Source organism: Dendropsophus ebraccatus, chromosome 8 (genome assembly GCF_027789765.1).
Source record: "Dendropsophus ebraccatus isolate aDenEbr1 chromosome 8, aDenEbr1.pat, whole genome shotgun sequence".
NCBI classification, from domain to species: Eukaryota; Metazoa; Chordata; class Amphibia; order Anura; family Hylidae; genus Dendropsophus; species Dendropsophus ebraccatus.
Genome location: NC_091461.1, coordinates 66,162,137 through 66,306,315, shown reverse-complemented (window position 1 = coordinate 66,306,315; position 144,179 = coordinate 66,162,137). Strand labels below are relative to the sequence as shown.

Genomic DNA, 144,179 nt, shown 5'->3' with positions numbered 1-144,179 from the left:
GACACCGTGATAAGAATAAAGAGAGGGTTTATTGAATAAACGGACAATGCTTTTTGAGGGTTAATCTCTCTTCCTTGGGTCCAATACCTATTACATAAATTAGGAGGCCAGTCCTATTGACTAACTCTGGTCACAGCTTTTTAGTAACTTATTTATTTAACATTTGAAGGACAGGGAGGAAGTTGTTGCTGATATGAATTAAAGTGGTGCCTCAACTCACAATGGCTTCAGGCTACCAAATTCTCAACATACAATGTTTTTTCCTGGACCAATGTAACTTGAAATCACTCAACATACAATGTTACAGACAGTCTGATAAGGCACCAGTTCACTGGTAAGGCACCTGTACTATTGCAGTGTATGCACTGACTGCCTAGTAAAACTTTTTAGAGTACAATGAGATACTACAAGTACTACTGTTTACCTGCTAGGAGAAGCTGCTCCTGTGGATTACAACCGAGAATTGCTCATAGGATTGTAGTGTACATGACCCTGAAGAAATTACAGTGATTTACACCTTCTAACAACTCTTTCAAGTTATATGTAAGGATTTTCTTTATCTGAATTAGTTATCTGGTTATTTTTATTAAATATTTTTTTTCTTATCTTTGGGTAACATTTTCCGTGCTTCAGAACCAATTACTATTTTTCCATAACATTTTAATCTGAAGATACAATATTTTAAATGTACAATGGTCACCAAGGAACCAATTAATATTGTAACTTGATGACCACTATATACATTACAGATTGCAACGGTTTTGTATAACACTGAGGGTCCTATAGGACAAAGTGCCCCCCCACCCGATTAACGATAAATGATCGCAACTTGCTCTTTTCTGAACGACCTAAAATTGTTTACCACAATACACAGAACAATAGTCATTAGTTACGATTGTAAGTCCTGCACTCTATACTCCTTCTTATCCCAGCAAATAAACCAACAAATGATTAATGAACGATTAACAACGATTTTATGGTCAGCTGAAAAGATGCAATCAACAACACACAAACACATTTTTGTTAGTCGTTTGATCGTTGCCTGCATACACATAGAATGATTATCACCTAAATTCAAACAGTATAGCAATTTTTGCACTATAATCCTTCAGTGTAATAGGGGCCTTAGTGTATTCCCATCGGGGACATTTATGACATGTCCATAATTGTCCAGTAGATGCAAGCAAGCAAGATCAAGCAAGATTGTGTCTGCCAGAGATGGTCAGGAAACCAAAACAACAAAACTAGCTGTTTTATGCAGTTTGTGTAACTCCTCAGGAGTTGCATATAAAGAGTAGCACAGCATGCTACAATATTTCTGGTACTCCAAGAATTACCTGTCATGCTACACTGCTAAGGGCCCTATTACAATGATGTCAATGATTGGCACTTATTTGCAGAGGATTCACAAGGCTCCATCAATCATGTGGCTGGGACACACAAGCCAGCACTGGATCATTTGTATGTGTAGCTAATAGCAAAGATTTTATTTTACAAAAGATGTGATCAGCTGACAACCAACAGTTTGCTAGTTCTTCGGCTGATGTCTGTCCTGTTACACAGACCGATAATCAGGAATGGGCATTCTTAGGAAAGCTCATTGATCCAATAATCTGTCAGTGTAAAAGGGCTTTTACGCAGCTCCAATTGAAATAAATGGGAATTACATGGATTGCTCAGCTGTTTTTGGCATCCAAACCACCCCCGACAGCAAAGAGGAGGCTGAAGTGGGGCTGGGAATCTCGAATTTTCGCAGATGGGAACACCTCTTCATGAATAAAGCCTCAGCAGTAAATGGCTCCCAGCAATGTGTTCACTTTATGAACCAATACTATGTCCTGAAAGAATTTCTTCAAATTTTCAATGGACATCCTGTGAGAAGAACTTGTAGAATTTAACCCCAATCAGCTAATCGTTCACCTTCAGGAACCCAACAAAACATAGACTAGCTGTCAGTGTGAGGCAGAAATGTTCCTTACGCTGAAAGCTCTAAGCTGCGTGAACCTCTTCACTGGTCTTGAGTGTTTACTTTCCACCATGTCTTTACAGCACTTTGCGTTTTTTTTTTTACTACATTATTTAAGTTTTTTCTTTATTTTTCATCTATATCCCATTCTGTGTTTCTTTAAACAAACCCTCCACCATATGTTTCCCTGTGAAAGGGCTGATTGTGAACAGCCACTTAACATAATATTGTGGCTACTTTAAGCGATTTTGTTTCTGTGGAAGACACAGCACATTCTCTTAATGAGGTATTGAGGCATCTGCTTTTCTAACTTCCTGTGAAGAATAAATGAAAGGACCACTAAAGTGTCTTATTCACATCCAGTCTCATTCTTTCCTTTCCTTTTTATTTTGACACCCAGTGATAATCAGCTCTTTACACCGGCCTGCTCGACGCTCTTATCAACCGATGGCCATCCCTTCAAGACAGAAGATAGGCTGCTATAGAAAGACTGCAGCAATCACCTCAGATAATACAGCCATACAAAACTGACCACTAGAAAGACATTCATATCTGATAGCATACTCGTCTTACATTAAACAAATAAACTAAGTGGCATGGGAAATGACAGAGGTTTTTCTTTTGTCAGTAAGAAAAAATGCGTTTAGTGTGGGGGTATGAATTATGAGTTGATGCCTCCTGTAAATATACTGGTGATACACCTTTAGGCCAAGTTCACACACTGTATTTTTTCATTAAACAACAGTAGTTGTTGGAGGTTGCAACAACAGCCATGGAGTAATAAAGGTGTTCAGTTCTATTGCAGTGAATGGGACAAAGGTCATAGTGTATACACCCCGTACTCTACTGCTGTTGTTCACTGTGGCTGCAGAAAATAGTTTCTATTTCAGGTCTATTTTCTATGACCTAAGTTTGGTGAACAATGGCCGTAAAAAAAGGCTGTGCTCACAGTGTAAAGTACAGCTCCTGGCCGTACCTTACACTGTGGTCAATTCGGGTGTGCCCGCATTCCAGTTAAAACAAAATAATGTTTATCTGGCCAATACTCCTGTAATTTAAGACAGCAGCCGTTGTTTGACACTCCCATAAACAATGACCAATGTTCTTGTGAAAATGGCATAAATAAGTAATAGGATGGTGACATAGATACCTGGTTAGCGCAATGGGGAAAGTGAAATAAGAAACAACAAAAGTCAAGCACCCAGAGTCTAATATTCTAGGGACTACAAACAGATATACAGTCTAGAATTACATGCACAGTAAGTAAAGTTAGATCTTCAGTCTACCATTCCACACACAGCAATTAAAGATAGATTTATACTCTACTATTCCATGCATGACAAGCAAAGAAAGATATACAGCCTATATAGCATAAACCAGAGGTTCCCAAACTTATTTCACCTACCTTATTTCACGCCCCTGTTTCAGAGACAAAAATTACTTGGTGCCCCCCATGTGTCCAACATATACAGTGGTACCTCGGTTTAAGTAACTTGGATTGAGAGCATTTTGCAAGAAGAGCTCACAGTTTTTCAAAGTTGTAACTTGGTTTAAGAGCATTGCTTTGGTTTAAGCTCCCTGTACTGGGTGGGAGGGGGAGTGGGGGAGGGGCATGGCCTGCATAGCAGGATCTACAGCCCTGTACTCTGACCCAGGAAGTCTCTCTCACCTTCCAAATCATAGCAGAGCCACTTCAGGCTGGGGCTTGCATCAGGGGACAGGATTGTAGAAGTATTCTCTTCATAGCTGTAACCCCTCTCTCCTCGGACAGAGAGTGCTGCATTTACTGTACGCACATCTGCCCTGTTCATTCCTTCATGCTCTCTGCAGTCTCTGTCAGCCCTTGTGTCTCCCACCCTCTCCATTCCTGCTATAATGTGCCTGCACTCACCCTCAGCTATACACACTGCTGCTATAATGTGCCTGCACTTACACTCAGTTATACACACTGCTGTATAGAAAAGTTTCTGAACACACATCCCTTCCCCATTGCTGTCATGTGACCACACAGACATCTGACAGCTGCCCTTCTTCTCTATTTTACCCTGTTGTACTATGCTATTGCATTATGGGGATCTGCAGTTCCATCCTGTATCTACAAACAGCTGCTGTGTTTTCATGTTTATGCACATAGTATACATTATACTCCACATGCTGATTGCTATACTGTACAGTAACTTATAATATCACATATTCAGATGTTTTCAAATGTTTGTTTCACTTGTTTTACGTGTTATTCAGAATTTTAAAAATCATTATTTTTTGGGCATGGAACCAATTCATAAGGTAAAGCAAAAGCATAGATGGTCAGCTCACCTCATAGGAGTTGATAACCTGTGCGTCTTCAATTAGATGAATGGAGGGTGCACGGAGACTTCAACGGTGGCCAACCGTGGTGCAAGTAGCAACAAATCCAAGAGATAGGGGAATCCAGCACTCCAGAGAAATGTATAAAACGATCCTTTATTTAAACATAAGAGATTAAGAACTTCATCACCCCATACGGGGGACCCGTAACCGACGCATTTCGTGCTGGAGGCGCTTAATCATGGTGTATACGGGGAAACAAACATACACTATTTAAAAGCATGTAATTACCAAGAACGTTCATCACCTGCAGTCTATGACGTAGTATCCGGTATAGGATCATGTGATGTAGTCATATGATTCAATCCCCAGCAACACATAAACGATAATATTGAACTCAACCAAAATGCTATACTGTGAAAAAATGTATCATTATTTACAATAACTTATACTAAGATAATTTTTAAAATTAAGACCTAGAGGGCGACATGTGTTCAGTTTAAAGATACTCTCGGCTTCGGCATGTAATAATTTCCTACGTCAGTCGCCACCTCTGGCTGGTTTAGGGATTCTCCTGATGCCATAATAGCGGAATGTGGATATGTCAAGATGGTGCACGTCCAGAAAATATTTTGCAGCTCCGGATCCAGTGCTTCCAGGTTTTTTGGCGTCCATCATGTGTTCTTTTATGCGGATTCTCAATTTTCTTTTGGTGCATCCAACATATAACAGTTGACACATTGTGCTCTCCACGATGTACACCACATACTGACTATTGCAATTGATGAAGTCTGTTATTTTATAATGTTTTGTTCTCTGACTGTCAGTATATTGTTGTATTTTAGTTGTGTGTTTACAAGTGCTACACCTTGGATGTCCACATTTGAAGTTTCCCATGATATCCTTGGACTGATTTTTGTTCATATCTCTCGTCATACTCGGTGACAAGATGTCTCTGAGTGAGCGTCCTCGTCTGGAGACACATCTATATTCACAATTTGTGCATACTGTGGCGAATACCGGGTGGAGAAAGTGACAACAGCATTTGGCTGTTTTTCTTGTTGTTTTATTTTATGTGGTTTTAAGTAGTCATCTCTTCTTTTGTGTTTGACTATATTTTTTGCTCGTTCCAATGTTCTGTTGTTGTATCCTCTTCTTTTCAATCTATTAGTTGTTATGTCCATGTTTTTTTTTTAAATCCTGTTGTTCCGAGCACAGTCTCATAACTCTGGTGTACTCACCCACCGGAATGGCTCTGATGGTGTGTACCGGATGGTTACTGCTGGCATACAATATAGAGTTTCCATCTGTGGGCTTTCTATATATAGATGTCTGCACTTTACCCTTCTCGCACGATCCAGTCAAAAGAATATCTAAGAAAGCAATCTGTTCTTTTTGTAAGTTGTGAGTAAAATGAAGATTATTAGAATTGTGATTAATGAACTCCATAAAATCTTGTGCTTCCTGTGTGCTACCATCCCAAACAAACAACTGAATCATCACATGATCCTATACCGGATACTACGTCATAGACTGCAGGTGATGAACGTTCTTGGTAATTACATGCTTTTAAATAGTGTATGTTTGTGTCCCCGTATACACCATGATTAAGCGCCTCCAGCGCGAAACGCGTCGGTTACGGGTCCCCCGCATGGGGTGATGAAGTTTTTAATCTCTTATGTTTAAATAAAGGATCGTTTTATACATTTCTCTGGATTGCTGGATTCCCCTATCCTATGGAACCAATTGTCTGCATTTCAATGATTTCTTATGGGAAAATTTGCTTCGGTTTAAGTGACTTGGATTACAAGCAGGGTCCTGGAATGAATTATGCTCCTAATCCAAGGCCCCACTTTATATATACACAACTCTGCTCCACATACACACACAGCCTGAGCAATGACAATATATGCAAGGCCGCTCACTGTCTATATGATATCTATTCCTCCTTAGCACAATGATAGATTAATAATAAAATGCTGAATGTAAATCAGTTTATAGCACATTGAGATTTTATTAATATGTAAAACTGCTAAACAAATTACATTATGTAAAGAGCTATAAAGATGTCCGAAAATAATTGAGGTGATAATTTTTTTTACATCTGCACAGACAACGTCCGTTATTTAATACACTGTGTGCATTGGACATCCGTCACTCCATCGACTTCAATGCATTGCACTGAAGTCAATTAAATCATTAACCGCATTTTGCGGTTAAAATAACAGACGTTATTTTGCTGTTTGGCCACCTGTCAGTGCAGAGACAGCTGCTGGTACATTATTCTAGTGTAGGTGGACTAATTGGCCTTTGGATGTGTCTTTAAGTAAAAGGTCCATTGAACTTAATAGTAAAAACTGTGAAAGAAAATTGAAAAAAGAAAAACTGTGTGTCATCAACTAACAAATGACGGCCACTGTTTGAAAAAGACGTCTGTTATTTAATACACTGTGTGAATTGGACATCCGTCACTCCATCGACTTGAATGCAGTGCATTGAAGTCGATTACATCGTGGCAAAAACGGACGCCTTTTCTCTTTTTTTTGATGTTGTGTGAACATAAACATTTATCATCTACTGTATATACAGGACGGGTGATTAATGTGTAATCGCTAGGGACACGATTGTGGGGACCAGGGCCGGACTGGGACGGAAAATCAGCCCTGGCATTTCAAAGCACACAGGCCCACTTGCTGTGCGATAAAGAGTTATGGGTGCAGTATGGCTATACTCAGTGGCGGTCTTTGGCACCAAGCACCCCAAGCGATCGCTTGGGGCCCCCAACATCCAGGGGGGCCCCCTCGCCCCGCTCTTGTGCTCAAGACCGCTGGACAGGGCCGCTGCCCCGCACGCTGCTGCCATCTGAACTGTAACTATGAGCACTCATAATGAGCGCTCATAGTTACATGCAGCAGCACTGACAGGGCGGGAGACATTGGCTCCCTACCTGTCAGTCACTCTTGTCTTGGCCGCAGGAAGGGTTTTCCCTGCGGTCACAAGTGGCAGCTTTGTCCTTGTGGTGCCGGCGCTCCAGTGACATCACTGGAGCATCGGCGCCAGGACAAGGGGAGTGCGGTCTCTTGTGATCGTGAAGAGATTGTGAGTGAAGAGAAGAGGAGATGCCCGGACCCAGGTGAGTATAAGTGTTTGTTTTATTGTGTTATATACTATATGGGAGGGGGAGCACACAGGGGTCTGTTTAACTGGGGGAGTGCACATCGGGGGTCTATATAAATGGGGGGAGCACACAGGGGTCTGTTTATCTGGGGGAGCGCACATCGGGGTCTATATAAATGGGGGGAGCACACAGGAGGGCTATATAACGGGGAACACACAGGGGGGCTATAGACTACTGGGGCTTCACAGAGGGGTCTACATACTACTGGGGGCAGCACACAGGGGGTCTATATACAACTTGGAGAGCACACAAGAGGTCTATATCCAAGTGGGGGAGCACACAGGGGGGCTATATACTACTGGGGGAGCACACAGGGGTCTATATACTACTGGTGGGGCACACAGGGGGTCTATATACTACTGGGGGAACATACAGAGGGTCTATATACTACTTGTGAGGCACACAGGTGGTCTATATATAACTGGGGGAGCACACTGGGGGAACATACAGGGGGTCTATATAATACTGGTGGGGCACACAGGGGGTCTATATACTACTGGGGGAACCACACAGGGGGTTTATATACTACTGGAAGAGCACACAGGGGTTTATATCCAAGTGGGGGAGCACACAGGAGGTCTATATCCAAGTGGGGGAGCACACAGGGGGCTAAATACCCCTGAGGGAGCACACAGGGGGCCTATATACTAGTGGGGGAGCACACAGGGGGTATATACAACTGGGGGAAGCACACAGGGGGTCTATATACAACTGGGGCAGCACACAGGAGGTCTATATACTTCTGGGGGAGCACATGGGGGGGCTATATATAACTGGGGGAACACACAGGGGTCTATATACTACTGGGGGAAGCAAACAAGGGGTATATACTATTGGGGGCAGCACACAAGGAGTATATATTATTGGCGGTAGCGCACAAGGGGTATATACTACTGGGGGCAACACACAGCGGTCTATTGTTTTGGAACGCGTGTCGAGGGGGGGCCCAGACATAGCTTCGCTTGGGGCCCCAGAAATGCCAAGACCGCCCCTGGCTATACTGTATATTGTATCGTCAAGGTCATGCCTAAAATTACAGATAATAACGCGGGTGCTGCAGTTACAGGCCGCCACTACTGCACAGTGTACAGAGACAAACGGCTTCCGGCCCTGTTTACTGTGTAGCGTGGCCACTGAATATCTGATCGGTGTCAAGCGTTGCACTGATTACTGATCTCTTTGATCCTGTGGATGACACGTCAATCTATTTTGGCTGAAAACACCTTCAAGAAGGTGAGGCTGAATTTGTACAGCAATAACGCTGTGTAACCCCAGCCTAACATATTGATGCAATGTAATTTGTAGGGAGGGCTAGAACTCTTAGCAGCTGATTAAGGTTTATGGTTGTCAGGGAATGCTGGGTGTTGTAGTTCCCAATGGATATCATGGGGTTAACATTTTGTATTTAAGCTACATAATTCTGGGGGTGTGGACTGCACAAGTTTTTTAAACATCTCATTCCTGCTCCTGAACTATTTCTGCTACAACTTTAAGAACTACCAGTATTATTTTTGCTGCCTGCTCTGCTGATTTCACTGCCACTAAAGAGTACTGGTGAGGAAGGACAAAGCGGGACGAGCTGTGTGCAGGAGGCTGGAGGGAGCTGGATTCCTATATGGTCACACCTCATAAGGTGACCACATAGCAGAAGGTACCAGCTGTACACAAATGATGTCCACCATATAAGTACAGTGCAGTTACATCCCATAACTCACAGGGGGCGTCATGTCTGAGTGACTCACGGGGGTGTCTTCTTTGAGTTAACCACACGAAACGTCTTCACTGATCAGCATCTCTCACTTCTTTCTCACTCACATCTTTTCTTCTCCATCCTGGCCCAGCCATCATGAGGACTTCTCCTAGGCACGATTCTTCTGCATCTGCCAGACAAAAAGTTTAGGCTCTTTACTTTAGCGTCATCCTTATCTCCTTAAAAACTTCACATCTGTATTGGTTCCTATGTGCCCTCATATAGTGGGTATGCCCAACTTTGTGCCCCCATATTGTATTAGGCCTCTATTTTATTTGTAAGCCCAACTTTGTGCCCCCATATAGTATTAGGCCCCTCTGTTTAGCCCTCAAATCGTATTGGGTCGCTCTTTGCAGCGCTTATATAGCAATGGGTGCCTCTGTGCATGCCCCTAATAGTATATCCTCTGTGCAGATCCAATATATCCATTGTGCAGTCCCCATATAACAGGTTGAACCCTGTATGCAGCCTCCATATAGTAAATGCCCCCCATTGTGCATCCCCTATAGTAGATGACCCCCTCTGTGTTGTCTTCATATAGTAGATGGCCCACATCCGTGCATCTTCTTCAACATGGCCTAATAGTGTATTTAGGTTAGTTAGTTATATATATAAAATATGATAACACTCAAAGACTATGGTCCCACTAGCCAATGATAAGCATTAATATTGTTATTAATAATGGCCGTTGTATTGCCTTTCCTGAAGAGCTTCTATTTGGAGATGAGGGGAAAGAAGTGACATGTGACTTCTCTTTTATGCGGTTAATTGTCTCCCATCATCTTAAAGCGACTAATCTCATTGATTTCTTTGATTATGCCACAAAAGTGCTGGATGAAGGTGGTGCTGTGGATATCGCCTATCTGGACTTCAGCAAAGCTTTTGATACAGTTCCCCATAAAGAGCTGATAGAGAAGTTGGAGAAAATTGGACTAAATCCCTGGATAGTTCAGTGGATTTGTGGTTGGCTGAAGGAGAGATATCAGAGGGTTGTTGTTAATGGTGTATATTCTGAGCAGAGACTGGTTACAAGTGGTGTGCCACAAGGGTCTGTTCTGGGTCCTATTCTTTTTAATATGTTTGTAAGTGACATAGGAGAAGGGTTGATAGGTAAAGTTTGTCTGTTTGCTGACGACACAAAAGTGTGCAATAGGGTGGATATTCCTGGAGGTGTCAGTAATATGGAAAATGATTTAGCTTTGCTAGATACGTGGTCCAAACAGTGGAAATTGAAGTTCAACGTTTCCAAATGTAAAATAATGCACTTGGGGAGGAGGAATCCTCTATCCGAGTATCACATCGGCAGTACTGTGTTGGAAAAGACTTCAGAAGAGAAGGATTTAGGGGTAATGATTTCTGAAAGCCTTAAAATGAGTCACCAGTGCAACCAGGCGGTGGGGAAAGCAAATCGTATGCTGGGGTGTATAGCTAGAGGTATAACCAGTAGGAAGAGGGAGATTGTGATCCCGCTGTATAGAGCTCTGGTGAGGCCACATCTGGAATACTGTGTCCAGTTCTGGAGACCTCACCTTAAAAAGGACATTGATAAAATAGAACGGGTCCAAAGACGAGCTACAAAAATGGTGGAGGGTGTGAGGCATAAACCATATCAGGAAAGACTTAAGGATTTGAATCTGTATAGTCTGGAGGAAAGACGGGAAAGGGGGGACATGATTGAAACCTTTAAGTATGTTAAGGGACTAAATAAGGTTCAAGAGGGGAGTGTTTTTAGTAAAAAACTGAGCTCAAGAACAAGAGGACACAGTGAGAGGTTAGTTGGGGGAAAGATCAGAAGCAATGTAAGAAAATATTATTTTACTGAAAGAGTAGTAGATACCTGGAACAAACTTCCAGCAGAGGTGGTTGGTAAATCTACAATAACAGAATTTAAACACGCCTGGGATAGACATATATCTATCCTAAGATAATAAGGAAGAAAATACTAAAAGGGCGGACTAGATGGACCCAGTGGTCTTTTTCTGCCGACAATCTTCTATGTTTCTGTACCCACAATCTGACCCCCCCCCCCACCTCAAACCACTTGTACCTTCGGATAGCTGCTTTTAATCCAAGATCTGTCCTGTGATCCCTTTGGCAGGTGATGCAGTTATTGTCCTAAAAAAATACTTCTAAACTTGAAGCCCATGCCAAACGGGAGTATCTGTGCCATAACTTTGCACCACCCCTCCTTCCCTCCTCCCCACCCTCTTCATCATTAGGAATGCCACTGAAACATTTTCTCCATGCTGAACATTGCACAGGTCCTTAACGATCCAGCCCATGTGCAGAGCTGACACAGGTGGGGAATAGCAGGCAATCTGCCTGGAGCATTCCTAATGATGAAGAGGGTAGGGAGGAGGGACAGAAAGGTTGTGCAAAGTTAGGGCACAGATACTCCCGTTTGGCACAGAGCTTCAAGTTTAAAAGTATTTTTTTAGGACAATAACTGCATCACCTGCTGAACAGACCACAGGACAGATCTTGGATTAAAAGCAGCTATCTGAAGGTACAAGTGGTTTGGGGGGGGGATCAGATTGTGGCAGGCTGCCTGTGCCGGAAGCTCACTGTACTTGCAAGAAATCCGGAGGCCAAGGCCCCTTAACGCCCCTGGTAGGACTGGCTCGGGGGGCGCACACCGGCCGGGCAGGAAAGTTCACCGCTAGGGGAGAGGAGGGTGCCACCAGTGCCCCCTAGCTGTCGGCGCCCCGTGCAGTCGCCCGGCCCGCCGGCCACTAGAAACAGCCCTGTCCATACCATCTGGGAATACAAGCTGTCAAACATTTTTTGAAAAGTCGTAGCATCCATCATGTACCACATAACAAACTTGTGCTGACATTACTGAAATTTGTACTAAGAATTACTTTACCTTTTCCTCTCAGCTCAGGGGCACTGCAGTGGTCAGGTCCATGCACACTGTTTGAATAGTTCATGGGATTATTGAACTGTAATGATTTAGGTCTTAAAGTGTACCTATCGTTATAACTTTCAAAATCTAAATCAACAGAGTGATGGGATATAAAGCAAGTTTGCAATATACATTACTTTTTTTTTGTTGTTATCATGCTGTAAAACAAAGCTGAACTTACCAGAAACCCAGGTCCAGTCTCCTGAAGACAGATTTTTAGACTTGTGCTGATTAAAAAAAACAGATTAAACACAGGAATTCCGGCCAGTACAGAGAGTCATGGCTTAATGTGTCCGTCAGTCACACGACTGCCTTGTCTGTGAACGCTCAGATGGCCTGGGACTTAAGAAACAGTCAAAACCCAGGAAGTGCTGTGTTTTCCATGATAACTAAAAAAAAAAAAAAAAAGGAATGTAAATTGCAAACTTGCTTTATATCACATCTACTGTTGATTTATATTTTGAAAGTTATAATGACACAGACACTTAAAGTTCACATATGAAATTCAAAGGGATAAACTTTGCTTCCTACTGTCCTACTACAAAGGGATGAAAGTGGCCATATTTTGAACACCATGTATTGCAAACTTACGTCTGGAAACAGCTTGCTTCGATGGGACAGCAAGAATCCCCTGGCCCTCAGGCCCTGTACCTCAGAGCCAGGAGGAATTGTTCAATTGATCAGTCCAGGCTTTCAAACAGGAAGCAACAACACTGAGGCGGAGGTTTAAGCCCCTATTACATGGGGCAACTGTGAGGAGCAAATGAGTGCTGTAGCAAGCAGGTGAAAGCCAGGGCGCCGTGGGTAGCTGCAGGGGGGCTGCCCGGGTGATCGCTAGATTGTCCTGGCAGCCCGTAGGGAATAGTGGCGGTCTGCTGCAGCCGCTCCTATTCCACAGAGCGACGGCAGCAGATCGCTGCTATCATAGTCGTTTGTCTTTCAACATGTTGAAAGACAAACAACAGCAACGATCAGACGACATCCTTTATGTTGGCTGATCGTTGCCTTCTATTACACGGGACGATAATCGCTCCGTGTAATAGGGCCTTTAGGATCAGGGTTACCCAAGCAATGTCCTTAAGTGAGCCTATGAATAAGCCCTAGGGAGAGACATATACACTCTTCTGACTCTTAAAACAAAAAGGACAGTGCAACGAAAATTAGGATAATAGAGACATTGGATTTCTTGTCGCAACAGATACACAACATCCTTAGCTAGTTTTGGCTGATCCTGACCTCTGACCCTGTGGTCTCCCAATTAGTTTAAAACCGACCAGATCGCTTAGTCCCTACTCACCTCCATCACCACCAACAATTTGGCTTAATACGTATAGAACTACTCGCACCTTTAAGTGTGGCTCCTGTAAAGTGTATAAATATATATCGGTTTTGGATAACTTCAGAAGGGTAGGGGTGGATAAGGTCTTTTTGCAAATCGTAAATTTATGTGTGTCAAATACCTGGTTACATGTCAGAAAAACTAGGAGAGAATTCCAACACAGTGTCCTTGAGCATATTGGTGACATTGAACACCACAGAGAAAAACCTACACTACACATGCAACAATATCATGCCAGCACCCAATTTGCTATTAGATTTCAAGTGATTGAGGTTAATCGTCCATCTCATCAGGGTGACGATATGAAAAAAGCCTACTTCAAGAAGAAACCCAAAGGATTTATTGGCTGCATACTATTAACCCACGAGGACTTCATGAAGCGCTCTCTTTCTCGCCCTTCATTTAGTCACTAGTCTATCTACTAGTGTGATCCTGGCAAATTGCAATAGTATATCTGTTCTACTTTGTAATATTTGTGCTGTGTGATGATAAAGGGGAAGGTGCAATATTATTTGTGCAATTATAAGGTGATTGTAGACCACTAGTAGTGATACAAGGAACACTAACAGCTCATTGACATGTGCCAAAGAGAGCCTAGTGACAATGTGGGTTTACAAGGGAACCTAACTACAGTGTGGGAGCATGAGGACACAAGAAAGCCTAACTACGGTATGACAACACAAAGAGGCCTACTATGTGGGGGCACACAGGGGGACCTAACTACAGTTTGGGGACACAAAGTGGTCTAATTACAATATGGGGCCTAACTGCTGTGTGGCAGCACCAGGGCACTCTACTGCTGGGTGGGGTGAAGTTTGCATAGAGGTAGGGAGAAGTGTGTCCGGAGATATATAAATATATAAATATATATATATATATATATATATATATATATATATATATATATATATATAATCAATCTCATAAACATAACCTATTGAGAAGCTAGCTAACATTAAAAGGTAGCTTATTAACTGAACTTTCCACTAAGCTATTTTTATTTTTTTCTTCCCCGTTTTCCCCCTCAAACTATTATGTAACACTTTATTGAAGTATATGTATTCTTTTTCTTCATATATGAAAATAAAAAAGTCAAGCCTCTCAGAAACTAGCAAAGTGTTGTTAAAAAAAAAAAAAAAACTATATAAATCTGATATATATCTGTACTAAACTCACAGATAAAACATGATATAATGTATGGAAACTGGAGAGAAAGGAACGGCTGCACATCCCATCTATGGCTGATACTAATGCCGCTTGGCCTATATTAAAAATCAACACCAGAGTGTCTGTATATTATTTGATCAAGCCATATTGCCCCGTGTACCAACGTGCAGGTCCTCTGGTTCACATGCTAACTCCACACCGTGTCGGTCAGTGACCACCGCCCCCGCAAAGCGTGCACGTGCAGGGAACGGGGCCATGGAATGGCCCTGCAACCCCAATGTCACAGGACCAGTCCCAAAAAGCCCCACCAGAACCCGGCCAGCACCACCGGCGGGGGAGGCTGCCCCCAAACGACACAAGTATGGATATGGTATTACACTTACCACTGCTGCACTCACAGAGTGGGGAAGACATAAGATACTGACATGTGAGCACAGGCATAGCTTAGGGACCCGTGTGAACCAGAGGACCTGCACGTTGGTACACGGGGCTATTATGGCTTGATCAAATCATATACAGACACTCTGGTGTTGATTTTTAAATATAGGCCAAGCGGCATTAGTATCAGCCACAGATGGGATGTGCAGCCATTCCTTTCTCTCCAGTTTCCGTATTATATAATGTATACTGCATGCAGTGGCGGAACTACCGCCATAGCAACCGTAGCGGTTGCTATGGGGCCCGCCGCATCAAGGGCCCGGCCAGCTAGTTGTTTGTGTCCTCTCTCCTCTTTGAGTGCAGACAGTTTCTCCCTGGTTAGGCTACCCAGGGAGAAACTGTCTGCACTCTGCATCTGAACTCCGTGCCCGTGCGCTCCCCTTCTCTCCCTCCCTGTCACTGTGACTGCCTGGGTGATGTGCAGTGGCGTAGCTACCGCCACGTAGGGGGGCCCACGTGGCCCTCCCGATCAATCACTCCGGCTCCGTCTTCGGCTCCATCTTCCCCCGGCTGCTGCGCAGCTGCCGGGGGTGTCGCGTCTTATCCCCGGCAGCGCGCGCATCCCAGAGCTCCCTGCGCGCCCTGGGCCCTGACTTCCGATTCCGGCGCGCAGGGAGCTCTGGGATGCGCACGCTGCCGGGGATAAGACGCGACACCCCCGGCAGCCGCGCAGCAGCCGGGGACAGACCAGGAGGAGAGAGGATCAACGTGGGATCGCGTTGTCAGGTGAGTTAAGTTTTTTTTTTTAATCAGCCTGCACGGGGGTGGGAGGGAAAGAGGGGGCCATCTATAAGGGTGGGGGGGGGAGAGGGGGCATCTATGAGGGTGGGGGGGAAGAGGGGGCATCTATGAGGGTGGGGGAAAAAGAGGGGGGCATCTATGAGGGTGGGGGGGAAGAGGGGGCATCTATGAGGGTGGGGGGGGAAGAGGGGGGCATCTATGAGGGTGGGGGGGAAAGAGGGGGGCATCTATGAGGGTGGGGGGGAAGAGGGGGCATCTATGAGGGTGGGGGGAAAAGAGGGGGGCATCTATGAGGGTGGGGGGGAAGAGGGGGCATCTATGAGGGTGGGGGGGAAGAGGGGGCATCTATGAGGATGAGGGTGTGGGGGGGGAAAGGGGGCATCTATGAGGATGAGGGTGGGGGGGGGGGAAAGGGGGCATCTATGAGGGTGGGGGGAAAGGGGGGCCATCTATGAGGGTGGGGGGAAAGAGGGGCCATCTATGAGGGTGGGGGGAAAGATGGGGCCATCTATGAGGGTGGGGGGAAAGATGGGGCCATCTATGAGGGTGGGGGGAAAGATGGGGCCATCTATGAGGGTGGGGGGAAAGATGGGGCCATCTATGAGGGTGGGGGGAAAGATGGGGCCATCTATGAGGGTAGGGGAAAGGGGACCATCTATAAGAGAGAAGGGGGGGAGGGGACCATCTATAAGGGAGAGGGGGGAGGGGACCATCTATAAGGGAGAGGGGGGAGGGGACCATCTATAAGGGAGGGGGGGAGGGGACCATCTATAAGGGAGGGGGGGAGGGGACCATCTATAAGGGAGGGGGGGAGGGAACCATCTATAAGGGAGGGGGGGAGGGGACCATCTATAAGGGAGGGGGGGAGGGGACCATCTATAAGGGAGGGGGGGAGGGGACCATCTATAAGGGAGGGGGGGATGGGACCATCTATAAGGGAGGGGGGGGAGGGGACCATCTATAAGGGAGGGGGGGAGGGGACCATCTATAAGGGAGGGGGGGAGGGGACCATCTATGGGGGGGAGAGGGGGCCATCCATAAGGGAGGGTGAGGAGAGAGGAGGCCATCTATAAGGGAGGGGGGAGAGGGGACCATCTATAAGGGAGGGGGGAGAGGGGGCCATCTATAAGGGAGGGTGGGGGGGATCGGGCCATCTATTTGGGGGGGCAACATAGGGGGAGAGGGAATACACAGAGGGGGGCATATATTATTAGGGGGTCACATAGAGTTAGGGCTACCCACTAAATGAGGGTGTAAAGGGGACAGTACAGATGTGCAGTGTGTATAGAGATAAGGATGGTGCCAGTGTGAGAAGCCTAATATGTCTGTCTGGCAGATTCTGTGGATTCGTCGCTCAGAGAAGTTCTCATAATGGCGCGGGGCGGATGGAGAAGATGAAAAGGAAAGAACTCGGATCAGAGAAGACGTCTCCTGTGAGTCACCTGATATAACTGCACTGTAATGTATATGGTATATAGAGCCTGTGTAGAGCTGGGGCCACCTCTATATCACTGGATGAGGTGATTTAGTATATTGGATTTGGTCAGTAACAATATGGTGGTGATGGTAGCGGTTGTGGTGTGGCGGTAATGTTTCCTTCCTATATACTGGTATTACAGGTAATATTGGTCTCAGTATACAGGATTTGATCGGTAACAGTATGGCGGTAATATGTATGGTGATAATACTTTCTCTTCCAATATGCTGGTGTTATTGGTAATATCTGTCTTGGTGTGTATAGATATATATATATATATATATATACACACACCAATAGCATCACTTGGTCGTGAAAGGAGGGGGAGTACGTGCAGTAGCAGGCTGGATATATATATCTATATATATATATATATATATATATAGTATGTGCAGTAGCAGGCTGGATGTGTGTACATATATATATATATATAGTATGTGCAGTAGCAGGCTACAGTCACAGTATGTGTTATCCAGTGACAGTATGGTGGTATTGGTCAGGTCTTGTATGGTGGTGTTATCCAGTCACAGTATGGCGGTATTAGTCAGGTCTGGTATGCAGATATTTAATGTGCAACCTTGTTTATATTTTAAGTCGTTAAAAACCACATAGAAAAAAGTCAGACAATGCATGTGCCGAAACCATGCGTCCATTTCCTCCCCAGCAGCCAGGAGGGGGGGGGGCCCCATTGGAAAGTTTGCTATGGGGCCCAGCCATTTCTAGTTACGCCCCTGACTGCATGTAAAAACCCAGAATAAATATTAATAGGCTTTTTCAGTGCATTATTTGTGCTATTGAAATATACAAACAATAAGCCCTCATAAGGCTATGCCAAACAAAGGAAGATAACTGTGTCCTGAAGGCTAAAATAAAATGCATCATTATGGGGTTAAAGCTGTATGTGTAATATAAATTACCCAACTGAAACACACTGCTGAACTCTGAATAGGACACATAAATATTCATTCATTCATTCATTCATTCATAAAATACAGCACATTGTGTATATTTTCTTTACTTGATTTCCTCAGTTAAAACATTTGTTTGGTTTTTACTTCATGATTCAGAGTTACTGTGCCACCTACTGGCAGAAGTTTAAAATTACAGCTCAGTTACAGTTAAAGAGGTTATTGAGTTGGCTAAAGATGAGCGAACCGGGTTCGGGTTCGAGTCGATCCGAACGTTCGATAAATTTGATTAGCGGGGACTGCTGAACTTGGATAAAGCTCTAAGGTTGTCTGGAAACCATGGATACAGCCAATGACTATATACATGTTTTCCACATAGCCTTAGGGCTTTATCTAAATTCAGCAGCCACCGCTAATCAAATGCCGAAAGTTCGGGTTCAGATCAACTCGAGCATCTCTAATGTTGAATCATCCCCTCCCCCCTCTCCTGGAGACTAACAATTTATTCCATATATGTCATTACCTTTGCAGTCTCCTTCTCCCAGTTCTGAGCTGTTGCTTTCTGCTGAAGACATAAAAATCTGTGTGTGAGCCTTTTTCTTCATCTCCTGCTCCTCCCCCTCCCTTCCAAGATGGCTGATGTAAACAAGTCCCTAGCAGGCTGTATCTGCAACTTTGTAGATTTTATATAATGTAATGCTGGGAGGGTTAAACTGAGGTCAAGTTGCTGATGAACTCACTATGATCAGTCATCCCAGCATTATAAGGCTGCTACAAAGTTACAGATAGGGACTCAGAAGGGAGAGAAGAGTAGGGGTTTGAGAGCCCAGATGGACTGAACAGCTCAGACGCAGTTTTTGTATCTTCAGCAGAAAGCAGCATCTCAGAACTGAAGGAAGGAGACAGATAAGGTAAGGACATGCATGGAATGAATTGTTAGTCTGCAGGAGGGGAATGATTCAACATATATTTTACCTAACCTATTGATAAGGGTCTGTAATGGCTCATATGCAAGCACCTTATGGCTCATATGCAAGCACATTATTAAAAATTCAGACAGCTGTAATATTGGTTACCGTAGAATCACTGATAAACATGATGTTGATATCTATATGCATTATCTTCCTCCTAAAATTAAAGATGTTACATCTTTAGGCTGCGTTCACACTACGTATATTTCAGTCAGTATATTTCAGCCAGTATTGCAACCAAAACCAGGAGTGGATTGAAAACACAGAAAGGCTCTGTTCACACAATGTTGAAATTGAGTGGATGGCCGCCATTTAATGGCAAATATTTGCTGTTATTTTAGAACAACGGCTGTTATATTGAAATAATGGCAGTTATTTACTGTTATATGGCGGCCATCCACTCAATTTCAACATTGTGTGAACAGATCCTTTCTGTGTTTTTAATCCACTCCTGGTTTTGGTTGCAATACTGACTGAAATATACGTAGTGTGAACGCAGCCATAGTATGTAATGGTACACTAAGAAGCCAATGTGTCATTTGAAGCTTTTGAGCCCACTAAAAAGGCTTTAGCTGGCCTAAGATCTAACTAGTGATTCCATAACTTACCGCTACATCCCATATTATCTGGGCCCCCCTATAACTACCACCAAATATAGTGTACAAATAATGTCTCCAAGCTACTGGTAGATAGACTCTTGTGCCAGCTTCATCTCTTTCAAGATAAAACTGTAAGAAAAAAAAAAGCCAATGTAGATCATAGTATACTGATCGCGGACCCATTCAGTCTAATTGCCTAAAAATAGTCAGCTAGTTACTATATTGAGGCTGTTTCCTACATATATACATTCACAGTATTTAGCTAAACTCAAAAGCATGGTCCGCTGCGTGTGAGTCCCACAAAACAAATGTTTATATGCAAGAAATGTATACAGTTAATGTTAGTAAAAGAAAATTTGTTTACCTGCATGTATAAAATAAATATAAGGGAAATGGTTTTGTCTGCCATAATATTGAGTTTTACAATGACACCGGTTTTTTTTGTTTTTGTTTTTTTTAAGTGTGCATTAATTATATCTCTCTCCCCTACTATGCATCACATTGGGTCCATACGCCCTCTAGTGGATCCTTTATAGAAAATCTAGAAAATCTTCAGACCTCCAACTGTTGCAAAACTACAATTCCTAGAGGCCTATATTAGGGTATGTTCACACTGAGTAAAACATGCATAATTCATGTCAGTTCTTTGAGCGGACAGCAGAGGCGTGCAACCCATTCCATTGACACAGTGAGGCAGGCAGGATTCCAAGCGGACCCCACGGAATTCTGCCTGTTTTACACACCCCAACAAAGACCATGGACATACAGTACACCCTACTGATTCTATGAGTACTCCATTACTCTTACAAAACAACTGTATTACATCAGATTTAGAGGTTTGTTTATAATATTATTTAACCACTTTAAGAGACTGTCACCATATACTGCCCTATCTGAGGTGATTGGCAGTGGCAGGACTTTTGCTTATTTAGTGCAGATATGCTACACAACTTCTCCCGAGTGTTGCAGTACCCAATATGTGTTCATAGGCTGCTGTTTAGGTGTATGGCAGAGCTAAGAAGGGAGGCAAAGATTTAGCCGGAAACGTTTTTGGGCACCATGCGTATTTGTAGTGCCCCCTGTGGTACCAGTATAGTGGAAAGCCCCCAGAAGTGACCTCATTTTACAAATTACACCTTTTAGAGCTTTCATCCAGGACTATGAAAATGAATTTACATTTGTTTCCAGTAAAATTCACATTTGGCTCAGAATTTTGACCATGGACAATTGGGTTTGAATATGGAGGCCTTGTGGTGGACTATTATGGTGGTTTTACACGGAACGATGTATCGTTCGAATTTGCCCGATAACGGTCGAATTCGAACAATAATCGTACGTGTAAACGCATCGAACGATCAAGCGTCGAGCGAGAAATCGTTCATTTTGATCTTTCAACAAGTTCTCAAATCGTCGTTGATCGTTCGCAAAAAATTCGCAGATTGTTCAGTGTAAACATTCTTTCAACGATTTCCCCTATGTGTGAGATAGGCTTAAGCGATCACAAAACGAATATTCCATAAGATGTTTCGTTCCGTGTAAACGCCAATCGTTATAAAAAAAAAAAACGTTCATTCAAAATCGTTAATCGTGCGATTGGGCGAATTATCGCTCTGTGTAAAACCACCATTAGACACACTGCCCCACCTGCTGATGTGATGATCTGGGGAGTCAGTCACTCCTAGTAGTGATATACAAGGACACTAACAGACATCCTGCGGCCACATGTGTTTCCTCTCAAGGTAGGGCTTTGAACTAGCATTTATTATCCCAGACAAAGCACAAGACTTATGGTACGTTTACACAGAGGGATGTGATTTGTCCTCTTTTTAAATCCATTCCTGGCTTTGGCTTTAAAGGGACAGTGTCATGTTTTTGAAATTTTTTTAATAAAAGGTAGTAAGAAAAAGTAAGTGTGTTCTATTTTTATTTTATTTTTTTACATAGGGCTTAAGTGTTTTTTAATTACATTGATGCCTGCACAGGGGGCTGCCATGTTTATAGTGTCTGTGTGTGACGTCATTTCGCGACACACACACAGACACTATACGGCACCTCCAGAACATTGAAGTGAACCGACGGAGTCCGTCTGGTTCACTTGCACTGGAGGCTCCGTCACTGTGTACTGCGCATGTGCATGGACATGCGCAATACACAGCTGAAGTACATGGGGCAGGGTGGCGGCGCCATTTTCCTGAAGTCCCAGCCCGGCAAGAGGCACAAGAACGGGGGAGAAGAGAGACCGGCAGAGTTGGCAGGAGAACTGGAGCTCTCTCCCCTCCCCCAGTGTCGGACTGGCCCCCCTCCCACCCCACTCACCGTCCAGCAGACGCAGGCCAGCCAGGGCCCATCCAGTACAGTTACAGGACGGCAGTGAGCTGCCGGCACGGACAGGCTGTAATACACCAGCCCAGAAGCTCCCAGCTGCAGCTCCTCGGTGCCCGGACTTCTCCCCTGTCTCCTTCTCACATGTCCTCCGCCGAACAGGAGGGAAGTCCGGGCACCGAAGAGCTGCAGCTGTGAGCTTCCGGGCCGGTGAATTACAGCCTGTCCGTGCCGGAAGCTCACTGCCGTCCTGTAACTGTACTATACCAGCCTGCCGCTGCCGCGGCTTATCCCTGTGCGCCCCGCTGTTTCCCGTGCCCCCCCCCCCAATTGCTCCTTCTGTCACCCCAGCCTCCCTCCCCCTGCAACATCAGCCTGTCCCCCATCACCCCAGCCTCTCTCCCCCGTCACCCCAGCCTCTCTCCCTCCTGTCACCCCAGCATCTATCCCCCTGTCACCCCAGCCTCTCTCCCTCCTGCCACCCCAGCCTCTCTCCCCCCTGCCACCCCAGCCTCTCTCCCTCCTGCCACCCCAGCCTCTCTCCCTCCTGCCACCCCAGCCTCTCTCCCCCCTGCCACCCCAGCCTCTCTCCCTCCTGCCACCCCAGCCTCTCTCCCTCCTGCCACCCCAGCCTCTCTCCCTCCTGACACCCCAGCCTCTCTCCCTCCTGCCACCCCAGCCTCTCTCCCTCCTGCCACCCCAGCCTCTCTCTCCCCTGTCACCCCAGCCTCTCTCTCCCCTGCCACCCCAGCCTCTCTCCCTCCTGCCACCTTAGCCTCTCTCTCCCTCCTGCCACCCCAGCCTCCCTCCCCCCTGTCACCACAGCCTCCCTCCCCCGTCACCACAGCCTCCCTCCCCCCTGTCACCCCAGCATCTATCCCCCTGTCACCCCAGCCTCTCTCCCTCCTGCCACCCCAGACTCTCTCCCCCTGTCACCCCAGCATCTATTCCCCTGCCACCCCAGCCTCACTCCCTCCTGCCACCCCAGCCTCTCTCCCCCTGCCACCCCAACCTCTCTCCCCCCTGTCACCCCAGCCTCTCTCCCTCCTGCCACCCCAGCCTCTCTCTCCCCTGCCACCCCAGCCTCTCTCCCTCCTGCCACCTTAGCCTCTCTCTCCCTCCTGCCACCCCAGCCTCTCTCCCTCCTGCCACCTTAGCCTCTCTCTCCCTCCTGCCACCCCAGCCTCCCTCCCCCCTGTCACCACAGCCTCCCTCCCCCGTCACCACAGCCTCCCTCCCCCCTGTCACCCCAGCATCTATCCCCCTGTCACCCCAGCCTCTCTCCCTCCTGCCACCCCAGACTCTCTCCCCCTGTCACCCCAGCATCTATTCCCCTGCCACCCCAGCCTCTCTCCCTCCTGCCACCCCAGACTCTCTCCCCCTGTCACCCCAGCATCTATTCCCCTGCCACCCCAGCCTCACTCCCTCCTGCCACCCCAGCCTCTCTCCCCCCTGCCACCCCAACCTCTCTCCCCCCTGTCACCCCAGCCTCTCTCCCTCCTGCCACCCCAGCCTCTCTCCCTTCTGCCACCCCAGCCTCTCTCCCTTCTGCCACCCCAGCCTCTCTCCCTCCTGCCACCCCAGCCTCTCTCCCTCCTGCCACCCCAGCCTCTCTCTCCCCTGCCACCCCAGCCTCTCTCCCTCCTGCCACCCCAGCCTCTCTCCCTCCTGCCACCCCAGCCTCTCTCCCTCCTGCCACCCCAGCCTCTCTCTCCCCTGCCACCCCAGCCTCTCTCCCTCCTGCCACCTTAGCCTCTCTCCCTCCTGCCACCCCAGCCTCTCTCCCTCCTGTCACCCCAGCATCTATCTCCCTGCCACCCCACCCTCTCTCCCTCCTGCCACCCCAGCCTCTCTCCCTCCTGCCACCCCAGCCTCTCTCCCTCCTGCCACCCCAGCCTCTCTCCCTCCTGCCACCCCAGCCTCTCTCCCTCCTGCCACCCCAGCCTCTCTCCCTCCTGCCACCCCAGCCTCTCTCCCTCCTGCCACCCCAGCCTCTCTCTCCCCTGTCACCCCAGCCTCTCTCTCCCCTGCCACCCCAGCCTCTCTCCCTCCTGCCACCTTAGCCTCTCTCTCCCTCCTGCCACCCCAGCCTCCCTCCCCCCTGTCACCACAGCCTCCCTCCCCCGTCACCACAGCCTCCCTCCCCCCTGTCACCCCAGCATCTATTCCCCTGCCACCCCAGCCTCTCTCCCTCCTGCCACCCCAGACTCTCTCCCCCTGTCACCCCAGCATCTATTCCCCTGCCACCCCAGCCTCACTCCCTCCTGCCACCCCAGCCTCTCTCCCCCCTGCCACCCCAACCTCTCTCCCCCCTGTCACCCCAGCCTCTCTCCCTCCTGCCACCCCAGCCTCTCTCCCTTCTGCCACCCCAGCCTCTCTCCCTTCTGCCACCCCAGCCTCTCTCCCTCCTGCCACCCCAGCCTCTCTCCCTCCTGCCACCCCAGCCTCTCTCTCCCCTGCCACCCCAGCCTCTCTCCCTCCTGCCACCCCAGCCTCTCTCCCTCCTGCCACCCCAGCCTCTCTCCCTCCTGCCACCCCAGCCTCTCTCTCCCCTGCCACCCCAGCCTCTCTCCCTCCTGCCACCTTAGCCTCTCTCCCTCCTGCCACCCCAGCCTCTCTCCCTCCTGTCACCCCAGCATCTATCTCCCTGCCACCCCACCCTCTCTCCCTCCTGCCACCCCAGCCTCTCTCCCTCCTGCCACCCCAGCCTCTCTCCCTCCTGCCACCCCAGCCTCTCTCCCTCCTGACACCCCAGCCCCTCTCCCTCCTGCCACCCCAGCCTCTCTCCCTCCTGCCACCCCAGCCTCTCTCTCCCCTGTCACCCCAGCCTCTCTCTCCCCTGCCACCCCAGCCTCTCTCCCTCCTGCCACCTTAGCCTCTCTCTCCCTCCTGCCACCCCAGCCTCCCTCCCCCCTGTCACCACAGCCTCCCTCCCCCGTCACCACAGCCTCCCTCCCCCCTGTCACCCCAGCATCTATCCCCCTGTCACCCCAGCCTCTCTCCGTCCTGCCACCCCAGCCTCTCTCCCTCCTGCCACCCCAGCCTCTCTCTCCCCTGCCACCCCAGCCTCTCTCCCTCCTGCCACCTTAGCCTCTCTCCCTCCTGCCACCCCAGCCTCTCTCCCTCCTGTCACCCCCAGCATCTATTCCCCTGCCACCCCAGCCTCTCTCCCTCCTGCCACCCCAGCCTCTCTCCCCCTGTCACCCCAGCATCTATTCCCCTGCCACCCCAGCCTCACTCCCTCCTGCCACCCCAGCCTCTCTCCCCCCTGCCACCCCAACCTCTCTCCCCCCTGTCACCCCAGCCTCTCTCCCTCCTGCCACCCCAGCCTCTCTCCCTTCTGCCACCCCAGCCTCTCTCCCTTCTGCCACCCCAGCCTCTCTCCCTCCTGCCACCCCAGCCTCTCTCCCTCCTGCCACCCCAGCCTCTCTCTCCCCTGCCACCCCAGCCTCTCTCCCTCCTGCCACCCCAGCCTCTCTCCCTCCTGCCACCCCAGCCTCTCTCCCTCCTGCCACCCCAGCCTCTCTCTCCCCTGCCACCCCAGCCTCTCTCCCTCCTGCCACCTTAGCCTCTCTCCCTCCTGCCACCCCAGCCTCTCTCCCTCCTGTCACCCCAGCATCTATCTCACTGCCACCCCACCCTCTCTCCCTCCTGCCACCCCAGCCTCTCTCCCTCCTGCCACCCCAGCCTCTCTCCCTCCTGCCACCCCAGCCTCTCTCCCTCCTGCCACCCCAGCCTCTCTCCCTCCTGACACCCCAGCCTCTCTCCCTCCTGCCACCCCAGCCTCTCTCCCTCCTGCCACCCCAGCCTCTCTCTCCCCTGTCACCCCAGCCTCTCTCTCCCCTGCCACCCCAGCCTCTCTCCCTCCTGCCACCTTAGCCTCTCTCTCCCTCCTGCCACCCCAGCCTCCCTCCCCCCTGTCACCACAGCCTCCCTCCCCCGTCACCACAGCCTCCCTCCCCCCGGTCACCCCAGCATCTATTCCCCTGCCACCCCAGCCTCTCTCCCTCCTGCCACCCCAGCCTCTCTCCCCCTGTCACCCCAGCATCTATTCCCCTGCCACCCCAGCCTCACTCCCTCCTGCCACCCCAGCCTCTCTCCCCCCTGCCACCCCAGCCTCTCTCCCCCCTGTCACCCCAGCCTCTCTCCCTCCTGCCACCCCAGCCTCTCTCCCTTCTGCCACCCCAGCCTCTCTCCCTTCTGCCACCCCAGCCTCTCTCCCTCCTGCCACCCCAGCCTCTCTCCCTCCTGCCACCCCAGCCTCTCTCTCCCCTGCCACCCCAGCCTCTCTCCCTCCTGCCACCCCAGCCTCTCTCCCTCCTGCCACCCCAGCCTCTCTCCCTCCTGCCACCCCAGCCTCTCTCCCCTGCCACCCCAGCCTCTCTCCCTCCTGCCACCTTAGCCTCTCTCCCTCCTGCCACCCCAGCCTCTCTCCCTCCTGTCACCCCAGCATCTATCTCCCTGCCACCCCACCCTCTCTCCCTCCTGCCACCCCAGCCTCTCTCCCTCCTGCCACCCCAGCCTCTCTCCCTCCTGCCACCCCAGCCTCTCTCCCTCCTGCCACCCCAGCCTCTCTCCCTCCTGCCACCCCAGCCTCTCTCCCTCCTGCCACCCCAGCCTCTCTCCCTCCTGCCACCCCAGCCTCTCTCTCCCCTGTCACCCCAGCCTCTCTCTCCCCTGCCACCCCAGCCTCTCTCCCTCCTGCCACCTTAGCCTCTCTCTCCCTCCTGCCACCCCAGCCTCCCTCCCCCCTGTCACCACAGCCTCCCTCCCCCGTCACCACAGCCTCCCTCCCCCCTGTCACCCCAGCATCTATCCCCCTGTCACCCCAGCCTCTCTCCCTCCTGCCACCCCAGACTCTCTCCCCCTGTCACCCCAGCATCTATTCCCCTGCCACCCCAGCCTCACTCCCTCCTGCCACCCCAGCCTCTCTCTCCCCTGCCACCCCAGCCTCTCTCCCTCCTGCCACCCCAGCCTCTCTCCCTCCTGCCACCCCAGCCTCTCTCCCTCCTGCCACCCCAGCCTCTCTCCCTCCTGCCACCTTAGCCTCTCTCCCTCCTGCCACCCCAGCCTCTCTCCCTCCTGTCACCCCAGCATCTATCTCCCTGCCACCCCAGCCTCTCTCCCTCCTGCCACCCCAGCCTCTCTCCCTCCTGCCACCCCAGCCTCTCTCCCTCCTGCCACCCTAGCCTCTCTCCCTCCTGCCACCCTAGCCTCTCTCCCTCCTGCCACCCTAGCCTCTCTCCCTCCTGCCACCCCACCCTCTCTCCCTCCTGCCACCTTAGCCTCTCTCCCTCCTGCCACCCCAGCCTCTCTCCCTCCTGTCACCCCAGCATCTCTTCCCCCTGTCACCCCAGCATCTATCCCCCTGTCACCCCACTCTTTCTCCCTCCTGTCACCCCTGCCTCTCTCCCTCCTGCCACCCCAGCCCTTCTCCCCCTGCCACATCAGCCTGTCTCTCCATCACCCCAGCCTCTCTCCCTCCAGCCACCCCAGCCTCTCTCCCCCCTGTCACTACAGCCTCTCTCCCTCCTGCCACCCCAGCCTCTCTCCCTCCTGCCACCCCAGCCTCTCTCCCCCTGTCATCCCAGCATCTATCCCCCTGTCACCCCACTCTTTCTCCCTCCTGTCACCCCTGCCTCTCTCCCCCGTCACCCCAGCCTCTCTCCCTTCTGCCACCCCAGCCTCTCTCCCTTCTGCCACCCCAGCCTCTCTCCCTTCTGCCACCACAGCCTCTCTCCGCCCTGTCACCACAGCCTCTCTCCGCCCTGTCACCACAGCCTCTCTCCGCCCTGTCACCACAGCCTCTCTCCGCCCTGTCACCCCAGCCTCTCTCCGCCCTGTCACCCCAGCCTCTCTCCGCCCTGTCACCACAGCCTCTCTCCGCCCTGTCACCACAGCCTCTCTCCCCCCTGTCATCCCAGCATCTATCCCCCTCTCACCCCACTTTTCTCCCTCCTGTCACCCCTGCCCCTCTCCCCCCCTTCCACATCAGCCTGTCTCTCCATCACCCCAGCCTCTTTTTCCCGTCACCCCAGCCTCTCTCCCCCCTTCCACATCAGCCTATCTCTCCACCTCAGCCTCTCTCCCCGTCACCCCAGCCCCTCTCCCCCCTGCCACATCACACTGTCCCTCCATCACGCCAGCCTCTCCCTCCCCAATAGCCTGTACTCTCCTGTTCATGTGTATATATATATATATATATATATATATATATATATATATATATATACTGTGTGTATATATATATATATGTATATATATATATATATATATATATATTTATATATACACACACACACACACACACACAGTGGTACCTTGTTTTAAGAGTGACTTGGTTTAAGAGATCACAGTTTTTCAAAATAGTGACTTGGTGTAAGAGCATTGCTTTGGTGTAAGAGCTCCCTGTACTGGATGGGAGCGTGAGTGGAGGAGGGGAATGGTCTGCATAGCGGGGTCTACAGCCCTGTACTCTGACCCAGTAAGTCTCCCTCACCTTCCATATCATAGCTGATCCACTTCAGGCTGGGGCTTACATCAGGGGACAGGACTGTGGGGGTAATCTCTTCATAGCTGTAACCCCTCTCTCCCCGGACAGAGAGTGCTGCATGTATGTGCCCACATCTGTCCTGCTCATTCCTTCATGCTCCCTGCAGTCTCTGTCCGCCCTTGTGTTTCCCATCCTCTCCATTACTGTACAGTAACTTATAATATCACAGATTCTGCTGTTTCTGAATGTTTGTTTCATCTGTTTTACACGTTATTCAGAAAAATAAATCATTATTTTTGGGGTGTGGAACCAATTTTCTGCAGATCAGAGATTTCTTATGGGAAAATTTGCCTTGGTTTAAGAGTGGATTTGGATTACAAGCGCGGTCCCGGAACGAATTATGCTCGTAATCCAAGGCACCACTGTGTGTGTATGTATGTATTTATGTATGTATGTATGTGTGTATATATATATATATATATATATATATATATATACCTCCTACCTGTGTAATGTATATACACTGCTGAAACCAGAGAGCAATAGCCTGTGTACACACACATATATATATACACACACATCCTCACACATCCTCTACCTGTGTAATGTATGACATGAGCTGTCTGTACGAGTGTTACAACAATACTATGTGCATGCGGGGGATGGGCTGTGAGAAGTGCGGGAGGTGTGTGTGGGCAGGCGAACTTTATATGGTTCTGCAGCAAGTTGAGGTGTATTAGGTTCTGCAGCAGCTGAGGTGTATTATGAAAGAATAGGGACATGTTTCTTCTATCTGTACTGCTGTGCAGACAACAACAAAATGGCGCTGCCCTACAGTACACATATCACCTTTCCCCTCTTTGTTCTCCTGTGAAAAGAGGAGGGAGGTGATGATGTCACAGCAGTTGAGCAGAGACTGCCTCTTTTTTTCAGCAGCCGGGTTTCAGGCTGCTTTTACCAGCAGTTTTCTGCTGGAGCTCCCCCTGGTGGCCATCACTGGGAAATATGAAAAATTAGATTGTTAATTTTTCATATTTCCTTACATGTAAAAATAATAAAAAACACATATAAATTAACAAAAAAATAAATAAATTCAGTTTTAACACTTTAAAAAAATTTTTTTTACTTGGCGACACATTCTCTTTAAAAATCTGTCAGATAATCTGTGTGTGTAAAACCACCCTTACTTGGCCTGCCCAGCTGCCAGATTTATTGTCCATTGTGTGCAGGATTGACATATGGCTGAATCAGCACTTCCTCATAAATGTGCATCAGTAGGTGTCAAATACGCCTTCTATTGACCCACATATTTACGTCTCAACATGCCATACAGACATCCAACCACACGGTGGCAATATTTTCATTACAAGCTGACGCAGAACAAGATGGCTTATGCTGCGTTAACATGGAACGATTATTGTTTGAATTTTCGCATAAACAATCACATTTGAGCTATAATCGTACCATGTAAACACAGCAAACAATCAAACAAAAAGCGAGAAATCGTTCATTTTGATCTTTCAACATGTTCTTAAATCGTCATTGGTCGTCGCTGAAAATTCGCAGATCGCTTCGTGTAAACAGTCTTTCACCGATTTACCCTATGTAAAAGATGAGCTTAAGCGATCTTAACCCTTTGAGGACCAGGCCCAAAATGACCCCGTGGACCGCGCAAATTTTGATCTTAGTGTTTTCGTTTTTCCCTCCTCCCCTTCTAAGAGCTCTAGCACTCTCAGTTTTCTATCTACAAGCCATGTAAGTGCTTCTTTTCTACAGGAATAGTTGTACTTTGTAATGGCGTCATTCATTTTACCATAACATGTATGATGGAATTCCAAATATATTATTTATGAAGATATAAATAGGTGAAATCGTAAATAAGAATGCAATATGGTAACGTTTGGTTGGTTCCTGTGTCTACGTAACACACTATACAGTAAAAGCGACATGATACAATTATTTTATAGGTCAGTCTGAACACAACCATATGCAGGTTACACAGATTCTCTAATGTTATATATATATTTTTTTTTATGAAATCCTTTTTTTTGGCAATTAAATATTAATAAATTGGGCCTATTGTGACACTTATAACAGTTTTATTTTTTCACCTATGGGGCTGTATGAGGTGTCATTTTTTCCGCCATGATCTCTAGTTTTTATTAATACCATATTTGTGAAGATCGGACATTTTGATCACTTTTTATTGATTTTTTTTAATATATAATGTAACATAAAATCGGTAATCCGCGCACTTTTTTCCCTCTTTTCGTGTACGCCGTTCACAATGACGCCTGTTATATTTTAATAGATCGGACAATTACGCACGCTACGGTATATTATATGTTTATCTATTTATTTATTTTTATATGTTTTATTTATATAATGGGATAGGGGGGGTTATTTCAACTTTTATTGGGGGAGGGGTTTTGGGGTAGTGTAATAGTGTTTTGAACTTTTTTTTTTTTTTTTTTTTTTACACATTTGAAGTCCCTTTGGGGGACTTTTACATTCACTAGTTTGATTTCTACACTGATGATTGCTATGCCATAGGCATAGCATTGATCAGTGTTATCGGCGATCTGCTCATTGAGCCTGCCTGTGCAGGCTCAGTGTAGCAGATCGCCGATCGGACCGCACAGAGGCAGGTGAGAGACCTCCGGCGGTCCCGGGGGTCAGGGCCGGCTCCAGGTTTTTGCGGGCCTTTGGGCGACAAAGCCTCAGCGGGCCCCTCATCCATCCTCTATGTGCCCATCATCCACACACTATGACACTCAGACACTGTCTGACTAACACAGGCTCTGACTGACACTGATTGATTGACTGACACTGACTGACACAGACACTGACTGACACACACACATTTAGACACTAACATACAGCACTTACAGCTCAGTCTTCTCCCTCTTCCTCTCTGTCCAGCTGCTCTCCACATTGTGAGGTTGAAGACCTTTGGGTCATGTGATCAGGTCCTTCACCCTTTTCTCTCTCTGTGCAAGTCCTTCTCCGTCTCCTGTGTCTTTTGATGTTCAGGCCGCTCACCCGGCACTACAGTAATTAGGCTGAACATTAGAACGCCAGGCCCCTCTCTCTCTCTGGGCCCTTAGAGGGTCTGTGGGCCCTGGCACTTGCCCAGGTAAGCCATGTGCTGACGCCGGCCCTGCCGGGGGTCCCGATCGGTAAGTGACAGGGGACTCCCCCTGTCACTTACACTTAAACGCCGCGGTCGCGCCACGATCGCGGCGTTTAAGGGGTTAATGGCACGCGGCAGCGCGATCGCTGCAGCGTGTCATTACCGGTGAGGTTCCGGCTGCTCACTGCAGCCGGCCCCCACCTCCTATGAAGCTTCATAGCGGGAGAACCACCCAGGACGTACAGTTACATCCAGGGTCATCTGGGGACACACTTCCATGATGTAACCCTACGTCCTGGGTCGACTAGGGGTTAAAAATGATCGCAATAACTTAACGATTTTTCTAACGATTTATTAGTCCAAAAGCTGATAGTTATAAAAACCAAATCATTGCTTCAAAATTGTTAAACGATCGATTGGGCGAATTATCGCTCCGTGTAAACGTACCCTAAGGTATGTATATATATATATATATATATATATATATATATATATATATATATATATATTAGATGTGGATTTTATAAAAGAATCTTAAGTAGTATAGTGGTGAATGCTTATATTTTCTTTAAGAAATAAAAATCAATAGCAATAGGTCGTCAATTTATTTGAGTTTGCGTCTGCTTTTTTCATGTAAGTTTGACACTTTATTGTTAATATTTGGACACTTTACAAACAGGTTCCTAGTACAACAATATACAGCACCCCCCTCCCCCCTCTGTAGATGTTCTCCCATACTGTATACATCCTCTCTGTGCAGGTAGTCCCTATACTGTATACCTCCATTCCCCCTCTGTAGCTGTTCTCCCATACTATATACACATCCTCCCTCTGCAGGTGGTCCCTATACTGTATACCTCCCTCCCCCCTCTGTAGCTGTTCTCCCATACTGTATACATCCTCCCTCTGCAGGTAGTCCCTATACTGTATACCTCCCTCCCCCCTCTGTAGCTGTTCTCCCATACTATATACATCCTCCCTCTGCAGGTAGTCCCTATACTGTATACCTCCCTCCCCCCTCTGTAGCTGTTCTCCCATACTGTATACATCCTCTCTGTGCAGGTAGTCCCTATACTGTATACCTCCCTCCCCCCTCTGTAGCTGTTCTCCCATACTGTATACATCCTCTCTGTGCAGGTAGTCCCTATACTGTATACCTCCCTCCCCCCTCTGTAGCTGTTCTCTAATACTGTATACATCCTCTCTGTGCAGGTAGTCCCTATACTGTATACCTCCCTCCCCCCTCTGTAGCTGTTCTCTAATACTGTATACATCCTCTCTGTGCAGGTAGTCCCTATACTGTATACCTCCCTCCCCCCTCTGTAGCTGTTCTCTAATACTGTATACATCCTCTCTGTGCAGGTAGTCCCTATACTGTATACCTCCCTCCCCCCCTCTGTAGCTGTTCTCCCATACTGTATACATCCTCCCTCTGCAGGTAGTCCCTATACTGTATACCTCCATTCCCCCTCTGTAGCTGTTCTCCCATACTATATACACATCCTCCCTCTGCAGGTGGTCCCTATACTGTATACCTCCCTCCCCCCTCTGTAGCTGTTCTCCCATACTGTATACATCCTCCCTCTGCAGGTAGTCCCTATACTGTATACCTCCCTCCCCCCTCTGTAGCTGTTCTCCCATACTGTATACATCCTCCCTCTGCAGGTAGTTCCCATACTGTATACCTCCCTTCCCCCTCTGTAGCTGTTCTCCCATACTGTATACATCCTCCCTCTGCAGGTAGTCCCTATACTGTATACCTCCACCCCCCCTCTGTAGCTGTTCTCCCATACTGTATACATCCTCCCTCTGCAGGTAGTCCCTATACTGTATACCTCCCTCCCCCCTCTGTAGCTGTTCTCCCATACTGTATACATCCTCTCTGTGCAGGTAGTCCCTATACTGTATACCTCCATCCCCCCTCTGTAGCTGTTCTCCCATACTGTATACATCCTCTCTGTGCAGGTAGTCCCTATACTGTATACCTCCCTCCCCCCTCTGTAGCTGTTCTCTAATACTGTATACATCCTCTCTGTGCAGGTAGTCCCTATACTGTATACCTCCCTCCCCCCTCTGTAGCTGTTCTCCCATACTGTATACATCCTCTCTGTGCAGGTAGTCCCTATACTGTATACCTCCCTCCCCCCTCTGTAGCTGTTCTCCCATACTGTATACATCCTCTCTGTGCAGGTGGTCCCTATACTGTATACCTCCCTCCCCCCTCTGTAGCTGTTCTCCCATACTGTATACATCCTCCCTCTGCAGGTAGTCCCTATACTGTATATCTCCCTCCCCCCTCTGTAGCTGTTCTCCCATACTATATACATCCTCCCTCTGCAGGTAGTCCCTATACTGCAGGGGTCCTCAACTGGCGGACCGCGGTCCGAACCCGGACCGCGGAGGCCAGCTGTCCGGACCCCTGGTCAGACCTCCTAACCGCCCTGGATCCGGTCCGTCCCGCTCCCCACCGCACTGCCTCCCGCCTCATAGGCGTACTGTCCTTAGATGTCAGTACGCCTGTGGGGCTGGGGGCAGTGCCGATCCGGCCCCCGGCTGATACGCGCTCTCTGGGGATGTCCCGGGGATTCCCCAGCAGAGCGCGCACCACAGACCTCAGTGTACGCTGCCGGCCTGTCCTTCCTGGAAGTGCAGGCCGGCGGTGTACGCTGAGGTCACTGATGCGCGCTCTGCTGGGGAATCCCCGGGACATCCCTACAGAGCGCATATCAGCCGGGGGCCGGACCGACGGGAAGAGACGAAGACAGCCGCGGGGAACGAGGTGTTAGGTGAGTTGTTTTTTTTTGTTTTTTTTTTCTGTCTGGGGGGCATCTACAAGGGGAGAGCGCACAGGTGGACTATATACTACAGGGGGGACCTCACAGGGGGCTATATACTACTGAGGGGGCTATATACTACTGGGGGGAGCGCACAGGGGGCTATATACTACAGGGGGGACCTCACAGGGGGCTATATACTACTGAGGGGGCTATATACTATTGTGGGGAGCGCACAGGGGGCTATATACTACAGGGGGGACCTCACAGGGGGCTATATACTACTGAGGGGGCTATATACTACTGGGGGGGAGCGCACAGGGGGCTATATACTACAGGGGGGACCTCACAGGGGGCTATATACTATTGAGGGGGCTATATACTACTGGGGGGAGCGCACAGGGGGTTATATACTACAGGGGGGACCTCACAGGTGCTATATACTACAGGGGGAAAGCACAAGGGGGGCTATATACTACTGGGGGGAGAGCACAGGGGCGCTATATACTACTGGGGGGAGCTCACAGGGGGCTATATACTACAGGGGGACAGCGCATGGGGGGGCTATATACTACAGGGGGAGCTCACAGGGGGCTATATACTACAGGGGGGAGCTCACAGGGGGCTATATACTACTTGGGAGGAGCTCACGGGGGCTATATACTACTGGGGGGAGCTCACAGGGGGCTATATACTACAGAGGGAGAGCACAGGGGGGCTATATACTACTGGGGGGAGCTCACAGGGGGCTATATACTACTGGGGGACAGCGCACAGGGGGCTATATACTACAGGGGGAGAGCGCACAAGGGGGCTATATACTACTGGGGAGAGCTCACAGGGGGCTATATTCTACAGGGGGAGAGCGCACGGGGAGGCTATATACTACTGGGGGGAGCTCACAGGGGGCTATATACTACAGGGGGAGAGCGCACAGGGGGGGCTATATACTACTGGGGGAGCAACAGGGGGCTATATACTACTGAAGGAGAGCGCACAGGGGGGGCTATACACTACTGGGGGAGCAACAGGGGGGCTATATACTACCAGGGCAGTTACCCCCTTTGTACCCAATATCAAAGGCCTGGTGAGAGAGAAAAAAATGCCAGTTTTCCCGCTAATAAGCAGCAATTCTGTATATAAATAGTTGAACGTTTGTGACAAAGTAACAAATCACGTTTCCTACTGATGTTCAGCTCGGACCTTCACCTGACAATAGACCCCGGTAAGTGGACCTTCACTAAAAGTTGTTGAGTACCCCTGCTATACTGTATACCTCCCTCCCCCCTCTGTAGCTGTTCTCCCATACTGTATACATCCCCCCTCTGCAGGTAGTCCCTATACTGTATACATCCCTCCCCCCCTCTGTAGCTGTTCTCCCATACTGTATACATCCTCCCTCTGCAGGTAGTCCCTATACTGTATACCTCCCTCCCCCCTCTGTAGCTGTTCTCCCATACTGTATACATCCTCCCTCTGCAGGTAGTCCCTATACTGTATACCTCCCTCCCCCCTCTGTAGCTGTTCTCCCATACTGTATACATCCTCCCTCTGCAGGTAGTCCCTATACTGTATACCTCCACCCCCCCCTCTGTAGCTGTTCTCCCATACTGTATACATCCTCCCTCTGCAGGTAGTCCCTATACTGTATACCTCCACCCCCCCCTCTGTAGCTGTTCTCCCATACTGTATACATCCTCTCTGTGCAGGTAGTCCCTATACTGTATACCTCCCTCCCCCCTCTGTAGCTGTTCTCCCATACTGTATACATCCTCCCTCTGCAGGTAGTCCCTATACTGTATACCTCCCTCCTCTGTAGCTGTTCTCCCATACTGTATACATCCTCCCTCTGCAGGTAGTCCCTATACTGTATACCTCCACCCCCCCTCTGTAGTTGTTCTCCCATACTGTATACATCCTCCCTCTGCAGGTAGTCCCTATACTGTATACCTCCCTCCCCTCTCTGTAGCTGTTCTCCCATACTGTATACATCCTCTCTGTGCAGGTAGTCCCTATACTGTATACCTCCACCCCCCCTCTGTAGCTGTTCTCCCATACTGTATACATCCTCCCTCTGCAGGTAGTCCCTATACTGTATACCTCCCTCCCCCTCTGTAGCTGTTCTCCCATACTGTATACATCCTCTCTGTGCAGGTAGTCCCTATACTGTATACCTCCCTCCCCCCTCTGTAGCTGTTTCTCCCATACTGTATACATCCTCTCTGTGCAGGTAGTCCCTATACTGTATACCTCCCTCCCCCCCTCTGTAGCTGTTCTCCCATACTGTATACATCCTCCCTCTGCAGGTAGTCCCTATACTGTATACCTCCCTCCCCCCTCTGTAGCTGTTCTCCCATACTGTATACATCCTCTCTGTGCAGGTAGTCCCTATACTGTATACCTCCCCCCCCCCTCTGTAGCTGTTCTCCCATACTGTATACATCCTCTCTGTGCAGGTAGTCCCTATACTGTATACCTCCCTCCCCCCTCTGTAGCTGTTCTCCCATACTGTATACATCCTCCCTCTGCAGGTAGTCCCTATACTGTATACCTCCCTCCCCCCTCTGTAGCTGTTCTCCCATACTGTATACATCCTCTCTGTGCAGGTAGTCCCTATACTGTATACCTCCCTCCCCCCTCTGTAGCTGTTCTCCCATACTGTATACATTCCCCCTCTGCAGGTAGTCCCTATACTGTATACCTCCCTCCCCCCTCTGTAGCTGTTCTCCCATACTGTATACATCCTCTCTGTGCAGGTAGTCCCTATACTGTATACCTCCCTCCCCCCTCTGTAGCTGTTCTCTAATACTGTATACATCCTCCATCTGCAGGTAGTCCCTATACTGTATACCTCCACCCCCCCCTCTGTAGCTGTTCTCTAATACTGTATACATCCTCTCTGTGCAGGTAGTCCCTATACTGTATACCTCCCTCCCCCCTCTGTAGCTGTTCTCCCATACTGTATACATCCTCTCTCTGCAGGTAGTCCCTATACTGTATACCCCCCCCCGCTGTAGCTGTTCTCCCATACTGTATACATCCTCCCTCTGCAGGTAGTCCCTATACTGTATACCTCCACCCCCCCTCTGTAGCTGTTCTCCCATACTGTATACATCCTCTCTGTGCAGGTAGTCCCTATACTGTATACCTCCCCCCCCCCCCTCTGTAGCTGTTCTCCCATACTGTATACATCCTCCCTCTGCAGGTAGTCCCTATACTGTATACCTCCATCCCCCCTCTGTAGCTGTTCTCCCATACTGTATACATCCTCCCTGTGCAGGTAGTCCCTATACTGTATACCTCCATCCCCCCTCTGTAGCTGTTCTCCCATACTGTATACATCCTCCCTGTGCAGGTAGTCCCTATACTGTATACCTCCCTCCCCCCTCTGTAGCTGTTCTCCCATACTGTATACATCCTCCCTCTGCAGGTAGTCCCTATACTGTATACCTCCCTCCCCCCTCTGTAGCTGTTCTCCCATACTGTATACATCCTCCCTGTGCAGGTAGTCCCTATACTGTATACCTCCCTCCCCCCTCTGTAGCTGTTCTCCCATACTGTATACATCCTCCCTCTGCAGGTAGTCCCTATACTGTATACCTCCACCCCCCCTCTGTAGCTGTTCTCCCATACTGTATACATCCTCCCTCTGCAGGTAGTCCCTATACTGTATACCTCCCTCCCCCCTCTGTAGCTGTTCTCCCATACTGTATACATCCTCTCTGTGCAGGTAGTCCCTATACTGTATACCTCCCTCCCCCCTCTGTAGCTGTTCTCCCATACTGTATACATCCTCTCTGTGCAGGTAGTCCCTATACTGTATACCTCCCTCCCCCCTCTGTAGCTGTTCTCCCATACTGTATACATCCTCCCTCTGCAGGTAGTCCCTATACTGTATACCTCCCTCCCCCCTCTGTAGCTGTTCTCCCATACTGTATACATCCTCTCTGTGCAGGTAGTCCCTATACTGTATACCTCCCCCCCCCCCCTCTGTAGCTGTTCTCCCATACTGTATACATCCTCTCTGTGCAGGTAGTCCCTATACTGTATACCTCCCTCCCCCCTCTGTAGCTGTTCTCCCATACTGTATACATCCTCCCTCTGCAGGTAGTCCCTATACTGTATACCTCCCTCCCCCCTCTGTAGCTGTTCTCCCATACTGTATACATCCTCTCTGTGCAGGTAGTCCCTATACTGTATACCTCCCTCCCCCCTCTGTAGCTGTTCTCCCATACTGTATACATTCCCCCTCTGCAGGTAGTCCCTATACTGTATACCTCCCTCCCCCCTCTGTAGCTGTTCTCCCATACTGTATACATCCTCTCTGTGCAGGTAGTCCCTATACTGTATACCTCCCTCCCCCCTCTGTAGCTGTTCTCTAATACTGTATACATCCTCCATCTGCAGGTAGTCCCTATACTGTATACCTCCACCCCCCCCTCTGTAGCTGTTCTCTAATACTGTATACATCCTCTCTGTGCAGGTAGTCCCTATACTGTATACCTCCCTCCCCCCTCTGTAGCTGTTCTCCCATACTGTATACATCCTCTCTCTGCAGGTAGTCCCTATACTGTATACCTCCCCCCCCCCCCCCTCTGTAGCTGTTCTCCCATACTGTATACATCCTCCCTCTGCAGGTAGTCCCTATACTGTATACCTCCACCCCCCCTCTGTAGCTGTTCTCCCATACTGTATACATCCTCTCTGTGCAGGTAGTCCCTATACTGTATACCTCCCCCCCCCCCTCTGTAGCTGTTCTCCCATACTGTATACATCCTCCCTCTGCAGGTAGTCCCTATACTGTATACCTCCCTCCCCCCTCTGTAGCTGTTCTCTAATACTGTATACATCCTCTCTGTGCAGGTAGTCCCTATACTGTATACCTCCCTCCCCCCTCTGTAGCTGTTCTCCCATACTGTATACATCCTCTCTGTGCAGGTAGTCCCTATACTGTATACCTCCATCCCCCCTCTGTAGCTGTTCTCCCATACTGTATACATCCTCTCTGTGCAGGTAGTCCCTATACTGTATACCTCCCTCCCCCCTCTGTAGCTGTTCTCCCATACTGTATACATCCTCCCTCTGCAGGTAGTCCCTATACTGTATACCTCCCTCCCCCTCTGTAGCTGTTCTCCCATACTGTATACATCCTCCCTCTGCAGGTAGTTCCCATACTGTATACATCCCTCCCCCCCCTCTGTAGCTGTTCTCCCATACTGTATACATCCTCCCTCTGCAGGTAGTCCCTATACTGTATACCTCCCTCCCCCCTCTGTAGCTGTTCTCCCATACTGTATACATCCTCCCTGTGCAGGTAGTCCCTATACTGTATACCTCCCTCCCCCCTCTGTAGCTGTTCTCCCATACTGTATACATCCTCCCTCTGCAGGTAGTCCCTATACTGTATACCTCCACCCCCCCTCTGTAGCTGTTCTCCCATACTGTATACATCCTCCCTCTGCAGGTAGTCCCTATACTGTATACCTCCCTCCCCCCTCTGTAGCTGTTCTCCCATACTGTATACATCCTCTCTGTGCAGGTAGTCCCTATACTGTATACCTCCCTCCCCCCTCTGTAGCTGTTCTCCCATACTGTATACATCCTCTCTGTGCAGGTAGTCCCTATACTGTATACCTCCCTCCCCCCTCTGTAGCTGTTCTCCCATACTGTATACATCCTCCCTCTGCAGGTAGTTCCCATACTGTATACCTCCCTTCCCCTTATTGTATATCCACACTCTATTATTTTGTATGTTGTTACACAGAAATAAAAAGAAGTCCAGAAGACATCAAGCAGTGAGTGCCATTCAATTTCCCTTCTGATCGTTACAAGTTGCATTTTTTCCTTTTGACCGAGCACCACGCAGTCACCCTCAGCTACATACTGTAGCGTATGGACTCATTGTTACACACAGCCACCTAGCGGTGCTGTTCACTTTCTGTTTATTGAGCATAAGTAGGGTTTATTGTCTGAGAAAACCTGTAGGATGCACGGTATTATAGCAGTTTTTATTCTTTTATCACTTTAAAGGTGTTTTATCTCGGTTTAGCAAAAGCAATGTGACATCCCTTTAAGGTGTTACAAATTCAATGTTGAGGAGCGTATAAAGCTACATCAGCCACTCTTCAGCCAAGACATTCAGCGTGAACCAACAAAACACAGTAATCACTGAACTCAAGGAGAACAGCGAAAAAAATTCCAATGAAGTACTCAATCAAGAGTCTCCACTGATGCCCCCAAAAATTTAAATATGCAAAACAAGAGTCCGTGGAGCCTCAGTTACGAGTCTTAAAACACGGCATAGCCAGATATCTCTAGCCTGTTGCCAACGGGGTGCCTCCATGGTGGGGAGAGCACCACACCACCTTGATAAATATCCTTATAAATGATAAAGACCTTCAGCGTGGAAATCTGCAGGGCTTGTCTTATCCTTGTAGTCATCATTACCTGGCAGGGTGACCTTGAAGTAAATACCACAAACAATGGTCCATGAATGATGATACATAAAACAAAAGGGGGCCAGCAACTGAGTACCACTACTATGGTGCAGGTATCATCGGTAAATCGGTAAATACAGGAAGACATGCTCATCAAAAACACGTGCAAAAAATACATTACAAAGTGCATAAGGTATACCTGTAAATAAGTGGTGTTAAGGTCCAGATGTGACCACTGCCCAAACATGTTTCGTCAAACAGCCTTTATTTGAGCACCACTCGATAAAGGCTGTTTTCCAAAAAGTGTTTTGGGGCGGGGGCCACGTCTGGACCTCGATACTTACTTGTACAAAGGTATAAGTCACGCACCTTGTAATGTTTGTTTTGAACATGTTTTCTTATGAGCTTGTCTTCCTGTAATCATGCTTCTGTATATTTACAGGTGTACTATTAATTTGCACTTTACCAGCAAAATAGTAGTGGTTCTCAGTCGCTGGCCCCATTTTGTTGTTTTTTGTATCAGTCGTGGACCATTGTTTGTGGTATTTTCTCTATGTAATTATATGTTTAAATGAAAAAAAAAATTGTATATTGTTGCTTAATTTTCAGTGTTTTAGCATTTGTTATTGGTGATTTAACTGTAGTGGCACAACCCATATTGGCTATTGTGTCTTTAATACAAATTTTCCATATAGTGTCTTGATGGTATATACCTGGCTAGTGGACTCTGTATAATACCTACACTAAATATTGGTGTATATATGGTTGTGCCTGTTGCTTAGAGTATCTCGTGATGTCTGAGAGGCATTTCAGGGTCTTGTTTTTCCCTGCATTTGACAACCGGTGTCAGGTCCCTTTCCTGAATAAGCCCCCAAAGCCGTTGCCAAAAGGAATGCAATGGGACTAGGGAGAATTTGTGGAACTAGAGAATAAATTGTTTACCATCGATGATCCATCAACAATATACTTTGCCTAGTTTAATTGCCAAGTTCTGCTTTCTTGTTTGTTGTATGACACACTTACTGGCATATTTGATGTGGTCTGATTTTCTTAAAATACAAATATTTTAGTCATCCTGTGTCTTGGGAAAGACTATTTCTCTCTTCAGCACCGATTCTGACAGGGTGCCGACATAACTGTGCATCAGGCAGCAGAATGGTGGTGTCAACCTAGCCTTACTGTATTCTATAGTGAACACAACGCCGCTCAGGATTAGATAAACATGGCTGCTTTCTCTCAGAAACAGCACCATTCTTGTCCTTGAGCTACAGTTAGGGCCAGAAATATTTGGACAGTGACACAATTTTCGCGAGTTGGGCTCTGCATGCCACCGCATTGGATGTGAAATGAAACCTCTACAACAGAATTCAAGTGCAGATTGTAACGTTTAATTTGAAGGGTTAAAACAAAAATATCTGATAGAAAATGTAGGAATTGTACACGTTTCTTTAAAAACACTCCACATTTTAAGAGCTCAAAAGTAATTGGACAAATAAACATAACCCAAACAAAATATTTTTTTTTCAATAATTTTGTTGCGAATTCTTTTGGAGGCAATCACTGCCTTAAGTCTGGAACCCATGGGCATCACCAAACGCTGGGTTTTTTCCTTCTTAATGCTTTGCCAGGCCTTTACAGCCGCAGCCTTCAGGTCTTGCTTGTTTGTAGGTCTTTCCATCTTAAGTCTGGATTTGAGCAAGTGAAATGCATGCTCAATTGGGTTAACATCTGGTCATTGACTTGGCCATTGCAGAATGTTCCACTTTTTTGCACTCATGAACTCCTGGGTAGCTTTGGCTGTATGATTGGGGTCATTGTCCATCTGTACTATGAAGCGCCGTCCGATCAACTTTGCAGCATTTGGCTGAATCTGGGCTGAAAGTATATCCCAGTACACTTCAGAATTCATCCGGCTACTCTTGTCTGCTGTTATGTCATCAATAAAAACAAGTGACCCAGTGCCATTAAAAGCCATGCATGCCCATGCCATCACGTTGCCTCCACCATGTTTTACAGAGAATGTGGTGTGCCTTGGATCATGTGCCGCTTCCTTTCTACTCCAAACTTTTTTCTTCCCATCATTCTGGTACAGGTTGATCTTTGTCTCATCTGTCCATAGAATACTTTTCCAGAACTGAGCTGGCTTCTTGAGGTGTTTTTCGGCAAATTTAACTCTGGCCTGTCTATTTTTGGAATTGATAAATGGTTTGCATCTAGATGTGAACCCTTTGTATTTACTTTCATGGAGTCTTCTCTTTACTGTTGACTTAGAGACAGATACACCTACTTCCCTGAGAGTGTTCTGGACTTCAGTTGATGTTGTGAACAGGTTCTTCTTCACCAAAGAAAGTATGCGGCGATCATCCACCACTGTTGTCTTCCGTGGACGCCCAGGCCTTTTTGAGTTCCCAAGCTCACCAGTCAATTCCTTTTTTCTCAGAATGTACCCGACTGTTGATTTTGCTCCTTCAAGCATGTCTGCTATCTCTCTAAAGGGATTTTTTTCTTTTTTTCAGCCTCAGGATGTTCTGCTTCACCTCAATTGAGAGTTGCTTTAACCTCATGTTGTCTGGTCACAGCAACAGCTTCCAAATGCAAAACCACACACCTGGAATCAACCCCAGACCTTTTAACTACTTCATTGATTACAGGTTAACGAGGGAGACGCCTTCAGAGTTAATTGCAGCCCTTAAGAGTCCATTGTCCAATTACTTTTGGTCCCTTGAAAAAGAGGAGGCTATGCATTACAGAGCTATGATTCCTAAACCCTTTCTCCGATTTGGATGTGGAAACTCTCATACTGCAGCTGGGAGTGTGCACTTTCAGCCCATATTATATATATAATTGTATTTCTGAACATGTTTTTGTAAACAGCTAAAATAACAAAACTTGTGTCACTGTCCAAATATTTCTGGCCCTAACTGTAAATTATTTGTTATACCACACAACCTGGGGACAGGAAAGTTTAATTATTTAGGACAGGGGTGGGGAACCTCCGGCCCGCGGGCCGCATCCGGCCCCTGAGACCCCCCGATGCGGCCCGCGGCCCGCAGCTCCCCTGTGATGCGCGCCGCTCTGGAGGAGAAAGAAGCCGGCATACACAGCATCCTCCGGTGTCTGTGACAGCTCCCGGACACAGGAGGATGCTGTCTGTGCCGGCTTCTTCCCCAGCAGAGCGGCGCGTGTCTTCAGTCTCCTGCGGGCCGCGCGCGATGACGTCATTTCATCGCGCGCCGCCTGCAGGAGAAGATCGGCACAGAGGACCTGGGACAGAAGAGGACATGGGCAGCGTGGGAACGGAGGTAAGGTGAGTGGGATGTTTATTTTTTTTATTTGGGTGTTAACTAGGCCACCAGGGACATGCCTGATGGGGGTTAACTAGGCCACCAGGGACATGCCTGATGGAGGTTAACTAGGCCACCAGGGACATGCCTGATGGGGGTTAACTAGGCCACCAGGGACATGCCTGATGGGGGTTAACTAGGCCACCAGGGACATGCTTGATGGGGGTTAACTAGGCCACCAGGGACATGCCTGATGGGGGTTAACTAGGCCACCAGGGACATGCCTGATGGGGGTCAACTAGGCCACCAGGGACATGCTTGATGGGGGTTAACTAGGCCACCAGGGATATGCCTGATGGGGGTTAACTAGGCCACCAGGGACATGCCTGATGGGGGTTTACTAGGCCACCAGGGACATGCCTGATGGGGGTTTACTAGGCCACCAGGGACATGCCTGATGGGGTTAACTAGGCCACCAGGGACATGCCTGATGGGGGTTAACTAGGCCACCAGGGACATGCCTGATGAGGGTTAACTAGGCCACCTGGGACATGCCTGATGAGGGTTAACTAGGCCACCTGGGACATGACTGATGGGGGTTAACTAGGCCACCAGGGACATGTCTGATGGGGGTTAACTAGGCCACCTGGGACATGACTGATGGGGGTTAACTAGGCTACCAGGGACATGACTGATGGGGGTTAACTAGGCCTACCAGAGGCATCACTGGGGGGGGGGGGGGGGTTAACTAGGCCACCAGGGACATGACTTGGGGGTTAACTAGACTACAAGGGGCATCACTGGGGGGGGTTAACTACAATAGCAGGGGAACTAGGGGAACAATACTTTGCCTTGCCCTGGGTGCTGCAAACCCACACTACTAACTGCCGCACACGGTATGCGGCCCTCGAATGATTTTATTAATGCCCGACCGGCCCTCGACATGGAAAAAGGTTCCCCACCCCTGATTTAGGAGTTGCAGAAATCAGGATGAGAATTTATGAAGGACAATAAAGTCTTGGCTGTTTCTACAGTAGGAAAAAGGGTGGATTCTGCCAAGGTTTTGAAATGCAGGTCACATGAGCATGAGCAAGTGACCTGCATTTCAACTGGTTTCAGAAAGTTATATAGATTTGTAATTTCTTCTATTTAAAAATGTAAAGTTTTCCTACACTCATCAGCTGTTGTATGCCCTGCAGAACTGGTGCATTCTTTACAGTCTGACACAGTGCTCTCTGCTGACATCTCTGTCCCTGTAAGGAACTGTTCAGAGCAGGAGAGGTTATCTATGGGGATTTGCTATTGCTCCACACAGTTCCTGTCTCGGACAGAGATGTCAGCAGAGAGCACTGAAAACCAGAGTTACTTACGGTAATGAGGTTTCCGTAAGCCCATGACAGCACCCCTGGAGAGGACCTCCCACCACAAGACAGGAAACCTGTGAAGATAAAAGTCTGACACTCCTCTCCACACCTCAGTTCTTTAAGAGTATTCCAGCGGAATTTTTTTTTCCGGTAAATATAAATAAACAATCAGGGTGGGTATACCGGAGGGGTGCTGTCATGGGCTTACGGAATCATTACCGTAACTCTGGTTTTACGCAGACGCCCTATGACAGTACCCCTGGAGGAACAAACTAGAAATTTAATTAGGGAGGGACTACAGCAGAAAGAACTTTCCTACCGAAGGACAGATCAGAAAGAGGGTTTAGCTAAAGTCTATAGTGACGTAGGAAGGTATGTGGTGAAGACCAAGTTGCCACCCTGCAAATCTGATCCAGGTAAGAATCAGCCTTCTCTGCCCAAGAAGCTGCCATAGCCCTAGTGGAGTGAGCTGAGAAATAAGAAGGTGGCTCCTTACTCTGTGATGTATATGCTAGAGTAATCGCTTGCTTGATCCAGCTGCTAATAGTAGGCCTAGAGGCCAATTTCCCCTTATTAACCCCTGAAAACTGGACTAACAGGTTCTCTGAATTTCTGAAACTGTCTGGTTTCTAAATATTTGGACAGGCATCTCTTAAGGAAAATATCTTTCACAATCTAGACGTTATCATTAGATTGATTGTTACAAAAGGTAGGGAGGACAATCCCCTGGTTTTTGTGAAATTCCGACACTACCTTGGGGAGGAAGGAAGGGGGTTTTCATAATAACTCTATCATCCAGGACCTGAGTGTGTGGCGGAAAGGCTGAGAGGGCCTGAATTTCACTAACCCTTCTAGCTGTCGTGATGGCAAGAAGAAAAGAGTTTGAGAGATAGTATGTTTAAAGGTAAAGAGTCTAGTGGCTCAAAGGGAGGTTTTGTAAGAGCTTCTAAGACTAGATTTAAGTCCCATAGCGGGACTACCACTCTGGAAGGAGGATTCAACCTTACCGCCCCTGTAATGAATCTTTTGATTAGCAAGTTGTCAGCTAACTTTGCATTTAAGAAAGTACAGAAATCTGTACCTTAAGGGTACTGGGCTTCAGGTTCTTTTCTAAACGTTCTTGAAGAAATCCGAGGATAAGAGGAATGTCTGGTTCTCCTAATGGATCTTGTCTGCCTTGTGCAAACCTTAGAAAGGGTCTCCAGGTTATTAGGTATATTGAAGAAGTTACTTCCTTTCTGGAGGCTAGCATAGTGTTGATTACAGAATCGGATAGCCCCCTACCTCTCAGAATTAACCGCTCAGCATCCATGCAGTCAAGTGTGAGGTGATATTGGATGAACTACTGGTCCCTGAGTCAAGAGGTAGTTGATTTCGGGTAGAATCCACGGCTGATCTATTGACAGAGTTCTTAGCAGTGTGAACCATGGACGTTTTGGCCAAAAGGGGGCTATCAGGATCATTCTGGCCTTGTCCCTGGGAACTAGATTGATTGGGGGAAAGGCGTACCCCATCTCCTTGCTCCAATCCTAAGCAAACGCGTCTATTGCTGTTGGAACGTCCTTTGGGTCTTGAGAGCAGAATCTCCTTAGTTTTTTGTTTTTTCTTGAGGCAAACCAGTCAATCGTTGGAGAACCAAACCTTTTTACCACTTTGTTAAATACTCTTTGATTCAGGAACCATTCTGTCTGGCTGATCCTGGTTCTGCTGAGAAAGTCCGCTTGCTTGTTTAGATTTCCTTTTAGGTGGACTGCAGACAGGGATAATAGGTTGTTCTCTGCAAATAGAAAGATCTCCTGGGAGAGATGGAGAAGAGATTGGCTGCCCCAGTTTGTTGATATAAGCCACTGCCGTGGTGTTGTCTGGGTAAATCCACACATCTTTGGATGATAACAGTGGAGAAAGGTCCTGTAAGGCCTGGAAGATCGCATACAGTTCTTTGTAATTCGAGGTCTGGTGTTTGAGATGTTGAGGCAACCTTCGCTGAATAAAAGCCTGGTCCGTATGGGCTCCCCACCCCCAGGGACTGGCATCCGCTGTGACCCTGATTACCTGGGAAGGATTCCAGTTTACTCCTTTCCTTAGATTCTGAGGGACTAGCCCTCTGAAGACTTGTGAGAGACTGCTGGCAACCATCCCAGTTTTGTAGAATATCCATCTGCAGCAGCTTTGTCCTGTACTGGGCCCACATCACAGATTGTATGCACGAAGTGAACAGGCCCAGAACCGACTGCTTCCCTTAGCGTGGGTGTCTGGGTGAGGAATAAGTCCAAAGTCCTCTGTCTGACCAGTTCCTGCTTTGGGGAGGGAAGAAGAGACATTTGTAGAGATGAATCTAGCAGAGTCCCAAGAAATACACATTGCTTTGAGGGTACCAAATTTGATTTTTTTTCAAGTTTATGTTCCACCCTAACTTCCGAACTATCTCGTAAACTAGTGTGATGTGGTCCTGAAGTAATGTTACTGAGACGAGGAGGAAGTCGTCCAGATATGGTACAAATATGTCCTGCTTCCTGATATAGGAAGCCATGGCCGCAATTATCTTCGTGAATGCCCTGGGTGCCTGGAAGACCCCAAAGGGGAGGGCTCTGTACTGGAGGTGAACCCACTTGTCTACTATCCAGACAGCTACTCTTAGGAATTTCTGATGAGATGTGTGAATAGGTTCATGATAATAAGAGTCTTCCAAATCTATGGAAGCCATCACACAGTCCTGGAATAGAAGGTTTATTGTAGACTTTAGGGTCTCCATACGGAACTTTTTGTATTGTAAAAATTTGTTCAGGCCCTTGAGGTTTATAATTACCCTGAACGATCAGTTGGGCTTCTTGACTAGGAAGAGAGGTGAGTAAAAGCCCTGTTCCTGCTGATCTAAGGGGCACCGGGACTAAGGGCCCTATTCCACCGGACGATTATCGTTCAGATTATCGTTAAATCGTTCGAATCTAAACGATAATCGTTCGGTTGAAATGCAGTAACGATTAACGACCGAACGAGAAATCGTTGATCGCTTTATAAGACCTGGACCTATTTTTATCGTTGCTCGTTCGCAAAACGTTCGCAAATCGTTCGCATTGAATAAGACATCGTTCGGTCGTTCGCAATAGATACGAACGCAATAGCGAAGAAATACGGAAGAAGAAACGATCGCAATTACGATCATAAGTAACGATTATCGTTCCATGGAAATGAGTGAACGTTTTCAGGTCTTTCGCAATAGCGGTCGTTTGAGATCGTTAATCGTTAACGATTATGCTAACGATAATCGTCCGGTGGAATAGGGCCCTAACACTTGTTTGTGAATTAGAGAGAGAACCTCTGCTTCTATAATATTCTGCTTCTCTCTGTCTGTTAGTCTTCTGGTGGGGAGAAATCTGTCTCTGGGAAAACTCCTTAACTCCAGGAGAAGACCCACAGAAATTGAATTTAAAACCCAAGAGCTGGGAGAAATATCCTTATCCTTATAGTCTTTGGGGTTGAAGATATATCCTTTCCCTTTCCCTCTAAATCTTTTATTGTCTTGAGAATTACGAAAGGGCTTTTTATATTGCTTCTTTTGTCTAAAAGACTCTTGTTGTTTAGGCTGTGCTGGAAACCCTTTCTTTCTATCAGAGGCTTTTTCTAACAAGAGAATCCAGAACCGGCCCGAGGAGAAAACTGCCATCACAGGGTATACCACAAAGTTTACCTCTAGCGGCTATATCCCCCTTCCATGTTTTGAGCCATAATGGGAATAAATTGGGAATAAAAAACTTCCTATTGCCATTCCTTGTCAATCAAAGCTTTTACATTTTTATGGAGTGAGAAGGTACAAGTTTTTCTGGGGGTTAAGCCTTTATATAATGCATTCTCTGCTGATAATGGGGTCTTCTTGTCTTCAATATTTATAGAGGTTCTTATGGCTTTAATGAATTGGTTAGTGTCTTATGTTGGAAAAATAACTCCTCTAGAAGACGGACCACTCTCCTAATCATCTGAAGGGATATATATTAAATCTTCCCCTCTTTAATAATTTTCTCACATACAGGGGCCACATTAACAGAGGCAATAGACATAACTGGAGTGGAAGTGGTAGGGGCCAGGACTCCAAACCCTCTAAGGGATGCCTGGACTTCATCTCTTACAATCTTCTTCAGGGTCTCAGCTAGAGATGATGATTCCTGAGACATCAGCCTATCAATACATGGTTGATATAAGGATTGAGGATAATCGTCAGGCAAGGGGATTTTGCAATCTCCACACTCCTTATGGTGGCGTTTAGCAGTGGCTTTTTTACAAGTTTTATCAGAAACCTACAACAAAACCATATATAAATGTCTATTAGAAATAAATAGGAATGCATACGCTCACCAAAAGATGTTCCCCATCACCCCAGGTACCGGACTCTCAGACTGTTTCTCCGGTCTTTCTGGTCTCATAGGTTTTTCTGACTTGTCAGATCTGGAGGAGCGATCATGGCGTCCTTTCTCTCTCCTGCCTGAAGATTCAGACATGCTGAAGGCCTGAATATACACCAGACAGGCTGGCTGCGTCGTCCGCTCCTGGACGCTATAGGAGGCATGGACGAGGTCAGAGCTGTCCCCTGGCCTTTTGTAAGTGCCGGGAAGCGCCGGACTCCGCCTGAACCGCATGCGGCATCTGACGATACAAGCTCCGTCACTTCCGGCGGAGCCTACGTCATTACGTAATGCGGGCGCTGAGGTGGAACGCACGCTCCGGCCCTCCACGCGCCCACCGGCCAGAGAGACAGGCACGGCCAGCTCAGCCCTAGCTCCCGCTCACCCACAGCAGATGCCAGCAAGGACCGGGAGCTAAAGGGGAGAAATCTGCCTCCTCCAGGGGAGCTCAGGCCAGGCTCAGGGTTGCTCTCTGAAGACAGACTTCTGACCCCAGGGAGCCCCCACAGCGGTATCGGGCTAATCGGGGGACCTGCAGCCGGCGTGGAGAAGGTGAATAACTTCATCCCAAACAGGACTCTTCAGAGGCCTCCTATCCGCTGGAGAGGAAACCTGAACTGAGGTGTGGAAAGGAGTGTCAGACTTATCTTCACAGGTTTCCTGTCCTGCGGTGGGAGGTCCTCTCCAGGGGAGCTGTCATAGGGCATCTGGGTAAAAAAAAAAATCTGGACAGAAGTAATTTTACAAGTCAATACAGATTTGTTCATTATATTCCTAAAAAAACTATACTCTATATAAAAAGCAAAGTCCACGAGCATCATAAGAGGTATAAATAGCAAAGTGCATAAATTGTAAACATGCATGGGCATTCAAAATAGACGTAAAGTATCAGCATGCATAAACAATCTGAATATGCACAGACATCCCTGTGGCTATCTAGAGTGGTAGAGTGAGCTTGCATTATTTCCGAAACAATATGGGCGTCTGCTGGGTGGAGTTCTCCAACAGGGATGCCAATATGGGTATTCACATTAGTGCCCTGTGGACTTATATAGGTGTTTCACATTGATGTGGGATGTCTATGTGCATATTTGCATGTTGACACTTAATGTCTATGTTAAATGCCTATGCATGTTTACATTTTATGCACTTTGCTATTTATACCTCTTATGATGCTCGTGGGCTGTGCTTTTTATAATATAGTTTTTTAAGAATTTAATGAACAATTGTTTATTTTAATAATTTTATGAATATTTAATCATTTGGATGGCTCCGTAGCCCAGAAGGGGAGGAGCCACATGGGCTTTGGATGCTTTTTTGTCCTGTATTGTGATTTTTCAAGCTGAAAAGTTAAGTTTTCTTAAATAAAAAAAACAAAAAAAACGTGCATCGGTGATATCTGTGTGGCCCACTACACTTTGTCTTGTAAGTGCATGTGCTGTACTAAAGCAGTTCAAGATCATCATTGCTTCATGTCAAGGGTGAATCTGTCTCTTGTTCTATTTACCTGGTCCAGGTGAATTTCGCTCTACATATCCACGCCACAAAGGCTTCCATTGGCGTTCCTCCAGGAGCTGCGGTGATCTATGGTTAAAGTGTTGTGCATATGTTCCAGCACAACCAAGCTAGGTGAGTGAGTTTCAACTGGCATTTACACGCCCAGCACCTTTCATATTACACTAGAAAACACCCTTTTCTGTCTTTTCCTTTTTAGATGGCGTAGTTTGAAATAAACCAGTTGGTCTGTGCAAAACTTTTTTTTATTTTTCCAATCTGCCCCCGATCGCTTGATTATCTATTGAGAGTCATGTGCCAAGTTGCTTATCCCGGAATCTTTCTTGCTGTAAAAGGTGACACCACATGGACTAAGATGAGTCCATCCCTACAGCGCAGAGTCAAGATACCAAGTCAAACACACAATCACAATCCATTTAACCACAGAAACATTCTTTAATAGTTATAGGTCCTTTAATATTTTTCAGACTTCATATTTTCAGACAAAAATGTACATATTTACCAAGGTATAGAAAGAAATAAAAAAAAACCAGGGCAAATTTGGTTTAATAGAACTATTTTATATATTTATTTGAAAAATACTTACAAAAGCAAATGTTTTGACACTAAAATATTTAATTTATCCTCTAGCTGTTAACATCAGTGGGTTTAAGCATGCAGTGATAACAGTCATCTGTTATGAACTTGCTACAATTACTGGAGAGAAGGAAAAAGGGGTGGGCAGGGCATTCTTCAACAACCGTGGCATTGCCCCCCCTCCTCTCCCACCTCCCTTACAGTAGTCAAGATTTGTGCTTAACTATCTGCATGGTTAATGCTGGGTTTGCTTCTCAACTAATACTTCCAGTCCCTTGACTGCACGCTGGTTTATTGTATAGAGTGCCACTGAAAGACCAGCTGTCTGAGGGCAGGGTCTTTTGGATAGTTTGTTCTCTGCCAGTGGTTATCAGGTCCTTTTCTGGCAGCAAAAGCTATTAAGGTAAATTTGAGGAAGGACCAACTACACTATACACCTTGTAGGATTGCAGTGCACGGGTAACGTAAACGGATATGGTCCTTTGGTCGCATAGACACCAAAAGGAATCCAACACGTAACAAAAACGGTTTGCTTACTCTAAGTATCACCACTGCAACATATAACTATTGCTAACTGAAGCAGGGTCTGAAAGAGCAAAAAGGCAATGGTTCCAAAATACTTAGGTCTTACTCCTTTACTGAGAAGATGATATACACCCTGTACACATTAACGCTCTCTTTTTAAGCATATTATTGCTAAACGAGCACCATACTGACAAGGTAGGAAATCAGCAATTGTTCTAACGGTTTCTTATGTGGAAGAATGATTTGTCAGCAATTTACACACCTGAAGGAGCTGTGAGCTTGTAGAGTATGGACATCTGCTAGCTCTGATGGTACTTCATGTCAAAGCCCTCCTGCACCAGTTGGGCAATCTAAAATAGTAATTACGATTCCATATCTTGACCAAACATCTAGCACAAAGGGACTTTCCACAGGCTTAAAGGTGTTAAGACAAGACTGGCAATCACACTACAAACAAATAACCTTTGTGTAACAAGGCTTGGATCAAAGGTGTTGGATGCAAATCTGGCAGCTTCTCTAAGTAGGCATTCTGGACAGCTACACAATTACATTTACCTCCCATTTCTAGGTAAGGCAGAAGTACCCCTCCAGTTGGTTGTACCATACATGTCAGAGGCAGAAGAAAAGGTCCGATGTGGGGAATATGCTGGATGCTGCCTCCATCCACCCACTTGAGGGGCAAAACTGTTCTGTCTCCAGTCCTCCTCTGGTGGCATGTCTACTCTCCTAGGACCCTGGATTCTAGGCTGTGGAGCAAAAGATTTCGCCAACACATCTCCTCTACCCATGGAAGAGCTACGTGGCATACTTAAGGTGCAGTATTCTGAAGACGGCGATGGTCTGCGGTTCATCTTATAGGTCTCATAGCCCCTGTAACTTGATTCTTGCTGAAAGAGGCCATTTTGTAGTCTTCTGCTGGGTGAATTTACCATGCTCTGTTCAGGTCCGTTCGCCAGCACTGCGTGACCTGACCACTGGTGGTATGTTGGAATATTATGTTCCATAGCTCCTGCTTGTTGCCAAGAGTCAGGCGAAGACCTTTGTGTCGAGTATAAGTTGGAACCGATTTTGGGTGCCCTTGGGAGAGTTGCATAGCTCACTGCCATATCTGAGTGTTCGGTAACTCTGACACTTTCACTCCTGTCAGGCATAGCCAAAAGCTTTTGGACTGTCGGGTCTCCTTTAGTTGAAAGGGAGAGAACGCACAAACCATTATTGCTTTAGGATAAAATGCAACATATTTAAACAACATGGAATAAGTTCAATGACAACATATCATAGTATCCTCAATTAATTTACAAAAAAGAGTAACTGTGATTAATATCTAACATATGATGCAGTTGTAAGAGCAGTTTAGATGGCTAGAGGGAAAAACTACAAAGGCGTCTATGTGTCCAGGGTACATGTGATCCAATAGTTACAGTTACAACAAAAAGTAAATGAATCTAATGACCAACACCCCCACCAATCAGCCAATGGTGCTAACTGCTTCTGGCCTCACTGTCTAGTGTGGGTACCAAACAGATGATTGACAGGGGTGCTCAGTGTTGCCTGGAAAACCACTTTAAGTTTGTAATTATCCCTAGAATAGTCCATCAGGATAGGTAAAAGTCCAACTTCCGGAACTGCCAGTGATCAGCTGTTTGAAGGGGTTACAGCACTTGTGAAAGTTTACTTTAACTTGTACTTGCAATCCCTGAACTATATGTAACAGCTGTTCAAGGTATCATTGCATTGTATAATTTAAGTGAATGGGATACGACTAAGCTAAGATGCTAATAAAGAGGTTTTCCGGGCAACAAACTCCTAAGTTCCTAGTTAACTTTTTGAATGGCAGGCACTAGAGTTGAGCACAAATCTGAACAATCAGCATATGAATCCCACTGGCTGGAGAAGGTGAATAAAGCCCAAGGACTGTTTGGAAAACATGGATCCAGCTTATGGCAGGACTCTGATTTAGCCATTTCAAAACGTAAATCATCTTTTTTTTTTAACCATTCTTTGCATCCTTGTCTTGTTGCATCTCTTCGTATGGTCCTTTGCTCACATCCATTTAAAGGGATTTTCATTGCAAATACGATTGATGAAGTATCCTTAGGGTCAATTTACACACACAGATTATCTGACAGATATCTGGCAGATTTTTGCAACCAAAACCAGGAATGGATTTGAAAAGAAGGAAAATCTCAGTCTTTCCCTTACAACCTGTTCTCTGTTTATAGTCTGTTCCTGGCCTTGGTTGCAAAAATCTGTCAGATAATCTGTGTGTGTAAATGGACCCTTAGGATGGGCCATCAATAAAGATGAGTGCAACCTGAGCGTGCTTGAGCCCATCTGAACACCGGAAGTCCTGGCATTTGATTATTGGTGATGAAGTTGGATGCAGCCCTAGAAAATCCTGGAAATTCATCTTCTTCAGCCACCGATAATAAAATGCCAAATTTTCTGGGTTTGGACAGATTTGAGCATGGTTGTGTTGCACCCATCTCTAGCCATCAATCATTTATTGGCACCTCCACTTCACAGTGAACAGGGCCAGAAGCAGGCTCAATGTATAATGTTGGAGCTCAGCTGCAGTAATATGGTGTCACCTCTAGACAGTGAACAAAGCCAACTGCAGTCACACCACTTTTAATATTTAATGCAGAAATCAAAGTCAGTCCAAAAGGGTTCACTAATGTTTTCTTGGAATGGTAAGAGTATAACGGTATAGACAAAGATGGCACAAAGAACAGTGTCTGCCATTTAAAAACAGTTGACCAGGAAAAGGGGGCGTAGTTGGAATCAGGACACCTAAAGCTACAAAAGTGTATCAATAACTGAATTCTATCCTAAACTGACCACAGATCCTTTTTAAAGCAACCTTCTAGTTGTCCATAACATTTATACATTAACACTGAAATTAAAACACCTGGTGACCTGCTTTTTACCTTCCTTCTGACGCAGTTCCTTTGACTTCATGTACAATTTTAATTTAGGTAAAATTGCCACCTGCTTATGAGACTACCCTAGCACAGTGGGCTTCAGTAGTCTAAGACACTTCTCTCCTTCCCTCACATGGATCAGTGCTGGTTCATTTGAGAGCAGAGGATGTGTCTCATGCATATTACAGCCATTACACCAAGTGATTATCGGCCATAATTACTGATAATCTGCCAAATACGGCTGATCATCTCTTGGTGTTATAGGGCCTAAAGTTGGAGCAAAATAATGCTATGTATGAAGAAGTAACTGCTAAATTAGGTAAAACTAAAATTTAAATAACCTAAAATGTAAAGGCTATGTGTATCTTTGTAACCATTTATTGCTATTTTCTTTAACATATGTAAAATGAAAGCTAAAGCCATGCGGCAAAAAGACCTAATTAACAATATACTATTGTTTTGTGTCTGCAGATACTATGTGTCCCCAATGTACGTCAGTAAAAAGTAGAGGATTAATGGAATATGGGAACACTTCTGCAGGGTCAGGCCTCAAAGGATTCGATTGAAATTAGAATCACAATATAGGAATATAGGATATAATTAATCAAGGTCAAATTGCAAAGTAGCTTCAGTTTTCAGTAGTTTCACTGAAGAAATAGAAAAAATAAAAATAAAATAATGGTTGCAAAGAACTATCCAACATACATCCCATTGAATATCCAAGCATACCCCTCAGTGAATGCAGGGAAATAAATAAGAGAAAGCAGAACTTAACGCAGCCAGTTTAAGACATCACAAAGGATATAAGGGAAAAGTAAATGAAGTTTAACAATAGCATACATGAGATAAATAAAACATGCAGGAGGGTCATGTGCAATTACCTGGTGGTCTGTGTGCCTCACCCACCATGCTGGGCGCCAGTACCTCATGAGATGGGTGCTGCATCTGGGTTGGGTAGTGCTGGGGTTCATAGGATAAGACAGAAGGATTGTGGGTATAGGGGTTGGAGGAGGAGCTGTGAGAGCGATGACTGCTGTCCACAAGCGGTTTCCTCTCATTGGATGCCTCCTTTTAACAAATGAAACAGAAAAAAAATAAATACACCAATAAACAAGATGGTTAATGTGAAACAGGATAACATTTTGTCAGAAAACAAAATACTTGCTTGGGACAACATGTGGCTAAACAGCAAGCATCACAAACAAGAACTACTAACACAACTGATGACAGAGCAGTCTTACAAGCAGGGGCAATACAATCTAGAGGCCATAAGACATGACCCATGTTAGTCAGATGCCCAGGACCAATAGGTAGTATAATCACATTTACAGCTCAGCTAAAGCTACACTTGGCAAATGAGCAAACAAAGTAGTCTTCCCACAATCAAAACGCATTATTTATCCACAGGAAAGGAAATAATGTTTTAATGTTGGAGGTCGCAATGATCACAAAATCAGAGGTCCTGTGTCCCCTGGGGGGAATGAAGCGGTAGTAGACTGATTACATTACACTTTGCATTAACAGTACAATTATTACAAACCCAAGCCAGGAAGAAAACAAGAAACCGATATACCCAACTCGACAAACTATTTACAGACAATTTATATTTTAAGTTTAAAAATCACATAAGGATAGCAACTCCTTGTTAATAATGAACCCACAGAGGGAGTGTCAATACTATAATTTTATTCTGATTGCCATTGGAGCTGGGAAGGAATTTTCTCCCTGTGATGGGGCAATTGTCATCTGCCTCATAGGGGTTTTTGCCTTCCTCTGGATCAACACAGTAGGATTTCTCTTCAACCTTATTATCTATGTTACTATATAAGCACATAACTGGATAGAGGCCCTTACAAAGAAGGAGACTCCCATATTGCCCAAGCCTGTCAACATCAGGTATTGATTCTTCTCCTTTATGATCATTAGGGCGGGTTCACACTACGGAATTCTCGCGGACAATGTCCGCGGAATTCCGTCAGCTGTCCGCCCGCACGGGCACGCGCTTTTCCATTCTATGGGCCGGCGTATTCCGCGATCCGCTAAAAGAAGTGACATGACACTTCTTTCAGCGTATAGCGGAATACGCCGGCCCATAGAATGGTGTCTATGGGGCCGGCGGAAAGGCGCCCAGATGTGCGGGCGGACAGCTGACGGAATTCCGCGGACATTGTCCGCAAGAATTCCGTAGTGTGAACCCGCCCTTACAGAGTTTTGATAACGGATATACTGTGCCTTTTGAAGAGAATCTATCATGCTACTGCATCTACACCCTCTAATAGATGCTATTAGAGGACATTATAAAGAGGGACATGATACTTTTACTATGGTGCTTAGGTAAACCATTTGCATGTGGAAAGTTTTATTAACCCCTTACTGTTAGCAATACATAGATATACGTTCCTACTGCACACACTAAGTGCAGCAGGAACGTATATGCACTTTCCTGACTCTGAAGGGGTTTGATGTGTGCGGAACTGCTGCAGTGAGAGCAGCCCCGCACACATCAGTGTCCGGGGAGCTGAGGGTAATAAGAGGTAGCTGCGATCCTGCAGCTGCGTCTCATTAACCCCTAAACGCTATCTATAGCGATATCAGCGTATAAAATACTCAGTGACAGAAAAAGCATCTGTCACTGAGTGATCGGAACCTCCGCAGCCATGTACCGACGGCCGGGGGTAAGCCTATTACCTCCGTCCTGTCTGTTCGATGATTTATAAATAGAGTCTGCTCTCGGGCAGGCTCTATGCATAGATTGCCGATAACCCTGATCTATGCATGTTTTACTGTCAAAAAAAAGGGTAAAAAAAAAAAATAAAAAATAAAAAGTGTAGTAAAAAAGTTATTAAAAAAAAAAACTTATACCCCCCAATAAAAGTTTAATATACCCCCTTGCACATTATAAAAATACAAATATTTCAAAAAATAAACATATTATATATTGTAACGTGCGTAATTGTCCGAACTATTAATATATAACATTGTTTCCGCACAGTGAACGACTTAAACGAAAAAAAAAAAAAAACATACCAGTATTGCTGATTTTTTAAAATTATATATCAGAAAAAAAAAAAAAAAAAAAAAAAAGCGCGATCAAAATTTTTGTTACACCCATATGACATTAATTAAAAACTAGAGATCATGGGGCAAAAAATGACACCCCAACCAGCCCTGTAGGTGGAAAAATAAAAGCGCTATGGCTCTTAGAAGGCGAGGAGGAACATTACATTAATTTGACCAGGACTTTTGTGCATCAAAGGGCTCGGTCTTGAAGCGGTTAACATACTAAAGTGGCTGTCCACCCACATCTTTAGTAATGCCTTCTGAGCTAGTGATGGCTGCTGCAGATGGGCAGCCCAATATTCATTAGGGGGCATTGCTTCAGGAGTGGGCAGGTGGCAATTTCGATGCAGAGGAGTAAAGGTGCTGTGCTGTCCCCAGCATTAGTATATTCATACAACTTATACAATACAAGTATATTAATACAACTACATTATAAAAGGTTTACTGAAGCACCATAGTACCTTGTACCTCCACCAACCCCATTAACATCTATAAGCAGGGTAGGATGCCCTAAATTACTAATAGAGTCTCTTCAAATAGATTTTGGTGTATTTATATTGTTGTATGTGGAGTCAACATGATGGCAACCCTTTCTGGGGTTGGGGGGGCTCGTGAAGACAGAAATAGGAAATTATTAAAGGAGTTATCCAGGCAAAAACACCACCACTCTTGTTCTCAGTTAAGTGTAGTTCTGCAGCTCTGTTTTATTGAAGTGAATGGAGCTAAAAATGTAACTTGGGTACAGGAGTGGTGCTGTTTTTGCAAGAAAATAGCTGTGCTTTTTAATTCTGGATAATTTCTTTAACTGAAAAAAGGTAATGAGGAAAAATAGAGGACTTGTGATAAGATAAGCAAAGTAGTTAGTACTGCCATTAGATTTCCTCCCTAAGTTTTACATGGCTCCACATTTCAAAAGCTGTCTACGCATAGTGATTGCTATAATATTGTGTCTATAGAATTCAGTGTTGTCAAACATGTCAATTAATTGTTACTACTTACAAAGCTGTGAGAAGAGACCAGAGTCTCTTCTCTGCCAGAGATGACAGTCCCACTGAGGCTCCTTGCCAGCCGCCGGAAATTCTCTGCACTGTACAGTTTATCTTCCTCAGACTTCCTGCTCTGGTCCCTGCCATGAGTGACCTGCAGGTGCACACACAAGATATAGCACCAATTACACCCGCCACTCTTCTAGCTATCTAAGTAAAAGATTTACTGGATATTTTTATACCTGAAAAGAATAAGGACAAACTAATCGGAGAGAAGGGCCTACATCTACTAAAAGGCAACCAATCTCCAATAACTTTGTTCTATTCCTTAACAAAGGCAGAAAAAAGGAACGAGGAAATGTAATCACTTTGTCCCAGTAAATCCATCATTCCTGTTTCTTAAAGGTATTTTTAGGGAGCAGAAAACATCCTATGTCCACTGCTCTCCTGTGCTTACTTTTGCTGTTCCCATCGGAACATCAGTGACATTGCACAGCTATCAGTCATCATCTGCAGGCGGTATTTCCTCCACGCAAAATGATTAGAACCTACAAATGCCCTCTCTCATCTTGGAAGGTATATGTAAGGTAAAAGTAGACGCATTTTGCTCCACAGACGACCCCCCTTTAAGCTGGTCAAACATCAACAAGGGATGTTAGACTGACAGTGGTGAAGGCAAAACAGATGTCAAGGTGTTGAGGGATGAAGCACATTGTTTGAACATGTTAAAATCAGGTACTGATTCTTCTCTTTTATGATCCGCATTTGCAATTCAATGTTCTCATAACTTATGCACTTTAGACTGTCAGCAAAACACATTGGTTTCAGCAGGACCAGCTGAGCATCTAGGCCTCTGGACTTGCCTACAACAGCTGATGTTGAGGGAGGGAGGGATCAGGCAGCTGAGTTTCAAAGTGCAATTTTTTATTTTTAGAGGTGCCTGACAGCAGCTTAGCCAGGCATGCATCATGTGTAAGGTTGTCATGAGAAATACAGTATATATGAACCCGAACCAGTGTTCTAATGATATATCATGTTTACCCATGTCTGTCTTTCAGTTTTTTTGTTTTACCCTCCTGAAATAAGGCCAAGAAAATGTTTGGTACCACAAGTTATTCTTATTCAAGTAAAGGGCCTTAAACTGCAAAACCAGACACAGCCCACTGTCAGACACGGACGTGAATTGGCTATTGTTTACAGTCATATACTTGCACAATGTTTTGGAATGCTTGGTAGTTTGGTAATCCAAAGCCTTATTGCCTGTCAGTGTATCAATGCTTCATTTATTATAGTCATGTTAGGAAATTGTGGAGAGAGCCATTCATTGTTAAACTGCTTCAGATATAAAATGCTGTAGAAGTTGAAATGCCATAGAGAAGTATATAGAGCCAAGTAGTCAGGTTAGAGATCATCAAGTAGCAAAGGTTAAAGCAAAAGGTTAGAACTGGAATAGCATGTTTACATTAACTTTTCTTCATGTGGATTCTGCATCTCATTGATATAAATTGGAATTTGGGCCATAGTTCGTATAGTGCAGATTTTTTCTGTCACAGACTTGAAAACTTTGTTAAAGAAGAAAAAAGGAGTAACATCACTTCCTGATGTAGAAACCATGTCAGGTATCAATCCACACATTCAATGGAGTTCATCTATATCTGTATCCATTGAGTCACAACAGTAATGAGAGGGTCTGCCTCATTCTTGCTGGGATTCAACAACAGGCTATTCTGATTTTTAAAGAATCCACTGTATCTACTTTATAAGGACAACTTGTATTATACTCTCTTTGTGACAAATGCTGTAAATCATGGAATAAAAGTTAGTATTTCATGCACAGTGCAAGAACAGCAGCTTTGTACATGTATAGAAGGAATTGTCTTTTTTAAAACTATTAACATTAACGAAAACTAGTAATTGTGAAAACAATCGGGGGAAGTCTGGAAAAGTGACAGCAGGAGCTCTCTGGTGTGCTTACACCGATGCAACCAAGATACACATCATTGTGCATTTCATACAATATTAACTTGTAACTGCAGGAACGCTGGCTACAGCCGTTTCACAAGGCCAGATGAAGAGTGAAATGCCCGTGAAACGGCTGTAGCCAGCATTCCTGCAGCTACTTCCCTTCCCTCTCTCCCTGCCCTCGATGTGATGCCTAGGTAATGTACTAGAGACTCCACAAAGAACACACTTGACTGTGGAAATAGCCATTTGCAAAAAGTAAATTAGTTTTCTTACCCCATTAGCTGCACAATAGCATATGCAGCCCCATACCCAGTACAGCTCTGTACTAGGTACAGATCCCTTTTAAGCTTGGTTCTTGCCATCCAGTCAATAAACATACCTTGGACACAGGTAAATGTGTGGTTCCACAGAGACTGCGTTCTATCTCAGCTGTTGGTGTTCTTGACAGACCTCTACCAGCAGCATGCTGCATCTTTCTTGTAGATGTGTTGTCCAAAACTTTTCAGGAGAGAAAAAAACAAAACATTCAGACATGAGTTATTAAATTGGTCATGAATAAAAAATAAATAAATAAATAAATAAAATAAATATATATATATATACACATACATATACACACACTATATAATATAATATAATATATATATAAAAAAAATTTATATGTCGAAAACTTTGATTGGTTGGGGTCTGAGTTTCAAGCAGGGAGAGACCTACACTTCTGCCACCTCTCTCCCCTCTGTGTGAGTGAGACAGTCCCATAGACTTGCATTCTGCAGGCATCATACATTGTATGATGCTGAACTAGAATCCTTTTTATGCATTATTTGGCCCAGGATAACCCGCATCACCTTATACAATATATAAGGTGTTGTATATGTTGGAAGTTTTATTACAGAACTAAAATGTAAAATGTAATGTTAAATGTGTGTGTGTGTGTGTGTGTGTATCATTTTTTTTTTTTTTTCTTATGGCAAGTACGTTTTAAAAGGAGAAGTTCGGGCACAAACTCGTTTTGGCTCCAGAGCTAGGGTTGGCTGTCCTCTGGTCTGGTCCCTGGCTGCTTCCAGGTCTGAATGGGATCTGGGACATGACAAGCGGGACCCCACTATGGCTGCTGACCAGCTGAGCGGACTTGGAATGTTACATCCCAAGTCCCCTCTCTAGACCAGGAAGCGGCCCCAGTCTAGAGAAGGGACTTAATTTTTTTCCCCCCAGTTTTGGAAAAGAAAAGTCCATGCCCGGACTCCTTTAATATGTCAAATGTTACTCCAAGTGACACGCTTTAAACATGTCAAAAGTTATTGATCACACTGGATCTCATTACTCTCCAGCTGTCAATCAAATCCAACATGTATGCTTCATTACAGTCTATGGAGTGAAAGAATCAAATGTACTTCTGGCCAGCCAGTAGAGTGCATTGCCAAGCACTCCCCCCAGCTGTATCTTGGGATCGCATCGGGCCTTAGGAGTGAGATCAGTAACTTTTAACAAGTCAAATGTTACTCCAAAAGACAGTAATGCTTTAAGCTACATAATGTTTATGTCACATTCCCAATTATGCATTGGCAACATTATGAAAGAAGGTCATTTGGCACACATAAAACAACTGCTAATAGACACCAACACTTACATGGTTTTCCGAATGTCTGTCTGGAGTTCTCAGATCTCCACTGCAGAGTCCTGCTGCCTGGACAAGTCTGAAGGCTGATGTTATAGAAGGTATCCAACTCGGAAACACCACGCTCAGAATCCTGCTTTAACGCTTGCCGTAGATCAATTGAGCTCTTTGATAAGCCATACCTTACAGACTTTCGATTGGAGGAGAAACTTGGGTGAGCATGGTGTTCCACATCACTGTCGTCCACTTGGGCATTATAATATCTGCTGACACTATCAACCCACTGGTTCATGGGCGCAGAGACTGGCAAATGCACAGTGCTTCCAAATTTCACCTTTTTCTCAGCTTTGTAATAAAACTTGCCATGGTTAACACTATCAGCCATGTTTCCCGGTACCACTTCCTTAAATGACACTGCACTATGGCTGTTTAGATGATTTATATTAGAACCATTTACATTACATGACCCATCCTCAGAATCTGGAGATGTACTTGCTTGATCCGTGCTGACAGACTTATTCTCTTGCATCACTAGAGGCTGCGGACCAGATTCTGTTTCCAAAAGGTTTAAAGAATCCTGGACTTGCCCCACTGTTGAGGACTTCTGGTCACAGCTGTCTATTCCAGTAAAATTCACACCAAAACTGCTTCTCTTCGGCGAGCCCCCTTGTAGCCGCTGAAACTGTTCTGCCAGAGAACGCACCAACCCCTTACTCTTAGGTGCCTCAACTTTGCTAGTTTCAAAGATATTCAATTCACATTTTTTATCTAGTGAGTTGTCCGGGCTGTTTGGTTTTGTGGAGACAGATGCTGGATGAACATTAAAACTGCTTGGAACAGTTGGAGAGACTGGTGGGACAAAGCAAGAACCAACCTTATCTTCACTTGTATGAATTTCTGTACTAACAGATTTGTTACAGTAGGTAGGTTGGTTGTTTCTATCTGGAGACTGAGCTTGTGCTCTACGTGCCCAGGGAAATAACAATGATGGTAAAGAACCAGATTTAATGCCATTGAGTTTTATCTTCCGCAAAGGTAGAGGACCATCTTTAGCTTCATGTTCCTCAGTCACCTTACCATTATTAGGGCTTCTTCCATCAGTAGCTTGATCATTTTTGGGGGTTTTGAGTTGTACGTCTGGGCTACTATTATCCACTCTTAAATTTTTTTCAACCGTGCTCTGTGTATGAGTTGAGGCACTCTCTGGGGAATTAGGACCTGAAGAAGCACGGTAGTTAGAAAATGTTTTGCTACATGGGCAATGTTCAGTAGCTGGCAAGCTGGAAGACTCAGCAGACGATGGAAGCAACTCATGGCTAGAAGCAAACGGATATGGTAATGGAGTGGATGTAAAGTCCTCCTTTGTGGTTGTCTCTGCCATTACCTGATGGTTCACTGAAACTTTGTCCGAGATAGCCTGGTCACTGCAAGGAGGTGAGATATCATTTGCCAAATTATTTGAAAATAAACTTAAAGGAAATCAAGGTAATTATGAAAAATATATATTGTATAGATGTCTACCAACACTGCAAAATAAAACTGATGGTATATGCCAAAAGTATGTGCCTATCAGATCGATTCCGCATTTGATGTATATGCAGCTTATGTTAAGAACTAAACTTTAGAAGTTGGTAGAATGGACTAAAATGCCTGCAAAATATATATTTTTCATGTTTTAGACTGGTAAAACGTGTATTTGATAGAAAAATCCAGGTAAAACATGACAGAACGTCACAAATGTAAAATTCAGTAAAAATCAGCACTTACAAATCAACAAATGCAAATAACAGTAAAATGACTAAGCCGCAATGGAATTAATGCAGAAGAACAAATATGAACTTCTTCAATGTATTAGCTTGGAAGGCTTCTGGTCTCTTTTAGCAATAAATAACCACTCATCACACATGAATTTATTTCCGTACTTGTAAAGCTAATGAACACGGCTAAAGAGATGGTCTACTTAATGTACAGAGATCTTTGGCTGAAAAGTAGCTACCTGCTACAACCAAGATGTTTCCACTTAAAGGAAGACTATATCTTGACAACAAAATAAAATAGTCTGGGTGTATAATGATCAGTGTGGTAGGGAGAAATTGAAACCACCTTGTCAGTATCTGCAAAGTTTTATATATATATATATATATATATATATATATATATATATATATATATATATATATATATATATATATATATAAATAATTTATTTATTTTTTACATATGTAGCCGTCTGTCCCAACATCTTGCTGATCTACTCTACTATATCAGCAAGAAGTAGAGAAGAGGCTTTAGTGTTAGATATGCAGACAAAACGGTAGCAATTTTTTTTAGTCAGTGTCATCTACAAAGAGAACTGTCTTAATCTTTTAACTTTCTGGCAGTTTCACCTCAGGCTAAGTTCACACATAGCATGTCTGCATTAAAGGGTTAGTCTAACTTATTATACTCATCCCCTATCCACATTCATTGTCTATTTCCAGCTGTACTACCGACAAGGAATTGGGTAGAAACAGGCTTGTGCTACTTGTGGTTCCATACTTAGGTGCCTGTTTCCAAGATTGCAGGGGAAGGGGTTTCAAGCAGTAAGGCCCCTGTGATCAGATGCTTATACTTATCCCCTATCCTGTGCATAGGAGATAACAAGTTGAAGTATCCCTTTAAAGCACAATACAATGCAATGCAAGTTAACTGGGTCTTAGAAAAAACACATTGCATGTTTCCTAGCGCGTGTGTGTGAACCAAGACTAGGGGCTATGAGTTTTTGCCAACAAGATGGACAAGATTATATGGGCCTCTTTAACTGTGATAATCATAAGAGGCAAATCTTATTATTTTTCTACTGCTTTTCAACAACTACAGAGTTGACAGCAGACAGTCTTCACAGGGTGGTACTAAAATACCCCGTTGATCAATATACAGTCAGTTTTTATTTTATGTATAGTTTTCCTTTAAATTATTTCTATGTCATGTTAAGACCAACAGTTCTCTAGTTCATTCCTAGTTATGGAAGTTTCATGGCAGCTACCTTGTAGATTGGTTTATAGCTCCCCCCTGTGGAGAGGGGTAAGCTGGTGGCAGCGGTTGAGGAATTGTCGGCAGCAGCATGCGGTCCTGAAGAGTCCGTGCCTTTCGTAAACACATTTGCAACTTCTTATCTGCTAGGGTTCTGCAGTGTGTGCTAGATCTGGCATCATGCATGGCAAGTCTGAATTTAGCTAAAATGCAAAAGAAAACATAGCAGAAACAAATGCACGCACACAAACCAAAATAATAAAAAATAGGATGCCAAAAAGAGCATAACATGGAGTCATGCAATACAGAGGGGGAAACAAAACTAATGCATCCTAAAAGTTATCAACAATGCACACAAATGTAAGCAATGCACCCTGAGCATATTAACTGAGCTAACACAACTGGTATGAAAAGACTGGAAGCATGAAACAGGCTCATCTTTAACTACACACCTTCCGAAGTGAGTGGCATCAATCTGAAATATAATTGCAATACAGTGTTCCCTACATAAATCATCATATGTGATTTATTTAAGCATGGCACTGATTGTTTCTATGACTTCATACTAGCCATACATTTGAAGCAATAGGATGAGAAACTTGTAAGAATGTATAATGATATACTGTATGAGATTATAATATTTTATGGAATCAGCCTACTTTGTTTACAGCAAATACATCCAATGTAGTCAGTTTTATTAATTAGATATAGGTATGACGCAGAGATTTTTTTTAACTTAACTTATTTTGTAGCTATTTATTTTCTTCATTTTTAGATAGTTTAGCAGGGAATTTATAATCTATGGCAGCTGCAGTGAATGGTGGGGATTGAAATAATTAGAATAGAAAGTACAAGGTGATCTTAGTTTTTTTTATAAAACTTTATTACATCTACAATTAGAAACATGTCTGGGATTTTAGTGTATGTTCACACATTCAGTTTCACAACAATTATTGAATATAAACACAGGAGGAAGAGATCTGAGAAGTCTCAGCCTTTCCTTCATGATCTCTTCCTAGCTTTGTCTTCAAAAATTTTAAACCTGAACATGTGAAGAAACTCTTTGTAGAGTTATGGTTATGCTAAACTGGATGAGATCCAAGATACCTGAGCTGTGCTTCTTCTAGAAGCATTGGTCCCTTTGACCATTTTGGTGCTTTTTGGCCAATATCTGAGTTGGCTGAACCCACAAACTAAGTTCTGTAAACTGAGGCTACACTACCCTGATGACAGATGTCACTGGAAGAGGAATTGGGCATGTTAGATTTAACATGCCTGATCATATTCCCAAGAGAAAGAAGCCGCTTCCAAATGGTATCTGGCAGCAGCTTATTCTATTCTCTCCAATGAAATAAACACACATGCTTGGGAAATAGTGGGAGCAAGATTTTTATATGTTGTAGCAATCTAAAATGATTAACATAGAGTGCATTAATGTCACCATGGGTATAAAGTCCTAATGAATTTGGTTAAAAAGCTGAACAATGCAAAACCTTCAATGGGGAAGAGAAATTATTAAAGTGTCTATTCTGACCCATGCTACACTCCAATGAAAGAGGGGTTTGTTATACTTGTCACATGAGAAATAACTGGAACCAAGAGCACTGTTTCCACACTGCAAAGTCTCTTGTAGAAATGTGGGCAAAGCAACAAAAGCTGGAAGAAAGCAATGAAGTATTTTTTATATATTTGAGTTAACAGAAATTTGCAAGATTCTGTTGAAATAGAGAGACAAAGGTCACCTTCCACAGCCAATAGCTGAGCCACAAGATGTTAAGCATGCCATGTTAAACAATACGTAATATAAAGCAGAGTTAAGCATTGGTTATGAGTTACTTACACATAGCTTCATTACACAGTGCCAAAGCTGTAGTGTAATCTCCTTTCTGCTCCAGCCTCAGTGACTGCTCAAAGACAGAGTCTGCCTCCTGGATGGATCGCTCAAAGCTGTCACTCCTCCCTGGAATAGTCACACATAATTGTCCATTTCTGAATTGCTTCTTACAATGGCTTGCAGCAAGATCTACCTCTTCCACCAGCTCCTTTATAGTTGCTATAGCCACAAAGGAGCTTCTAAAAGCCACCCATACCGCTTATAAACTACACCAAGTAAAACCATTGTTTCCAGAGGAGGTTGTGCCAGTCACAATAGATTACAATGCCTGCCAAGCAGCACTGCCACTCATCGTGATGTTAACATCACAAAGCAGAATAGTTGTGTGAATGTGGCTTAGAAAGCCAAGAACATCCACTTGTCCATATTCCAAAAAAACTGCCCTCACCTAGATCAAATATCAAACTTGAAGGGAAGACATGCTACTTTGGAGTATAGAGGATTTTATTTGATTCAGTATGATATTTTTTTTTGTAATAAATGCAAACTGGTATTTTACAAAAAGAAACAAAAACACAAACCTCATAATATTGTTCTCGTTGGTTAAATCCAAATAATACACATAAATCTTGGCTTCTGAAACATTTTGCTTAGTTAAACCAATTTTTAGTGATCATTCTTGTACGCTAAACATACAATTACAATATAGGGCACTAAACGTGCCCATACACATTATACTTTTGTCGGCAATACCTGCTGCTTGTGGTATAAGGTGTATGGAAAATCACTTCTCAACCCCTTTGATCTGGGAGAGATAACTTGCAGCCAGAGCTTTCTAGCTGCAGCTTAATCTCCCATAGAGAAAATAGGACTCCTAAGCTGTGTCATACGTTCCTGTGTATAGGGAAGAAAAGGGCGGGATGGGACAGATAATTGATGTTTGGCTGTCAGTTATTGAAGGTTTATGGGGACCTTAACACTAAAATTTACACAATGGGGTAGCTCATTCTAGCATTATGGTTCAACCTTCTCTTTTGTAGTAATTGTTGTTCCACAACGACATCTTCTGCTGATCTCAGGCTTTGGACAAATTAAATTTACCAGAATGATGATTTTTTCTTTTTACCAACCATCGATTTCTAAGGTGCCTAGAATACACAAGAAATATAGAAAGAAAACAATTACTTACCCTGATTCTGTAACTCATCTAAATCCAAAAACCGCCTAGGTCGTGGGTTAAATCCCATGGCCGCCTCAATCTCTTTTTCACGCTTCCAGCGCAATTCCTGCTCCCTTGCTCTTCTTGCAACCTCTTCTTGAAGTTCATCCAATTCACTATTCATGGGTCCTGGACTCTCAGCTGCTGGAATTATATTGTAAGTACATGATAACAAAACATTTGGTTTCTTAGGATAGTCCTGTGGATTAAAAGTGTTTTGAAGGCATACACTCATGCTCGATCTGACATAAAGTGTAAAGGGATGCAACCGCACACTTGCTTTGCAAACAGGGCATGGAGGAAGTCATCTAATGCCCAGTAAGTACTGTGAGGGAAAAAGGTAGTAAAGAATATCTTACCAACATGTGAGGGATGGACCTTAACCCAGACACTTGAGGCAGAATCTGCCATATCTAATGCACTACTGCTCTGAGACTTTGGGATGTTTCGCCAGGTAGGAGCTGGAGCTGTCATAGGACTTTTCCTTGAGTGATATTCCCTTAAAAGAAATGTGAGATAAGGTAAGAACATTTTAGGGTGCAGATAGAAAGAGGGTGCACACTACACACAAAGTAGTCAAATTTTGCAGTGCATGCAATATATTTTTCTTATCACTCTTTATTTCTCTTGCAGAACAATATAAATGAAAGTCTAAAAATTCTAGTAAATTCAGTGGTCCATGCATAGAAAACTCACTCTTACTGAGCAATTATATGAAGACTGAAAACAAGGGGCCAGGCACAGAAATTCTGGGCTTGAGGGCAGGCCCATTATCATCTGTCCTCTCTGCAACTGGGCTCAGAAAAGCTGACAACTAGAAATGGATTCAGATATGGCCAAAACTGCCATAAAATAAATATCTTATAAAACACATTGTGGCCAGAAATACTGCAATACCAGTAGAAACAATTGATGGTTTAGTCTTAAAATTCACTACAATATGTATGCTTTAAGCAAGCCAGTGAACTCAGGTGGGTAGGGTTTCATTTGCTAACCTATCTAGATTCTGTCATGTATTTTCATATCTCTGCATAATATACTTTTTAGGTGTGAAGCAGTTGTAATGTATCTCTTGCAAATATTCTAGTATGTAACATATGTGTGTTCAATAAATAGCCATTTTAAAAAAAGGCATTTACCTAAAAGCACTACAATTCTCTGATAAAGGTAAATCCATGCTGATGGGACTATTGCTGTTCCGTTCACTACTTTCATAGCCAGACTCCATCCTCTGGATAAGACGAGGCTGCTGCTGATCCATAAGGTGAGAAGGAGCACCACGGCCGACACCCCAACTCCTATATTTCACACAAGGATGCTTTTCCTTTGTATCAGGATTGGCGATTTCCCTTCGATCATTGACAGAAAGTTCCTTGGCTTTTAAAAATAAATAAAAATGGAATTCTCATCATATTTCACTCAGTAAAATTCTCACATACCTCCGGGTTTTTGTATGGGGTTGCAAGTATTTTATAAAAAATTAACATACATATTTTTTTAACCTATTTATTTTGGTCACCACTGTCGATGTGTAGTAGATAAATGAATGTGATGTCCCAAGAATGGGACGTCACATAAACCAGTGCTTACAAATTATATCCAAGCTAATATTAAAGAGTACAATGTGAATAAAAATAACGACTGACATGTCATCAGGCATTTGGAACGCAGCAGAGCTCACTGCTGAGACCTGCTGTGATCATGAGATATAGCCAGGGAGAGCGCTCAGCAGCAGCAGCTTCATGACCCATCCCCCGGCCACTCACTAATTCCATGGATGTAGGCTCGTAGACTTAAATAGTCGGAATTAGTCGATACAAGAGATACAACCGAAGAGAAGATTGCACTGCTGCCACGCACACTCTCCCTGGCTATATCTCCTGATGACAGCAGGGACTGCTGCTTGCTGACATGTCAAAATATATTTTTAATGAAAGTGACTCTAAGACATGGGAAACAATCTCATAACCGTATTTGTTACCATCTCACTGCCTATGTTGAAACTCCATTTATCATATCACTGAGACTTCTATATCAAAAGGTGAGCCATCTCCTTTAATTCCACTCCATGGTCAGTATTTGCACTGTCTACCCTAACACATACAAGTATATATGACAACTTTATACCAGAATGCGGCATGTGTAGCCACAGTTTTTTTTTTTACATACATTTCATCAAAGTGTTAATAGGACAAGCCACACCTAGATAGAACCTACTAAAATCCTTGGGCAAACCTTTTTAAAAATACAAAAAGATAAAATGTATAGACATCAATGCCAGATACAATGGTGGTTCGCGGGCAACCCGAGGGATATGTTTCATCCATAGAACCAACATTTAAAGAGTCACTGGCATAGTTCAGCATGGAGAGGCGCAGATCACACATTGGCAACCCAACCTCTCTGTGTGAGCTGTGTCTCTCTATGCCAAACTCTAACGAACATGTGGGAACCCATCATGGCAATAACCTTTAACTTGGCTTTTGTTGATGTGAATAGGGGAACAAAAACATTTGATAGTTATCCAAGGTCCAAATCATATATGTTGTACTAACAAGGGAGAATAAAGGAGTACGAACAAATCAGTATAAGACATCCCCTTACCAGAATCTTCTGAAAAGGGACTGAGTGGACTGTATCCTGCATTTTTCCTCTTTTCAGTCCTGAAGATACTATCAACATTTAATGGCTCGCGTGTTGGACGCCAAGTAGGACGATACCTGCTGGACAACCCAGATTTCATCTCATTGCTGTTATTTTCCATTTCCCAGTCCCTGGGTCTTACTGCTAAGCTTGTAGGTGGCTTGATCTCGGTCTGATCAACAGCACTTCCAACATGGTGCATACTTTGCGTAGTCTGTGATGCTTGTGATGGTCTACTGTGAATCATATTGCTAACCGTTGTTTTAAAGTCTCTTAACCTACTGGAACTGCTGGACAGCTTCAGACCTGTTCTTGGAGCTTGCTTCTCTTTTAACGTTTCACCTAATACAACGAAGAAGTGGTTAAAAGAGAAAGCCATATATTAAAAAAGGAAGCAAAACCACCCATAAAAATAAAGAAAAAAGTGATATCAAGCAGGATCACTAGTAAGAGTGCAGGTCAGACCTTCACTGTGATAACCTGAAGATTGGGACTCATCTCCTTTTCTGCGAGGCCGACTGGAACTTCGTTTTCGGTCAGTTAGAGGTCCCTTCCTTGAAAAATGTCTCTGACTACACTCACTATCTGTCAGGTGTCCTGTATACAAGAAAGTACACCATAAAGCCCTAGAAAATGAGGATACCTACACAGCAACCTAAAACCTCATTATAAAAATGTATACCATGGAAACCACGAAATACCTAATGTGATATCACACGTGGGCTTTCTTCAGAGTAACTGAGGCATACATTCCCACAAATGTGAGACTCATGATGACATTAACAGCTGATCTCTGAATCGGTTTGCACGCAATACAATGGTTGATAAAATGGTTCTATTGGTTACATTAAAGGAGAAAGGAGAATATTTACATCCATTCCAGGTTAAAAGAAAAAAAAAAAAACACCTTTAAAAAAAGAAAGTTCAAATTAAAGTGTCACTGCTATAACTTTCAAAATCTATATCAACAGTAGATGGGATAGAAAGCAAGTTTACAAGCAGGTGGACAACACTTTCTGTGTTTTAGACTCTTTGGAAAAAAAAAAAGTGTAAACACACAAAGTCCTGTATTTCTCATGTCATCTAAGCGCTCACAGCCAAGGCAGTCATTTGACTGACGGACGCATTGAGCTGTGACCCTTTTGTCCTAGCCAGAACTTCAGGTGCTTAGTCTCTTTTTTTTCAACCAACACAAGACTATAAAAAGCTTCAGGAGACTGGACCTTGATTTCAGATAAGTATAGCTTTGTTTTACATCATGATAACAACTATATCTCTCTCTCTCTATTATAATATATATATATATATATATATATATATATATATATATATATATATATATAGCGAGAGAGAGAGAGAGAGAGAGAGAGAGAGAGAGAGAGAGAGAGAGAGAGAGAGAGAGAGAGAGAGAGAGAGAGAGAGAGATAGTTGTTATCATGATGTAAAACAAAGCTATACTTATCTAAAATCAAGGTCCAGTCGTCTCCTGAAGCTTTTTATAGTCTTGTGTTGGTTGAAAAAAAAGAAAGAGACTAAGCACCTGAAGTTCTGGCTAGGACAAAAGGGTCACAGCTCAATGCGTCCGTCAATCAAATGACTGCCTTGGCTGTGAGCGCTTAGATGACATGAGAAATACAGGACTTTGTGTGTTTACACTTTTTTTTTTTCCCAAAGAGTCTAAAACACAGAAAGTGTTGTCCACCTGCTTGTAAACTTGCTTTCTATCCCATCTACTGTTGATATAGTTTTTGAAAGTTAAAATGACAGTGGCATTTTAAATCTATAATCAATTTCTGGATATTATTTGTACAGAATTGTAATTTACATATATTGCTTTTAGGGTGTTCATCAATAGCACCTGCAAGCAGAAGGATGAAACAACCTTCCGCTGGTCACACACAGAACTGCTGTCAGGAATAATACTGACATATGGAAGAATGAATGGAATGGAGGGGCTGGCCAGACTACATAGAGCAGATTTATGCTGCCAGGCTCCTTAAAAAATAAGCAGTTTATAATTAAATTAAAATAGTTCAGGAGTTGAAAAACATCAAAAATTCTCTTGAAATCTATTTTAACCGGAAACCAGAAAAAATTCTCTTGGAATCTATTATAACCAGAAACCGATTAAAATGTTTTTAACTGGAATTATTTTTAGGCTAAATTTCATTTTAAATATACCTAGAGGGCTCAAATTAAAAGAAGTCTTGGTACCTGTATCTCTACTGCTCTGTGATGCTGCATCGTTTTCCAAGTTGTAGATGACTGTTCCTTGGGAGTCAGAAGAGAAGTGGCTCACCACAGATTCATGATGTGAATGTTTGTAGTGATAGCTGTCGGTGGAGGAGTCTGTCCTGGTGTCACTGGAGATAGAGGGTTCCCGACCTAATATACAAGAAATAATTTACAACTCTGACAAACGCGACACATGCAGCCTATAGATAAGGTAGTACAAACAATGACACATGCGACAATGAAGGTAATAATTCACCAGTTCAATTCTGCACTTTTTTTTTTTTAACTCTTACAAGATACTCTTACAAGAGTAGAGTAAGCCACAAAAAAAAAAAAAGTTTAAGGTCATCTTAACTACCTTCTGTGCTGAAATTAACAGTGCAACGAGACTGCCCCATTAACCGTTATGGTTGGCTTTTATTTTGAGCTTTACACCATTTAGATCTGGATACTGGAGTTTGTTCTATGACAACTTATCACAGAAAGAAAAGAGGAAAAGGCAGTGACATAATGTGGAATAAATAGTTACCAGAGTCTTCACTATCATAGCATGTTCTGCTATACTGCCGAATATCCATCTGGGACAAAACATCTGGAACAGACACTGGAGTACCTCTGGGATCAGCATAGAGAAGTAGTAATGGCTGATAGTGCCCCTTTATGCATTTTGTGACAACATCTTTCCATTTTGGACCAATCTAGAAGAACAAACATTTAGCCCTCAAGACAGATGCAAAAAATGACCTGTAAGTTTGTCGACAAGTGCTAGCTCTCAGATTGCACCAAGACTGCATTACATGGGTTGTATACATAGAGGTGGGGGGCAGAAATGAATACGCTGTTTAACAATTAATTTCTGTAAAACTGGAAAGGTTAGACGTGATGTTGTGCATAAAATCCATTAAAGACCTTTTGTGAAAACATGACTCAGCAGAAACAGTCACAAAGAAAGACGATTTTATGTAAAAAATTTCCGATGCAAACATACAGTTACAGGACGGGGAAGCTGAATAAGGAACGTGAATGAGATGAACAAATCTTGACATCTCAGTTTCCTGGACAATCGCTATGGACAGGACCTTGGTGTGAGCCAAGACGTCCGTTATAGGAGCAACATGAGAAAATATTATAAAAAAGAGTAGTAGATATTTTGAACAAACTTCCAGCAGATGTGGTTGGTAAATCTCCGCAGTAAGTAAATGTACACATGAATGGGATAAACATATTTATCCCAAGATAAAAATAAAAAAAATCATCATAGCAGATTAGTCTGACATTTGAACTAAAGAAGCAGGGAAGAGAACTATAAAGACTTGGATATTTGATTTACCTCTTTCACATGGGCATCATCAAAATACATCCACTTGCGTATTTTGGTTTGAAAAAAGAAGGTGGAGTAATGCTTGCCATAGTAACAGATCATCCCAACCAAATAAAGCTCAGAGTGCTTCGCTCTGTCATCTGTAACCCTATAGAATAACTGGGAAGAGAAGATACTCTAAGCAGGTAGATAACACTCATGGGTTAATATGCAGATTTACTATTGAAAATGCGCCATAATCCTGGGGCACATGCTGTACACCACATGTATTTGAGTGTGTGCTCTGTCAAATAGGGGTATGGTCAACAGGCACCCACATTTTGGCAAAAGGTCCTGGACCAAATGTCTACCACTAAGTGGCATAAGCTCAGACTAGACCAGTGTTCCCCAACTTCAGTCCTCATGGACCACCGACAGGTCAGGATTTGAGGACATTCTACACAAAGAATACATGTGATGATACCTGATGCACAGAGTATTGTTACATCACCTGTAAAATACTAAGGAAATCCTCAAAACATGACCTGTTGGTGGGCCATGAGGACTGGGGTTGGGGGAAACATTGGACTGGAGCACAGGTGCCAAACCTGTGGTCCTCCAGCTGTTGCAAAACTACAATTTCCATCATGCATTGACAGCCAAAGCTAAATCAGGCATGTTAAAAAATGGTAGTTTTTCAATAGCTGAGGGGCCACAAGTTAGACAGCCCTGGACTAGACAATCTAAAGATGATATTTTTAGACAATGAAAGTCCAATGTTTATTTATAATGCATGTGTAAAATATATTGTGACATGTTCAGTTTAATGCTAAGAATAGGTGGCTATAGCAATGAACTAGGCACAGTGCAGTGCCTACTTTATTTTTACTAAGCAGTAAATGTATACTGTCTATTTCTGGATGCTGCTTACAATCTAAGGGTTCTTTTACACACCGTGATTTGTTGGCCTCAGGGGCGTAAACGAGTGCCATTCAGCGGCTCAAGCCCCATTTGCAGTACAACAAATTGAGGGGCTTAGGCTGCGCAAATGATCCTTGTTCTGTTCGCACAGCCCAGAAAACTGACATCACAGATATGTCTATACATACCAGCCACGCTACCTGTAATTCGGCACATCTCCAGTGCAGCCGCTGACTGCATCTTCAGGCCCGCCTCCTCCAATATCATTTACAGCAAGAGGAGGTGGGGCGTAAAGATAAAGCCAGCAGCCGAACTGGACTAGACGTGACGGATCACAAGTAGCATAGCTGGTATGTATAGACTGCAACTTGTCATGTTTAAACTGACAGCACAGATATCTATATTTATAGATTGTAAGCCCTCGCGGGCAGGGTCCTCTTCCCCATGTATCAGTCTGCCATCTGCCTTTATGTAATGTGTTTTGATCTTGTAATGTTCTTGTTTGTTACCCTTGTCGCCTTTATAGCGCTCTGGAATTAAGATTAAGATTATAAATTAATAATAATAATAATAATAATAATAATAATAATAATCTACACATCTGTGCTGTCAGTTTTCCTTTACCCTTGCTGCACGCACATTCCCTGTTTACACAGGATGATGTGTGGCTGGCAATGATAAGTTTAAAAGCCTGCTCTAAAAGACCCGACCAGTCGGGGATCAGGCCTTTTCCCCGTCCCTCCTGATCGGTGTCACTTTTACATGGGCTGATTATCGGCCACAGAAGCATTTCTAGCAATTGTAAACGTTTTTGTATTGAAATTTATTAACCCCTACTCTTTAGTTGCGATATATTAAATTTTTTAGAGCAGTCAAACACTTACATCCCCAAGCTTCAGACAGGTTCCAAGACTGTGAATAACATCCTCAGCAAGATCAGAGTGATCGGAGTCCCAGACCAGTCCAATGGTTATGATCTGAGGGGCGTTCATGAGCACTCGGCGGATGCGGATTTTCTCCCCACAATTGCTCTGTAGATGTTTAAATGAAACAATGGAATCTAACTTTTCAGTACATATACCAAACAAGTTACAGTACATTTCCCTTAACACAACAAAGTTAAAATTGCAAATATTGAGTACTCACAGGACAGTTCCGCAAGTCTCCCATGGTACTAGCTTTTTGCAGTAATTCTCCAAACATATCAGGGGTTGGTTTTTCTCTCCTTTCCAACATACATATTGCCTGGTTGCTACAAAGTAAGGAGAATAAAAAATAGAGGAATTCGAGCCGTGACTGAATAGCTGCTTTTCTTATTACTGCAACATAATAAGACAATCACATGACCTATGTCTGCAGCCATCAGCTGCCAATGAACGCGGGTTCCGGCAGTACAAATACACATACTAAATAAGTCTGTTCAACAGACAGGAATACAGGTGTGCATAGACCTACAGTGCAAAGTTAGATGGCTGGTATTATATTTACTACTGGATCCTTCCTTTGCCTTCTAACATACAAAAGGTACTTATCTAGGACCATGGATAGTGCTACACAGTGATTTTGGCCACAACAGGGCCACACAGTTGTGTTGCACTGTGTAGATCACGCCGCACTGCAACTGAGCAAAGAAAACAGGATTTTATTGTGACATAAAGGTGGCAGTAAACACAGTCCGGCAGTCACAACAAATTGGACAGGAGTTTCTTGTGACTGCTGGGTTGTAGTGTGATCCTATTCACTGACCTTAGGCAAGATGCATTGCTACACTGAAACTTTAGGTTGTGCAACCTGTATCACAGCTTCTGTGCTCGGTTAACAGCACTCAGATACGTTTTAAAGTAGCTACATGGACCAGAGGAACACGTAGTCTGAAACGGACTCAGTGACTTCTGTGATAAGGACATGACTTTTAAACCATCTTCCTTTGAGTACAATGTTGTTCAAAAGAATTGTAGAAGCATTGGTATTAATCAGCTACCTCCTAACAGAAGCTTCTTGTGCAGAAATAACAAAATAAGAATATCACCTTACCAGAGAGCTGTAGTGGAGATATAATGCACCATCTGAATGAAAGGCAGAGGGTCTGATGTGGCGCCACAGCTGGTACAAACACACTGTAAAGGCAGATTGAATTATTGAACAATAAAACAGATGACATCAGAAATGCTGACAGCAGAGCCATGATAAATATGCTACATCGCAACCCTAATGGACGCAACAGACTACTGGGATCTATAGGAGTTCTGGTATTTTTGATGAAAAAATTTGTGCTGTAGATTGCACTACTATTGCTGTCAAAAATCCAATGCTGGGCAGATGGAAAAGCTGGTGTGGCCATTTAGGTGCAGAAAATACAGAACATGCTGATTTCCATGCTGGGAAGTGTCATCTTTACAGAAAGAAAATCTGAAAGAACTTAATTAAAAGGCCCATTCACATGAGCAGATTGTCGGCCAGATATGGAGGAAAATGATGGAGTGTGCGCAATGTTCACTCAATGTAACTACTAGATCAAGAGATTGAACCATTAGCAATGAGGGACACAGACATTTAGCAGGCTGTATTTAAAGAATAATGTCTATATAAATGGCATAGTATGCTATGCCATACTTCATTTTTGGCAGCATAGGATTTTGGTATAATTTGTACTAATGTAACCTTGTGGATGTGTTTTACACGTTCGCTGGGAACACTTCAGAAACAAATGTGCTATATCCTCACTAATATTTACCATACTGACCCCACCAAAGTTAAATATCCCTTTTCTTTAAGTCAAACCAACACTAGGCAACTAAAGCCACTAACGGAATAAAGATAAACTAAAATACCTGTTCAAATAAGGTCATTGCAAACTTTTGATGAGAAATACAGTGCTGGGCAGTGCAGATATCTTCTTTGGATTCATCTGCGATGTGAATGTGGAGGCGAATGAGAAGATTTTCCTTAAAAATAAATAAATAATACTTCTAGTAAACTAGACTGCATGTTACATCAATATTGCTGCATAAATATACTTGAAATAGTAAAAAGGAAGGGTTGGTCAACATTTATTCCAGCAAGTAAAGCATCTACTCTCTTCTGCTCATACGCAATAGGTAAATAACAAGCAATATAATGGAACCCCCTTCAATATATGAATACATATATATGAAGGTTTTTGTAGGTTTTCACTGCAGACCTCACCAGTGCACACAGTACTGATATGACGCACTCAGGAGCAGCATAAATATTTCAGTGTCTTATGGGCAACATCTCAGATTGGGGTAGGTTTTTTTTTTTTCCATCTGGTCCCGTCCACAATGACAGCTTTATCTCACCAAAGCACCAGAGTTTTCTGCTGAGAAATCTTTCGCAGCAAATATTCCCATTCATTCTATACTAAAAAAAGGATCATCATAGGGCTAAACACTGTGCCCCTAAATATACCTGTGCCTCCTGAAAATTCTAACACACTGTGCTTCATAAAATAATTTGATGTTCAGTTTGTATTACAAAGTGCCACAATCCAAGTGAAACATACTCCCCTGTCCCCATTCCCACACTTATCCAGAGATACCAGACTGCACCCCTCTGGCTAGGCCTGGCTGCTGGGGAAAGACACCGGTGATACAATGACATTGTTGTGCCTTCTGCATCAAAGAAAAGCACTTTACAGAGGGACAGGGAATAAGGACTCTCTTGCACCTATCAGAATTCATGTATTTCCTGGTCCCCATAATCCTATAACAATGGGTCCAGGACAACTGAAGAGAAGCAGCCAGACCCCAATATAAGCTTCCAGCATTAGCTTCTGTAGTTTACAGTAAAGGTCAGTTTTGTTTGTTTTTTAATTTATTAATACATTTTAGGTCACAATTGTAGAAAAACTGATGTACTGATGAACAGCTGTAATAAACTAGCCTAAGAGTCATTTCCTCAACCATGTTTGTAGTGCTGTAAGCAACATATTGTGGAATAGATAGTGTGTGTGCGTGCACTGTTTTATTTTCCATGTGATTTAAAACGACATAAGTGTGCAAAAATACAATAGTAAGTACAATAAAACGTACAAAACATTCGGCTGCATCATCCATGATACCCAGCTGGAAACGTTGTTCATCTTGAAAGGTCTTTGCAAGGGCACTGCGGAGGGCATCTGATGGTAACACCTTCTCACTGCTGCACTGAAACTGGTTGAATATCCCCTGTGTAGACAAGAGTTGGAATGAATTGTGACATTACAACCATAAATCAAAGAAACAAATAGGACACACATCTCTATAGATGAGCTTATAACATTATGACAATTACACAAGACAACAAAAGAAAAAAAAATGTTCTGCCATTTGTTATATACACTTTAACCACATATGCAATGTTAACCAAAGGGATTCTAAAATAAATTTTATTTAAACATTGAATAGGTTTCTAGTTATGTCTCTGTATCAATATTTAAACAACGAGACGTTCATATTAGTTTTCAGGTAAGCTGATGAAGCAGTGTTTTTATTTTTTACACTGCTGTTTATGCACCCTGTTTGCAATATGTGGACAACATACAAGGGTATGGCCAAAGCCTGCCTAGGAAGCGTCAAACCAAACTTCACTAAGAATGCTTTCACACACTTACCTGATTTGTTTTTATATGTGAAAACATTTCTGAAAGGTATTTGTTCAATAGGCAAATACAAAAATGGCGCTATACACAAACTTTCAGGGGCGATCGGCATATTCAGCAAGTTGGGTATGCCATTTGCGGAAGTTAGATGTCACATTTATAGAAGACTGATGTCACACACACATTGCTTCTTATGACAGGTAGATAAGACACACAACCTGGTCTCTAGGACATTCAGTGTCCATAGACAGTGCATAGACATCTGCGTTTCCCCTATTATTGGAGCCTTAGACCCCAGTACTTTAGTTTTTTTCCGTTCAGTATTTGCAATGAATCTTCCGATGGAAAAAAAAATGAAAAATAATTTGCAGAATGTTCTCTTTTGGGCTACCTTGTAAAAAAAAATAAACCTGGCTCATCACTTCTGATCTACTGCTTATTTTGCATGGATGAGGCCTGTGCTTCAGGACAAGGCACCTCTGTTACCAGAACAAATGCCGCCTTTATGCTATTACTGAAACGAATATCAACAATGACCTTTGCCACGACAAGTGAAGCTTTATCAAGGAAGCGGAAGAAAGAAATCCTCCTTACAGAACTTCATATTTACATTTATCAAAATAATCGCTCCCCATTCTAAATAAATAGACAAGGGAGCAATGGTTTTCATAAATGCCATTAATATAAGTTATTTGATCGGACGCATAATTACCATTCTGAAGTGGTAATGATCTGATCATAATGAGGCTGTAGCTCTGAAAACTTCCACCTGCATATACTTCTCAGTCAATCTTATACATTCAGTCTGAAAATATTCTTACCATTCTGTACTGAATACAGTCACAAATCTTTTGTTTCTTTCCATTACATATACAACGCATTTGGAAAATCTTCAGACCCTTTCACTAGTTTCAAAAAATCTGTGGTCCCCCCATCTTTATGCCCTCAGTACCCCATAAGGAGAATGTGAAAACAGACATTAAAAACTAAACTTTTGCCTTGGCATAAGCATTCATACCCTTTACGATGACACTAGAAAGCCTCCCATTTCTTATAATCATCTTTGAGACATCCCTATACTTTGCCTCTAAGCCAGGAGACAGGATTATGTGGAGGCCCAGATCTGGAGAAGGGGACACTGCTGCCATGTTTGCAGGCATTACAGATAGTATTGATACAATGGGGAGGGGGTTGATTTTGCTTTTCCTTATTTTAGCACAAGGCCACAGCATAACAAAATGCAAAAAACGTAAAAGGGTCTGAAGATTTGCTGAGAGCATTGTATTTTAGCCTGATGAGGTTGAGTAAGACATTCAGGAAACATTTTGGCATGCAGACTAGCAGAAAAGTGGTGGAGAATGCAATTTCCTTGACATAACAGACGATCAATGCCATCCACTAGATCCTTATACCAATATCATATAGTCATCATGTAAAGCAAGGCTAAGCAAATCTCAGCAGCCAGGCAGATGTGCCTATAAATTACCTGCATACACTGCCCATTTCTGAGCCATAGACCTTCATTTTAAGAACTGCCTGTGTGACATGTTACAGTAGAGTAGCCCATTACATGTTTTAGGTCATTTTATATATTCTTAACAGCTAGGCTAATAATAAATATATAATAAAATGTACCTTAGAGATTCCCCAACACTCACACTAAAAGAGGTTATCCCACAGGTTCCCGCACAGGATAATTACCCAACTGGTGGTGGAGATGTCCACCTGAATGAACATCGTACACATAGCTAATGCTCCATTGATTCTTCATGGTGATTCCCAATACTGCAGAACACTCCAAAGCCTAATAAAGAATGAATTGGGATCTGACCAAGCATGCACTCTATTCTTTCAAGCAGTTGTACCACCACTGATCAGCTAGTTATCCCCTATCTTATGGGATTCCATGAGAAATCTGATAATTTGGGCCTTTTGGGTTTACTGGTTTCATGCAGTAACTTACCACTTACCACAAATACTATGTTACCACATAATGTTTAATGGTCCAGCTAAAAAGGACCCATGAGTGCCCCTCACCCATAAACCCCGGAAGATGCTTTTTATGTATAAGGGCCTCCACCTTACACTCAATGAGTGTAAGAAACACCAGCAAATCTCTGCATTCCACCTAAGTGAAGGAGGTGGGGTAGGGGATATCCCATTATGAATGGTACACGCTCAGCGTAATTACCAGCTTGTAGGAGTGCACATCTGTGTTAGGGTTAGCCTCGGTATACAGGTGTTGGAACGCACGGCAATAAGCACCATCACATGCTCACCACTGATTTTCAATATCCGGACATCCAAGACATCTGCTGAAGTGCAACCATGTGATGCGCTCCACCAGCAGGTCGCAAGATTGTGGAAAGCAAACAGGCGCTCCACACTGAGAAACAGAGCACATGATGGCCTCCACACCTTGAAGTCTGGCCATTAGACACTGAAAATACTCATATTTTATGCCTGATAAAGTAAGTAAGGTATGGGCCCAGTATTAAATGTCAGGAGAGGATGCATAACCTGGCAAAGGGATATATAAGGCTCTTGGAACCATGATGGCATGCACTAAGGTACAGCAACGAAAGTAAAATGATGAAACAAAATAGTTATTGCAATAACAAGAAACGTGTAGCATAGGGGGTATAGTGTTAGAAGAATATTGACTATATACACCTGCTATACTTATGAATAATATGGTAAAAAAACACCTACAGTAAAAGGGCTCACAACGATAAAAAGATATTTGATATTATATACAATAAGAGGACAAGGTCATAGCTGTAAACACAGTAACCACCATAAAAGGGAGTTACATTATTATAATCTACAACAACCTTTTGGCGTAGAGAGTTAGATGAAACACCTGAAAGAATGTTTCATTAGGCCAGAGGGAGACATCGCTTTAAGGCGGTAAATCCACTTGGCCTCCTTCTATAGTAACAGCTTCTCCACATCACATGGAGAAAGGCAAATCACTTCAATGGGCCGAAAAGCGATAGTAAAAGAGTGGAGTTATGATGGGACCACATGTGGCGTGTTATGGGTTTCTCTTGGGTGTGGGTAATATCACCAATATGTTTGAGGATCCGACGGAACTCCTGCTTGGTCTTACCTACGTAAATCCTTCTGCAAGGACAGGTAGTTGTATAGATTACATTGGTAGTGCTACAATTAGCAAAATCACAGTTCTTAGGTACTTTGTTTATGCTGGTTGATGTAAAAGGATTTTGACATATTAGGCTAGGTTCACACTGCGTTTTCAGCATCCGTTTAACGGATCCGTTTTTTTTAACGTCCAGAAAAATAGGGTCAGCAACGTTTTTTGGTCCGTTTTGGTCCGCCAAAAAAAACGGATCCGTTTTTTTTATAATGGAAGTCAATGGAAAAACGGATGCACACAAATGAATCCGTTTTTTGCAATCCGTTTTTCATGCGTTTTTTGAAAAAAACGGATGCGTTAAACGGATGCTGAAAACGCAGTGTGAACCTAGCCTTAAATGTAACTACAAGCTTTACATTTCCCACACTTGTATGTGTCGTTGGGATTGTTAGCAATTAGCCATGTGACTAGTGACTAGGGAGAGGTAAAGTGTGAATGTACTAATAGTTTCCCTAAATTAATGCTCCTCCTATACCTTATATCAGGTCTTTCATACACTAGGCTGGATACCAACAAGTATATCATAACCGAAAATCACAGAAAAATAAAATTCACATTTTTTAAAATCTAGGCAGACATTCATAAGAATATTCTATAATATTCTACTACATTCCAACCCTGGTGTAAGGGACCTTTCACACAGCCCAATATGTGACAGCGTGCAGCCGCTAACAAGTCCCCATCAGCAAGACTGAGATTCACCTGCACTCAGTTTAGTTATACTGCCTGAGAAAACACCTCTCTACAGCTAAAAGTGGATATTGTGCACAGTGTAAGGCAAACAGACAATACTTTGTGCCAAATAAAAGGATTTATTTAACACGTACAGACACTCATGCCACAGTTACCTCTTCACAAACCAGAAACATCCATTTAGAAAATGAGAGGGTACACAGCGCACATTCTTCCGGCTATTGTTTTAAATCATATGGAAGACGCCTGGATTAGTCTGTCGCCACCATTTAATTACACACAGTAATAAGGCTAAAGAAAAGAAACCTTGTGGCTTGTATTTACCTCTGAACTGTGAAAGCAAGTGCGCGTGTGTGTGTGTGTGTGTGTGTGTGTGTGTGTGTGTGTGTGTGTGTGTGTGTGTAATATATATGTATGTATGTATAGGAAGCCCATTGCCAAGGGGTGCCTCCTAGTGGGGAGAGCACCAAACCACCCTGGTACGTAGTCCCTCAGGTCCTCACTCTGTTGCGAGCTTTGGGACCTAAATAGGGAAACACCAGGGTGGCCCCTGTAAGTCAAAGGCTAACTCTGTGGCATGTATAACGACATAAGACAAGGGTTACCAAGGCTAGGCATCCATCCACAGGCTGCAGTGTCGGGGTATTTGCCCCTCGTCTGTGTGGAGTAGGATTCTGGCTACCGGGGGCAATGAAAAATAGACCAACAAAACACAACAATCACTGAACTCAGGGAGAACAGCAAAAAAATCCAATGGAGTACTCATTTACGAGTCTCCACTGATTGTCCCCTACAAAATTTTAATATGCAAAGAAGGGGTCCATGGAGCCTCAGTTAAGAGTCTCAAAACACGGGAGATTTGTAACTGAGGCTCCACAAACCCCTTCTTTGCACATTCAAATTTTGTAGGGGACAGTATATACACACACATATACACATCCATTCACCTAAATACTTTATCCACAACCATCCTAGGTGATGGCTCACCCATAATTTAAACGGATTATCCTAAGATTAAAAGTCATTACATATCCAGCGAATACTTTGAGATAACTGAGGTTGACTATGGATATATCCAAATCTACAATATAAGTGAACAAGTTGAAGCTTTTACACTCTAAAAAAAGGGTAGAATTCTCCACCTTAAATGTGTTATTTTGTAATCTGCATTACAAGTTGCCTACTTGCCGATGGCTTGTTGGATATGGTCACCCATTAAAATTCATGCATTACGATAGTGAATCTATAAGCAGTTCCAAACAACCGAAAGACATATAATTATGATGAAGCTGCAGAACAAGTCATGCCACAATTATCTTTAATTCTCATAAATCTCTTTTATACTCAGTGTTACATTCCAGCAGCTTCCAGCCTGGCCGCATTTTCAGCATAGCGTCTTCATTATCGTATCAGTTAAACATATAGTGCTTTGTTCTGCAGATTAGTCAGGCAGGTAGAGCTTTTACCGGCATTCAGTGCATCTATTCACTGCCATGACCAAGATCCTGATCGCATCTATTCAGTCTCTCACAACAGATTCCGCTTTAGGTCGCCTAATATCTAATAAGGATTCCAAGACACTGCAAAAACCTATTCCTTCTGCAAAACTTGTTGATGTTACAAGATGATTAATTCCTCTGGCAATCGGAAAGAAGTAGGTCAGTGCAACACAAGGAATTATTTCTATTACAAACACTGTCCAGCTATTTAAAAGGAAAGCACCTACAAGCAATCGTCTGATAACTAGTTTCCTCACCTCATCCTCCATATAAAATCTTGTGTACAATTACCTGCCATGTGGCCTTCGTCTCACACATCCCAATATCACTAGGCCAGAGCAATGTGTAATCTTTACAATATGATGTGACTATTGAGAAAGGCTCTGAGCAACAACTGCTTGTAGAAGCAATGAAACTGTGTGTCATGGACAGTGCTCCCCACTCCGGCACAACCAGCGCATGTCACGAATGTTGCTGGCAAGTCAACCAGAAGCCACCTGGTTCCAGCAGCCTATTTGAGAAGGCAAGGTGCCCCAGAGTCTGTTGCGTGACCACACCCTGATGCAGCAAATCATTGCTTAAGGCCCTATTGCGCTGTTACGGCCAATAATCGTCCCATGTAATAGAACACAATGATGTTCAAAGACAAACAACTCATATAGCAGCAACTTGCTGCCATAGCTCTGTGGAATAGGAGCGGTGGCAGCAGACCACTGCTATCTTCTATGGGCTGCCCGGAGGATCAAGTGCTCATCCGGGCAGCCCCCCTGCAGCTCCCTTCGCCCCCCCGGCCCTCACACGCTCGCTGCCGACGCATGTAATAGCAGCTGTAGCAAGCGGGGAACAGGGAGCAAACAAGCACTGACAGTGCTCATTTGCTCCTCACAGTCGGCCCGTGTAACTTATCAAGGCCTGCTATTTAAATCTAGCAAGATCCCTGCTTGATGTCTATGCGTGTAACAGCATAGACAGTGAGCGGGGAAACGAAGAAGAAGATATTGCTGATCTGACAAGGTCAGTTCTCGCTTCCTCCTCCACATTGGCCTATGTAATAGGGCCTTTACACAGCTCGATGATTGGGTAACAAGCACTGATCTGCTAGATTGGAGCTCGCCTAATGAGCCTATTACACGGCTCAAGAAATGTGCAGCACGGACGAAGTTAGCGATGTCCATGCAGATTTTGCCTTAAGTGTAAAATAAACTTTACCTTTAATAAATAATACTTTACCTTTTCACAGTTCCCATGTTCTCTATCTTCTGCCCGCTACCTGCAGCCGCTGCTGGAACTTCAGAGCTAATCTCTAAAATGACAGGCTGCTCAGCCAAACACTGGCGAGACGTGACGCAGCCAGTCATCGGCTGAGTGACCTGTCACTTCAGAGATGGGCGCAGAACTGCCAAAGGCAGCTGCAGGGAGCACGCAGAAGCAAAAACAACACTGGTGAGCATGGACAGGTAAGAATAAAGTTTATTTTGTTTTCACGTCGCTCAACCATCAGCTGGGCATCGCTATTAAACATAGCAATGCAAAGCCAGCGGCCACTGATTTAGGCAGGATTAAACTACATCAGGTGTGGGGAACCTTTTCCATGTCGAGGGCCAGTCGGGCATTAATAAAATTATTCGAGGGCCGCATACTGTGCGCGGCAGTTAGTAGCGTGGGTTTGCAGCACCCGGGGCAAGGCAAAGTATTGTTCCTAGTGTCCCTGCTATTGTAGTTAACCCCAAGTCATGCCCCTTGTAGTCTAGTTATCCCCCAAGTCATGCCCCTTGTAGTCTAGTTATCCCCCAAGTCATGCCCCTTGTAGTCTAGTTATCCCCCAGTGATGCCTCTGGTAGGCCTATTTAACCCCCCAGTGATGTCTCTGGTAGCCTAGTTAACTCCCCCCCCCCCCCCCTAGGGATGTCCCTGGTAGCCTAGATAAGCCCCCCAGTCATGTCCCTGGTAGCCTGGTTAATCCCACAGTCATGTCCCTGGTAGCCCAGTTGACCCCCCCCCCCCCCAGTCATGTCCCTGGTAGCCCAGTTGACGCCCCCCCCCCCCCCAAGTCATGTCCCTGGTAGCCCAGTTGACCCCCAATGTCTGTCCCAAATTTAAAAAAAAACAAAAAAAAAAAACACACATCTCATTTACCTTTCCTCCACTCCCACGCTGCCCAGGTCCTCTTCTCTCCCCTCTAGGCCGTGCCAGTCTTCTTCTGCAAGCGGCGGGGCAATTAAAAGACGTCATTGGGCGTGGCCCGTAGGACAAGGAAGACGCGTGCCGCTCTGGTGGGGAAGGGGCCGGCATTCACAGCATCCTCCTGTGTCTGGCAGCAGTCACAGACACAGGAAGATGCTGTGAATGCCAGCTACTGCCCCACCAGAGCAGCGCGCACATTACAGGGGAGCCACGGGCCGCATCAGGAGGTCTCGGGGGCCGGATACAGCCCGCGGGCCAGAGGTTCCCCACCGCTGAACTACATGATCAGCGATGATCGTTTTCACTGGCTGATTGTTTTCTTTATTATCTGAAGCGATTATCTGCCTTTAGAAGGCATGGTTTATCATGCAGCCAATTCCTTCATCATTTGTTCAGCAATTTAAACATGTGGCAATGGCTGCAAGTCACCTGTTTACAGAGGGAAATTTGAGGAAAAATTACGGTCAGAAGAGATACGGTCAGCCAATGAGCGCGCATTTGCCTTTTTATTAGCTGATCATTGTCACTTCTATGTTTTGGTCTATTGTCGTATGAATTAGAATTTCTAGAAACGCTCGTGCCTGATAATCGGCCCATGTAAAAGGACTTTAACAGTTCCAGAACTGGATCAGGCCCACCTCTTGGCACAACCTCTAGTCCAGACCCCTAGCTACTTCTGACTATATATTCCTGCCCAGAGTACTGCCAATGGTAGTTGTAGTGCTTCTACTGTTACTGACCTCTAGATTGCTCCTGACTATATACCGGTTTTGTTGCCCTGTTCCTGGTCCACTTCCATGACCTTTTGTCACTGTTGCATCTAGTAAAACTATTCCTGGAACCACAGCCCAGAGATTTATAAAAAATCGTGTGGCGTTTTCTGCAGGCTAAATAGTCAGAATGAGGGGGATCAAAGACTCCACACTACAGTCTTGGGAACACCTAAGCGGGGCAGGGCTGTGATAGATGATACTGTATATTGATTATATAAAATACAGTCACAACACATCGTTATGACCACTCCGTACTTTAGAAATTTACGTAACTTTCGAAGCAAGTCACCTGTCATAAGCTGGCTAAGTGGCTATATAATAGGTGCGATAGGTTGTCTGCTCGCATTTCCCTTGATGCTGCCACCGGTAAAATGGGCAATAAGTGGTGTGGGAAGTGAAAAGTCAACTACAAAAGGTGTGCAAAGGGCAGACTGGCATGCTACAGTGGAGTAACTCACCACCAAATCTCTAAAACTGTTCAGTGATGATAGTATGCGTATGATAGTCTGAAGCGGAGGGGTGGGCACTGCACCTGTGCTAATGAACCTGCATCAGCTGAAAAAGCTTTCACAGCAGTAATGGATCTGGACCCCCTGGAAAATGGTTGCCTTCTCCAGTGAGTCACGTTTTTAGCTTCATCTAACCGATGCACGTTGGTGTATCAGGCGAGAAACATCAGAACAAACACCTTGTAACAATTTACAGGAAAAAAAAAACAAGCTGGTGGTGGCAGTGATATGGTTTGGGGGATGTTTATGTGGCATTCTTTGTGCCCGCTGATCCAAGTGGAAAGCACTTAACAGATTTGGGTATGAATCCATCCTTACATATCACGTACACACATAGATGCTGATTGTTTATGTTGGGGCAGATAATATCTTCTAGCAAGACAATGCCAAGACCACAGCTCCAAAAACCTGTGACCACATACCAGGACCTTACAGAGTCACCCCCCCCCCCGAGCCCATCAAGCTACTGTCTGTGCTGCACACTGTGGTTATTCTGGATATTAGCTAGTGGTCATAATAATGTGACTGGACTGTGTATAATGCTGCTCAGATACACTGTGCTTATCAGTCATACAGTATCAGGGCAACATAGTTCTTGCATCCCGTGTGTTGCAATTCACCCATTGATGACAAGTCGGTCTATTATGACTACTTTACCAATCTGGGAAAGCTAGAAAACAAGCTCTTCATAGATACCACAAATAATAAGCTACCTGTACAGTATTTTAAATCTTAAGTCAGTATTTTATTACCAAATACATAAGTGGGCCCAAAACATAGAAAAAAAGTGCAAATCATATTTTAAGCCAAAACTAGGATTGGGACTGACCTAGAGAAAACTAAGGACCAAAATACAGACCAGATCCTGACCCAAATATTGTGTGAGAACATAGCCTTGCAAACAATCTATACATACTAAATGTACATTAGAGACGTCACAGCCATCGACTATGTCACTACTCCATGACGTTCTCTGCTTTTAGTGTAGCACACCACTGGATGTATAAACAGGGGCAGGGACTCCTGTGTATAACTAACACCCTGCTCAGTTACATTGAGCAGTTTATAGCAGTGGTCTCCTCATATGAAGAGGGGACTGTGTGTGCCCCAAGGACCCTAGGCCAGGGTGCTACCCCACCTTCTGTACCCCTTATAGTTAAGCCCCTGAATGCTAACCAGGTGAATTATACAGTAGATCTGAAATGCTTTGTAGGGCTTCTAGGAAGGTAAGCCAAAATGAACACAAATGCCGCAGAATAGTCTGTACTTGGCCATTTGTTAAAGGAGAAATAATTGAGAAAAAAAATTGATCACTGTAAAAATACTGAACTGAAATTAAACCAACCACTGTACAACCCGTGCACATCCATGGTACTACAATATGAACAATATTCCTTAATAGCGTTAGCAAGTATTAAAAAAAGTAATTTTTCTTCAAAAACAGCACCACACTTGTACTCATTGCATTGCAGTTCTGCTCCATTATATATACGGCATGTGAAAAATACTGTGACCTACCTTGAGTGCACAGAATATGCAGGAGTCCCCCATACATTTGTGTGTCGTTAACTGGCGGAAGCTCCGGCGGAAAATATCCAGATGCCACAAAACCTGTGAAGAGAATAAGTTCAGGTTTATATAATGGAAAGTAAAACAGTCATAACAACCCTGTATGGTGCCACCAGTTCAATTAACTGGTGCCATTGTCTTATTGGAAGGTGAACTTCAGCTGAGAGATCAGATTTTCATTAACAATATTCCTGTACTATATTCAGCTTTCCCTTAGCCCTGACCAATCTTCCTGTCCCAGTTACTAAAAAGCACCCCCACAGTATTATGCTGCTGCCACCACACTTCACTATAGGGATGGTGCTGGAAAGGTGCTGAGCACTGCCTGGTTTCCTCCAGACATGATGGAATCAATCTTGGTTGATCAGACCACAGAACCTTGTATCTCACAGTCCTTTCAAGTGCAAACTCCAGGTGGCTTTCTTGTGTCTTTTACTGAGGAAAGGCTTCTTTCTGGTTACTGTGCCATAAAGCCCAGATTGTTGGAGTGCGGCAGTGATGGTGGACCTTTTGGAAGTTTCTCCCATTTGCACAAAGGATCTTCTGGAGCTTAGCCAATGTGACCCCTGGGTTGCTGGTCATCTCTCTTGAAAAGGCTTTTCTTCACACAGCTCAGAACCGGGTTATGCTGAGGAATTGTGGTATAATAATAATAATAATAATAATAATAATAATAATAATAATAATAATAATAATAATAATAATTTTTATTTATATAGCGCCAACAGATTCTGCAGCACTTTACAATATATATTTTTTTTTTAAAGTGGTAAAACAACATCATTAAAAGGGTATTTTCAGAAGTTTTGAATGGTGGGGGTCAGGATGCAGAGACTCCTATCAATGATGTGTCATTTTCACAGCAGAATAAAGCATCTTGGGCAATCAGACTAGGACAGGATTTATGGTGCTTTGCAATTTATTAACTCCTGAGATCAGTCAGTATACCCACTATAGTGGAGAATGGACGGATGAATACTTTTTGGTTATTACAACAACTCACTTATCATAGCAATTTTATAAGTTCTGTCATCAGTGGGGGTCTAGCTGCTGTGATGCCCATTGAACACTAGAACAAAGGGACAGGGTGCTTGGCTGAGCTCTGTGTCTCTTTCCTCAGAGAGTACAGAGGCCATGAGAGTCTCTATGCATCACTATGTGAATGTCATGGTGCCTACAGCTCATGCAGAAGATATAGAGCATTGTGTTATTTATTTTTTTAATAACAGCAGGCTGCATTTATCTTTTATTTACATTGACTCCCTTTAATTCTAGAGGACAATATACGGTAATATAGTAAAAATAACAGCACATGACACCAATAACTCATCTGAGATGTATGCCTGCATTCATAGTCTATAGGTAAAAGCATACAAACAAAAATCCCCAGCCCTGTCAGTCATGGCCCTAAAAATAGCGCTGGAGTATTGTATTGTAACAGACAGTATGTTACACAGTGCTGTAAAATCCCTTTAACTAAATATGTGCGAGACCTGACAGCTGCCAGATTATGAAAATATCCTCAGAAAGCATAAAAAAAACCTCAACTGTGAAGATGCATCCACATAGCATGAGTTCCATAGAAGTAAATGGACGGAGGTGCGGCCATGTCCTCGCTCATTCTTCACCTGGGTGTGGTGACTGGCTGCTGCCTCAGTAGGTGGAATAGGATGGGGCCCCCTCATTCTGGAAGCAGATGTATCATCCACCTCAGTGGTCCGCACATTTTGTACACATGCCATCAATGACCAAGGTGGGTATACATCTTTAAAGGGAACCTGTCACCCCTGGAGCCGGTCCTGGGACGGAGATATCCCCGTATGAAGCCTGGCGCGCGTGCTGCTGAGGGGAGTCCAACAGCCATAGAGAACGACGGCTCCAGGAACGGGACTTCCCTTTAAGTGAAATAGCATGCCAGGAACCTCCTAATAGCTGGACCACTGCAAATATTTTCCTTGAAATAAGTGCATAAGTAACACTGACATGGCGCACTCCTAGTTAAGCATATTCCCACAAGCTAGAACAATATTTTATTGAAGGGAGTGTATTGAGAACATCTTGTTTCTAAGAAGCTCGCCTTTCTCCAAGGTTACCCTGAAAGAAGAAATATTTGAGTGGCTGCCTGACCCAATGCTTTAACCTACTAAAGCTCCAAACTATGCAAATAGGAATAGTGTCACCGATTATAATTAATATCTTAGTCATAAAGCCATGAAGGGAACACCCCAGCTGACAGCTTGGAGGAAATTGTCAAAAGGTTATTAAAATAGCAGTGACATTAAGAATTAATTCGGTAACCTTGGCACAGCCCAGTGATTTTAGATTCCTGGACAGTGAATCAATTGCTTGACAAGCGTCTAAGAGACAACACATATAGTACACAGTAACTCCAGCATCAAATATTAATAGCACCAAAATCTGCTTCCAAACATTGGTCTTTGCTGATAAAAGACACTTTAAAGAGTCAAAACATAGACTGGAGCCTGGTAACAACTGTGCATCAGAACTAAGAACTAAATCTACTGACAAACACTGGAAATCATCATTACTATTCTCCATCTTGTAGTCTGTAAAAACATGATAAATTTGGTGGTGTACAGTCACATAAATGCATCACTCTAGAGCAGCGTTTCCCAACCAGGGTGCCGCGGCACACTGGGGTGCCAGGAGAACCCGCCAGGGGTGCCGCGGGATCCTGGTGGGAAATGTGCGCTGTCACTTTAAGCATGCACAGATCACTTTGATATGAGCGGGCAGAACATTAAAGTGAGCATAATGTAGGAGCAGGAAGTGTCAGCGTCCTGCTCCTACATTCACTCCCATAGGCTGCCGGCACTTCATACCAGCAGCCTATGGGGCGCCGGGACGTAACCTCTCTGGCAGGCGTGATGATGTGACGTCATCACGCCTACCGGACGTCCCATCCCCGCAACTCGCAAGATGGAGCCAGAAGAGGATGAGGAGAGCTTCTGCCTGCAGCCACACAGCGCGGATAAGGTGAGTAGGATGTTTTTTTAGGGCAGAACAGGGGGCATTATTAGTTGATGCGGGGGCACCTCTGGGGACATTATTAGCTCATGGGGGCACCTCTGGGGGAATTAGTTCATAGGGGGCACCTCTGGGGGCATTATTAGTTCATGGGGGAACCTCTGGGGGCATTATTAATTCATGGTGGGCACCTCTGGGGGCATTAGTATATGGGGGCACCTCTGGGGGCATTATTAGTATATGGGGGCACCTCTGGGGGCATTATTAGTATATTAGGGCTCCTCTGGGGGCATTATTAGCTCATGGGGGGCACCTCTGGGGGCATTATTAGCTCATGGGGGGCACCTCTGGGGGCATTATTAGTATATGGGGGCACCTCTGGGGGCATTATTAGCTCATGGGGGGCACATCTGGGGGGAATTATTAGCTCATGGGGGGCACCTCTGGGGGCATTAGTTCATGGGGGAACCTCTGGGGGCATTATTAGTTCATGGGGGCACTATTAGTATATGGGGGCACCTCTGGGGGCATTATTAGTATATGGGGGCACCTCTGGGGGCATTATTAGTATATGGGGGCACCTCTGGGGGGAATTATTAGCTCATGGGGGGCTCCTCTGGGGGCATTAGTTCATGGGGGAACCTCTGGGGGCATTATTAGTTCATGGGGGCACCTCTGGGGGCATTATTAGTATATGGGGGCACCTCTGGGGGCATTATTAGCTCATGGGGGCACCTCTGGGGGCATTATTAGTATATGGTGGCATTATTAGTTCATGGGGGCCACCTCTGGGGGCATTATTAGCTCATGGGGGCACAGCGGGGGATCCTACATACACTGGGCATCCCACATTCCTACTCGCTTTACTGCACATAACACCAGACAGCGCAGTTACTTTGGGAGCCTACAGGAGGGGGAAAGGAAAGAAATGTTTGGAGCCTAAATTGTTTGTCTCGCAGGTTCTGAAGAGATGAAAAGTAGCTGGAAGAAATCATGGAGGTCTGCACTGGATGGAGAGGAAAAGGGAAAGTGACTCCTCAGATCAAAGACGACGTCACCTGTGAGTCACTGTACAACAGTTTTCTTATTTTGTAGAACATTATTTAGTAGGGATGCCCCGAGGAAAAGGTTGGGAAGCACTGCTCTAGAGCTTCATGTTCACAACTTTAAAAGGGAACTATCAGCACGTTAGAAGCATCTAACCTGCTGATATGTCCGTACAGCTCATGTGGCACTGAAGATGAAGGTCATTTTCTTACTTTCATCCACAGCGCCATTTTCGGGAACTTCCTAGCTTATTAGATATGTAAATGAGGCAGTCTGGTGCACTGGCGGTGGGACTACTATTCCCAGAGCACCAAACTGCCACCGACCAGCCCGCCATCCTAATGAATATTCATCTGCAGTAATGAGCGCTGGAGTGGCGTCACTGCAGAGCAATGCCCCAATATTCATTGGGGGGGGGGGGGGGGGGGGGTCAGCTGAGTTGGATCGGTGCACTGATGGTCATAATCCAGCCTTCCGGGCACCAACCTGACTCATTTACATATCTAACAAACCAGGAAGTTCCCAAAAATGGCGCTGTGGATCAAAGAAAGAAAATTACCTTCATCCTCAGTGTCCCATGTGTTATAGGGTCATATCAGCAGGTTAGACGCTTACGACCTGCCGAGGGTTTCCCTTTCAAGAGTTGTTCTTTGCCTTTTTTTCAAGAAAAGATCCCTGGAGTTGCAATAATAAAGCATACTCATTTGCCCCAACCTCGTCTTTTCCATTCCAATGGCTCCTTGCCCCCACACACACACACACACACACACCATTGTACTTCTTTATTTCCTGCCTCCATTTATTGGCTTATCACATCTATTCCCAGATCTGTTCCACATTACCTGGACAAACTCACAACACAACTGTATAGGATCATCCAGATCACAGAAAAAGATATTTTTTTATTATTATTTTTTTTTTAATCAGTGACAGGTATGCTTTAGGAGCCATCAAAACTGCTGTCAGCCCTATAGAGAGCTCAAGGAGGACAGTGTAAAGATGAGTGATTTTTCCATGTGTCCAACTGAATCTATTTATCCAACTGAATCTATCTATTTATCCAAATGAATCTATTTATCCAACGATATAGATATAGAGATTATATATACACACATATATACATTATATATATATATATATATATATATATATATATATATATATATATATATATATATATATATATATATACACATATATATATATATATATATATATATACATATATATACATATACATATATATATATACATACACATATATATATATATACACATATATATATATATATATATATATATATATATATATATATATATATACATATATATATATACATATATATATATACATATATATATATATATATTATATAATGTGTGTGTGTGTGTGTGTGTGTGTCCAGGAGGCTAGCCACTCTGGTACATGCAAGAGGGGCTAGTAAAGGAGTCTAGGCGGACTGAAGAGCCAGTCTCCTGAGCACCCACCATACTGGTGGCTGGGACATTAAATCGAGAATTTAAAAAAAATAGAGGATTTCAGCAAATTTAAGTAATGACCGTATTCTTGTAATTTTCCTTCGTGTTAACATACCCTTTGAGAGTCTGGCCTGTGCCTTCAAGCCGAACCTTTGTGCCTGCTGAATATGAACCAAACTGTTCCCCTAAAGGTAAATCAATGCTTCCTTAGAATTATGTTCACAATGCTGCAGTGTAATAATCCCACCCTTTAGCTTGTCACCCTCAACCGCTTTCAAAATCCTCTTTCCTCTAGAAAACTCTATTTGGTGACCTGAACCAGGCCTACCCTGTTTCCTTCCCAACCCACTAATTCAAGCTTCTACTCAGCGGTACACTGTTCTGGCCTTTTCTTATTCCATGGAACCAATGTCTAGTTTCTATAGAACACATAGGCTTTATGTAACCCCTGGATGAAAAACACTTTACATAGTCAAAGTGTAACTCATGTCTCACAACAATCCTGGTGACGCAGGAAGGTAAGGAAAAGGAAAATTATACTGAAAATTCTAGGCCTATTACTGGTAGATCAGGTACAGTAAGCATGACTGACAGACAGGCAATTAAGAGCTTTACAGCACAGATTACCGAATACTTATGTGAGATTATATATACACATACATTATGCTATCTATTACTGTGCTATTATAGTGCACAATACCTTAGAGAGCCAAAACATCCGAGGCCACTAAATGCAACTATTCGATACATAACACACACTATATTTATTAAAAGCTGTGTTTACACTGCGTTTTTGCAATCCGTTCAACGTATCAGTTTTTAACTTTTTAGTTTTAAAAAACGTACTCAACACTACATGTGTCAGTTTTAAAAAAAACTAATCCGCTTCGATCAGTTTTTTTTTTTTTTTTTAAATAATGAAAGTCAATGGAAAAATGGATGACACACAATTGCAACCTTTTTTCCCCCATGAAATGTATATGTTAAACAGATTGCAAAAAACACAGTGTGAACCTAGCCTTACTTTATGTACGCAGGTGGGAGTATTCTTTCCAGTCTGACATTGTGCTCCCTGCAGCAAATCTCCATAGAAAACCTCTCCTGCTTTGGGCAATTCCTGACACTGACAGAGGTGGAAGCAGGGAGCACCCTGTCAGACCGGATGGAATACACCACTTCCTGCAGGACAGCAGCTTATAAGCACTTGGAAGGACTGGAAGGCTTGAGATTTTTAAATAAAAGGTAATTTAAAGATCTGGATAACTTTCTGGCACCAGGTGATTTATAAACATTTCTCAAAAGTTTTGTACAGACTGGATCTATGTATCCAGACCACCACAGATTACCAGAATGACCCAGGAGAACGGCTAGAGATGGGTTCCACAGAGAACAGAATACATTTACTACAGTGAGAGGGTGAAAGCAGTAAGCTGAAGAGGGAAACACTTAGCCAAGCGCTTCAACTCATTCTAACAATCGGTCAGAATACCCAGACCTCGACCAATCAAAACTCTTGATATGTTTCTGTGACACATCTAACATTTATTGAAATAATTATAGCGTTTTATGTTTATTTCATAACAATTTGTCCACTTGTAAGCTAGTGGCATAGCACTCATAGTGGATCTCAGTTTTAAAAAGCAAAGAACCCTCAAAATGTACAGTACATAAGTAATACTGCCTAATTAAAGCACAGCATGAGCATGGTGACTGTATTCAGTAGATACATGGCCCTTAGGTAGTCTATATTCAGGGGTGTCCAAAAATTATGGTAGTTTTCTAGACAAGGACTATGCTTACACTAGGTTTATATACTGTCTGACCTATAAAACATATCAATTAGTGTAATGAACAAAACCCATACACGTTGGTAAATTATCCTTGCCAATTACAATATAAATACAACTAGGATATGCGTAAACAAAAGGTGTTTATTAAGTATTGACAACCTCCACCAATATATACAATTATGTACAGGTATTGAATATGTCCAAGAAACAATTCAGTAGGAAATAATGCACCATGTCATGCTATTCTTTCCCTACATTGAACATTATCTGGTCCAGTCTGATCTCAAGTCAGTCAAAAAACCTGTCACCAGAATACAAAACCACTATTTTCAGTGTAAACAGTATACTGCTCAAACTCCAAGGTATTAAATCCACCAATATCTCACAGTACTAGTCACAGTTTATGCACCACATACCGTGATGGCGATGTCAGCAAATCAACCCCACATCTAGTCAGAACAAGTCCTTTTCGTAATGGGTTATTCTGCTCTAATCAATGGGACACAAGTACCTCGTCTCAACGCATTTCAGCCACCATTTATAGTGACCTCATCAGGGGAAGACGAGGTAAAGGCATGATACACAGAAAGATATCTTGAACATTATCTTGAGGAGCTATATCATTAAAAAAAAAAAAAATCAACATTCGAGAGGACAGCTGCGGTTAAAGGGGTAGTGCACCCCAAAAATTTTTCTTTCAAATCAACTGCTGCCATGAAGTGCCAGAGATTTGTAATTTACTTCTATTAAAAAATCTCAAGCCTTCCAGTACTTATCAGCTGCTGTATGCCCAGCAGGAAGTGGTATTATTTCCAGTCTGGAGAGCAGGAGAGGTTTTCTATGGGGATTTGCTCCTTCTCTGGACAGTTCCTGACATGGACAGAGGAGGCAACAGAGAGCACTGTGTCAGACAGGAAAGAAAACACCACTTCCTGCTGGACACACAGCAGCTGATAAGTACTGGAAGGCTTGAGATTTTTTAATAGAAGTAAATTACAAATCTCTGGCACTTCATGGCAGCAGTTGATTTGAAAGAAAAAATATTTTGGTGCACTACCCCTTTAAGGCTACTCACTAGCCTTTGAAATAATCGGTCAGAAGGTAGGTCCTGTGTAGCAGTAGTTAGTGTGGACCAATAATCCCTCAAAGCTCGTTATTAGGGGGGAGTGCCCGATAACCCAGCGGATATCCGCGGAGCTGTCTTCTGCTGTGTATCCAGTGCCTACATAGTGACTACCCTGACTAGACGTGGGGTTGATTTTTTGACCGACTTGAGATCAGACTGGACCAGATAATGTTTAACGAAGGGAAAGCATAGCACGACACTGAATTATTTCCAACTGAATTGCTTCTTGGAGATATTCAATACCTGTACATAATTGTATATATTGGTAAAATTTGTCAATACTCAATAAACACCTTTTGTTTAAGCATATCCCAGTTGTATTTATATTGACCTATAAAACATCATGGTCATATACAGGAACTGACATCACTTCAGAGGCCTCCTCTGTATTTGTATAAAGTGATCTAAACAAAGCATGCCCATAGCTCCACCTCTGTAATACACTGCGTAGTGGTAATGGTGCAAACCCTGATATAAAAATAAATAACCCCATTCTATACAACTGACTCACGCTGGAACTACAGAAAATGGCTCTTATGGGTCAGGCATGTTTTGGGCATTATCTTAACTTACCTAACATTGTTCTATTTGGTTTAAGGGTGCTAACACACACGACCGATGCACAGCAGATCTGCAGCAGATTTGATGCTGTGTTCAGTTATTTACATCAAAACTGCTGCGTATTTACTGCGTATCCTCAGCAGAAAATTCACTGCGATGCGGTGTGTGTGTGAAGCTACCCGAAGTGTGATATAGCACTTCCAAATGATGGGGATACTGGCTGGATCTAAGATTTATAGAGAGTACATATTACATTTGGACATATCTTCTGATATGTTTCCAGGGTTTTATGACACCATAATTTCTTTCTCCTATACAGCTCATAATTGTGTGGTTTGGTGATTTTTTTTTTATTTGTCATACCATACATTGGGTGTATTAGTAAGGGCTATATATGTAGCGGCTCAACACAGTGCAAACATACAGCTATTTGTATTAACTTTGGACTTTCGAGCAATGCTTATTGGGCATAGACATGATGTCATACATGTTCTTGTGCTCATATTATATATATATATTTATTTAAATATACACTCACCGACCACTTTATTAGTTACACCATGCTAGGTTGGACCCTCTTTTGCCTTCAGAACTGCCTCAATTCTTCGTGGCATAGATTCAACAAGGTGCTGGAAGCATTCCTCAGAGATTTTGGTCCATATTGACATGATGGCATCACACAGCTGCCACAGATTTGTCGGCTGCACATCCATGATGCGAATCTCCCGTTCCACCACATCCCAAAGATGGTCTTTTGGATTGAGATCTGGTGACTGTGGAGGCCATTTGAGTACAGTGAACTCATTGTCATGTTCAAGAAACCAGTCTGAGATGATTCTAGCTTTATGACATGGTGCATTATCCTGCTGAAAGTAGCCATCAGATGTTGGGTACATTGTGGTCATAAAGGGATGGACATGGTCAGCAACAATACTCAGGTAGGCTGTGGCGTTGCAACGATGCTCAATTGGTACCAAGGGGCCCAAAGAGTGCCAAGAAAATATTCCCCACACCATGACCCCACCACCAGCCTGAACCGTTGATACAAGGCATGCTTTCATGTTGTTGACGCCAAATTCTGACCCTACCATCCGAATGTCGCAGCAGAAATCGAGACTCATCAGACCAGGCAACGTTTTTCCAATCTTCTACTGTCCAATTTCGATGAGCTTGTGCAAATTGTAGCCTCAGTTTTCTGTTCTTAGCTGAAAGGAGTGGCACCCGGTGTGGTCTTCTGCTGCTGTAGCCCATCTGCCTCAAAGTTCGACGTACTGTGCGTTCAGAGATGCTCTTCTGCCTACCTTGGTTGTAACGGTTGGCTATTTGAGTCACTGTTGCCTTTCTATCAGTTCGAACCAGTTTGCCCATTCTCCTCTGACCTCTGGCATCAACAAGGCATTTCCGCCCACAGAACTGCCGCTCACTGGATGTTTTTTCTTTTTCGGACCATTCTCTGTAAACCCTAGAGATGGTTGTGCGTGAAAATCCCAGTAGATCAGCAGTTTCTGAAATACTCAGACCAGCCCTTCTGGCACCAACAACCATGCCACGTTCAAAGGCACTCAAATCACCTTTCTTCCCCATACTGATGCTTGGTTTGAACTGCAGGAGATTGTCTTGACCATGTCTACATGCCTAAATGCACTGAGTTGCCGCCATGTGATTGGCTGATTAGAAATTAAGTGGTAACGTGCAGTTGGACAGGTGTACCTAATAAAGTGGCCGGTGAGTGTATGTGTATATATACATACATATATACATACACAAATATACAAATATACATATATACATACACAAATATATATATATAGATATATATATATATATATATATATATATATATATACATACATACATACATACACACACACACACATATATTGGACCATATTGGCTACGACCTTCATTTTGAAGGCGGGCAAGTTATTTTGTATATTATTTATATTGATATTTATTCATGGTGCTTACACATATGGACATCTTTCATGTTATGCATAGTTAATTTGCAACTCTTATTTGTAAAACAATGATCAGTGATTAGGGTGCATGCGCAACAGATAATTATTACTTGCGGCATCAAGTTTGTTTTAAATAGCGCATGCGTTTGTTTTCCCGCATCTTCCACTTGCCCTTTTGATGTCATATTGTACGTCTCTTTGCCAGTACTTCTTTGGACATGCGCAATAGACTTTGTTGCACGCTATATTTGGCAGGTACAGCATCTCTATGACTACTAAGCATTTGATCTGAGCATGCGTGATTGCCTACTTGACGTCTTATCTATATAAATCTATTGCAAACATCTTTTTGAATATGCGCAGTAGACCTTTGCATACGCCATATTTAGCCACGTGTTTGCACTTTTGATGTTATTCTAGTACGCCTTTTTGCCAGCATCTCCTCGCACATGCGCTGTTCATCTTTTTGCATGCTATAGATGCCATATTGTTTCCAGTCCCAGCATGCATCCCCCTTGGATTACTGCTACTGGCAGGTCCATATTAGACAATTAAAGGAGAAGTGTGGCGAAATTTTTTATTAAAGTATTTTTTTTCTCCCAAAAGTTATACAAATCCCCATTGTACACTTATTACAGGAAATGCAGACCTACCAGAGCTGTGCGGGCTGTGGATACTGGAGAGGATGATGGCAGGGGGACACTGAGGGACACAGGGCACTGGAGGGACACTGAGCATCCCCCTGCCATCATCCTCTCCAGCAGCCACAGCCTGCACAGCTCTGGGAGTCGGGTCGTGACATCACCATTTTATCCAGGAAGTGAAGCCTTGATGCAGTAGTAAGTGCAGGGAAAAAAGCACTTTATAAGCATTTCCCGTAATAAGTGTATATTGGTGATTTGTATAGTTTTGGGGGGGGCAATACAAATACTTTATTTAAAAAATTTCGCCGGACCTGCCGATTTAAAGCACACCATTTACAGATCTATATAACTTTCTGGCATCAGGTGATTCATAAACATTTGTCGAAAGTTTTGTACAGTCAGGATCTGGGTATTCAGACCACCATAGATTACTAGAATGACCCAGGAGAAATGCTGGAGATGGGTTCCACACTCTACAGTGAGAGTGTGAAAGCAGTAAGCTGGAGAGGAAAACTGACATCACTTCAGAGGCCTCTTCTGCATTTGTATAAAGTGATCTAAACAAAGCATGCCAATAGCTCCACCTCTAATACACTGCATAGTAGTAATGTAGCCAACCCCGATACAAAGATAAATAACTCCATTCTATACAACTGACTCATGAATTAAAGAAGATCAGATATTGTACACAAAATCATATGGATGCTGTCAAAAAGAGCAATCCTAAAATGTACTTCTTTCTCATAAGTCCATGTATAAAAAGGATGGGGCTGCGTCAGTCTTCAGACAGGTGGTATACCATTTAAACTTCATTTATTCAGTCTATTAAAATAGTAACTTTCCAAAAGAATAATATTCCCCGCTATGACTGGCAATGATGAGACTTGCATTGTAATAAAAACACACACCCTTGTTATTAGAGATATTCTATTAAGCAGGTTTCTTCTTGCTCTGCTACTCACCTCTTTGCTTTAATATCTGCTTAATATCACCTGTAACTATATTTATGGCAGCAGTGATCGCACCTTCTCTGTAGGTTCCTTACAGTGTTTCCTGCTCCAGTCCTCAAGGACCACCAACAGGCCATGTTTTGAGGATTTCCTCAATTTTGGACTGAGTAGTCAATGCATCCGAAATAACCACAGGTATCATTTGTATGGGATAGCCTCAAGTCGTGACCTGTTGGTGGTCCTTGAGTTCTAATATTACATCAATCAAAATCATGTAACCTGGATTTGATGGAGGGGAGCTTAAAAAGTGACAGCGTTATAATCAGCCCTAACATCCTTTCCTTGGTGGAATAGCAGCAGTGGCTTCAGCTGCTATAACAATCCCGATGGTAGCCATAGTGATGAAGGTCGCCATGACTTTAGATTACCGATTCCCTACAGTGACAACATTGGGGAAGAAGTAGTCTGAGACACTCCCTACACTGTGCTGATGCCTGGACACAGATGTTAGCATGGTGTGAGCTGTGAGGATGGAGGTGAGAAGAGGGGCTAGGGGTGAAACGAGGAGAGTGAGTGTTTTGTGCCTCCACCAATGTTGAATGAAGAAATAAAATAAAATAATTTACAAAGAAAATGTAAAACAAGCATTTTAGAAGGTACAGCAGGGGTGGGGAACCTCCGGCCCGCGGGCCGCATCCGGCCCCTGAGACCTCCCGATGCGGCCCGCGGCCCGCAGCTCCCCTGTGATGCTCGCCGCTCTGCTGGGGAAGAAGCCGGCATACACCGCATCCTCCGGTGTCTGTGACAGCTGCCGGACACAGGAGGATGCTGTCTGTGCCGGCTTCTTCCCCAGCAGAGCGGCGCGTGTCTTTAGTCTCTTGCGGGCCGCGCGCGATGACGTCATTTCATCGCGCGCCGCCTGCAGGAGAAGACCGGCACAGAGGACCTGGGAGAGAAGAGGACCTGGACTGCGTGGGAGCGGAGGTAAGGTGAGTGGGATGTTTATTTTTTTATTTGGGGGTTAACTAGGATCCCAGGGACATGACTGATGGGGGGGGGGCAACTAGGCTACCAGGGACATGACTGATGGGGGGGGACAACTAGGCTACCAGGGACATGACTGATGGGGGGGACAACTAGGCTACCAGGAACATGACTGATGGGGGGGGGACAACTAGGCTACCAGGGACATGACTGATGGGGGGGGACAACTAGGCTACCAGGGACATGACTGATGGGGGGGGGGAATAACTAGGCTACCAGAGACATGACTGATGGGGGGGGGGGATAACTAGGCTACCAGGGACATGACTGATGGGGGGGGGAATAACTAGGCTACCAGGGACATAACTGATGGGGGGGGGGACAACTAGGCTACCAGGGACATGCCTGATGGGGGTTAACTAGGCTACCAGGGACATGCCTGATGGGGGGGGAATAACTAGGCTACCAGGGACATGACTGATGGGGGGATAACTAGGCCACCAGGGACATGACTGATGGGGGAGACAACTAGGCTACCAGAGACATGACTGATGGGGGGGGGAATAACTAGGCTACCAGGGACATGCCTGATGGGGGTTAACTAGGCTACCAGGGACATGACTTGGGGGTTAACTAGACTACAAGGGGCACTAGGGGAATAGCAGGGGCACTAGGGGAACAATACTATGCCTTGTCCTGGGTGCTGCAAACCCCCGCTACTAACTGCCGCGCACGGTATGCGGCCCTCGAATGATTTTATTAATGCCCGACCGGCCCTCGACATGGAAAAGGTTCCCCACCCCTGAGGTACAGCAACAAAAGTTATAAGCAATTTTCAATTTTTTTTCTGGAAGTAAAAAATTTTTTTAGATTATATATATATATATATATATATATATATATATATATATATATATATATATATATATATATTTTTTTTTTTTTTTTCCACGCAAACCTGCATTGACTTTTTCTCTGCTTGCCAAAGAGACCAAAATACAGTACAGTAACATTTCAGGATAATTTTTCCTTTAAGGAAATACATTATATCTATGTTTATCATCACTCGCTACATACAAACCAATAAGGGTGAATAAAAGATGTGAACATGCTATAAACCCATTGCATATGATAGATTACATGAGCTATAGTTACTGGACTCACAGACCAGAAAGTTGCAGGTAAGCTCCCATAACCAGGGGGATCACAGGAGCCGTCCTCAGCATTATGTCTCCTTACCTGCAGAGCACTGTTGAGGAAGCAGCTATTTTGTCCTGGTTCATTTATCAGGCCCTTGCTTGGAGCTATAGATATGGAATTGCGTGGTGTAAACATTTCTTGTACCCCTCCTCGACCTGTAGAAAAATAACTTCTCTTCCAAGACATCACTGTTTCCAGGGCAAAAATAAACGCTAATAAATAAGTGTGGGGTTCGACCCACTATCACTGAGCCCAGACCCTCTGCTGTGATCAATGGTCTAAGCCAGGCTAGCAGGAACAAATAAATAAAGAAATGTTCCTTCTGTTCCACCCATAAGAAAGAGCCAAGTATACAAGTGATGCTGATGCTGGAGTACAAAGATCTTGCTGAAATCAAGGAAAAACTTCTTCTAACAGAACCACTTAATAAAGCAAATCCTCCAGGGAAAGACGACAATAAGAAATAGAGCGCTGAAGCCGTCCGGGGCGAGTGTTTAGTAATGTCCAGCAGAGTCCAGTGCAGCAAATGGATGGGTCTTATTTCTCCTCAGTTCCCTCCAAAGAGTGAAGTAGGGCAGGAATGTAAGGAAAAAAAAAAAAAAAAAAAGCTGGAAGCAACTCCTACTCGCACACAGCACCAAATCCTCACATGACTAGATGCCCCCCTGTGAAGTGCAAGGGGGAGTAGCAGACAACTTCAACTCCAGCAGGTTGCAGCACGATACTGAAGGAATCTTTTGTTTGTTTTGCTTATTCCGACTCCTGGCCGCTCCTAATAAAAGCTTTTCGAAATCCAAGCTCTATGAGATGCTCATCCCAGCCCAGCTCCTTTATAAATGGAAATCCCAAGCAGCTGAGTGGTTTATATGAGAGAGGGAAAAATGCAAAGGGTTGCGTCATTTAATTACTGAGCTGCATTGTTTTGTGGTGTGCTGCCAAGTCTGCCAAACCTCACCTCCCACAATAAATAGCAGCCTTCAGAGAAGACAGTGGGGGAAAGATGACAAGGAAGACTAGGAACGCTCGTACACAGATGGGATTATGGTTAGGGAATGGCAAAAGAACATCTTCCGCTTTAATTCCACCAAATCCAATGGAGTCAGATCTTTCTCATACTTTGTTGCTGCTCAAAAAATCCCCAATAGTGATCACTTTACTGAATTTGATGGCTGGTCTAATGTGACGTGGTCTTGAAAGCTCTCCATGATCCTCAAGGTTTCTTCCTGCTGGCACATACATGCCCTAAAGCACAGATTTGATGTCCAATACGGCAAGTTGATTCATGGATAAAGTAGTCGCACAAGGTTTCAGCCTTTTACAGAGCATCCTCCAAATGTCAGGCACCTGGTAAACCGAGAAAAAAAAAAAAAAAAGATGTTCATTTTACTGGCGTAAGATTAAAAAACCTGCTGGTACAAGTTAGAGACAGTGTGACTACACCCTGTGTTATATACCTGCTACACACACAAATTCTCTTTCCTATTAGAGGAAATCTGCAATTACTGAAAAGCAGAAAGTCATCACACACACAACTCCGCCCATACAAAGTATTGAGTCCCTCACGCCATGTTAATACATCCCATACATCAGTGACTGGATGTCAACAGAAAAATAACATCCTTGCGTTTCAGGTCCTCACCTGTATAGTTGGACACATATACGATATACACTTATATGATTTACACTAGCCCAATATGGGTGTATTTTTACAGTTATAGTCCAGCCAAAAGTCCTGCTCCAACCACAGATCTCATGACCTGAACTGACAGCTGTAAGCCTAGGTCAACAGACCCAGGGACTAGCAACAGCTGTAAAGTCAGGTCATCAATCCTGTGATGAAGCTGGGACTTGGCTGCCATAAAACGGACAAACATATTGGTACCATCCCAGTCTGATCAGACGTCCATACTTTCTGCTGTTGTTCAAACTTCTTGCTAGTGCATCATGCCATCCTTATGCCAGCCGATATCACCAAGCTACTACTGGACTGCAAGTACCCCTTTACCCTTTACAGTGCGCCATTTTCATACAGTTTTACAACGTACCCTATGGTAGAGAGATATATATATTTCATTAATAGAGGAGCATGGCTTTGGTAAAAGGGTGTGATTTAACGGTTGTGCGTTTTTATATGCATTATCTAATACAAATATGTTTAATATTTTTGTACTAGTAATCAATGAATACTTGGCATAAGGAGAAAAAAATTAATAAAACTTGCAGATTATTGTTCTGGAGGGCAGGAGATCTCATCATGACCCTATACTATTTCTCTATTCCCGCTATAATAATCTTCTTACTAAAGTTTTATCTCAATAAACTATATCCAACTTTCAGAGAAACCCTTCTATGACAGAACCTGGAATATAAACCCAGGAGGGCATTACTACACGGCTCTTCTGAGAAGCAGAATGCCCTGTTGTTACATCAACAAACTTGGAGAACACCAAACAGCAGGTGCCCAAGTCTCTGAATACAAAGAGAGTGTTGTATGCCGAGAGCAGAGCCATGTAGAGCATGGTACACACTCAAGAACAGGGCAAGACTTACACTGTCCTCCCAGTATCCCTCTGCTTGTTCCTGCTGTGCAGGCCAGTACATAAAACATGTTAGGCTGCTCAAAGCGAACATACACAATGAGGACATTATATGGGCTGCGGTGAGAAATTACAACAAAAACAGAACATCGCATAAGGAAGATACAAGCAGTCACTTCCTTGTAACTTGCTTGTCATAACCCGCAAAACAAAAGCAGCAAAGATTACGTGAAGGTATTATCTAATCTTGTATACTACAATTTGCTGGTATAAGTAGTAAGACATTCATCTTTCATTCAACTGAAAATAATCATCAGTGCAAGGACATCTCTATAATAAAGGGTATTTTGTATGAATTGGAAATTTTATGGGGTAAAAACTTCTATTTTGAGCTGCCACTGCTCGGTCACAGTCACCAGACATGATGCTACACTACAGTGACATCACCACAGCAGAAGACCTGACGGGGATCTATCATCAGCCATCCAGCCCTATGTGTGCACATTAGAGACAGGCTCATTTATTTATTTTATATGCGGAATGATTTCTCTTCATTTGGATTTTGTGGTTTCCACCATACAGCACATTTCTGGCCTCTTTTTGCTCCAAGAAGCACGATAAACAAGTGTGAGTACTATTTAAAGGTCACCTGTCACAAAGAAATCCCTGTGCACATGAGTGTGCAGCCACAGCAGACGCCCGATGCTTGTATTGTCTTGGATATGTCCCACACCGGCCAAGTTCCATGCACAAGCCCTATTAATTAGTATGGGGCATATACACAGAAGTCTGCCGGCAATCTTACACCCTACAGGGATTTCCTTGTAATAGGTACTCTTTAAGTTGGGTGGTAAGGAACCCACACACACGTGATAGAAGTCGGATGAATGCTTGATTGGCTGACAGCTCTATGAACATTAACATTTGCCACAGTCAAACATTCATGTGGTCTGAATGGCTTAAACATTCTCGACATCATCCACCAAGGGGAGAAAAAGGAAGCCCAAATGCACATTAAGTAGCCATCAGGGCCACAGTGACATCAGCAGCATCAGCAGACTGTGTACAGAGTAGCTTTATCAGTGTTTTCACTGAAGGACTGTGCGTTTGCTTTTTTTCATACAAAGGACTGTTGCCACATGTTGAGGTAGAGCATGTAGTAAGGTAGAGTTTCACTCCTTCTATAGGGCCACAGGTTCCTGAGACCACGGGGCTTTATTCACAGTGAAAGAGAACAAAAAGGAAAGCTGAAAGAAGAGTGTACCAGCAAAAAATGCATACAATATAGCCCATGTGACAGCGGATACGTAGACAACAGGCATTTGGGGCTGAGAAGGTCAACAACTCTTGTCATCACATTTGCCCATAATATATATATATATTTATATATATAAAAATAAATAAAATCAGAAGAATACCGCAGCACTCGTTAGATAGAATTCAACACCACGTGTTTATTTCCCCAAACCACGAAGTTTCGCTCTCCACACAGAGCTTTTTCAAGTAGTGGTGATACATGTGATCTACAACAGGTATATATATGTGGTATACAAATTAGGATAATTGTAATTTTGTTTCAATCAATTAATTCATAAAGGCAAAAATCACAGTGAAAATAAGTGCATCAGTATAAAAAAGTATGTTGGAAAGCACCTATTACAAGGGGCAATTAGAGGGAGCAAGAAGCGAGCGCCAACCCGTCAGCTCAGCGCTCGCTTGCTCCTTGATCCCAGTTCGCTGCTGGCTCTATTACACAGGTAAGATAAGAGTGTTCGGGGGGAGGGGGCACAGGGAGCTACCCGGGTGATCGCTAGATTGTCCGGGCAGCCCATAGAAGATAGTCAAGCCGCTCCTATTACACAAAGCAACGGCAGCATATCGCTGCTTTACCAATCGTTTATTTTTCAACATGCTGAAAGACAAAGATCAGCCAACATCATACATGCATCGGTACATATGGCATCTGATGGGGCACGCAAGGAAAATAGTCACATTCATACAATATCCAAATGGAGAATAAAACCTCTGTATAAACGTAAAGGTTAGGCTTGGACTTGCAGCCATAATATGGACACAAAAATACATCCAGATGTTTTTCTAGTGTGAACCCTGCCATAGGGATGTTCACAAATACTATTTATGCTGCTGATTTTCTGCAGCACATTTTCTGATAGTAAGTAAAGCATAAAATCCACAGCATATGTAGTATGGGTTGACATTCCTGTAGGGAGTTTTCCCACAACAAAGAAATTCTGCACCAGCAAGTCCAACCCAAATTGCACAGACTTTGTAGTGGATCTGACAGCAGATTATGTAAAGACTTTTTTTTTTTTTTTTTTACTGTTGTTCAATAGCTTCATCTACAATTTAGCATTTTTCAAAAAGTTAAAAGATGACTTTTTGTTCAAAACAAAAAAATATTCCAGTCCTCAAAGGTCTATTTCCCCCAATCCTGGCTCAATACCCATTCTGTAGGCTTAATCTTTTTTCTAAAGAAATACATAGGGTAGGACAGCCTCACAATATAAAGAAAATCCATTAATGACACTGAACAAATTATATTTTCCAGATCACACACAGCTTACGTTGTCTGTAAAGCACCCCTATAAATCTGTAGAAACACCCACCAGTACGGAAACTGAAAAATATGCTTAATACAAGGCATAAAGTAAAAGAATTAGTTGAAGAAAAATACAAAGGTTTCATTGTTGCAAAAGAATAGAAAAAAATCCTAGATTATGCCGAGGCCAGCTCCCAGAGCTCTTATCTGTAGTTTCATGACAAGCTGCCAAAGGGCAGTCCAGAAATAAGAGAAAATCCCACAAATACATCAACCTGTTCTATTACATAACACATTACAAATCCCACTGTCAGTGTGAAATGTAGGTTTATAAATAACTAATGCAATGATGTAAGACTAACAAGGAAGGATGACAATAAAAACTCACAACCAAGGAAAACAAACAGGAGTAATCAGAGTAGTCACCCAGGGTTTCACAATACTAAAACCTATGGATGGTGTGCACAGATTCATAGTATAACAAATAATTGATATACAAATTAACTAAAATTTTATTTTATATATATATATATATATATATATATATATATATATATATATATATATTATAGTCAGCAGCATCGGATTCCACATAACTACGTATATTCACACCTCATTGGCCTGGACCACCCAGGTGTGAATAAATAGTCACATTTATGGAGAAATGCACTTTTGTTCTTGTTGATATGTGTATATATATTTATATATTCTTACAAATTCCTATTTCAAGAGCAAGAATTTACTGTTAGAAATGGGGGAAAAAATTTAAGGGAAATTAGAAGACTTGCTGATGGCTACAGGCTGATAAGAAATCATAAAATACAGTAAGTATGAAACTAGGCGCTCAGCTGGCATTCTGCAGAGTAACACAGGAAGTCTAAATCTATTTGTTCCAGCTTCCTCCTAATCTCTGCTCCATCACCCACTCCCAACCTGTTCCTGCTTCTTCTGAGTCGCCCCCTCCCTAAATCAGGAAGGCTTTTCCTGGCATTTGGGATAAGCTCCCTGCTTATGTAACTGTGGTCCTCCTAATCATTTCTGCATCTTTGTAATACCTTGTATATGTGCCCTGAGTGTTTGCACTTACCGAGTGATAATGGATACATTTACACAAATCCCCCAATGTATCATACAGTTAACATGCAGTTTCAATGTTTGCAGGCCAGTGTTGTGAAAGCTAGTAAGCCGTAGATTTCTAATCCTAGATAACACCCTTAAAAGGGATAGTCCAGTGTAGGCAACCTCTGATCTAAGTACTGATACAAGTCCAGCGGCCGAGCCCCCCAAGAGCGGAACTCACTGCAGCAGGTCTCCTGATATTAATAAATCATAAAGCTATGTTCCCACCAAGTATTTTTGCTCAGTATGTTGGTCAGTATTTTGCAACCAAAACCAGTGGATTTATAAAAAATAAAAAAAAAACACAGAAAGGCTAGATTCTCACGTAATATATTTACAGCGGATTTCTCGCTACAAATTCACAGCTAAATCTGCTTCGGATACTTGCCCATTCACTTCAATGGGCTGACATACTCGCAGCGGGATTATCATCCCACTGCAACTATTTCAAACTCAGCACCATAAACCCCCGCGGCTCGGGAACATACTGTACCGGGTCCTGCTCCAGCTTGCTTTGGGGACTCCCGGCAGTCAGCCAATCAGTGCTCTGCCCCACTGCACAGATCCCACTGTGAATATGTCAGCCCATTGAAGTGAAAGGGCAAGTATCCGCAGCGGATTTCGTAGCAGGTACAAAGCATAACAAAGTATTGCACAGCTCATAGTCAGCAGCCTAAGGTTGGCTCAGTTTCTGACCTCAGTACAACAGGTCAAGACCGTGCCACAGGGAGGGACACCACATACACATTTACTGAAAGTAGTAGATGCTTGGAACAAACTTCCAGCAGATGTGGTAGGTAAGGGCCCTATTCCACTGGACGATTATCGTTTGCATATCATTAACGATTAACGATCGCAAACGACCACTATTGCGAAAGACCTGAAAACGTTCACTCATTTCCATTGAACGATAATCGTTACTTATGATCGTAATTGCGATCGTTTTTTCTTCGCTATTTATTCGCTATTGCATTCGTATCTATTGCGAACGACCGAACGATGTCTTATTCAACGCGAACGATTTGCGAACGAGCAACGATAAAAATAGGTCCAGGTCTTATAAAGCGATCAACGATTTCTCGTTCGGTCGTTAATCGTTAACTGCATTTCAACCGAACGATTATCGTTTAGATTCGAACGATTTAACGATAATCTGAACGATAATCGTCCAGTGGAATAGGGCCCTTAGTCTACAATAACTGAATGTAAACCTGCCTGGGATAAACATGTACCTATCCTAACATATTAGGGGACGTTCACACTTACCGGATCCGCAGCAGATTTCATTTAAATAACTGAACACAGCATCGAATCTGCACCATCAAATCTGCTGCGGATCCTGTAGGTGTGAACGCACCCTAAGAAAGGAAATACTAATAGGGCAGACTAGATGGACAAAGTGGTCTCTGCCGACAACCTACTATGTTACTGTTACAGATGAGCTCACGCCATTCACAACTATGAGCATGACAAACTGCTCTGATGGAACCATACCCCCCACCTAGCAAATGTATGCATCACATGTCTGTAGTAGGCTAGCCTTTTTGGTGGCTGCCATGTGCCTCCAGACAGTGAAGTGCCTTCTGTACGGCTGTATACACGCTCAGTCAGCATTGATCGTGTCATGCTGAGTCTATAATTACCTACCAGAATCATTGGGATACTGTCTGATCACACTCCAAACACGCCGCTAATTAAAAGCTATTTTTATCATATTGGTGACAAGTCTGCAGCAGCCATTACTGCAATACAAACTATGTCAGGATGTAATCTTACTGGGTAGCTAAAAAAATACATTCTGATATATGGGGATTCAGCTGATGAGGCCAACTCCCTCAACTAAAATAAACGGGCAGCATCACTCTGCCTGCCACCTCTCAGCTCTGCTCCCATTGGTGTACAGATTCATAGAAGTGCATGGACTTTCTGTGAATCCAACCAACTCTCTCTCACAGCAAAGCCACACGGTGATGATTTTAGTGACCAGTGGGGATAGAGGCAACGGGACCCCATCAATCAAAACTTCTATCCAGTTTATATGTCTTGAGTAGCTTTCATTCTGATCATTCACTGGACTCCTTAGCATTGAAACATCAATCATTCAATAAAACACATGTTTTATATCTTTATGGGTAAAAATTCAGTACATCAATCTGCACAGCTCCTTCTGCTCTATAACATGATATCCATAGATTAGGTGGTATTTTCACTGTGACAGGTTCCCTTTAAACTTTAAAAAATACCTTTAATCTGCTGACCTACATTATAAAACAAAAATATTGCTGTACAGTTTTGCAGCTGAATTAGGGCCTATTACACGTAGCGATAATTGTTCTGTGTAATATAGATGATGCGGAGGAAGGTAAGACACAGACCTTCCTCTTCAGTGTCCTGGGCGCTATAGGGGGATATCAGCAGTAAGATTTGATAGTTCCCCTTTAATAAAACAGGTCTTTATTCTAGCCATTAATAGTTTTAAGGAGGTGGGGCTTAGGGTTCTCTGGACCCAGGCATCACAATGGTTCACCAAATGTTTTTATGGATATTTATCCAGCATGTCCACCAATTAAGTAGGCGGTCAGAGGAAGCCAGAGTCGCTTTAAATGAAACAGAACCTCCTATATCTTTTCTTACACCTGTGCACTGTGCCTTTCCTGTTATTCCTTCTGGAAACTTTCTTAAGGCTATGTTCCCACTATGTACAAGAGATTGCAAACAACAGTCATCGTTGTAAAACAACGGCTGGATTAACGTTCATGATCATTAATTCTGGCCATTGTTTTATCTTTTGTACATAAGGGGAACACAGCCTAAAAGTAACATGACATGAAAATGTACAGGTCCTCTGTAATTATTAAAAACCAGGAGATAAAGTGAATTATCCATCACCAATGGCTTGGTGATGGATTCCCTCCACACATTCCTTGCAATGACAGAAGGAAAAGAACAGAGATGGTAGGATGGTAGGCAGTATTAGCACCAAGACTTTTGTGCTCTTTTTCTGGGGTAGGAGTAATTTTTGGTAAATAAAGTAATAGAGGTTTTAGAATATCACTATCACTATGCCATCAGAGGGAACTTGTTTGAAATGACAGGCACCCTAAAAGAATTTGTAGCAGCATCAGTAATAATGCTAAAATCACTGCAAACATTTAAAGGGGTTGTCCGGCATAAACACATAATCGACAATGCTGCCGGGGCTGTGTAGGAAAGGACAATAATGTATACTTACCTGTCCCTCTCCTCCCCAGCTGCCGACTCCTGTGCCCCGCCGCTAAGAGCGTTTCCACCACTGATGTGCCACTCCCAGCAGAAATGGCCGCTCAGCATACATCCTACACTGTCTATACTGAGCAGCCACTTCTGATGGGAGCAGTACTTCAGAGGATGTTGTGAAAACGCTGACAGCTGCAAAGTGGACGGCACAGGACAGGCAAGTACAAACCACTATCATGGCAGCAACATCCTTGATTAGGTTTTTATCACGGAAATCCATTCAAACAGTCCTACTACAAAAAAAAAAAACAAAAAAAACAACATACATTTTTTCCTTGTACGGTATGGCTTCAGCTTTACCTGCACATGTTCAGCTGGCAGAGCAGAATATCACACAGTAAGCAGTTGTGTGCACATTTTGTGACACTTTACAAGATGACTTCCAGGCTTGGCTCATCAGATTGCCTTTATCGATTGTTTCAACTGAAACGGAACTCACCAATCAATAATCAGGACCATAATTGCACGAGGGAACCAGAAAATGGCCATTATTTACATAACATGGTGTCATATCACTGACAAGTCTTTTTCCGCCAAGACCGTACGGATGTCACTTACAACCAGTGAAGGAAAAAACACATTTAAACACGTCGACTATAATAAAAATTAACCTCATAATAGACATTTATACATGCAAAGTTTTTCAGGATCCGCTGCATATGAGTTGGCAGAACAAATCAAAAGGCAGAACATTAGCATATCAAGGCTGAAGCAAATTCTTTGTTTTCATGACAACTTACGACCATTCCCACATCTCTCCACTCTGATTGGTCGGCGTGGCTTCCTGATTTGCCATAAAGATTGTTCTGCTAGGGAAATGCAGGCTAAATAAAGACTGCTTCAGAGAGCAGCGCTCTGGCCCAGGACTGCAGTCCCCGAGGCTGAAGCAAGTGACAGCTATGCTAATGATAACGCTGATATCCCACGAGCTGACAGGCACAGACACACAGCTCCTCTGTGCTGCCGCCATCAATGAGAGTGGACACGCTTACACCTGGTCCTTTTATTTGCTGCTACAGCAGACTCCAATAGCTTAGCAGGCAGCTTAGCTGGAACTGATCGAGGAAAACAATATATATATATATATAGGAAAAAAGAAAAAAAAAAATGACAACTTGCATGCATCTACAATTTTGCAAACCCAGTACATGTGAATGATATGTATATTATAGTATTGATATCACAAATCTATAAACACACTGATCTCTAAATATCTATCACAATTGATTTTCCCTTTTCAGATATAGAATACGGTGCAGCATCCTCCTCGGGAATCTCTATTCAAAGTATTATCAGCATCACACCAAGCAATGGCCGTTATTACCTAAAATAGTCAGCCAATGGGAGGCCTCCTGGTCTTCCCTCCCTCTTCTTGTATTAACCATAGCCGTTCTGATCATGGAAGCTTTATACAGCAATAGATTAGCAGCACTCGGCTGGTTCTCCCATGCAGGCAGCTGAAGTTAAGAGACACAGTGCCGCCTTTTCCTTTGCAGTAAGTGGGTCACCAAATGGGAATATTGGAGAGGCCTAGGATCACGTGATGTCGTCGCACAACATGCTCCACCAGCCAGGCGCACACCATTTCACTGCACACTCTGCACAGATGGAGGCTGTTTGTTTGGCTTTCAGAGAAAATATTATTAGGGCTACACTATGCAAACAGAAGCTGCTGGAATCTACTGAAACCTGACAAGTGCGAATGTAGCAATCATATATGTAAGATGTTGCAATGTTTTAGGGTGCGTTTCTTAGAGATTTGACATATTTTTGAAAACAAAGCCAGGAGCAGACTATAAACAGGGAACAAATCATAGAGGAAAGACTGGGATTTCTCCTCTTTTTAGATCCATTCCTGGCTTTGGCTTCAAAAATCTGTCAGATAATCTGTGTGTGTGAATGCAGCCTTACAGCAAAAGGGTATGTTTATTGGGGAAAACTGTCCAAGTGAAAGAAGTCTATGGTACCATTAGGTTGCTTCTAGCCTGGATACAAGAGGAGATATGGCTGGGCATGGAGGCATACAGGTTTTGTATTGTGGGACATGTTTCCACATAGGTGCCTGCAGATCCTGAACTTGTGTAGGTTGCCAAGGCTGGAAAGGTGCAACATGTGTCTAGCTCACAAGTGTCAAACTGCAGACCTCCAGCTGTTGCAAGACAAAAATTCCCATTGTCTAGACTGATAAAGCTTTGGCCGTCTTGGCATGATAGGAATTGTAGTTTAGCTGGAGGGCCACAAGGTTGACACTCCCACTCTAGATGGTGGCTACTATGGGAGATGCTCATGCTCATCAGCAGATCAGACAATTCTCTCTACTTGTAGGCCTGTGCCTGTTCATTACGCGTGTGCGTCCATATGTAACCACTGCTCCCATCACTTCAAACAGAATGACCAAGATGGTGGATGATTCGGCAAAACAACCATACTGTTTGCCACAATCTAATGATGGGTGCATTATGTTTATCAATATATGTATTTAGATCTCCTCCATTAACTCCACAACAGTAAGACCATATTACCAGGGGTGGTCTCGTATGACCACTACTTGAAACTTTCATATCCTACACATTTAAAAGGGTACTCTGGCCCAGCCGTATTTTTCAGATATGGCCACTTACCTCCCCGGTTCCAGCGACGGGTCCCAGATCACGATGCCCCGTACCTCCGTCCGCTTCCTGGTCTGAGCTGCCGCACAAGACATGACATCTCCAGGCAGCTCAGCCATTCGGCGCCTGTAGCGGAGTGCTGCTTCGGCCGCTGAATGGCTGAGCTGAGCTCAGACCAAGAAGCGGCCACGGGACGGGGTACGGGGCGCCACAATCCTGGGCCCTGGCGCTGGAACAGTGGAGGTAAGTAACCTCCGGCATCCATAACCACCATCTCCCCAGCCATACGTGAAAAATATGGCCGGGGTGGAGTACCCCTTTAAAGATGGCAGGAGTGATCCAGTTCGAGAGCTGCTCTTGCCTACCATGTTGGCTTAGAGTATGTACAGACTATGGAACCCGTTCATTCTTCGGGCGTACGGTGGAATCTGCTTGACCATAGAATGGCACAGGCAAAGGTGCGCGGTCGCAAGTGGGGGGAAAGCTGCGGGATCCGCCTGGGTTCCATAGTGTGCACATACCATCACAGAGGAATTTTCCTCTAAGATGATTATATATCCTAATGGCAAATATGGATGGGGCTATCGTCCTGACAATTCTTCAATGACAGACAATACAGGTTTTATTATGTTTTGTCAACTTTACTGTAAAAATGTTCCAGCTTCTGTGTTCACATGACATATAAATATTATTGGGGGGGGGACCTTATGTTGTGTGCATGAAAATGCAAGATTTTTCAACTAAAACCTAAGAGAATCCAAGGAAGTAGGACCCCTACAACACACAGCCAACAACAATTCATGGTGAAACGCATGCGGTTTTACAGAGGCTCTCACTCATGTTCTATATATACTGCAGGGATGGGGAACCTTCAGTCCTCCAGTTATTGCAAAACCACAATTCCCATCATGCCCGGTCAGCCGAAGCTAAACTTTGGCTGTCCAGGCATGATGGGAATTGTAGTTTTGCAACAGGTGGAGAGCCGAACGTTCCCCTCCCTGATATACTGGCACAGACCACAAACGACATGATAACATTTTCCATTTACCAATGCCAGATAAAATATTTCTTAGGCTGACACTTAACAATGCAGCAGGGTATCAAACCTATAGCTCGGATTTGTAACTGATCCTATAGAAACACTCACAATTCACACCACACTTCCATCTGGATAGGCACCTACACACTCAAATCTACACTGGGCACCTCCAAAACCTTGTCTTTCAATAGATGCCAAACATTGGATTTATTCTGCAACGTTATGTACGGAAAAAGACACAATATAGCCTACAGTTGTCTAAACAAGCAAGATCGGTGTTGGTTATACAGTCATTAAACCGTGTTTCCAGACCACCTGTCCAAAAAAGAATGATAATCGACTTTAAGACCAAGCAGGACCTGATCCAGAGCGGACATGATCACAATTGTAAATGTCAAAGTGCCACTGAGCCCCACACCAATAAATCCACGGTCCAGGTGTCATCCATCACTTGGTACCAAGAGACTCTTGTGAATGATGGGTGCAAGATACTGCAAGAGTCTGGAAATCAAGAAGTGTCACTGGTGGTTTCTCAATGTCTAGGGGCAACCCTTTCAATAATGTGCACTTAGGCACTAACCCATGGCCCTCCATTTGTTTCATTTTTCCATACATTTTCTGCTTTGATAGCTTTTTTCTTAATTAGTTCAGCAATGTTAAGAAAAAAAACTAACAAACACACACAGTGCGAACCCAGCATAAAACTATAGTTTCAACAAGTTCAGCTTCCCAGTTAAGATGAAGTATTTTGGTGAAGACAATACAGTATTCTATTCCTTTGCTATACAACATGGTTTCCTGTTCAAATAAAAGTCATCTGTGTCTTCTGGATCTTTTTCATGTGTTTAGTCTGGAAGATGAATTCTCCTTATTAGAACATATGGTAACTTTTCATGGTTGGAATCTACATTGTTCATCTGCTTCGAGGAATTTCTTACTATCACTACACCAACATAAGAGACTGTGGAAAACCCCAGAGAGTGGTTCCCTTCCTGCAGTCCACCACTTTGGGTGATCATCTGCAGTATCTGAAGACATCTGCTGCAACATAAGCATTGACACACAGACGTACACTGACATCAACGGGGGAAGCTAAACTAAACCCAAGTATCACCACTGCCAAAACTGACAGATTATTACTGAAAAAACAAAAGCAATGTGCATTTTTGTGTTGAAAGTCTATTGCAGATTAAAGCAAATTTCCATCCAAAACATAATAAAATACAACTTTATCAGGTATACCCATTATGTGTATTAGACGCCTATTAGTTATAAGATCCCACAAACGTAATGACTCAAAATTTTACATCTGGATTTGTTGGCAGAAAATCTGCAGCGTAGAAGTAGATGAGATTTCAGGTCGCATACACATGCTGCAGAAAGGGATCTGTGGGGCAGAGATTACAGTACTATAAACATGCAATGGAGGAGCATGATATTAGAGGGGGGACCATCAACATGTATGGTGCAGATGGAGGCTTATCCGCAGCTTTATGCTCGGTCAGATGGCAATAGCTGCAACATACAGTAATGCTCAGCGTATTGGGTTATGGGACTCCTGCAGATCAAGTAGAGCAACTTCCATCCTGATTCCAGCACTTTCCACAGTCTAACACTACTACTGTAGCTAATGCAATGCAGCTGGGACAAGGGTCCAACGCACCTTAAACATTGCTGCAGAAGATGGATAGAAGTAGCCGCCAGTATGGCACCAGAACACACGGGGACAGAAGCCGCTACCTTACAGCGGAGATATTTACCTCCCATTCTGCTGCATAACTAGGCAATGTAACCATTCAGGTCATAGGAAAGCTGGGTGATAGATAATATCTACTAAGTGTACGCTGTAGCCTCACATGTTTCATCTCTTTCTATTGTGTAGGTTCATTGGAACAATAATAGTTATCAGCAATCACTCGGCTTTTCCAGAGTCCTGACCACCAAAATGACTACATCATGCGTAGATATATCACATACAGCGACACATCCAGGAGATGAGTGACAAGATGTGCAGGATGGATCTATACCAGTGGCCATCACTCAGCTTTTCCAGAGTCCTGAGCGGCATATCATCTGTCATGCAGTGACACATCCTATACTGATGCATAAGCACACAGTTCTGCCAGAGTCTCTGGGCAGCTGGGTGATACTACTGTACTGAGTACTGTAGCCATCACTCATCTTTCCCAGACCCTGCAAGGCTTCATATTCAAAGGGATTTTTATTTTCCCAGCATCTGACTTCCATGGCAGCAGAGAAGAGCCCAGGATTCCCCTCCACCTCCCAGGTCACTGACCGGCAGCCCCTGCAGCTGCTGGAGCACTACAAGTAGCAGCAGGCTGGCCAGCCACAGGTTGCAGGGGCCCCGGTGTCTATAGCAATGTCCCTGCAGTCCCTGGTGATGCACGGAGCTCCTGCAGCCTCCCCAGCACCGCCTAGTAACATGTCTATATATATGTCAGTGAGTGACCAGCTCCATGGGAACCCGCAGGCATCTCCATCATGGTGCTGCACGATGCGAGCCGGGTCAGTGGCTGCTAGGCCCGCCTGTCAGGGCCAGCACCGGGCTCCTGTGCACAGCCGGCCGGGCCTGCGGTTCTTACATAAGAAGTTGTCCGTTCACACGGAGCGCTGCGTGTGTCACCTTCAGGAGGGAACTCACCGCCAGCGCCCGCAGTCCGGAGCGGCTCCTCATCCTCCCATCCGGAATAATCGCGCTGAGGCTGCGGCTCTACGAGGTACCAGGCTCCGAGCGTCCTCCTCCCGGCCGGGCAGCGCTCCTCACTGGGATGACATCATCCTCCTCAGACGTGCACCTGATTGTCAGGATGCGGCCCCTCCTCCCACACACAGGTCATGCTAGTTGCTATTTCCAAGTGGGCTAAAGGACCTCTGATGACGTCATGCCCATGTGACCAGCTTCTTGTGTGGGCGGGGCTATCCCGATCTGTTGTGTTCCCGGGCTTTTCTATCGGCACAGAGGAGCCGTGCAGTGTGGACTTGTATTCGGTGCAGTGGGGGATAATCCACAGGGGGTAACTACACTCTGGCTGTACTGTTCTGCAATGTTCTGCAGGGTCTGAGTGTGCTGTGATGTTCTGCAGGAACAGGGGACTGTGGCTGGACTGATATACAATGTTCTGCAGGGGCTGTGACTGTACTCCTATGAAGTGTTCTGCAGGGGCTGTGACTGTACTCTTATGCAGTGTTCTGCAGTGGCTGTGACTGTACTCCTATGAAGTGTTCTGCAGTGGCTGTGACTGTACTCTTATGCAGTGTTCTGCAGTGGCTGTGACTGTACTCCTATGAAGTGTTCTGCAGTGGCTGTGACTGTACTCTTATGCAGTGTTCTGCAGGGGCTGTGACTGTACTCTTATGCAGTGTTCTGCAGGGGCTGTGACTGTACTCTTATGCAGTGTTCTGCAGGGGCTGTGACTGTACTCCTGTGAAGTGTTCTGCAGGGGCTGTGACTGTACTCCTATGCAGTGTTCTGCAGGGGCTGTGACTGTACTCTTATGCAGTGTTCTGCAGGGGCTGTGACTGTACTCTTATGCAGTGTTCTGCAGGGGCTGTGACTGTACTCTTATGCAGTGTTCTGCAGGGGCTGTGACTGTACTCTTATGCAGTGTTCTGCAGGGGCTGTGACTGTACTCTTATGCAGTGTTCTGCAGGGGCTGTGACTGTACTCTTATGCAGTGTTCTGCAGGGGCTGTGACTGTACTCTTATGCAGTGTTCTGCAGGGGCTGTGACTGTACTCTTATGCAGTGTTCTGCAGGGGCTGTGACTGTACTCTTATGCAGTGTTCTGCAGGGGCTGTGACTGTACTCTTATGCAGTGTTCTGCAGGGGCTGTGACTGTACTCTTATGCAGTGTTCTGCAGGGGCTGTGACTGTACTCTTATGCAGTGTTCTGCAGGGGCTGTGACTGTACTCTTATGCAGTGTTCTGCAGGGGCTGTGACTGTACTCTTATGCAGTGTTCTGCAGGGGCTGTGACTGTACTCTTATGCAGTGTTCTGCAGGGGCTGTGACTGTACTCTTATGCAGTGTTCTGCAGGGGCTGTGACTGTACTCTTATGCAGTGTTCTGCAGGGGCTGTGACTGTACTCTTATGCAGTGTTCTGCAGGGGCGGTGACTGTACTCTTATGCAGTGTTCTGCAGGGGCTGTGACTGTACTCTTATGCAGTGTTCTGCAGGGGCGGTGACTGTACTCTTATGCAGTGTTCTGCAGGGGCGGTGACTGTACTCTTATGCAGTGTTCTGCAGGGGCGGTGACTGTACTCTTATGCAGTGTTCTGCAGGGGCGGTGACTGTACTCTTATGCAGTGTTCTGCAGGGGCGGTGACTGTACTCTTATGCAGTGTTCTGCAGGGGCGGTGACTGTACTCTTGTGAAGTGTTCTGCAGGGGCGGTGACTGTACTCCTGTGAAGTGTTCTGCAGGGGCTGTGACTGTACTTCTATGCAGTGTTCTGCAGGGACATGGCTGTCCTTTTAGGCAATGTTTTGCAAGGACAATTGGCTGTAATGAGATGTTCTGCTGAGATAAGGACTTTGGCTGTTATAGTGTTCTGCAGGGATAGGGGCTCTGTCTGGTATGCAATGTTCTGCGTGGACAGGGGGCAGTCACTATAGATATACAGTGTTCTGCTGGTGCTTGTACTTTTTATGCGATGGGACAAGGGGCTGTAATGTGATGTTCTGCATAGGGTCTTTGACTGTTATGCAATGTTGTGCAGGGGCAGTGACTATAGTTATATAGTGTTCTGCTGGGGCTGGTGGCTGTACTGTTATGCAATGTTCTGAAGGGACAGGGGGCTGGTGGCTGTACTGGTGTGTGAGGGTTTGCAGAGACCTGTGGCTGTACTGTTGTGCGATGTTCTGCAGAACAGGGGGCTGTGGCTGTACTGTTATTGATAGTCCTTGATCTGAGCATACAGAACTCCACATAAGTAAAACTTGTTTTCTATCAAAAGTACATTAAAAGTTATATAGATGTGTCTATACAATGTATTACCATATGTGTACGATTCTGCCACACTGGAAGCTGATAGAAATCCAGGAAGTGAAGAAAAATGGCCTCTGTGCCAATTCACATTATCTCCTGCTCCCACCGCTCTCCCCCCTTAGGAGACAAATATTCCATGTCTCTGTCTCACATTATGTGTGTTTGCTGAGGACAGGCTGATGATGCAGACAGGGGGCAGAGCGTGAGGTCACAGGAGGCTTGGCTGGATCCCCCAATCCCCTGAGTGATTCACCATCTCTGACCGGCCAGAAGCAGGTGCTGCAACTTCACTGATTGCAAGTCTGCAGTGAAATTAGGGCTATGTTCACATGTGTTGGAGTCTCATTGCAGCACTGCAGCGTATTCACAAAAATGATACAGTAACACGATTAAATGACGCTAAATGGCACAGATGGATGAAATGAAAAAAATTTTTAAATTCAAATAATTCAGTAACACAATGAAACTGCAATGTGTGAACATAGCCTATATGTTCCGCAACAGTTTTGGTTGGGGAATGTGCAGGGTGGAGGACGATGAAGAACAGCTGAGGGAAAGCAATGCATTCTGGAACCTGTAGTTTTGAGTACAACTGCTCAACCAGGAAGTACAGAAACACAATACAGAACAAAAAAAAACCAAACAAATGGATTTTTGGTGGTTTCAGAACTGTTAATTTAGCAATGCCTTATGCTTCTGGAGCAGATTTTTTTTTACCTCCACCTGGAGTTCCCCTTTAACCTCTTAAGAAAGCATGACGTACCCGTACGTCACCGCCGTGGTTCCAGGTGCCCCTTGTAGCCCGGGACCGCGGGTATTAGCGGGCACGGTCCGATCGCCGTGCCCGCTAATAAAGTAATCAGATGCAGCTGTCAAACATGACAGCTGCATCCGATTACCGGACGCAGCACATCCCTGGTGTCTAGTGGAGGAGATCGCTCCTCCGGGACTTTGTCCTGGAGGAGCGATCTCCGTTACTGCTGCTGGCCAGTGACCGCTCAAGGATGGCGCTGTCCCCGGCTCGGCACTCGTTTGTTTTCGGCTGCAGCAGCCAAAAGCAAACAAGTGCTGATCTCATTGATCTTTGCTGTATATCTATACAGCAAAGATCTCAATAAGAGATCAAAGTATATATACTAGAAGTCCCCTAGATGGGATTCTAGAATATGTGTAAAAAAAAAAAAAAAAAAAAAAAAGGATTGTTATAAGTAAAAAGCCCCCTCCCCTAATAAAAGTCTGAATCACCCCCCTTTTCCCAGGATATAAATAAAAGTAAATAAATAAATAAACATGTTTGCTATCGCTGCGTGCGTAATCGCCCAAACTATTAATCACATTCCTAAACTTGCACGGTAAATGGCGTAAGCGCAAAACTTTTGGTCGCATCAAATGCAGAAAAAATGTAATAAAAAGCGATCAAAAAGTCGTATATGCGCAATCAAGGTACCGATAGAAAGAACACATCATGGCGCAAAAAATGACACCTGACACAGCCCCATAGACCAAAGGATAAAAGCGTTATAAGCCTGGGAATAGAGCGATTTTAAGGAACGTATATTTGTTAACAATGGTTTGAATTTTTTACCGGCCATCAGATAAAAGAAAAGTTATACATGTTATATATCGTTTTAATCGTAACGACTTGAGGAACATGAATAACATATCAGTTTTACCCCAGGGCGAATGGCATAAAAACACATTCCCCCCAAATAAAAGAAATGCGTTTTTTTTCCAATTTCACCACACTTGGAATTTTTTTCTGGTTTCGCAGTGTACTTTATGCAAAAATTCAGTTGCAAAGTACAATTAGTGACGCAAAAAATAAGGGCTCATGTGGGTTTCTAGGTGGAAAAATGCAAGTGCTATGGCCTTTTAAACACAAGGAGGAAAAACTGAAAACGCAAAACTGGCCCCGTCCTTTAAAGGGTTAATTCCCTTCTTTTGGTGAAAACTACTAGGTCCGTGGGGGTAAAATCACTGGGACCTCCAACAATTGTTAGAACAGACATCCCTTGTTCCCCCGTTTAAGTAGTTCAACATATACACTGTCACTCCATTCAAAGTCTACAGAACTGCTGAAAATAGTACAGTGCTTTGCTACCTACAGTAGTCCCCCAGAGTGGTAGTATACATCAGTACCACACTTGGCTACCTCTAGTAGTCCCAAAGGACGAAAAATATCCAGTGGTTTGCATAAAAATGGGCATCAAAGTAGGAACACAAAATTTGATTTAAAAAAATACTTTGGGCCACAGCTCAAACACAGGTAACACAGCAAACACAGGTAAGTCCAGCCTGACCCAAAGTGCTTCTGGGTCTAACATTTTGGCATCAAAGTGGTAAGAGGGGCACTTTTTATGATTTGATTAAGTAACTGGTGTGCTTGGACCACTGATCTCACACTCGCAGCACACAGAGAGGGACACCCCACATCAAACCCAAAAGAATCCAGCCTGACCCAAAGTGGTTTTAAAGGGGAACTCCACGTAGAGGTTAAAAAAATGACACTTCTGCTGACACATAAAGCATTACTTACCTGTCTATCCCAGTTTTAAAACTACCAAAAATACATTTGGTTTGTTCTGCATTGTGTGTCTGTACTTTCTGGTTGAGCAGTTCCCAGAATGCAGTACTGGTTTGAGAATGCAATGCTTTCCCTCAGCTGTTCATCACAGTTCCAGAGAAGTTGCAGCACCTGCTTCTGGTCGGTCAGAGATATTGGATCACTCAGGGGATTGGTGGATCCAGCCAAGCCTCCTGTGACATCACACCCTGCCCCCTGTCTGCATCATCATTCTGCCCTCAGCAAACACACACAATGTGAGACAGAGGCATGGAAGATTTGTCTCCTTAGGTGGGAGAGCAGAGGGAGCAGGAGACAATGTGGATTGGCACAGAGGCCATTTTTCTTCACTTCCTGGATTTCTATCAGCTACCAGTGTGGCAGAACCGCACAGATATGGTAATACATTGTATAGACACATCTATATAACTTTTAATACAAAACAAATTTTCCTTATGTGGAGTTCCCCTTTTAGCATAAAATCTGGCATCAAAGTGAGCAGATGGTTACTTTTTCCTAAGTGGGGAAAAAAAAGTTTAACCAGAACCACTTTGGGCCCAGCTGGATTCCACTCTTTGATGTGGGACATCCCTCTCTCTGTGTGATAGCAATGTAAGATCCGTGGCCCAAACTCATTTAACCCTTTGAAGTCACCAGTTACCTATTCAAATCAGGAAAAAGTGCCCACTTTAATTCCAGCTTTTATACCCAGGATTTTTAGCCAGGCTAGACTAAACTGTGTTTGATTTGGGGCATCCATACCTGTGTGTTGGTAGTGTCAGGTCAGAGGCCCAAGATCATTTAACATTTTTAAAGTATGGAGAGTATAGAGTTTTTTTTATTGCAGCAGATTTTTTACATGTCACAATCTGACCATGGCAATGGCCTTGCATTTCTTTATTCTAAGTGCGCTGTAAAAAGGCAATGACCTAGAATAAGTACCCCTTATGCTGGGTTTACACGGAGCGATAATTTACCCGATCGTACGATTAACGATTTTGAAGTAACAATTTTTTTTTTTTAGAACGATCAGCATTTAGACGGAATGATATATCGTACGGAAAAATCGTTTTGCGATCGCTTAAGCCCAGGGTGGATAAAAATCAATGATTTTTTTAAAAAAATCAAAAAAATCGGATTTTTTTGATTTAAATCGGATTTTTTTGATTTAAATCGGATTTTTTTCAATAAACTGCTTTTTGAGGAAAATATTTTACCATCCAAAGGTTCTTCCATCATGAGATAAAGCTGAGTTGTTTAACTCAGTAGAATAAAGGCTGTATATGTTCTCAAATGTTACAACATGAACAGAGTTGAGAAAAAGACCTTAATCCTATTGTTCTACAAACCTATGAATACAGAATCATCCCCTTCAGTACCAAGTCCAAGAAGTTAGACAATATGTTTCTGATTGTTTGGACTATTTTTTTTTTTTTTTTTTTTTTTTTTTTGTTTAGCCAAATTAGTTAACATGGATGTTTGTTTAAGCAAATAACGTATGCTGTAATGTTGTTATTGTTTCAGTTGAATAAATCCATTTAAATTGTTATTAAGTTCAGGATTATTTTTCTCCTTCCTAAGTACAACAGAACAGTGGTGTCCAAATATGAATGATTAACCCATTAAACTGGGGAGAAAAAAGTAATATAAAAAGTGATTCTAAAAATCTTCATCTACTTGCATGTTAAAGTAGCAAGAACTAGTTTAGGTAGAAACTTTGATTTAAATCACTGATTTAAATCAAGCCTTCCGGACTAGTGATTTAAATCGTGATTTAAATCGTGATTTAAATCAGTTTGATTTAAAACAAATCCACCCTGCTTAAGCCTATCTTCAACATAGGTTAAATCGGTGAACGACTGTTTACACGGAATGATCTGCGAATTTTTTTGCAAACGACGATTTAAGAACATGTTGTAAGATCAAAATGAACGATTTCTCGCAACACGGCCATTGTTATGAAATACAGCCGTTTTTTTACGTAGTGTGAACCCAGCCTTAAGTTGGGACATAGTATGGGACTGGGTGGTAACAGTCCAGTGTTATTAGTCTAGGAAGGACCCAAATGACTCTTTTGAATCTGGAAATTCTGGGCTACTCCTGCTTGGTTTTGTATTTGGCTGGTTATGGAATATAGGGTGTCCTTCCCATACAGCATTTGTTTGACACTCTTGGCTTGACAGTACCAGACTCTTTCCAGTAACCTTGGTGGTGTGTATCAGGGCTATAATGGGAGAGTTGCAATAGCTGTTTTGTGGGCCAGTGTTAAGCCTAGCTTAGTAATGGACAGTTATTATCGAATGGATTCCACTACAAAAGCAAAAATGAGTAAGAAAGAGAAAGTATGCAAAATTTTAAAGAACTTTATTGAAATAACACCCAAAGGCCCCTCATTTATCCTTTAAAGGGGTAGTGCAGCGCTAAGCAACTATTCACAAAATAACACACATTACAAAGTTATACAACTTTGTAATGTATGTCATGTATGTAAATGGCCCCCTTCCCCGGCCGCCATCTTGTGACAATGATGTAATCTTTGGGAGGCTGCCCGAACCGCTGCAGTCGTCCCTCATGCCGGCCCCCTCTGCCGCGTCATCAGCTGCTCAGCCGCGATTGGCACGGGGAAGGGGGCCATTCACTAACATAACATACATTACAAAGTTGTATAACTTTGTAATGTGTGTTATTTAGTGAATAATTTTCTAACGCTGCACTGCCCCTTTAATTAAAGTGGTTACCCAGAATTAAAAAAAGACAGATACTTTCTTTCTACTTGTAAAAACAACTCTACCCCTTTCCTCAGGTTGTGTGTGTGTGGTATTACATTTCTTCTCTATTTACTTCAATGGAACAAAATTTCAGAACCACACCCAAACTGAGGACAAGAGTGGTGCTATGTTTTTTTCTTGGATATGTGCACACTGAGTAATCTGAAGATAATGTCCTTGCCAAAATTAGCTTGAAATCCTAATTCTGCTCCATTTGCAATTCGAACTCCAGTGATTTCTATGGATGTCTGCTAGATGTTTCTGCCTTGAAATTTGACATGTCCATTCTTCAGGCGAAATTCCGGTCTGTGTTGGAAATTCCTGTGTAGAAATTACTGTGTGAACATTAATACTATTGAACTTAATGAGAGGCTTATTCTAGATGGAACGCATGCTGATTTAGAGGTGGAATCTGCCTCAAAATCAGCCTGAATTCTGGCAAAAAAAATTTGCACAGCGTGCAAGGCCTTAAAGGGGTAGTGCGGTGTTTAACATTTTTTCACTAACATTTTTTCACTAACTAACACACATTACAAAGTTATGCAACTTTGTAATGTGTGTTAAGTGAATGGCCCCCTTCCCTGTGTTCCCCCCCAACCCGTAAGTGTGGTGCATTATACTCACCGACTTTGACAGCCATCTTGGGTCGACGACGTCCTCTTTGGGAGGCCAGCAGGACCGCTCCAGCCGTCCCTCATGCGCATCATCAGCTGCTCAGCCGCAATTGGCTGAGCATAGCTGTGCTCAGACAATTGCGGCTGAGCAGCTGATGACACGGCGGGGGGGGGGGGCGGTTGGAGTGGTCCGGATGGCCTCCCGAAGATGACGTTGTTGACCCAAGATGGCGGCCGGGGTCGACAGCAATTAAGTAGGTATAATGCACCACACTTCTGGGGTGGGAGGAACATGGGAAAGGGGGCTATTTAATTAAATAACACACATTACAAAGTTGTATAACTTTGTAATGTGTGTTATTTAGCGAATGAATGTTAAATGCCGCACTACCCCTTTAAGATATGTTCACATGTACTATATATGCTTAAAATTTTATGCTGGTAAATGAAAGTTTTTTTTTCTAGCTACTAATTTTTACATTTGTGCTCTGCCTCCACTCCCCGATGTGCCAATTGTCCAGGTTCGTGGAGATGGGACAAGCCATTGCACGCTGAACCAGTTAGAGACTATAGTGGTGTCCTGCCTCACTGGCTTAATTGACTTGAATCCAGAATTGTGTCACATCATGGAGCATCCTCTGTGAAAGAGGAGGCACGGAGCTCCAAAGATGTGGCTGCAGAGCATTAGGTAAGCTCCCACAAACTGGAGCCTGATTCAGTTGCCCATGAGAACCAAATTAGAGTTAACACAAATTCCCCCTTGGTGGTGGGGCCAGCTGGGGAAAGAGAAACACAGTAATGCAGATTGGTGTATTATGAAGCCTCCCGCAGAGTAGTTCCGAAAAGCTCAGTTTATTTAAAAGAAAATTTTGCTAAAGCTGGATGAACAAGCCAGAGGCCAACTTTGCCCTTCCCATGGACCACCCTTACAAACTAGTGTCAAATCACACTTTATTAGTATAATTAACTTATTTTAAGTACTGCAAATTATTTCATAAATCACATGGAAGTCTAGACAGATAAAACAACTGAATAATCAAACACATGACAATTTCTTCTTCACGTTCCTAGAATATTTATGCTTTGTTTGCCCCTTCTTTTTTTTATCCTAAAGCCATATGGTTTGACATGATTTAATATACACTACCATTCAAAAGTTTGGGGTCACATTGAAATGTCCTTATTTTTGAAGGAAAAGCACTGTACTTTTCAATGAATATAACTTTAAACTAGTCCTAACTTTAAACAAATACACTCTATACATTGCTAATGTGGTAAATGACTATTCTAGCTGCAAATGTCTGGTTTTTGGTGCAATATCTACATAGGAGTATAGAGGCCCATTTCCAGCAACTAACACTTCAGTGTTCTAATGGTACAATGTGTTTGCTCATTGGCTCAGAAGGCTAATTGATGATTAGAAAACCCTTGTGCAATCATGTTCACACATCTGAAAACAGTCTAGCTCGTTACAGAAGCTACAAAACTGACCTTCCTTTGAGCAGATTGTGTTTCTGGAGCATCACATTTGTGGGGTCAATTAAACGCTCAAAATGGCCAGAAAAAGAGAACTTTCATCTGAAACTCGACAGTCTATTCTTGTTCTTAGAAATGAAGTCTATTCCATACGAGAAATTGCTAAGAAATTGAAGATTTCCTACAACGGTGTGTACTACTCCCTTCAGAGGACAGCACAAACAGGCGATAACCAGAGTAGAAAAAGAAGTGGGAGGCCGCGTTGCACAACTAAGCAAGAAGATAAGCACGTTAGAGTCTCTAGTTTGAGAAACAGATGCCTCAAAGATCCCCAACTGGCATCTTCATTAAATAGTATCCGCAAAACACCAGTGTCAACATCTACAGTGAAGAGGCGGCTGCAGGATTTTGGCCTTCAGGACAGAGTGGCAAAGAAAAAGCCATATCTGAGACCGGCCAATAAAAGAAAAAGATTAAATGGGCAAAAGAACACAGACATTGGACAGAGGAAGACTGGAAAAAAGTGTTGTGGACGAATGAATCCAAGTTATAGGTGTTTGGATCACAAAGAAGAACGTTTGTGAGACGCAGAACAAATGAAAAGATGCTGAAAGAATGCCTGACGCCATCTGTTAAGCATGGTGGAGGTAATGTGATGGTCTGGGGTTGCTTTGGTGCTGGTAAGGTGGGAGATTTGTACAGGGTAAAAAGGGATTCTGAATAAGGAAGGCTATCACTCAATTTTGCAACGCTATGCCATACCCAGTAGACAGCGCTTGATTGGAGCCAATTTCATCCTACAACAGGTCAATGACCCTAAACACACCTCCAAATTGTGCAAGAACTATTTACAGCAGAAGCAGGCAGCTGGTATTCTATCGGTAATGGAGTGGCCAGCGCAGTCACCAGATCTGAACCCCATTGAGCTGTTGTGGGAGCAGCTTGGCCGTATGGTGCGCCAGAAGTGCCCATCCAACCAATCCAACTTGTGGGAGCTGCTTCTAGAAGCGTGGGGTGCAATTTCTCCAGCTTACCTCAACAGATTAATAGCTAGAATGCCAAAGGTGTGCAATGCTGTAATTGCTCCAAAAGGAGGATTCTTTGACGAAAGCAAAGTTTGATGTAAAAACAATGTTATTTCAAATACAAATCATTATTTCTAACCTTTTCAATGTCTTGACTCTATTTTCTATTCATTTTACAACGTATGGTGGTGAAGAAGTGTGACACTTCATGGAAAACACAAAATTGTTTGGGTGACCCCAAACTTTTGAACGGTAGTGTATATCCATTACAGTAACATGGTGCTGTAACAAACTGTATGTTACTTATCACCTGTACCTGTAAAGGACTTACTGAAATATCCAAATATCATACTGTAAAACAAAGCTATACTTACCAGAAATCCAGGTCCAGTCTCCTGAAGGCAGCTTTTTAGTCTTGTGCTGTTTAAAAAAAAAAGAGACAAAGAGACTAAACAGAGGAGGTCCTAGCCAGTACAGAGTGTCATGGCTTAATGTGTCAATCACATGACTGCCTTCTCTCTGAGTGCACAGATGACCTGGGAAACACTTCCTGTGTTAAGAATGAAAAAAAGAGAACACAGGAAGTGCTTTTCCCATGAAGCCCTATTATACCTTATCAGCATAAGCATCAGTGAAAAATTACCAGCTAGCTTAAAAACATCTATAGTATGTGTGAACACACCCTTTTTATAAGTGGGCTGTTCATTTTTGGTAACTATTTACAATATGTTTACACCAATCTGCCCTAGCTGGTCTGTCATTTACACTGTGTACACCAATTCACCCTTGCTGGTCTGTCATTTTTTAATGACTACCATGGACATCACTGGGGGATTAACTAGGACTTCCAAGGGCACCGCTGGGGGTTAATATCAGCTACCAGGTGATCACAGAGGGTTAACTGCAATACTTTGCCTTGCCTCAGGTGCTGCCAACCTACGCTAGGTCACTACCGCACAGAGTACAACATTGAGTGCAGCGGTTATGTAATATATGGCCTTTGAATGATTTTATAACTGCCCACATGGCCATTGACACGGTAAAGGTTCCCCACCCCTGCTTTAATGGAAGCATGGAAATCACAGTCCCTAGAACAAGGCTGTCATCTGATAGGAAAGTTTCCACATTCAATAAAGAAGAACCTAGCTCTCCTATAAATTTTTCATGCCCTCTTCTTCCAATGTTAAAGGGGTTATCTGATGTTGGCACATTTTTTACATGTTGCTGCCATTTAAGAAGAGATAACAAACGCGTTATGCTTACCTCTCCCACTCCCCTGGTGTACCTTACCCCGCTGTCCATAGCCGACATTACTTCCAGGATGAGCTTGTCTCTGGAGTTACAGCCTGCTCAGCCAATCACTGACTGAGATGGGACAACACCATGGCCAGTGGTTGGTTAAGTGGGCTGTCACGAGACAGGCTCATCTCTAAAGTAATGGCGGCTACGGACAATGGGGGAGCGCAGAGAGGTAAGCATAACATGTTTATGTTTTCTTATAGCCAGCAACATGTTAAAGACGTGTGAGCGCCAAATAACACCTTTTATTTCCAATTGAAGAGGTATAAGTGTAGCATATCAGTGGTAAGTGCAAATCCTCTTTTGTATTAAAAACAAGTTAATAAAGCAAAGCTGTCCTGCTGACCTCTGACACTTTTCGGGAACATTTAAAAAGAAACATACACAAAGAATTCAAGTATTTAAATGGTCTCACGTGTGCAATTTACGTTCCAAACACTTATCTTGGTACCTGGGATATTGGTAAATGCATTTTCTCTCTGGTGTAGCGTCTGAGGCATTTCTGAAGTGCTGAGTGTTATAATACCTTGCAAATCTCAGACGTAGGCTGGGTTCACACTACGTTTTTGCATTTTTTTTTTCATCTGTTTGTTGCAAAAAACAGATGCATTTGTGTGCATCTTTTTTTATCTGTTTTTCCATTGATCTCTATTAGGCATGGTCCGAAGTTCGGTTCGGGTTCGTACGAACCCGAACTCTCGGCCTCAGACTCCCGCTGTCTGCCCGCTCCGTGCAGCGGGCGGATCCAGTGGGAAGACCGCCTGGAAAACTTGGATACAGCCATAGCCATAGGCTGTATCCCAGTTTTCCAGGCGGTCCTCCCGCTGTATCCACCCGCTCCACGGAGCGGGCAGACAGCGGGGATCTGAGGCCGAGCGTTCGGGTTCGGACCATCCCCAATTTCTATTATTAAAAAAGGGATCAAAACGCGTCCATTTTTTTAACATACATAAAAATGTGTGCATTTTGATACTTGGAAAAATGGATGCGCACACATGCATCTGTTTTTTTTTTCCAAAAATAGATGAAAAAAAATGGATTGCAAAAATGTGTCTGAGCCCTGACTGTCAATAAAGCGGACAGTGATAAGTGGCTTCTAGTCAGAGAATAAAAATACATTTTTAGACTGCCACCAGGTCTCCTGACCCCTCACAGTCCAGGCTCCTCCTCTCCTGGATCCCCTCACACACCACCAGGTATCCTGACCCCTCACAGTCCAGGCTCCTCCTCTCCTGGATCCCCTCACACACCACCAGGTCCCCTGACCCCTCACAGTCCAGGCTCCTCCTCTCCTGGATCCCCTCACACACCACCAGGTCTCCTGACCCCTCACAGTCCAGGCTCCTTCTCTCCTGGATCCCCTCACACACCACCAGGTCTCCTGACCCCTCACAGTCCAGGCTCCTTCTCTCTTGGATCCCCTCACACACCACCAGGTCTCCTGACCCCTCACAGTCCAGGCTCCTCCTCTCTTGGATCCCCTCACACACCACCAGGTCTCCTGACCCCTCACAGTCCAGGCTCCTCTCCTGGATCCCCTCACACACCTCCAGGTATCCTGACCCCTCACAGTCCAGGCTCCTCCTGTCCTGGTTCCCCTCATATACACCACCAGGTCCCCTGATCCCTCACAGTCCAGGCTCCTCCTCTCCTGGATCCCCTCACACACCACCAGGTCTCCTGACCCCTCACAGTCCAGGCTCCTCCTCTCTTGGATCCCCTCACACACCACCAGGTCTCCTGACCCCTCACAGTCCAGGCTCCTCCTCTCCTGGATCCCCTCACACACCACCAGGTCTCCTGACCCCTCACAGTCCAGGCTCCTTCTCTCCTGGATCCCCTCACACACCACCAGGTCTCCTGACCCCTCACAGTCCAGGCTCCTTCTCTCTTGGATCCCCTCACACACCACCAGGTCTCCTGACCCCTCACAGTCCAGGCTCCTCCTCTCTTGGATCCCCTCACACACCACCAGGTCTCCTGACCCCTCACAGTCCAGGCTCCTCTCCTGGATCCCCTCACACACCTCCAGGTATCCTGACCCCTCACAGTCCAGGCTCCTCCTGTCCTGGTTCCCCTCATATACACCACCAGGTCCCCTGATCCCTCACAGTCCAGGCTCCTCCTCTCCTGGATCCCCTCACACACCACCAGGTCTCCTGACCCCTCACAGTCCAGGCTCCTCCTCTCTTGGATCCCCTCACACACCACCAGGTCTCCTGACCCCTCACAGTCCAGGCTCCTCCTCTCCCCTCACAAACACCAGGTCTACTGACCTACCCAGAAGTCAGGCTTGTCTCCTAGATCCGCTCATATGGCTATAGTGATATTTAGAAGTGTTGCAAAGGCTTGTTGGACAGAAAACAAAATGTGGCACATGGACATCCTCTAAAGAACAGCCACACAAAGTAGTCTGTTCTCTGTCATTACTGCAGCTACTCCAACGGTGGTCTGAAACCCAGGCCTAAATATTGGCACTGGGTGTCTCACTAAAAAAATGTATTATTTTCTATCACCCTCTCCCCAGGCATATCTCATAAAGTCAATTAGTATCATAAAACAGCAGAATATGCATGAGCATAGACACATAGGAAAGGAGAGGCATATGGAACACAGTGAGCAATGCCACAACAACATTACATAAATTCAGATAATGAGGTAGCACAAAGGTAACATATGTACAGGCTCAGTATAATAGCTACAAACACCAGCTAAGGACTTATGTACAGTGAGCTTTTTCCTAGTGGGCAGAAGGACTAAGTGGTTTAAATCACTTATATTTAGTTAGAAAAACAACATAAAAAATGAATTCATCAATTAAAATCCTGGAATCACATGATGAAAGCTTGCAATTTTTTGTGACTTTTGGTGGTCTTTTTTTCAGCCCAAAAAGACACCTTACAAAATTTGTGTCTGACAATGGCCTAAAGGAGTTGCAACCATTGCAACTTATCCCCTTTCCACAGGATGGCTGCAAATCGATGTGTATGACAAAATTGTGCATCGCTTGCCAACATGGGAAAAGTAGGAACAAGCAAGATTTAATTTACTGATTTTAAAATGTGTGTTCAGGTGTATACCTTTTATAAAAGGTTTGCCTAATTCACTATTCTCTTTTTCAGACTGACATGTGCACCCTACTAAATTTGAGCCAAAAGTCTCTAAAGAATGCACAAAGTGCTTCATTGTAAAGTTAGCGGTGGCTCCTGCAGATGGTGTTGTCTTACCCTCCTCCCTCAGTTTCTGCTGTGGAGTTTCTGGCAGAAGCAGCTCAATTGTTAGATATGTTGTAGTGAAACTGCACTGTGCTGTGCCATGGACTATACTTACAATAGATACAGGCCAGACACCTTCCTTATTATTCTATTACTCAGTCCTGAAACCAAAGCAGTTCAAATGCTGGCACAAAAAATACTTTGGTTTGGCTATTTACTTATAGGCTACTGTATGTTCACACATCATCAAAAAAAGAGAAAAGGCGTCCGCTTTTTCTATTTAAAAAGATGTCCGTCATTGACGAGATTTAACTGACTGCAATTCGATGCATTGAAGTCAAGGGAATGATGGACGTCCAATGTACACAGTGTATAAAATGATAGACGTTATCTGCACCGACTGCAAAATTATAACCATGTCAATTATTTTCGGACGACGGATTATTTTGCAAACAGCGGTATTTTTAGTTCACACACAGTTTTTCTTTTTTCACCGTCCTTTCTCTGTTTTTACTATTAAAGGTAACCAATCACGCCGAAATTGCCCCCATTGATAAGGAAGCGTGCTGGTACATCAGCCAGCACGCTTCCCAAACATCCCCCTGTCCCCTCCGTCCCCTCTTTTGTTAGCCCGTAATCTTACTTTTGTGATGTCCCGCGCCGTATGCTAATCAGCCCCAAGTAGTCAAGGTGGGCTGAACTAGTCAAGGTGGGCTGTACTAGTCACGGTCCTGGGCGCTGTAATCACGCCCAGAGGGGCGTGATTCAAAGACCTTCGCTCCGCCGACGTCATCTCCGGCCCGCGTTCACGTGGGCGGCGCGCCGCGTCTTTTGCATGCCGCGCATGCGCAGTACGGCGGGAGAAGACGCTGACGTACTGCGCGTGCGCGGCGTGCGGAAGACGTCGGCGGCGCTTGCGTTCCAACGCCGACGTCTTCCGCACGCCGCGCACGCGCAGTACATCAGCGTCTTCTCCCGCCGTACTGCGCATGCGAAAGACGTTGGCGGAGCGAAGGTCTTTGAATCACGCCCCTCTGGGCGTGATTACAGCGCCCAGGAACGTGACTAGTACAGCCCACCTTGACTAGTTCAGCCCACCTTGACTACTTGGGGCTGATTAGCATACGGCGCGGGACATCAGAAAAGTAAGATTACGGGCTAACAAAAGAGGGGACGGAGGGGACAGGGGGATGTTTGGGAAGCGTGCTGACTGATGTACCAGCATGCTTCCTTATCAATGGGGGCAATTTCGGCGTGATTGGTTCCCTTCAAAGTCAATGGACTTTAAAATTCGAGATACACCTAAAGGCCAATTAGCAAACCCAAACTAGAATAATGTACCAACAGCTGTTATTGCACTGACGGGCAGCCAGTCTTCAGAATAACGGACGTCATTTTAAAAATTATAAGCGAACAAGAAAAAACATTGTGGGAACATGAACATAGCCATAAACTGCCCTTTCAGTTTTACAATATCAGTTCTCCCTAAAATTCTTCAGTGCTAACTGTATATTCCCAAAGGGCTTTTGTATGACAAATAAAAAAGACACACAACCCACATTTTGGTTTAGGTAAAAAATAAAAAATCTCTGTCTTATTGGATGTTGTGATATTATGGCCATGCAGGAGCTTCCTGCCAATCACTCACTTTGTCATGGCCACTGATTGGCTGAGCTGAGTATTTCCCATGACTATGATCTCACCAGAACCAGGAAGAAGCCAAGAGGACCTGTTGGTGTGATAGTGGCAGGGGAGCAGGGTGGGTGACTATAGCTATTTTTGCAGCAGTCTGATATTACTTTTTGTCAAGTGAAATTTGTGCTCAAAAAAGCCCACTATGCTGCACATTTTTAACTTGGAAAACCAATGGGCAGACCTGCCCAAATGTATACTATACAGCAAGCTGCATGAGCGATTTGAACACATTTTTCTGTGTTCTCTCTGTTAAAGACTGCTTCTGAATCACAGCTGCAGCTGTACAATGACAGCTGGATGGATTTTACTGTGCTGCCTTATGTACAATAGGTGAAGTAAAATAACTTTTTATACTCCTCGAATTCCACAGCATTCAGTAAAAGTCACATGCTATTTCTCTTAGGTGTAACAATGGGAAAGAATGCTTATATGGACAGCAAGCTTTGGTGGTAAATCAAGCAATTCATTGCCATTGTTTGTGACTTTGTCTTAATTCATTCATATGTATATTTGTGTTAGGACACTACTAAACCAAGTGAAGTTAGTCTGTCTATACACATTGGGTAAAAGATGGCCAAACACAACATATGGTATATTTGTAGGAGAGAACAATCATGTTTATTGACTTCAGTATGCTCATTCCTGCTTTACTGCAGGGGATAAACCACAGCCAGCAACTTAAAGGGGTTTTCCAGGAAAAATTGATTTTTGGCATTAGGTAAGGGTTAACCAAGGTTAACCCTTTTCTAATATACTTCCCTAACATTACTTGTCAGCTCTAGGAGATCCCCCAGCTGGTCACCTGAGTTGCCTGCTCCTGAGCTTCTGACTTCCTGTCACATCCCGGATCAGAAACACAGTGTTTCCGGTTCGGTGACATCACTCCTGTCTCTGCATGTGTCCTCTGATAGAGCTAGACGCTGCTGAGTCCTGTGTGTGGAGAGGGGGAGGGACTCAGGTGTTGATGCTCTCTGATTGGCTCTCGGCAGCAGCACAGACATCCACAGTCTCTCCGTCTCCAGAGTGAATCACACCATGCTGCAGCAGGCTGTATCCCTTCCTGACCAGGAGCAGTGAGAGTCACTGTGGGAGGGAGATGCTGTGTGTCTGTGCTGCTGCCGATCTGATAGCTCTCTCTGTCACAACACAGAAATCATCTCCACCCCGTCCTAAGCCCCCCCTCCCCCCTCCACACACAGGACTCATGGGATGTCAGTGTGAACTATAGATAGAGCTGCTGCTGGTGTCCTCCTATGTCTGTGTGGAGAGGAGAGGTCGGGACAGGGGTGGAGAGGAGCTCTGTGTAGCAGAACACTGTTATGGTCTATGTTCCTCCAGTTTCTCCAGCCTCTGCCTGTGCAGCAATGGTAAGTGTCAGGATTACCATGCTCACTGACCAGGGTTCACATCCTGTCACAGTTTGATTATTTTTTTTTCTTTTCCAAAGTGCTAAATATTATGGTGATTGTATTTCCTCTACAAAGAAGAAAAACTGAGGTATTATACAAACAAGATGAATTTTCAAAGAAAATAATGCTTTACTGACAATACCTATTGACCTTCTAAAACTGCCCTGGATATCTGTATACATGTATTACCTAACTAAGTCTATAAATAAATAATAAAACCAAATCTATTTGCAATAATAATAATAATCATAATAATATAATAATAATCATAATAATATAATAATATCATAATCATAATATCCAGGGCAGTTTTAGAAGGTATAGAGTCAATAGGTATTGTCAGTGGAGCATTATTTTCTTTGAAAATTCATCTTGTTTGTATAATACCTCAGTGTTTCTTCTTTGCAGAGGAAATACAATCACCATAATGCTTAGCACAAGCCATCACTGGAAAATAAGGGCCCGTTAACAAGGCGGAATTGTCCGCCGCAGAATGCCGCCAGCCTCTGTGTCATAATGACGCTCTATGGGAGGTGCGCCCTGCATTTCTCGGCGCTGAAGCATGAACAAGTTCATTCTTCAGTGCGGGGAGAGGAGCGGCGCGCGCCTCCCATAGAGCGTCATTATGACACAGAGGCTGGCGGCATTCTGCGGCGGACAATTCCGCCGTTCTTACTCTGTGTTAACGGGCCCTAAGACGGGGGAAAAAAAATAAAATCAAACTCTGTCACCAGACCCGAACCCTTCAGTGAGCACAGTAATCCTGACAATTACCATTGCACCATAGGCAGAAGCTGTGGAAGCAGGAGGAAAATAGTCCAAAAAAAATAGATCTAATTCTATGCCTAGGCCAGGTTCAAACTATGTAAAAACAACGGTTGCATTTCATAACAACTAAGGCCATTGTTATGAAATACGGACGTTGTTTTTACATAGTGTGAACTTGGCCTGAGGCTGCAGCACATGTGGTATTTGATTACCTTGTTATACACTGCAATTCCAACTCTGGCCACTGGGTGTGCTGCATATGTAAACAGACAGAGCAGCTTGTAAACAAACAATACAAGATATAAAAAGAGCTTTTTCATCTCAAGAGAAGCTGATAGTGAAAATGTATATGGGGAGGTTTGTCTTGACTTAGGCAACAATGCTAGATGATTTTTGAAAAAACATAAAAATCCTGGAAAACCTCTTTAACTATGTATCCCTACTAATAAACCATATGGAGCCTGCATATTTATAGTGGAGGGAGGAAAAATCATTTGGCGGACACTTAGGGGCATTCCAAGAAAGGATAACTTGTCCCCTTTGGGGGGGGGGGGGGGGGGTTGGACGGTATTTGGTATTTTGCGTTGTTTGCACAATAAAGATATGTTTTATGGAAAATTATGTTTGTGTTGCCACACCTCCAAGAGCCATCGCTTTTCTATTTTTCTGATGAAGTCATATGATGGCTTGTTCATTGGTGGACGAGGTGGGGGAAAAGGAGAAGAAAAGTACAGTATAATAAATATATATATTTTTAACATGCCATGTAATATTATCTTTGCAGGCAGTACCAAGTATTGTATGTACTTTTTTTCCAGTTTATATAGTTTGTTTGTTTTTTAACTAGAAAATTGCTAGAACAATGGACATCTGACTGTACCTGACATCCCACAAAGGTTGTATTATACACTCTTGTATTATTATTCAGCATGAATACTGTATACTTTATACCAAAACAGGCTGTTAAACCCGTCAGAAGTGAGGGGGGACAACCTTTCCTAAATGTATCTTCTGTGGATACTCTTCCTGATTTCTTATTAAGTGGTCTGATCAGTTTTGTTTACAGAGTATACTCTCACAGTTACTAATTCCACATCCATGCTAATACGGCCTAGGCCCCACAAAAATATGCATCCAAGGCCTGTTTCATGCAGTTATAATGCAAGTATATTATGGGGACTGTATATGTCTGCAACACAAAGACCCAATATTTATAGGTAATATAATTTCTTTAGAGATCTGAGTTGAATTTTAGGCATAAAATGTGTCTGTATTAAGGGTTAAAATTAAGTACTAAGGCAGAGTCACAGAATACATAGATATTACATCCAGTGACGCAGAGGTAATGTCTTCTCTTTTTTTTCTTCTTCTTCTTCTCCAAATCACAACTGTTTATCTGCAATATACTGTCTGACATTAGAGAACAATAGAATGCATATATAAATATATATTTCAGGATGTGTCCTGGTTATGTTCAATGTTTAGCAAACAATAACTTGTAAATAAAAAAAGGAAGTTTGTCAATGAAAACCAGTGTTACTATAGGACATACTTTATGGCGTGCATGGCTATAATTTAATGGCTATACATTATCCTATAGGGAAAATGTGCCTTTTTGTGCTAATAAGTTTACATACGCAATTGAACAATTTTTAGATCATTTTTGATGATACCCCTATGGCAGTTACATACTGCACAGAATAAAGTCATAGTGTGGGTCTGTGAATGAGCAACTACACACTTTTTGCTGAATTGCTTCTATAGTTTTATGGAGAGAAATACAGGGATTGCTTTTGATAATGATTTGTTAGCTTGTATTTTATAGCTCCCAAACAATTACTCATGGGTCTTGGCACTGACAAATGATTGCTTGATAATCACAGCCTTATCCTAACATGCCCTTTCCCACGGCCTATCTCTAACCCCCTCCCTGCAATCAAAAGCTAACCTCGCTGATCCTCAACATAACTCTAGACATTCCTACTTAATCTTATTTGTAAGCATCAGCACAAAAAACATGGATGAAATACAATGTAGCTATGGTTAAGAACAAAGGCTTGATGAGAAGGCTGGTAGAGAAAGCAGGGAAACACAAACAGCACAAAAACATTCAAGGTATAGTGAGTACCTCAACAATGATGAGGGATTAGTATATGATCAGAAATTTACCAGGAGATATAAGAAAAGGACAAGTAAAAGACAAGACAGTAAGTAAAAGAGGCATAAAAGTGTGGGTTTAACCCTTAAGGATGCAGCCAATTTTTCAAATCTGACCTGTTTTACTTTATGTGGTTGTAACCTTGCTTTGCTATATTGTATCCAAGTGATTGTGAGTTTTTTGTTCGTGGTAAGTTTTAGTTGATACATTCAGTGATTAAATTTGGAAAAAGTGAACAATTTGAAAAAATTAGCATTTTCGGAAATTTGAAATTCTCTTTTAAGAAAGATAGCCTTGGCACATAAATGAGTTAATATTTCACATTTATAGTATGTCTACTTTATGTTGGCATAATTTGTTCTTTTACTTTTTTTTTGCAAGTTAGAGAATTTAGATTTTTAGCATCAAATTAAAATGGCCAACATGTTTTTAAGGGACCCACATAAATCATCACCGTATCTTAAAACTTTCAAACCTCAAAGAAATCACAAAAGGGTTTTGATACTGTGTGGTGTGGTTCATAAAGGGTAACTTTTTTTTTGCTAATTTTAATTTGTATTCTGTGTTTTACTCTAATACTCTATTAACAGAAAAATTCAACACAATATTTATTATTCGGAATCTGCAGCATTTAGAAATACCCCATGTGTGGCCCTGGAGCACTCCGTGCCATAGGCTAAAAGAGCACCCTGTGAATTTTGAGGCCTTATTTTCATGAGGGTGTTTTTTCAGGTAACATATTGGGTTTGCAAAGGAATTGAGGTGGCAAGACATTAGAAAAATTCCTTGAAAGACCCAATTTTATAAACTACACCCCTCAAGGAATTTATTTAGGTGGATAGGAAGCTTCTGACTCTCTTTGGCGACTTCACAGAAAATGAATGGAGCTGCCAGAGAGAGCCGAGTACAGCACTCGGCTCTTTCCAGCAGCTCCACAGGAATAAATAGAGCCATGGGTCACCTGCCGTACCCGCGGCTGTATTCATAACAGAGGAGCTGGAGCCCTATATCCTGTGGAGTTAGTTTTGCCTGGACAACCTCTTTAA

General features: G+C 44.0%; 1 protein-coding gene across 7 annotated transcripts; it reads right to left on the bottom strand.

Moving 5' to 3' along the window:
- Positions 1-52,004: 52,004 nt before the first annotated feature.
- USP54 (ubiquitin specific peptidase 54) lies at positions 52,005-122,032 on the bottom strand. Of its 7 annotated transcripts, none has more exons than XM_069980610.1 (23): positions 121,741-122,032; positions 106,037-107,341; positions 91,220-91,312; positions 80,336-80,470; positions 79,115-79,228; positions 78,318-78,400; positions 77,430-77,535; positions 77,168-77,314; positions 75,393-75,542; positions 74,592-74,760; positions 74,042-74,212; positions 72,293-72,424; positions 71,789-72,169; positions 70,324-70,561; positions 69,544-69,683; positions 69,155-69,328; positions 67,972-68,091; positions 66,145-66,334; positions 63,132-64,543; positions 61,881-61,999; positions 59,550-59,690; positions 56,372-56,558; positions 52,005-53,746 (listed from the first exon to the last, which is right to left on the bottom strand). In XM_069980610.1, exons 2-23 carry the CDS (start codon positions 106,181-106,183, stop codon positions 53,118-53,120), a joined length of 5,178 nt encoding a protein of 1,725 aa, XP_069836711.1. In that variant the 5' UTR covers positions 106,184-107,341; positions 121,741-122,032; the 3' UTR covers positions 52,005-53,117. The 7 variants fall into 7 exon arrangements, with proteins under 7 accessions (XP_069836711.1, XP_069836710.1, XP_069836712.1 ...); XM_069980609.1 differs by having other exon boundaries at positions 121,800-122,032; XM_069980611.1 differs by having other exon boundaries at positions 69,155-69,325; positions 121,800-122,032.
- Between the last annotated feature and the right edge of the window lie 22,147 nt (positions 122,033-144,179).

Bases quoted from the DNA above. Each gene is read 5' to 3' on its own strand.
- USP54 (XM_069980610.1), bottom strand. From the start codon at position 106,183: ATGTCTTGGAAGAGAAGTTATTTTTCTACAGGTCGAGGAGGGGTACAA. The intron at 69,684-70,323 runs GTAAATGCCTTT...ATTTCTTTTAAG, and splicing joins GAGAATTGTAGTGCTTTTAG to GGAATATCACTCAAGGAAAA. The intron at 62,000-63,131 runs GTAAGTGTTGGT...TCTCCTGAAAAG, and splicing joins ACAGACATTCGGAAAACCAT to TTTTGGACAACACATCTACA.